Source organism: Elgaria multicarinata, chromosome 1, assembly GCF_023053635.1.
Source record: "Elgaria multicarinata webbii isolate HBS135686 ecotype San Diego chromosome 1, rElgMul1.1.pri, whole genome shotgun sequence".
Taxonomy (NCBI): domain Eukaryota; kingdom Metazoa; phylum Chordata; class Lepidosauria; order Squamata; family Anguidae; genus Elgaria; species Elgaria multicarinata.
In genome coordinates, this window is record NC_086171.1 from 203,178,470 (window position 1) to 203,322,648 (window position 144,179).

Consider the following 144,179-nt stretch of genomic DNA (forward strand, 5'->3'; position numbering starts at 1 on the left):
TTGCTGGCTTTTCTGTTTTTTTCTCCAGGTGTTCCAGATTAAATCTGAGGCTCTGCACCCCTCATTTAAAGTATGTATATCCTGCCCTCCCAAGAAATGTTTCCAGGTATTGTGATATTTGGCATTTTAAGTCCATATAATGCTAAGTCTCATGCGTGTGAAATGGTTTTGAAATGTGGTATTCTAAAATTGGATAATATCTGCAGTGGCTCTTTTGTTATCATCATCACCATTTCGGGTGACCATATGGAAAAGAGGACAGGGCTCCTGTATCTTTAACAGTTGCATAGAAAAGGGGATTTCAGCAGGTGTCGTTTGTATATATGCAGCACTTGGTGAAATTCCCTCTTCATTATAACTATTAAAGCTGCAGGAGTTCTGCCCTCTTTTGTTTCTGGTCAAGAGGGCAGGGCTTTAACTGCAGCTTTAACTGTTGTGCTGAAGAGGGAATTTCACCAGGTGCTGCATGCATACAAATGATATCTGCTGAAATTATTTTTTCTGTACAACTGTTAAAGATACAGGAGCCCTGTCTTCCTTTTCATATGGTCACCATAAGGATTTTATTTATTTTGTTCTCTGCAGACTAGGCTCTCCCATTCTGCAATGCTAAATTGTACACACACACACTTTAGTTTCCTTGTAGTAATGGCATCTTCTCACCACACCCATGAGGACGTAAGAGCAGCTCCGCTGGATCAGATCAAAAGCAGATCTAGTTCAGAATCTTTTGCCCCACCATAGCCAACCAAATGCTTCTGGGAAGAACAGAAGCAGCAGGACCTGAGAGCAACGCAGCAGCACCCACCCTCTAGAAAACCCTCCCTCGTGCGGTTCAGGAGGTGGAAAATGTAATAACCTTTAAATGCTTCCTAAAAACATGTCTTTTTAAACAAGCCTTCCCTGGACTGTAATTTATTCTGGTTTTATGTGACTTTAAAGTTTTAAACTGGATTTTATGCTTTTAGTTGTAAACTGCATAGAGAGTTTCGGCTGTTGGGCAGTTTAAATATGTAGTAATATGTAATAATAAATAAATAAATAAATAATCACTTGCATTTGGTAATTAAGGGAGGCATTCTGCTTCTTAGCATAGAGGTAGCGTACTAGCCATCCTATAAGAACTAGATTTTTGCCTTGGAGGAGCAGGGGAAAACATTAGAACATCAGAACACAAGAAGAGCCCTGCTGGATCAGACCAAGGGTGCATCTAGTCCAGCACTCTGTTCACGCAATGGCCAATTAGCTGTCGACTAGGAACGCACAAGCAGGACATGGTGCAACAGCACCCTCCTGCCCATGTTCCCCAGCAACTGCTGTATATAGGCTTAATGCTTCTGATCAGAAGACCTTCTTCAGGGCCATGGTAGACAAGATGACAAAGTAGACCACAAATCCACAAATAGATCTCCCATCTTTTTAAATTTCAGCCAACAGCCGTCGCTGGTAGAGAGCGGTGTCCAGATCAGGATTGCAACACTGGACTAACTTTCCCTCCATTGTTGCTTAGCCCATTAAGGCACCCTAAATGTGTGGATTGGGTTTTTGGAAGTGGATTCTAATTCCATTTCCATCTCCTTATTTCTGCAGCATTTTCAATTCAGTGCTCAGTTTGAACAGCAGACTTTTATCGGAAGTGGAAAAAAATACATTTTATAGATTCAGACAGTATAGAATTCACCAGCAACACTACCTGTGCTTGAGCGCCATCTACTGGGTCTTTCCCTATTCACGGAACTAAAATACTGCTGGGTTAATCAGAGAATCATAGAATAGCAGAGTTGGAAGGGGCCTACAAGGCCATCGAGTCCAACCCCCTGCTCAATGCAGGAATCCACCCTAAAGCATCCCTGACAGATGGTTGTCCAGCTGCCTCTTGAAGGCCTATAGTGTGGGAGAGCCCACAACCTCACCAGGCAACTGATTCCATTGTCGTACTGCTCTAACAATCAGGAAGTTTTTCCTGATGTCCAGCTGGAATCTGGCTTCCTTTAACTTGAGCCCGTTATTCTGTGTCCTGCACCCTGGGAGGATCGAGAAGAGATCCTGGCCCTCCTCTGTGGGACAAACTTTTAAGAGGCAACTGGACAAGCATCTGTCAGGGATGCTTTAGGGTGAATTCCTGCATTGAGCAGGGGGTTGGACTCGATAGCCTTGTAGGCCCCTTCCAACTCTGCTATTCTATGATTCTATGAAGTATTTGAACAGTGCTATCATGTCTCCCCTCAATCTTCTCTTCTCCAGGCTAAACATGCCCAGTTCTTTCAGTCTCTTTTCATAGGGCTTTGTTTCCAGACCCCTGATCATCCTGGTTGCCCTCCTCTGAACACGCTCCAGCTTGTCTGCATCCTTCTTGTATTGTGGAGCCCAGAACTGGACGCAATCCTCTAGATGAGGCCTAACCAGGGCCGAATAGAGAGGAACCAGTACCTCACGTGATTTGGAAGCTATACTTCTATTAATGCAGCCCAAAATAGCATTTGCCTTTCTTGCAGCCATATCGCACTGTTGGCGATTCAGCTTGCGATCTACAACAATTCCAAGATCCTTCTCGATTGTAGTATTGCTGAACCAAGTATCCCCCATCTTGTAACTGTGACTTTGGTTTCTATTTCCTAAATGTAGAACTTGGCATTTATCCCTATTAAATTTCATTCTGTTGTTTTCAGCCCAGCACTCATCAGGACTGTTCCTCTGGCTCTAAACCAGATAATTTCTTTCCTACCTGCCCTCTCAGTCCCTTTCCAGTCCCTGAAAATCCAGAGGCTAATGCCTTAGTTCCAGTAATGCTTAAGTAATGAGGTAGTATCACAGTGAGTTGTACGCTTGGGGTGGAAAAGAGCTTCCTCCGTGGGCTAGTGTAATACCCCTGCTGGAAGAATCCTCCTCTGAGAAGTAGCTAGAGTTCCCATAGACAGCCAACACCAAGGAACCACCGATGGACTCCCAGGGGAGATGACTATGGATCTGTCTGCACAGGAGGAGGAGAGTTCTGCCTCTAAGGCAGGCCGGTAGGGCTCCTTTAAGGAGAAGTGCTTGAATGGAAAGAAGGACTCCTCAGGAAGAAGGGACTCCTTGGAAACAAGGCCTGTATCATACTGCAGCTGAACTATGTGTGTGGCTCAAAGTGCTTTGGGAATACAAGCCTCCAGTGTCAGTCTACCGTTGCTGGAAGCAATGTCTTCTACCAGCTCCAGTGACTTGTACATCTGGCTTTTGCGCTGTGATTGGACCTTTGTGCTACTGACCTTGGACACCTGTGTGACTCTGTTTCTTAGACTGCGTATTGTAGCTGACTGTTTATCTGTGTTTTGATCTGGCTACTCTTCAGAGCTTCTCTTTGGAACTCTCCCTCTTGCCTGGTAAACTGTGCCTTTGACTACTGCCTCTTTATGGTCGCTGTTTGACTTACCCCTAAATTGTCTAAATATTGAGACCGACTCAACCATAGCAGGACAGCTAGGGGGTAGCAGGAGCTAAGGGAGGCTGTTTTGTTCATCCTGTGAGTAGATGGTATGTGTTTTGTCTTTGTGCATGCTATGAATTTTGGAGTGCAGCTGTGCCCTCATAGTTCTGATCTCTATACCTGCTAGGCAGAGATCCAAATAGCATAGAGGTAAGCCATCTGGTGCTCACCAGATGTTATGGACTACAACTTCCCAGTCCCTCACAATGGTGGCTTCGGCTTCTGGGTTTTTTAGTCCAAAACAAGGAGTCCACCCCTGAAACAGAGCTGTGATAGCCTTTCCCAATCTAGTGTTCTCCAGATGTTTTGGACTGCAACTTCCTATATTCTTCACCATTAGCCATGCTGGCTGGGGCAGATGGGAGTTGAAGTCCAAAAAATCTGGAGGATTAGTGCTGTGAGGAAGAAGAAAGGTCACCTTCTTCTTATCCAGACTTCGAACATACCTGACACAGAGTTAAATTGGTTTAGTAGCCGTTCCCTCTCCTCGGGAACTACAGTGATGTGAAACTGTTGAAATTGTCACCGAGAATTCGTAGCACTGTTAGAAAACTACAAACCCTAGGATTCTTTTGGGCAAGCCATGACAGTGGGGCTGTCTTGACGATGACACATTGGCACCGCGAACCCCCCAAACCCTGCGCTTGTGCTCCTGCGGGGTTGTCCCGATGCCAAGGAGTGAGCGTGGGGTTTACATCCATCAATCAGAGGAGGAGCCTCGTGCACCACCATTCCACCCTCCGCTGCGTGTCACCGCACAAGTGCCGCTGTGCATCCGTGCATCCCTTCTTGTTTCCCCCACCTTACCTTGTGGGGCTTTCCCGGCCAAGTGTTTCCTTCTCCCCATGCCGGAGGAAGCACGGCGATGTTCCAGCGGCCATTCGGCAGATGGCGACCAATAAGAGGTCGCCATCTGCCCGGCCACACCTCCTCTGTGACTCTGGAGCGGCGACAGACAGCAGATGCGCTGTCATTGAGCTTTATCACACCAGCGTTATACTGTGCAATCACTACGAATTGCGTGCAAAGGACTCCGAAGTTTTCCAGCTTATAATCTGCTTTTATTGTGAAACACTCTGAAGTTTTCCAGTTTATAATCTGCTTTGACTGTGAAGTACTGCCATGCATCCTGCTTTAATTGTGCGTTAAAGCCAAAAGACTTCTCCTATTTTGCTACTAGTTTTGCAGTGAATCATTTGTTGTTTTCCGAGCAGCCACTGGGGGTGCCGGAGCAGGATTTGATATGTTTTTTTTAAAATTAAACAAATGCTTACATCTGTGTAAGTTTTAAAGATAAAGACATCAAAATTGGCACAGTAATAGATATTAAGGAGAGCTTTAAGCATACCAAATTTGAATCAAATTGGGTCATCTGTTGATTTTTTATGACTTTTTACATTTCCCCCCTTAAACCCCTTTCCTGGTATGCAAAGGCTCTTAGGAGAGCTGCCGCCCGGGGTGTGATTTAGCTAACAACAACAGGGGATAATGCAAGGGAAACAGGTATGTGGGATGAAGCTAATTGCCTCACTCTAGAGAAAAGGTCCCTGACTTTTTTCTTCTGGAGCTTCGGGGAAAAGCTACAGCACAGCGCCACTTTGGAGCCACGCTGGGGCTTTCTCCATGTATAGGCATCACCAGTGATTGATATAAAACTGATAATACATTTGTTCTGTAGATACCCATATTCCCAAGACTTTGTTCAGTCCCAATACTTTACCTTTGTTCTGTCCTGCCCCTTAACAATCGCTTGAATCAGAAATATTGATCAGATAAAGCTTTTCTTGACATGTTAAATTTTCACGCGGGAAGCTGTGTTAAAAGGCAAAAAGGCAGTCAAAAATTCCTCAAAACCCCGTGGCAATCGTAAGCTCATGCTGCTTTCTTTCCTCTTCCGGTTACCAAATAACCAAAATAGGCCTCCGGCCTTCCCCTGTGTTTTCTTCTGCAGCCATCAGCAGGTCAAACCTTTCTCGCTATGGAGACAAATATTTCCATTTCCACATTGCAGCAGATGAGACGGGTGCCAAAGAGTCCAGGTGCCTGTTCAAAAATTGTGGCAACCCTATTTCCTCCTGCTGCGTAGAGTGTCGCCTTTCCCGTCTCCACTTCTTAATGAAGCTTGTGTGTGCGCACACCGTCCAAATGAGACCCCAATGATCTGCGTTTCTGAAACTCCACAAACAGAAAACAGCATGCAGAGAACGAATACGCTGTAAAAGATGCATTTGCTTGTAATTGGATACAGGAGGGCCATGACATGTTTTCTCTGCAATGCTTTGTGTCTCCATAGGAAACAAGAAATTCTGTGTGACAATTAGCTACAAAGGTTTTTGGCAAAGAAATGAAAAGCAAAGCAATATGAGTTTATTGCATAAGTGAATCGCGGGAATTGGGAGAGGGAAGTGGCCGGCTTGGCCCAAATGCAGACTCATCCATCTTTGGGTTCAAAATCTATTTGTAATAGGGGTGTGCATGGACCCCCCACTCCGCTTCACTTTCAGATCCGCCATTTTTCGGATCGGGCCGCTCCGCCCCGCCCCCACTCCGCCTATGCCCACTCCGCTCCGAGCTCCGGATCCGGATCGGAGCTCCGTTCACCCCCATAGGGGGGGGTTACCGGGCCCTGCCGCCATCGCCGCCCATGCGGCGACGGCGGCAGAGCCCGGTAAGGGGGAGGGGGGCCTTACCTGCCTCCGTCCGTGGTCTGTCGCCGTCTTCAATTGAGCCCGCGGTTCCACCAGGAAGTCTGGGCCGCAAGTGGCCCAGACTTCCTGCTGGAACCACGGGCTCAATTGAAGACGCGGACGGACGGAGGCAGGTAAGGGAGAGGAGGGGGGGTTTGCCAGGCCCTGCTGCTGTTGCCGCATGGGCGACAGCGACAGCGGCAGGGCCCGGTAAACCCCACTTACCTTTCCGGCGGAGCTCCGGATCGAGGCGAAGGATCCGCCTTCACCTCGATCCTCTTCGCCACGCTCCGCCGGCCCCCCAATCCTCTTCGCCTCCGCCTTAAGGGCAGGCGAAGCCCCCCGCTCCGCTTCTAATTCGCTGGTCCGATTAGAAGCGGAGCACATCCCTAATTTGTAAGACTAAAATATTAGAAACACTAAGCTGGTTCCTTTAAGCTCAGTGCAACTTACTTCCAGGTCAGCTTGCATCAGACAAGGCTGTAACTGTCCCAAAGAAAGATCGTCGTATGGAAACTTCTGATATGAACAGTCACAGGCTTTTGGGTAAGCGAAATTCTTATCTCCCACTGTTTTTCCCTCTTGCAAGAAACTCAAGACAGCTTATGTGGTCCTCCTCCTCTCCAGTTTATCCTCACAACAACCCTGTGAGGAAGTTACGGTGAGAGTCAGTGGCTGGCACAAGGTTACCCGGTGAGCTTCATGGCTGAGTAGGGACTAGAACCCAGATCACCTCAGTCCCAGTCCAACGTTCTAACCAGTGCACCACATTGGCCCTATTTATCTGATCGTGGGGTTGGGTAGGAATCAGAACCACAGAACGGGGAGAAGTAAGGGAACCACGCTACACATGACTGCAGAACCACCTACACAGGATAGCTTCCTTACCCATTCCCGCTCTGTGGAGGGTAAGGGGAGACATGATAAAGGTGTACAAAATCGTGCCTGGCATGGAGAATGTGGATAGGGAGACATTTTTCTCCCTCTCTCATAATACTAGAACTTGGGGTCATCCCATGAAGCTGATCGGTGATCCCAAGCTGATGATGAACTTGGGGTCATCCCATGAAGCTGATCCCATGAAGCTGATCAGGACAGATAATAGGAACTGAGAGATAATCTTCTCCCCTATTATCCTTCCCTGTTACTGAATTCATCAGAGGCCATCCTGGTGGTTCTGCATGGACTTATGGTCTGATTGGAATCTGCCCAGAGAAGAGCCTTCAGTGTGGTGGCCCCCTTTCTGTGGGATTCCCTGCCTCTGGCGGTCAAGTACGTGCCAACATTGTGCTCTTTCGGCACCTCCTGAAAACATCTTTAGCCTTCATTGTTTTTATTGGTACTCTGTTTTTTAAAATAACAATTTTTTATTTCTTTTATCATTTTATCTTTCATTGTTCACTGCTCTGGAATCCGTTTAGATGTGGAGCAGTATATAAAGGCTGTGAATAAATAAATACACATATTTAAAATAATGTCTGTTTTGCCCCTTAGGCTCACTTTAGTAGTACATAGCTGTAGGCTACTATATTGGGGAAAAGGTCTTGGTATGTGGATCTGTCTTGGGAGGTGGTGGAGAAGTGGGCAGTGCTGTTTGCAAACCCCTCTGGCTTCCATGGCTGTATACGGAGTCTGGTGAGGTTTATTTTTCCCTGCCTGACATTGGATTCATCCAGCTCCAACCAGCAGAGAAGATAAGCAAGGTGCTGAAATAGCAAATGTGGAAGGGAAATCCCCCTCATAAATACCAGCGTTGTTTTGATTTTTTCAGGAAAGGAAGGCATATAATTACAGGTTAAATGAAAACTACTGGAAAGCATATTTGTTGCTGTGGCAAGAATTTTGCAATTGACAGACCGCATTGATTGGAAACGGTGACTAATCTCCAAAATAGTCAGGAGGGAACTAATTAGCTGAAAGGAGGGGAAAAAGCAGGGGGAAATGGTTGCTTAGAATAAACCTCTAACTTTTGGTCAATTAATTGTTTGCATTACTTAAACTAGAACAACTTTCCTCACTATTCCAAATCAATGTTTCCTCTGTTGTAATAGGGAAGTGTAAATGCTGTAACAAACAAGGAGTGCTCCCATACCATCAGACCTTACACAACTGCTTGAACCATTGGGCCAACAATGTTAGTGGAGAAAAACAGCAATAACAACATTCTGCAGTTCCCACTGGGTCATGGAGTGCTTTCAGATGAGACTTTTATTCTGTAATCACCTGCCTTGTTTGTGGAATTTTATGAGGGGACCAGATATTATCTTCTACTTCTTATCCTTGTGTGTTTCCCTGTCTCTTCTTCTGTCTTTTTTCTTTCCACAAAAGAATTGTGAAGGAGAAAAAATAAATTAAATGAATCTGGAAGCACCCAATTTATTATTATTATTATTATTATTATTATTATTCTTATTCTTATTCTTATTCTTATTCTTATTCTTATTATTAATTTATATAGCACCATCAATGTACATGGTGCTGTACAGAGTAAAACAGTAAATAGCAAGACCCTGCCGCATAGGCTTACATTCTAATAAAATCATAATAAAACAATAAGGAGGGGAGAGAATGCAAACAGGCACTGGGTAGGGTAAAACTAACAGTATAAAGTCAGAACAAAATCAAGTTTTAAAAGCTTTAGGAAAAAGAAAATGTCTTTTGATTGTCCAGAAGCACCCATACGTGCCCTCCTTACCTCCTTTAAGCACACCCAATTAGCACTGCTCCATCCCATATTTGGCTGTGTTCCTTCTTTAAAGAAATGAACAATTTAATTCTAACATTATGAGGGATTCATAGGGTAGTAAGTAGTACTTCTGCGCCATTACTAAACCTCATGCTGGTACTTGGTACCTGTTTGGCCTTGTTCAGACAACACGCTAAACCATGATGGTTAAGCATCTTGAGCTAAATATTATGGCTTAGCATGTCCTGTGAATCATGACTGAGGGCATAGCTAGACCAGCTGATATCCCAGGGATCACCCCAGTGCATCCCTTGGACCGGGATATCGGCATAGCCTTTTTTCCTGCTTTTTCTGCGGTCTCGGGATGATCCCGAGACCATGGAACATGTGTGTGGGTGTCATGGGTTGTCCGGGCTCCTTGCGAGGAGCCAGGCAAGGGGCACAGAGCTCCTCAGGAGCTCTGTGCCCATCGCGGGTGGGGTGGGGTGACCGGGGAATTTTTAAAACAACAACACCACACTCACATTTTTCACTCAAGCGCTCATGAACTCCTTTTTTAAATAAAACCAAAATGGCGTGCGTGACGTCTTCTTCTTCCTTGGACGTCACACACTGCGTGTAGACAGAAGGGGAGATCTCTTGATAACCATATTGCGAGATCCTCCCTCCTCCATTGCGTTAGACCTGTCGGTCTAGCCATAGCCTTAGTGTGTTGTGTGAACCATTCCTAACCATGGTGGCTACATAACCATGGTTTAAACATGTTCACTAACCCCTTGCTGCAAAAGTGTTAGTGGACTAACCATGACTTAGCATGTTGTTTCTTGCTCCCTGCATCAACCAATGTTCAAAAGCGCATAGAATTAACACATAAATAGCCACGTGTTTTAAAATTTAAAGGAGGGAGTTCGAGATCCTTTCCCCTAAGACTGAATATCCTCACCATAAAACCATACCTCCACCGCCTTGGATTTTAGTCTTCCACCTCTGGTGCAATTGTTTCTTGTTCTGCTACTCAGATCTAACATCTGCCAACTGGACTAACAAGTACAATAGGTCGATGAAAGCCCACACAGTGATCCATGGTATAAGTCCCTAAGGCAGTCTCTGGTATTGTCTGTGAAATGTTGGAGAGTACCTTCACAGGAGGAAATATATTTCATTCATTCATTCACCTCAACTTGGCATGAAGCAAGTGATAGTTGTCATCTCATGCCAACCTTGTCATGTCCCTTGGCTTGGGGGCTCCACATTATCCCAAGGAGGACTCAGATTCAGATGGTCATGGGCTGCCCCACTTCAGGGGAAACCCCCAGCCCCCCTTCTGGGCCTGAGGCTGCAGCTGTTGTGTTGATTTCTGACAGAAAGGATGACTCCCCTGCAACCTGTCCTGTCTGTCAGCCACGCAGGAGCATGAAACTGGAGAAATAGTCACTTGTCCTTTGAGAAGTGCAGTCAGCATTCAGCAGAGTTGCTGACTGAAAGGTCAGACTCTGATGGCCTTGTTAAGGACTCAGTTGACTGCAGTCCTTTGCTGAGACAACAGCGCCTTATGGGCCTTCCTGTACAGCGCCTTCTTGTACTGTGCTGTCCAAGGTCCTGATGTGACCAAGAACAGACAGTCTTTGGTGGCAGTCTGCTTCCCCTGGGCTTTGTACCTCATCAGGGCAAACCTGATAGCTGAATGACATGTTTTGTTAAACATGTAGTTTCCTCTTACATCTCTCTCTCTCTCTCTCTCTCTCAATGGGTGGTATGTGTGTGCGTAGACCAGGTCTGTGGAAGCAGTAGAGGGAGATATAACTCTTTCGCCCTGCCCAATGAACCTCTGTAAATGACAGATAGTCCATGGGTCAACTCCTGACCTCTTTTCTCCTTGGTTTTCATCCTGGCTGTTAGTATTTCTTCTGTTGCTCTTGTATAGGAAATGTACGATGTGCCAAGCTAGTCCCAAACGTATCAAATGGCTCCTACGTGGTATTGCTTCTAGTGTTGTGAAACTTCATGATTGAACAACTTGCATAAGCTGCTGGCAACGGAAATGTTTCTGCATTGCCTGCACTAATGTGATTGCCTCCAAAATCACCAACTGAGCTTTTTGCAGGGGATATTGTGAGCAAAACTCCCGAAGCTTTTGGAAAGGGAGAAGCAGAACAGCCAGTTGTGGCATTTGTATTAATCGGCTAGCAAAACTCATGCTCAACTCTCCCTATTTACAAGGGACATGTCTCTACTTTCTCGTATGTGCTATTTGTCTTTTGTGTCTTCTCCTTTCTTGCCTTTTGGGAATGCCTTGTCAGAACATTTAGTGTGTGAGTGGCTACAGTTGCCAGTCTTCCAGGTTCAGATCTACCATGATGGTGAAAGTTCCTTTAGGAGAGCAGTGTTTGGTTTGTCCTCTAATCCACATGTTATGATGCAAGGCTAGGCTTTGCAGTTGTTTTGGCCTACCATTCCCATCATTCCTCACCATTGCCTATGCTAGCTAGGGCTGATGGGAATGGTAGGCCAAAAACATCTGCCACAACTTGCCCATCCCATGCCCTAATGTAACTAAGCCCAAGTCCATGGAAGCACGCACCCATCTAGATGTGATGTCAAATATGAGTCTTTGCATGTAATGTGCAGGTTTGAACAAATCCAAATGGCATCAGGTGGAGAATGGGCATGGATGACATGCAGGTCCATGTCCCCTTTTCGTCTTCTTCAGGTGAGGCTGTAGATGTGCTAGATTGGTGCCTGGCTGCGACAATGGATTGGATGAGGGCTAATAAATTGAAATTCCATCTAGCCATCACTGAGACACTCTTAGTGGGTGGTTCACCTGAGCGGATGGAGGGTGCTCAACCTTTTCAGAATGTGGTTACACTCCCCCTGAAAGAACAGGTTTGTCGCTGTGTGTGTGTGTGTGTCTTAGAGCCATCTTTTGACCCTTCAGTTCGTGGCCCAGCTACTATCTAGACAGGGATAACCTGGCTTCAGTTGTCTGTGCTCCGGTAACCTCCAAGTTAGATTACAGCAATGTGCACTATGTGAGGAAAAAGTGGCAGCCAGATTTATAACGAGGACCAGAAGGAATTAATGCTATTTTCAAACCCTTTCTTTTGGACTAAACCTCTTCCTGTGCATAGCTGCCCTGGCCATGATGGATACAACTGAGAGGTTTGTCCTGCTAAGTTGGAATTGGCAGGGGAAGTCTGTTGTAACAAAACTGTAACCCAGCAGGGGGGCCTTCTCTGTTAACAAGCTCTTTGGCTCAGTTGTGTGCCTTCCCAATTGTGTGCTGCTTGGGCTGAGTTAGTATGCTCCTTCCAGCCACCCTCGGAGTGCTTGTTCCAAGTTTCTGTTCTGTGCATTTGCTGAAGCAGCGTTGAAGAATGGGGGAATTTGCCCCTGGTTCTGTCTTTATAGCAGTGGGTTGCCGCTGCAATGATCCAAACCTTCTGTAGGGCAGTGACAGCTAATGTTGATGTTGCAGGCAAAGCGCGGGGTTTCCATCACCAGTCATGTGGCAGCCAATTAGGAGTCTCCATCCACCTGGCCACGCCTCCACTACCACTCAGGAGCGAGGTTTTGTGGCTGTCTTGATGTCATCTTGTGCATCCTTGCCTCGCTTTGGAGAAAAGTCGGAGTAAGTCCCCAACTCCTTCCTCCTGCTGCTGCTTTGGCAGAAAGCCCCTGAGTGGATGCATGATTGCTGCTCATATAATTCACGCCGCACCACTGCGCACCTCCCCTGGGACTTTCTGAGCATTTAGACAGCCCCCTGACACAGGATGCTTCCAGATGAATGGCTCCAAGTGCTACCAATTATAAGACACTGTGCAGCGATTCTGTCTTTTCCTCCGTAACGGATGCTTTTCTGGAAATAAAAACATCAAAACAAAAGTGATGGGGGGGAAACCTGAATGGTTACAAATGGACGATGATGATGTCTGGACTCCCTGGAAAATTTCATGAATGACGCAGGGCGATTGTGCGATAAAAGCCTCATCTAGAAGTACCCACTCTCCTATTCCAAGTGGCTCTGGCAAAGTACAGTTTTGCTGAATTATATGTCTAGGGACGTCCGAGAAATCCAGACTTCTATGAACTGAGCTGCAGGTTCCGGAACTGACCAGCATCTTCTGAGTTATGCAGATTCTGTGGATTTGTAGACAATTTGTTTACCTTCCAGAATTGTATGAAAATACGAAAGTTACTGGGAAATATACTAATACTAGCTGATATGCCCGGCATTGCTCAGGTCCGTGAATAATGTTTATAAAATGTATTTGATAAATTATAAATTTCTCTGCCACTTATTCATCTTTAGGTTGGGAGACGTGTGCAGCTCTGGCTCATTCTCACACTCTGAGGGAACCTCTTGTGACTGGGCGGGAGGGTGGCTGTTCTGCCAAAGGCATGCTGGGATATGTAGGCAAAAGCCTCAGATTTTTATTAAAACCTTTAAAATATTTTAAATCCAAAATTTCATGTTTTCAGATTTTTCTGGTACATTGTACAGCCAGACCTATCAGCGTGCCAAATTTCAAGTTTCTACCCGGAGTTGTTCGGGCTGCCTAAGATATATGTCTGTGAGGTAATCATCCTAAAGTAGCAGGCCGGTGCTTTAATTTAAACAAATTAAATTCATTTCTTTTTCCCCTCTCGTACCCTCATGACAACCCTGCAAGGTAAGCCTGTGAGGTAACTTTAAAACAAATTAAATTAGTTTCTTTTCTCTCTCCAAGTGCTCTCCCCTCAGGCCCAGGACGGCGAGCCACACCCAGATGATGGCTGCCACAGCCTAATAAATCTTCCCTCTCACCCAAGGCATGCTGGAAGTTGTAAGCATAAGCGTAGGTCCCTGAATAATGTGTTCATCTTTGAACACCGTCTGAGGTGTGGTGGAAGACAACTGGAGAGCAGGCCGTCTTAGTTGTGGCACCCTGCTCATGGATTTCTTTTTCCCAGGCAGGCTTGCCTAGTGACTTTTAAGTGCCAAGTTATTTTTTTAAAAAAATGTTTATTTTCCAAGGCCTTTTAACTTGATGAGATTTTTTTGTGCTGTGGGTTTCCACCCCCCGGTTATAACTAAGCCACAACATTCCAAGACAGATGCAAGAATTATTGAATAAAGTTTATGATTATTATGTAAAAGCCTGACTTTACTACTGAAACAGAAGAGTGAATGGAGGAATGACTGATAGCTGAGGCTAGAATGGAATGGTGGGCGGAGTTTACCCTACCCTGTGCCTGTTTGCATTCTCTTCCCCTCCTTATTGTTTTACCATGATTTAATTAGAATGAAAGCCTAAGCGGCAGGGTCTTGCTATTTACTGTTTTACTGTTTTACTCTGTATAGCACCATGTACATTGATGGTGCTATATAAATAATAATAATAATAATAATAATAGTTAGTGGTAGTTGGGGAAAGTCAGTTAGAAGGAGAACAAAGACAGCGAGAGGTCAGGAAAGTGGGGGCCGAGTTAGGACTGAGAGATAGTGATGCCAGTACTACACCTCCCAGCATGCCTTTGGCAGCCCTCAGGTGCCCATGTCCTCTAAGAGGCACTTTCCTCCTCTCGTTGCCGATGCTGCTCCTTGATAGATCGTCAAGGAGGGGAGGTAGGCGGCTGTCAGTGGATCCGCCCAGCTCTCGCCAATCCTGCTGGGACTGCCTCGGCCTGCGCGTCTCACCCACCAAGTGCTCAGGAACCTGTGCTGAAGGGCTGTGCTGGGCATTCCCCCCCTTTGTCAGGTCTGTTTCTGAGCATGCACAGAGTGCTTCCCCTTCCTTCCTCTCTCTTAAGGGTGAAGGATGCACGTGTGCTCACAGAGCTTTATCACACCAGCGTTATACTATGTAATCACTGCGAATTGCATGCAAAGGACTCAGAAGTTTTCCACCTTATAATCTGCTTTGGTTGTGAAGTACTCCCATGCATCCTGCCTTAATTGTGCTTCAAAGAGAAAAGATTCGCCATATTCAGCCCCTGCTTTTTGAGCGTATCTTCCGTGCCGCTGCTTGGATGCAAGAGCAGGATTATAAAGAAATGCTTACATCTGCGTAAGCTTTAAAGATAAAGACACCAAAATTGGCACAGTAATAGATATTAGGGAGAGCATACCAAATTTGAATTGAATTGGGTCATCCATTGATTTTCTATGATTTTTTACATTTCCCCCCTTAAACTCACTTCCTGGTATGCAAAGGATCGCTGTCGCCCGGTAGCAAAAACAACAACAACCACAAAAGCTTTTAGCGTTACAGGGATAATCCGAGGGAAGGAGGTACGTGGGATAAAGCTTTCAGTTTCTGAGAAAACAGTGATATCAGGATGGGGTGCCTTTGAGCATGTCCAGAGTTCAGCCTCTCAAAGACACACTGTTGTATCTAGTTATGATTTTAAAACCACACATGGCAGATGGGAGGAGGCACCAAATTTGGATGAAGCCCATTTATGTGGGTTGTTTCCTTTTATGTGGAATTGTGTTGACTGACTTTAGGAATCACAATGGCCGCGAAAGGCCAGTAAGTCTGGCTTCCCACCCAAGGCATGTTGGGAGTTCCGCCCAAGGCATGGTGGAAATTGTAGGTGTAACCCTAGATTTTTATTAAATTCTTTAAAAATACTTAAAAACCCCAAATTCATGTTTTTTTTTTCTGTTCCATGTACACAAAGACCTGCTTGAGTGAACAGCATTAAGGCAGTACCATATGTGGAAGTGGGTAAACATTTTGGGACATACGTGACAAACACTTAATTTCCGCTTTATAGATACAGATATATACCATTTTAAAACACACGCACACACACACACACACACACACACACACACACACACACACACACTATTTTATACATCTTTTTTGTAAACCACCCAGTGAGCTTCGGCTATGGGGCGGTATATAAATGCAATAAATATAAATAAAATCTCTGACTTCTCTTCAGCCTTTCCTGTGAAGCTCTTCTTTTGTGTGCTCTGCTAAGAAAAATACAGAAAACGTTACATCCTGGTGAAAGTTACATAGATTGCAGCGGCCTTTTTTCAAAGGAGTGGAGGGAACCCCGATTCATCAATGAGCAGATGATGGATTGAATGAAACAGTCTTCCATACAATCCGCCCCTCATGCTCAGGTCCTCTGGGAAGGGTTTACTCCAGGCAGCCACAACTAGGGTGGCAACTGTTACCCGAGGACCTTTTCTTCTGCCACCCCCAGACTGTGGAAGGGCCTGCCGAGGAGATTCGTCAGCTTAAAGCTCTCAGAGTTTAAGACAGCCATAAAGACTAGTCTCTTCCGGCAGGCTTACCCAGATGAATTTTAAACCTAAGAATTTTCACATAATCATAGAATCATAGAATAGCAGAGTTGGAAGGGGCCTACAAGGCCATCGAGTCCAACCCCCTGCTTAATGCAGGAATCCACCCTAAAGCATCCCTGACAGATGGTTGTCCAGCTGCCTCTTGAATGCCTCTAGTGTAGGAGAGCCCACAACCTCCCTAGGTAACTGATTCCATTGTCGTACTGCTCTAACAGTCAGGAAGTTTTTCCTGATGTCCAGCTGGAATCTGGCTTCCTTTAACTTGAGCCCGTTATTCCGTGTCCTGCACTCTGGGAGGATCGAGAAGAGATCCTGGCCCTCCTCTGTGTGACATATTCTAGATGAGGCCTAACCAGGGCCGAATAGAGAGGAACCAGTACCTCACGTGATTTGGAAGCTATATTTCTATTAATGCAGCCCAAAATAGCATTTGCCTTTCTTGCAGCCATATTGCACTGTTGGCTCATATTCAGCTTGTGATCTACAACAATTCCAAGATCCTTCTCGTTTGTAGTATTGCTGAGTCAAGTATCCCCTATCTTGTAACTGTGCCTTTGGTTTCTATTTCCTAAATGTAGAACTTGGCATTTATCCCTATTAAATTTTAAGATGTTGTGATTGCTATTTTAATATTGTATTGGTTTTATATGCTCTTTTAACTAATTCTATGTATTATATTGTGTTTGGTGTTGTTCCCCACCTTGAGCCAGAGAGAGAGGTGGGAAATAAATAAATTTATTATTATTATTATTATTATTATTATTATTATTATTATCTGAAAATCTGAGAAACATAGATAGAATGGATTAAACAAAAAACGAACCTTCCTCCATATGTCTGACCTTGCCAAGTATCATACTTATAAGCTCATAAAAGAACAATGTGTATCCTCTATATCAGCCTTCTCCAACTTGGTGCCCTCCAGGTGTGTTGAATGTGCACACTTTTACTGCACTCGCTCTGTCTTTCATTGTACCAACCTATCCACTTCTGTTCTCTATTTGCAATAAAGCAACAAGAAGAAATTTGGGGGTAGGTCTCAAAAAAAGAAAGAAAGAAAGCGAAAAAAGGGGATGGATCCAAATGTTCCTGCAATGCAACGTGGGTATGTAAAAATAATCTTTGATTGCAAAACCAAAAAAGGAGACCCATTTCCCTAATTTTTCCTGACTGAGAACATCAGCTATTGTGTTGAAAACAGCGAATCCTTCATGTTACTCAAGCGAAGGATACAGTTATGCTTATGAAAAGTTGCCACGGTGCAGAGCTGTGTATGCAAAAGAACAGAGGAGATTAATGAAAGCAATCTGGATATAAACAAGTCAGCTAGCATGCAGAAAATGAAAGGAAAAGAGCCACACGACTGAAAACGGATGTCCCTAACGTTTACTGGGTTGTGGCGATGATTCCATGAACTCTGTGGGTGTGCGTGTCCAGCCATTTTTTGTAATGATGACTTGTCTGCTTCTCTGCTCCTCTCCCAGGTTGAGCACGAATAGAATTCCAGAGTCGTTCCAAAGATGTAGCAGTGGCATATCTCTGAACCTGGGATAAGGTAGAGAGCCAGGGTGGTGAAGTGCTTAGAATGTTGGACTGGGAGTCGGGAGATCTGGGTTCTAGTCCCCACTTGGCCAAGAAGCTCACTGGGTGACTTTGGGCCAGTCACTGACTCTCAGCTTACCCTACCTAACAGAGTTGTTGTAAAGATCAAGTGGAGAGGAGGAGGATGTAAGCCACCTTGGGTTCCCTGTTAGAGGGGAAAAGGCAGGATATAGAGATGATGATGATTGATGATGGTGATGATAGGATTGCTCAGTCCAGGTGCGCCTTGTTGGGAGTAAGTCTCATTGAATTCAATGGCCCTTACTTCTGAGTAGATGTGCATTAGCATCATGCTCCTAATGTGCTTTCCCCAGAAATAAGCCCCACTGTTCAATTCACTCCTAAGAGAGTGTGGTGTGGGTCTGTCTAGGCCATATCCTGAAGTGTTATGACCCTTTTGGCTGCAGCATCTCCAGTGAGTTTAAGCAGCTTTGGGGGTTGTTATGCTTTTGCATGCTTTGACAGACTACTTGTATTGATTTTGGAATGATCTGCGAATGTTTCCCGGAGCAAAATTACTTAGGTTATTTACACAGTTTGATGCTGATCTACTGGATTCTCTAATGGGTTTGCCTTCTGGCTCTCATTCTGTGTTATTAAAAATATCACTCACCTCAAATAAACTGCAAGTTTGTTAGATGACTGAAGTAATAAGGCACATGCTCTGGGGACACCGGGGCAGCAACATTCTCCTCGACTTCTCTGTTTAGATTTCTGGAATGGGAATTGCTCCTTGCTAGGGCTGTTTTTGTAAGTGATGCCTTTTTGTGAATGTTGTTCATGCAACACACAATGCTGACAGGAGCCATCATTTCATCAGTGCTGTACGAGCTTCAGTTTACAGATGCAAGGGATACAAATACAGATTTTTGAGTAAGTGAGTCTCCAGACAGAGCACTCTTGGGGCAATTGCTCAGGAGGCATTGTGCACCCAGCCTATCTTCTCCTCCTTTACAGCTTTTCTGCACTAAGGAAAGAGATGGATGAAGCAGTGGGAAAACATGGGAGAGCTGTGGGTGGAAGACAACATTGTCTGGACCCCCCATAAAATGCTATGAATGAGGCAGGGTGACAGCATGATAAAATAAAGCCCCCAATCTGCTGATGCGTTGGGAAACATATATAAAAATCAAATCACTTGTAGGGTTTTCAAAGGTCAGTCCTCTACTTGAACATCTGCCAGAAGATAGTCCTCTATTTGAAAGTGTCCATCAATAGTTTGCACCAGGACATTAGACTGAGCAGGCACATAGGTTGCCTGGTTCACAGAATCATAGAATAGTAGAGTTGGAAGGGGCCTATAATGCCATTGAGTCCAACCCCCTACTCAATGCAGGAATCCACCATAAAGCATCCCCGATAGATGGCTGTCCAGCTGCCTCTTGAATGCCTCTAGTGTGGGAGACCCCATGACCTCCTTAGGGAATTGGTTCCATTGTCGTACTGCTCTAACAGACTTGACTTTTTTCCTGATGTCCAGACAGAATCTGGCTGGTTAATCTTCCTCACTATGGTAAAATAATCCGTTCACAGTCATTATCTCTAAATTTGCATTTATGGACATACTTGCACATTAGCATGTGCAAATTGTTGTCCTCGTTTGCTCTGTCTTTTGGTAAGGCCAGCCATGTCCCCCAGTTGGCTCTCACTTGCTCTCTTTGGTTCAGTCACCAAACTCCAGCGCTGCCAGAGGGAACCTTGCACAAACAGTGGACAGAGAATGCCTCCATGCAAATGTCTCCCCCGCTCTTGCTGCATGCTGAACAAAGACGAGAGCTACATCTGTAACTTCTCCAAATCTGGGCTCTTTTTTGCACTTTCTTTTTGCTCTGCTCTCACACACTGCTGGAATGCAAATCCCAACAGGTCTGAACCAAGGAAATTAGGACCTTGATGGGAAAAATGTCCCCCACCCTGTGTTACTTACTGACTGGTGCCAGCCTAATTGGCTGCAAGGACTATTTAGCAAGCTTCCCTGGGAACTTAGATAAGATGTTACACCAGACGCCTAAGCCTATCAAGTAGTGAGGGCTGCTGGGATTGCATTTCAGGCTATTTTTATTGGTTAAGCTCTCCATCCTGGTCATTTTTTTAACCCTGTTTTTCATCAGCAAAAATGTCCCATGTAGTCCTACTCCTGCATTGCCTTGGGAAGCTTCTACCCTAACTGGTAGAAAAGGGTTTCTTCTCACTGTTCAACCCATAATGCCAGCTATACCAATGTGGGAATGTTTAGCTTGGAAAGAAGGGGGCTAAGGGGAGACATGATAGAGGTGTACAAAATTATTCATGGTGTGGAGAATGGAGAAGGAGGCATTTTTCTCCCTCTCTCATAATAGTAAAACCTAGGGGGTCATCCCATGAAGCTGACTGGTGGGAGATTCAGGACAGATAAAAGGAAGGACTCCTTCACACGGTGATGGCCACCAATTTGGATGGTTTAAAAAAAGGGTTGGATAAGTTCCTGAAGAAGAGGGCTAGTAAATGGCTACTAGTCCTGATGGCTGTGTCCTGTGTACAGGATCAGAAGCAGTAAGCTTATATACACCAATTGCTGGGGAACATGGGCAGGAGGGTGCTTTTGCACACATGTCCTGCTTGTGGATTCCTGGTCGACAGCTGGTTGTCCACTGTGTGAATAGAGTGCTGGACTAGATGGACCCTTGGTCTGATCCAACACGGCTCTTCGTATGTTCTTGTGTTCTAAGCAACAACTTGATGTGGGTCAACTCCCAGGAAGATTCTTCTACCAAAACTGTAAGACTCAGATACTTCATAAGGTAAAACAGACCCAGGATTATCCCATGCAATCCATCCTCCCCAATTGGTGTTGGGCCTGAAAGACCCACGAAAAGTGTAGGTACATGGAGCGTAAGTTGTAAGCTAGCACAATTTGTGACACTACACAACATCATCACTGATCACAGGCTCCGTCAGTTGAGGTGTCAGCCTTGGGGAGCCATAAGACACCCTAAAGTCTGATCTTAAGCCAGCAGGTTTTTTTTGATCATTGAATATGAATTTGAACAAACAAGTAAATAACCAAATCTTGTTGCAAAACCTGCTGGGTTTCTGGGATTATCTCCGATTCATGGGTGGAATCCTGTCTGCATGTATCTGGCAATGGTTTCTCCTCAAAGGTATCTTTAATAATTGTACAGCAAAGGGAAATTTAGGAGGTGCAGCATTTCTCACAGCTAGAGACACTTATTTATTTATTTATTTATTACATTTATATCCTGCCTTTTTTCCTCCAAGGAACCCAAAGCGGCGTACATAATCCTCCTCCACCACTCCGTTTTATCCTCACAACAACAACCCTGTGAGGTGGGTTGGGCTGAGATTCTGTGACTGGCCCAAAGTCACCCAGTGGGTTTCCATGGCCGAGTTGGGACTAGAACCCAGATCTCCTGACTCCCAGTCCAATACTTTAGCCACCCATGATGCCCGCAGATATCCCTCTCCTACCATGCTGTGCACAGTTAAATAGAGCAGGAGCTGTGCTACTGGGGCTGGACAAAGACATAGTATCCCTTCATTCTTGCTCTCCCCCCCCCCCCCCAGCTTGTCAGCTAAATTGATAGATCTGCATACCAACAAATCAAACATTTGTTTTTTATTTGTTTGCTTTAATTTAAGAATTTCATATCCCATTCTTTGGTCCAAAGAATTAGAGAATGACTCACACAGTTTACAACAATGAATTACAACAATTAGCAATAAAGTCAAATAAAATTTATTAAAACCAGCACAACAAGGAGAAATTAGCATACAAGCTGAGTAGAAACTCAGGGGTCTAAAAGGCCCAGGCAGATAAAAATGGCTTCATTTGGGGTCAAACAGACATCAGGCTTAAGTACCAGGTGAGTCTACCTGGAGAGAGCATTCTGAAACAGAGTCCCACCATGAAGAAGGACCTATCCCCAGTCACTGCCTCCTTCCCTTTTGAGTGTGGAAAGGGGCTTCTCGGGACTGTATTAATATTTCCTATTAGGTTCATGTTGGAGCAGGCAGTCCCTGAGCCTACACCCTTAAAGGTAAGGACCAAGACTTTGAATTGTACTTGGAAATGGACTGCAATTGTGTTAAAAATCACGATATGTTCCATTTGAACTAGGGTGACCATACGAAAAGGAGGACAGGGCTCCTGTATCTTTAACAGTTCTATAAGTAAAGGAATTACAGCAGGTGTTATTTGTATGCATGCAGCACCTGGCAAAATTCCCTCTTCATCACAACAGTTAAAGCTGCAAGAGTCCTGCCTGCTTTTGTATCTGGTCTAGAGGGCAGGGCTCCTGCAGCTTTAATTGCTGTGATGGAGAGGGAATTTCACCAGGTTCTGCATGCATACAAATGACACCTGCTGAAATTCCTTTTTCTGTGCAACTGTCAAAAGATACAGAAGCCCTGTCCTCCTTTTCATATGGTCTCCCTAATTTGAACGTCCCTAGCTACTGTATTTTGAAGCAACAGAAATGTCCAATTTCCCGAGCGGCAGCCATGTTATTACTGTTGCAACAAAAACAACGACGCATGTTGTGGCACCTCAACAACTATGAACGTCCCTAGCCCAGAGAGCTTCGGCTATTGGGCGGTATAGAAATGTAATAAATTAAATAAAGAAAGAAAGAAAGAAAGAAAGAATGTATTCTGGCATAGGATGTAGTGGGCTCTGTCCACTTCAGCAGATGCATAAGTGTTAACTTCAAATTGGCAGATTTATATAAGCAAGCACACATGCTGGGGTGGGTGTGGGTGGAAAAACGTAAACAGTGTTGTCAGAGGAAACTGAAATGGAAACAAAACAAGTGCAGACAGTGATGACTACCTTAATGGCTGCCATTCACAAATAGTTGTTGGTAACACAGAGCTCTTTCCAGCAGTGAGACAATTAACATATGTAGTGTGATGAAAAACAACAGCAACATTTGTATTGGTAAATTTGTATTTTGGCATTGCTGCGGTTTTTATCTTGGTTGTGCTTTTATATTGTATTTTATATTATGGTTTTATACTGTTGTTTTATACTTGAATTGTCTTAATTTTGTGAACCACCCAGAGAGCTTCGGCTATTGGGTGGTATAGAAATGCAATAAATAAATAAATAAAATAAATAAAACATTTTGCTCTTATTTAAGCCACAGGGAATAGTGTTGGATTTCTGGATGAATTGTACTCCAGCATTTTCACGGTGATATCTGTCTTTCTAATTTCTTTTGTGTCCATTTATTCTTTTGTGTAAAGACTGGCCTGTTTGTGCTACACAGAAGTCAGCTTTGAAGGAAGCTCCATTTTTTTTTAAAGTGTTTATCTTATTTATTTATTTATTTATTATTATTATTTTTAATAAAGTTTTTATTGTGTAGTTCTGGTTACAAGGGTAAACTAATGCGTCACATATGTACATTTGGAGTCAATACAAATATATATACTTAATTACTTAATTATTCAAACCTGGATATAAAATATTTAACGTTAATTAGTTCATTTGATTTCATTTAAATTCCATTCAATACAATTCAATTTAGGGCATCCCAAGGCAGCTCCATTTATGATGGATTACAGAAATCTAAATGAGATGCTACCAGGGCATAGAAAATGTGGGCCAGGTTCTCTCTCCTAGGAGGCGGTTGCAGCTGGCAGATCACGCTTCGCGCCATGGAAGCCACACAGGCCTACAGAGATACAGCTAGATCTAAAAGCATCCTTAAGCTGCGAACTTGCTCTTTTAGGGGGCGTGCAGCTCCACCCAGAAAAGGATGAAAAACATCTCTCAAGTCAGAGGATCCATCCAACAAGAATTTCTGTCTGGTTGGGATTGCATTTCAGTAATGCTGGCTCACTTTAGGTTGCCATGAGTCCTGCTCCTCCCATTCATCCTAAGGGTGGGACATCCAGTGTTTTATTTTCAAGAGTATTGCATGAATGCTCATGAGTTTATCTATTCACTCTTCTTCTTCTTCTTCTTCTTCTTCTTCTTCTTCTTCTTCTTCTTCTTCTTCTTCTTCTTCTTCTTCTTCTTCCCCTTCCCCTTCCCCTTCCCCTTCCCCTTCCCCTCCTCCTCCTCCTCCTCCTCCTCCTCCTCCTCCTCCTCCTCCTCCTCCTCCTTATTATTATTATTATTATTATTATTATTATTATTATTATTATTATTATTATTAGGAAATGTGGAACACAAAATACAAAACCGCTCCTGGGATGAGAGGGAAAAGTTTCTTGGTGAACACAGTGGTGCTGGCCAATCAGTGCCTTCTACTGTGAACTCGCAGAGGTGCCCCCCTTCCAGTTTCACTCTGGAGAAGAAAAATGTGTTTGGACAAAATGCACCAAAGGTACCTCAAGAGCAGCTGTACTGTTCTAAAATGTTATGTCTGCCTTCAACTTTCGGTGACCCAGTTCCACACTGAGCAGGATATAACACTCTGAAAGCGGTTTGGAAACAGTATATGGAATGTGTCATGGGCCCTAACAGTTGTCAATACTAGTATAAACTGTTATAAAGTATTATTTATTTATTTATTTATTTATTGCATTTATATACCGCCCCATAGCTGAAGTTCTCTGGGCAGTTTACAAAAGTTTAAAACAGTAAACATTAAAAACAAATATACAAAGTTTAAAAACATAAAAAGCATAAAAACAACAGTATCCTTATAAAAACAGCTATTCTGGGGTCCATTAAAAACAAACAAACTCAGCATATGTAGTTAAATGCTGTTAAATGCTTGGGAGATGCCAAAAAGATAACAATGTTGGCGTCAGGCGAGCCTCGTTGGGGAGATCATTCCATAATTGGGGGGGGGGGGGCACCACTGAAAAGTAGTAGAGTAGATCCTGCCCAGATCCCAATGAAGCCTGGACTGCAGTACCTTTCGTAGTTCTGCAGAAAAGTGAAGACTGGATTGGGTTTGGGGTTACAGCTTCCTGGCAAATACAATGTATGGTTTGAATGCTAGGAAAATGCATTTTCCTTCTAACAGATGTGTAAAATGGGAGGGGGGACGACCTGTATTTCCCACAAAGGTTTCCAAAGGTGGGGTGTGTGGTGTTACACCCCACAAGTCAATTCCCAAAGGTATGTCTGCAGTTTGTAAGTCTGTGGTTTTTAGAATGTTGGCCTGAGTGGGCGGAGTTAGAATGTCTTGGGAGGGGGGAGGAGTGATATATAAGGGAAGGACTGAGGGGATTGAGAGTTCTTTTCAGGAAAGCTTTTCAGGGAGACTTGTTAGGTACTCTTAGAGTCTGTACTGCTCTCTGTATTTATGGTACTTAAGTTCTGGGAAATTTGAGAGTCAGTGTAGTGAGTGGTGTCTTTAGAGTGTGGTGTGCATGTAGTGGAAGTATATTAATCAATACTGAGAATAAAGAAAGTTCAAGAGTGATTGTGTGAGAAAAAGGAAAGCGTGAATGTGAATGAGTGACCGGATTGTATGAAAGGTTTCAAAAAGGTTTTTAAATGTTGTTATTTGAAACAAAGCTTATGAACTTTTAAAAATAAATTTTGATTGTTTTGTTTTTAAACTACCACAAAAGTCCCACGTGTCTGTTTGGCATTTATCATCTTAAGTTTACACATTTAACACCCACTCTGACAATCATTCACCTCAGCAGATATAACTCACAGCGCATTATATTATATATATTAAAATCCTTCTCCATTTTAAACCCCTTTCTCCACATAGTTTGGAGGAAGGTGGTTCTTATCCCTTGCCTCAGGCGTATCAAGCGGTGGTGCTTAGCTTGAGCAGGGAATAGCCTCGGCCGGGTCTGGTGTTCAGAGCCTGTGTTGCCCCATAATAAGTGGTGGCAGCCATGAGGTCTGGTGTTCAGAGCCTGTGTCGTGGCAGGGTGGTTTACTGAAAAACTAGTAGCCCATACAACCATTTAAGTTGCTGGCTATGGTGAAACCAATTTCCCTTTTGAGAACCGAGGAATCCTGGAAACAATCAAAATTGAAGGGAGATGTCAAGAGCCTAACCTCCTTTCTCCAGTGCAACAGATTTTTTTGGGAGAGCAAATTAATGTCTGGAATCCTGGCCATAACGCGAGTTCCACAATGACTTCCAAGAGAGCGTCCATCCCATTAACTCCCTTTGGGCCCAGATGACTGAGCTATGCTAGTTGGGTAGTGGAGTTCTGCTTGAAGACTTTTATGGACTCATGGGAAATCTCTCTATCCACATGACAAGCGCACTGGTTTTGAAACAGCATGGGGGATGTTTATTCGAGACCTCATTTGACACAGCTTATTGTTCTCGGTGGATAGGAAATCCACCCCACACCCCCGGTCTTCTGCTTTAAAAGCCCTGCCAAATGGTTGGCCGAGTGCAACATTTTTTACATTCCCTTCCCTGCTTTTCTCCTTCTGGTCTCCACATCATGAGCAGCTGGTGCTGGTGCTCCTCCTAACAGCCAAAAATCAGTGGTGCTTAAAACTCCATCTCCTTAACTGCTCACCTAAAGCCCTCCTGCCACCCATCCCCTTCAGGTCTATTAGCAGTTGCACTCTAGCACCCTGGAGAAGTTACCCTCCACTCATGGAGTGGGAAGCAGGCCCACCCGTGAGCTTCACCACCAGTCCTTCGCCTGGGAAGTCTGAAGCGGGAGGTGAGCCAGTGTGGTGTAGTGGCTAGAGTGTTGGACTGGGAGTCAGGAGATCTGGGTTCTAGTCCCCACTCAGCCTTGAAAACCCACTGGGAGACTTTGGACCAGTCTCAGGCCATAGCTAGACCTAAGGTTTATCCCTGGATCGTCCAGGGATCAAACCTGTTCACCTAGGTGACACACAGGGGATCCAGTGCTCAGGCAGGGGCAAACTCTGGATGATCCCAGGATAAACCTTAGGTCTAGCTGTGGCCACAGACTCTCAGCCCAACCTACCTCACAGGGTGGTGGTTGTGAGGATAAAATGGAGAGGAGGATTATATATGCTGCCTTGGGTTCCTTGGAGGAAAAAGGCAGGATATAAATGCAATAAATTAATAATAAATAAACGCACATAGACACTTCCATGCATTTGGGAGCCTTCACAATCAGGGTTCCTGTTGTACAGAGGAACCTGCTAATGTTCCACCCATTTTCAGCCAGTGTGGTGTATTGGTTAGAGCTTTGGATTGGGACTCATTAGATCTGGGTTCTAGTCCTACCATTTTTCCTCTTGCAAGGAACCCAAGGTCCTCTTCCTCTCCATTTTATCCTCACAGCAATCCTGTGAGGTTGGTTAGGCTGAGAGTCAATGACTGGCCCAAAGTCATCCAATGAGCTTCATGGTCAAATGGGAACTCAACCCCTGTCTCCTGAGCCCCAGTTCAACACTCTAACCACAGTGGCTCCTAAGTGTCCTGTTTTGCAGAGGACAGTCCTCTGCTTAAAGGGCTGTCCAGTTCAGGTCTGCTTTAAAAGAACCATCAGGAGGCTGAAGAGAGGACATTGAAGTTGCCCATCAACATTTAGCACCCAGACAGTAGACTGAGCTGATGCACAGAAGGCCACCTTGTTCATAGTTTTCCCACCACGGTGAGATGTATTGCATTTCTATTTAAAGTATAGTTATTATTTCTAAACTTGCATCTATTCATATAAATTTGAATATACCAATGTTATGCAGATTGCTGTCCTCTGCTTCTTTGGAGGTGATGATGTACACATCCATAGTCCCCAAGCCTTTTGCAAGCCTTAAGCAACAGATTGGGCATGATGTTATCAGAGAAGCCAGCCATTAAAATAAATATATATCAGAAAGGCTGCAGCAGCATTACGTCACAGGCAACCAGTTACTTGCTACACTGAACTGACTCCTGTGCATGTGCGTGAAGCAATTCTTAAACTGAGCTCACTATTCTGCCATGACATGAGCCCCTCTTGCTCACCGTTTTGCAGAGTTCACTTGCTGGGCATCAGTTTACAAGCAAAGAGCAAGCTATGAGTTCTACTCTAGCTCCAAAACAGGGCCAACCCTATCATTAGGCAGAAGGAGGCGTTCACCTTAGGCAGCAGATGCTGAGAGGCAGCAGGAAGGTGTTAGAGGAGAGAGGTGTGGGCTACATGGCCTGCCATGTACTCCCTACAATAGCTTGCTGCCTTCAGGTGTGGTGGAGGATGCTGTCCCATTGCCAGTGTGGAAGAAAGATTCAATTGTCAATCCTGTCAGCTTTTGTACATGGAATGGGAGGGGGTGCCATTTTGTCTGCTTCAGGCAGCGAAATGTCTTGGGCCAGCCTACCAGATGCGTATTGTTAATTTCAAGGTTACCTCAGAAGTAGAGAGGTCAGGCATTTGGCAACAATGGCACCCCAAGAGAACTCTGAGGGGGAACTCTCACACACTTATTTTTAGCTCTCTACCTAGACTCTGAGGAAAGGTCTTTCAGATTAATGGGATGCAGCTCACTATATTAGTGTTCTATTCATTTAATCATTATATTTTTTCATATGTGTCATTGAAGATGCATTTCCCCAGACATACAAATTGGGGTGCAGGATTCCTTGGTAGGGGCTTGACTCAATATGGTTAGACACAGAGGGCCTCCTCTAGGTTTTTTAATCCAAGCCATTGGGTCCAAACACAAGAATTATAAGGACAAGTATGAGAGAGAGAAAGAATTCAGAGAAAGGTTTGTATTCAGAAAGGGAGATTTGGTAAGAAATGGGTGTATTATTTTACATACACACACGCACACACAGATTTTTATTTTTATGATTAATATACTTTATTGATGTTTTAATTGGAAACATAAGAGTCACTGTTTTGTCTTAGAAGTATCCATTCAGAAATGGCAGGAGGAAAAATGTGGCAAGGACACAGAGAAAAATGAAATAAAAACTGTTTTCATGCAACGGATCCGAGGGAACAACTATAACAAGATGCTGATGTTCCAAGATTTAATGGAGAAAGAAGCACTTGGAGCTCATCTGGGTAATTTACCTGAGGACTGCAAACTACTTTTGTGCCTAGTCTGTTGAAAATATAAATTAAAGGTGATTACCAATCCACATATTTATTTAATACATTTATATCCCGCCTTTTTTCCTCCAAGGAACCCAAGGTGGTGTACAGAATCCTCCTCCTCTCCATGTTATCCTCACAACAACAACCCTGTGAGGTAGGTTGGGCTGAGAGTCTGTGACTGGCCCAAAGACACCCAGTGGGTTTCCATGGCCGAGTGGGGACTAGAACCTGGATCTCCCAACTCCCAGTCCAACACCTTAGCCACTACAGATAATAAAATAAAAAAGGAGGGGAGGAATGGCCCCGTTCCTCTCCTCCGCGGCCCCCCCGTTTCCCTTAAAAAAAAAATTTTTTTTTGTAGAGAGCAGGGAATGTTTGCACGTGTATTCCTTCTCGTGCAGGTGCTGGGAAGGAACACAAGTAAAGGGAGCCAGGTGCCTCGTGGTGCCAAAGCACCTCTGTCAAGATGGGGGCTGGCAGCAAAAGGGCTGTGTGCAACTCATAAGTAAAGCAATTTGTGAACAACTCAAAATATTAAGCAAAGAGATGCTTGTGCAGAGAAGGCTTTGTGGGACAACTCTGAGGTAGCAACTTCTGCATCTGTATTTTGAAAATGAAGATCGCCAGATGGGCCAGATGTGACAAACTACTGTTAACGGGTTCTGTGGGTGTGTAATTGCACTGCCAAGCCATTCTACGATATTCTAAATATACGATCTGGAATGTGTTGAGGTCACTTGTGTTGGGGATTCCTGCTGCAAGCACAGTTTGGGAATTCTGGTATCGCCCTCCTCAGCTGTTCCGCATTCCGAAACATCTTCTTGAGTCTTGCCCTTGTCTCTCCTTGAAATGGATATCTCTGCACTCTTCTTTTGTGTTGTTCAGTGAGTGGAAAGAGAACAGATCTAGGATCTCGAGTTGGAAAAATTCCAAGAAGTTCCCAAGAAGGTTGGCTACTCTGATATCCATCACTTCTAGAGTTTAGGAAATGGGTCTATGGTGTAAAATAATATAATATATAATATAATTAATATAATATAAATCTGTATTATTATTCTCCAAGTATTATTAGAGTTGAACTTAAGATAGAAAAGCTAAGCATATGGCAAGCGTTTGTGGCATTAGACTTTATGGCACAGTCTCCCAAGAAGTTTCCTTTTCGTCACATATCGAGGCTGTAGCTAAGTCTTGCCGTTTTTTCTTGTACAACATCACTAGAATTCGACCGTTCCTATCAGTCTCTTCCGCCAAGACCCTTGTTCATGCTTTGGTTATTTCTCACCTGGATTATTGTAATCTTTTGTTGACTGGTCTTCCTTCTTCTCATTTGTCTCTCCATTCATCATTTGATGGCTAGGATTATTTTCTTGGCTTGCTGTTTTGGTCATGTCACCCTGCTTTTAAAATCCCTTCACTGGCTTCCTATCTCTTATAGAATCCAATACAAGCTTCTTCTTCTTACTTTTAAAGCCTGTCATAATCTGGCTCTTCCCTACCCTTCGTCCCTTATTTCACTTCATCGCCCTGCTCGTGCCCTCCGCTCCAATAACACCGTGTCTCTTACCTGCCCAAGAGTTTCCACATCTCTCGCTCGTCTTCGCCCATTCTCGCTCGCTGCCCCCTATGCCTGGAATTCTCTTCCAGTGCATTTGCGGACCACGACGTCAATTTCTGTTTTTAAATCTCACTTGAAAACATTTTTCTTGAAAGCTTTTTAACCGTAGCGTGGTCATACTAGTCTATATTTAGTTTTAATGTCCCCTACCCCTATTGGTTTTCCCCCTCCCTCCCCTGTCTGTTACGGTGATTTTAGATTGTAAGCCATATGGCAGATTGTTTTGTTTTATTCTGTACAACGCCATGAAAATTGATGGCGCTTTATAAATTATTATTATTATTATTATTATTAATTATTATTATTATTTCTTCTGGGCACACTCAATTGAAATGAATGTGGGCTGTGCCAAAACACATTACTGTTGTCACAAAGAACCTCAGTGGCGGGGCCTTCTCTGTAGTGGCACCTACCCTCTGGAAAACGCTTCCTCGCGCAGTTTGGGAGGCAGAAAATGTAACATCCTTCAAATGCCTCCTGAAAATGTATCTTTTTAGGCAAGCTTTCCCTGGACTATAAATTATTCTGGTTTTATATGACATTTTTAAAGTTTTAAATCTTTACTTTTGCATATTACCGTTTTAATTGTAAACTGCCCAGAAAGCCTTGGCTGTTGGGCAGTATAAAAATGTAAAAATAAATAAATAATATTCTGGTTCTTGCATACCTCCCATTCATTTCAATGGGTCATCCATTCATTTCAATGGGTCATCCATTCATTTCAATGGGTCATGGCAGAACTTTAGGTTTGCCTTTAAAACAAACAAACCTGGGGTTGGACCCGGATTTACACTGGATCAATTGTGCTAGTGGAAGTAGGCTTCCTTGCCCCCTCCTTCCCTTGGCAGCCTCTTTAGCCCCCAGAAAATATTATACAGAGAGTCAGGAAACCCTGATGAATGGGGTGAGCTGTGGTGTGTGCGGGAGGAGGAATCCCCAAAAATTAGGTAGAGGAATATTCTCCAAGCATGTCCCTTCATCTTGAGAAAGGTCCCTTCCTCTTGCTGAAGTCCTGGATCCATCCTCATATGTTTATTCTGCAATTGCCCTGTCATACTCACAACATTTTATAGGGGATCCAGATAATGTTGTCTTCCATGTGGATCCATCCTGTGTGTATATATAACTTCTACTTGTGTAGGTCCTATGGGACTTAATTAGAATAAAATTGCAAAAATATATAACTTGAACAAAATATGTCTTTAGTAAACATCAATTTACAGAAATATGCCACAATTTGTCTTTCTATGTGCAAACAAAAAGTATGGATCTCTTGTTTGTAGACCAGTCCCACATGGTTCTATCTCCAGGTGCTGAGTATTTCAGAAGTCCCTTTTGTAGATTTTTCTTAACTTTAATTTCAAAGGGCAATCCCCAATCAATAACTCAACATTGTAGTTCAAAGTATTAACCCTGCAATAATATAATTAGGACGAATATCAAGGATGCAAAAAAAAAAAAGATTCCCCATCTCCTTGAAATTCTACTGTACGAGATTTACAGTTCAATTTACAGTTCAAGGTGATAAGAGCTCATAATTAAACAGTAATCTTCTCTAGCCCTCCCTCTGACTGAAAGTCCCGCCCTGGGACCAAACCATCTACTCCATAGGTGTTTCATATACTGTACCCACTGCTTCTTCTGACTTTGTTCTTACCACTCAAAAATCCATTAAAGAGGGAAAGATGCAATAGCTGCACAACATCTTTTCATTGGTTGTGCTAGAAGGTGTCCGTCTCAAAGCACCCTCTAACATCTAACTAAAACTGCAAACCAATGACAGCAACACCAATCTAGGATTCTGGATCTAATTTTGTCAAATCCTCTCGACTCCCTCCCCGCCCCCTGGAAGTTTGATGATTGTGAGCTAACTTTCTTTTGTGTCAGATGTTTTCAATGGTTTTAGATTTCAACCATTAGAATCAAATGCTTTCAAAGAATAATTTTAACCTCTCCAAAAAGTCAAAGACTTTAATCATATATCAAAAAGGAACCAATCTAAATGTTTAAATGGAGTAGCACTAACCTCTAATAATCACAATAGACTTGAATGTGGTAACAACCGTCCTGATTGCTAACAGGGCATTTCACCCTTGTTACAATGCATCTGAATCCAATCGTCGCACTCGCTATCTCCAGGAATTAAATCCACATGAACAGAAATACTTTCCGTTAGGCTAGTTTAAAAACAAACCCGGGAACAGAGAAAGCAAACATTTTTTGGGGAGAGGATCAGATAGAAAGTGTTTGCTTCTGTCTTGCTTTGAAACAATCCACAAGGCAGATAATTTCCAACCGCTACCTGCAAATTGCAATTACTGTCATTATTAAATTCCGTAGTGTTCTTAGGCTGAATACTAATAATATTTATTAACAGAGCTGAAATTGTTTTGATCACTAGAGGTAATTGCCCTTAGGGTGCAATCCTATGCATGTTTAGGCAGGAAAAAGTCTTACAACTCCAAGTATTCCCCAGCCAAAAATGCTGGGAATTATAGGACATTTTCTGGCTAAAAATGCACAGGATTGTACCCTAATTAGCCCTTCACTTGCTATCAGTCTGCTTTCAGGTGCAATTCAAAGTGCTGGTTGTTTCCTATCAAGTCCAATATGACTTGTGGCCAGGGTATCTGAAAAACTGCCTTCTCCCATACAAGTTTGCCTCGGTCTTAATATCTTTGGGAGAGACCCTTCTTTTGGTACCACAGCCGTCAGAAGCACATTTGACGGGGACACAAGAGAGGGCCTTTTTGGTGGTTGCTCCCAGGCTGCGGAATTCCCTGCTGAGAGAAGTGAGGTTGGCTCTCTCTCTGTGTTGACTGGTGAAATTCCCTCTTCATCACAACAGTTAAAGCTGCAGGAGCCCTGCCCTCTTGACCAGATACAAAAGAATGCAGGGCTCCTGCACCTTTTACCATTGTGATGAAGAAGGGATTTCACCAGGTGCTGCATGCATGCAAATGACACTGGCTGAAATCCCCCTTTTCTATGCCACTGTTAAAGATGCAGGAACCCTGTCCTCCTTTTCATATGGTCACCCTAACTAAATTGCTTTGTGGCAGAGCTAAACTATCACTGACATGGAAGGATGGCTGATATACATTTAGTTTCAAAAACTGACATATTTAATTTGAGCAATGCATTTGTGAAACTAATCCACACATTTGATGGACATTAATACATTTGCTGATGTTGACCCAGTTCACATGATCAAAACAAGCCATTGTGGCTTCTTTAAACACAGCTTGTTGTATCAGCCATACCCTGATGGCATGGCTTGTTTGAGGAAGAAACAACCCTCAAATAACCCGTGGCCTGTTGTTGAGTTATTTGAGGGTTCTTTCCTCCTCAAAGAAGCCGTGCTGTCCAAGTTTGGGTAACATCACAAGATGCGACCAGGCATTGTGCTCAGGAAATGTAAGCTGCTACTTCCTGATATATTCAATATTACAAGTGTGATGCAAAGATTTCTCTTCTCACTGAAACTCCATGAAAATATTATTTAAGAAATTTTTTATCCTGTTTTTGGACTCAAATGGGACTGAGAAGCAGCTTACAAAAACTAAAATTGAAACGGAGTGTATTCAGAAGCATGGGCAGGGCTGTTGTCATAACGGAAAAAGACTCAGTTCTGTTATCCTCTTCTCTGGTGCAAATAAGGAAACATTTAATCCCTGAACACATGGAGATGGGGATCACAGTTCCTAGGGGATTTAATACTGCGCCACTTCAGCAATTAGGAACAACTGTTAAGAATAAAATCAAATGAACAAATCACCTATTTGGATATAAGGATAATTCCTCCTAGTAACTGCCAAATAGAGAATCCTATGACATTCAGTTAAATTAGGAGTTAGAAATTTGGGTGATTTTACAAAATGTTTCTCCTTTGAAAACTCAAGCTGGCAAACACTTCAGCACAATTGTTTATCTTCTGATTTTCTCAGCCTTGTGCTGGGATGCAGCATCATTTATACATGCGCAGCAGTGTTTATAACACATCAGGTGAGCTGTAGCATTCATTTCTGTGAAAGGAACAGATCCATGCACACAAAGGAATGTGTATGCTAATCACCTTTTTCCATTGAAAGGAATGAACATAGTGAACAGGAGAGCAACATGCATGCATCAGAGTTGCCATGCAAAGGTATATGCTTCATCACACTACCGTTATAGCCTGTTATCATGGTGCAATCCATGCAAAGGACTCCCATGATGCCCACATTATTGTATGCTATTGTGGTGAAGGACTCGGATGATGTCGACTATGTCCTGCCCTAATTGCGGTTCTTCCTCCCTTTGTAGCGAAGTATTTTTGCCCTCATTAAGTGCGATTCTTCTTGAGCGGCCACTGGGGGCACAGAAGGATGACAAGGTGCAGAGCTGCCTGGCCGGCACCTTCGCCAGTCCCCAAACGAGCGCTGTGGAGCCCGGAGCAACCTGAGATCAAATAAAGATAAATGGTGCAAACTGACAAAACCTAGCTGCTGGTTGTGGGGGCATTGTTGTCACAGGAGACTTAGAGCAACTTTTGCTTTAGCCGGTAATGCAAGTGTTGCACGCATGTATAGCACCATTTTCAAGTTACAGGTGACCTGGCCCTGTCTTGATGTCGCTGGGTTGCTTCTGCGTTTAGGCAAACCCCACGCTTTCTCTGCTGCGGGATGGCAGTGGCTAATCCTGATGCAGAACGAGGGTGTGGGCTTTACATTTGTCTCGCCGGGCCCACCCCCTGCCATCTCCCTGGGAGGACAGCAACCAATCAGGGGTTGCCATCCACCCAGGAATGCCTCCGCCATGACACCGGAGTGAGGTTAGACAGTAGTTGCACTGTACTCACCTCACTCCAACGAAAAAGTCAGGGTAAATCTCCAACTTTTTAAAATTACAGCTTTGTGGGAAAGCCCCACAATGCCTGCAAGGTGGCTGTTGCGTCGTATAACCACTGTAGCACCACCACGCAGCACCTAGGCAGCCCCAACGCAAGCAGAAGTCAGCCTCGTTGGAAGCAGCCACAGACTTACAGAATTTAAAATGGTTTAGCGCCCAATCCTATGCATGTTTAACCTGAAAAAAATTCCTACAATTCCCAGAATTCCCCAGCAAGCCTCCTGGTGAATCATGCATAGAACTGAGTCCTTCATTTAATTACTTAGCTAAGGGTTTCTTTGGAAATGCTTCTTAATCTTTTTCTATTACATCGCAAAGGAAGTCATGGCACGAAAGCCTTAGCTTTGAATGCTCTTTTTTGAACTTTGATTGCTGTTAATGACGGAGTGCATTTTATTACGGCTTCAGGTTGACTTTGCACTTGGTGCAATGACCAAGGCGTCTTTGTCTCCTAAGCAGGTGATTAGGAAACATTGCAAGGAGGCTTGATTATTTTATTATGGATTTTAAAAATCCTGCTTCCATGCAACTCAGGGCAGCAAGGTGCAAGATTCTCCCCTCTTCATTTCAGTCGATAAGGAATAGTTGGACAGATCACCGTGCGAACGTTCAGGCAAGGTCCAGCTGTTCTGAAGCAAAGGGGAAGGGAAGACTCACAGCACAGCCAGTGTTTGATCAGCTGCTCTGCTCCGCATGCCTGGCATTTCAATTGCAAAACTAGTCTTGTCCCAAAGCCTGTCCCCGGTGCAAACTCTCTCACCACTGGACATGGGAAAGCACATGTGCTGCTGCATCATGCTCACAGTCCTTCCACCTGCCTCATTGTGCCCCCCTCTTCTCCTTCCCACTGCCATGTTGTGCCCCACCCTCTTACTGCCATGTTGTGGCCCCCTTAACCCCTACCGCTGCTGCGTCACACGGAGGAAGCGGCCAACGTGGCTCTTCAGAGAGCCAGCTGAAATGCCTGGCTCTGAGGGGCTCCTTCCTCAGAGCCAGTAATGGCTGGAGTGCCCCAGGAAATCGCTTGCACAAGCAATCTCTTGAGACACCCCTACCACAATGCCTGGCTTTGAGGAAGGACACTGATTAGGGTGACCATATGAAAAGGAGGACAGGGCTCCTGTATCTTTAACAGTTGTATTGAAAAGGAAATTTCAGCGGGTGTCATTTGTATGTATGGAGAACCTGGTGAAATTGCCTCTTCATCACAACAGTTAAAGTTGCAGGTGCCCTGCCCTCTTTTAAATCTGGTTACTCTAGTATAGTTCCTGCACCTTTAACTGTTGTGATGAAGAGGAAATTTCACCAGGTTCTCCATATATACAAACGACACCTGCTGAAATTCCCTTTTCTATGCAACTGTTAAAGATACAGCAGCCCTGTCCACCTTTTCATATGGTCACCCTAACACTGATAGAATCAGGCAATTTGGCCTGCTCTCCAGAGAGCCTGCCTTCTGACTCACACTGAGATTCTACGCAAGCGCTAGAGGGCGGGTGGCTTAGAGCAGACGCCTGTCCTATTTTCACTCTGAGGATCCCCTCGGAGCGAAACAGAGGGTGGGTGGCTGCTCTGTAAAGCCCCACTGGCATTTGCTACAGAGGGAGAGTGGGACCAGTGGGGGCCCCTGGAGCACCAAGTAGCATTGCGTGTTGGCAACTGTCCTGGAGACCCCTGCCAGCTCTGCTCTCCTGCTGTGGCAAATGGAGCACCTTCTGGTGGCAATGGTGAAATTTGTTGCTCCTCCCACTCCACCCCCCTGAGGCCAGGTAGGGCCGGTGCCAGACTATTTTGTGCCCTAGACAAGGTGAGCTACTTTCACCCCCCCCCAAAAAAAATGCCAACTTTGATTTTTAAGAACATATGTTTCCTGGAAAAAATAAGAAGCACAAAACTTGAATCTGCTAAATTTATTTTAAGGTGCAAGAAATACGTCATGCCAATTATAGCAAACAAATTGGAAAGGAATGTCTATGGGTCTAAAATGCATTATTTAATAGGAATATCACCTCCAAATCATCCCCCCCAACTCACACGTGTGTGAGCACACACACTCAGCATCACTCACTCCAAACAAACACACGCATGATCACATGCATTCACTCAAAGACCCCATGCACCCCATTCACCCATACATTCTCTCTCTCTCTCTTTCTCTCTCTTCCAGGCATGTTCCGGAAGTCCGAACGTGGAGCTGCCCCACCCCCACCCCAGCGTCCCTGGCTTCGCTTCAGCTGGGTGGGCGCAGGGCGCCATCTCGACCGCCCAGGCCCAGCTGAATCCTCGGGCAGAGCCAGCTCACAGCCAACGCACATGAGTGCTGCGCTGTGCCTGGCACCCCTCTTAGCTTGGCGCTCTAGGTGGCCGCCTGAGTGGCCTCTATGTTAGCACCAGCCCTGAGGCCAGGGCTTTACCCTGCCTCATGGGAGGTCTGGCCCTGACTGCTGCTGAAGAATTCATTGTGAGCTCTGTCTTTATAGTACGTTTGCCTTCTCCGGGCAAAACAGAATCTAGGATGGGATGACCCAGATGATGGAGCAACCTGGATTTTCAAACTGGAGGTTGCTAGAGAAGGGAACAACTTTTGCCCCTTACCTGTGCTAGGGCCAGAACTACCATTAGGCGTCATCAAGCAGCAGATTTAGGATTACCCTGAAATGGTAGCAATCCATCAGCTGTCTATTTTATTATTTTATCATTTACCCTAACCAGGGCTGCCATTTAGATTTTCAGCCTCGGGCACCAGAATATCCCAGGCTATCTCTGCTTGATGGTGTCTCTAAATCAGCCATCCTCAACTGGGTACCCTCCAGATATGTTGGACTACAACTCTCATCATCCCCAGCAAGCACATAAGAACATAAGAGCCATGCTGGATCAGACCAAGGGTCCATCTAGTCCAGCATTCTGTTCATACAGTAGCCAACCAGCAGGACACAGGTGACCAGGAAACCACAAGCACCCTCCCACCTATGTTCCCCAGCAACTGGTGCACACGGGCTTACTGCCTCTGATACTAGAGGTAACACATAGCCATCAGCACTAGTAGCCATCGATAGCCTTCTCCTCCAGGAATTTATTCAATGCCATGTTAAAGACCTCGAAATTGGTGGCCATCACTACATCTTGTGGTAGTGGATTCCGTAGTTTAACTACATGTTGAGTGAAGAAGTCCTTCCTTTTATTTGTCCTGAATCTCCCACCAATCAGCTTCATGGGATGATCCTGGGTTGTAGCACTGTGAGAGAAGGAGAAAAATGTCGCCCTATCCACATTCTCCACACCAGGCATAATTTTGTACATCTCTATCAGGTCTCCCCCACTACTGCTTTAAAGTGCTTTAAAGCACTTTAAAAATGGTATACAGAAAATGGAAGGCTGTGGTTTGTGAACAACAACAGTATAATGAGAATGATACCACTCAAACCACAAGGATATCAAAATAGCTTTCATAAATGAATATTTCAGAAATTTTTACTAATTTTTACAAATATACAAAATACAGGCACAACAACAATATTTCACAAAGCCTGTAATATCAACATACAATCTACATAGGTGAATTATTCATATGAAGCGTCTTTTTTTATATAAACAGAAGTCCGGTTACTATGCTGTTTCGAGGGTTCTTCTTCAGTATAACGCTGAAAAGTAATTCAAAAAACCTTACTCAGCATTTATAAGCAATAGCATATTATTATGGAAAGCAAACAAATGATGAGTAAGGTTTTTTAGCATATTATTATGGAAAGCAAACAAATGCTGAGTAAGGTTTTTTGAATTACTTTTCAGCGTTATACTGAAGAAGAACCCTCGAAACAGCATAGTAACCGGACTTCTGTTTATATAAAAAAAGACGCTTCATATGAATAATTCACCTATGTAGATTGTATGTTGATATTACAGGCTTTGTGAAATATTGTTGTTGTGCCTGTATTTTGTATATTTGTAAAAATTTGTAAAAATTTCTGAAATATTCATTTATGAAAGCTATTTTGATATCCTTGTGGTTTGAGTGGTATCACTCTCATTATACTGTTGTTGAAAACTGTATATGCAGTGTGTCCTGGGCCCCAACAGTTGTCAAAACTGTTATAAAGTGCTTTAAAGCAGTAGTGTAGATCCTGCCCTGGTTTCCAAGCTAAACAATCCCAGCTGTTGTAACCTTCTGTCATGGGGGAGATTTTCCTGCCCCTTGATCATTTTAGTTGCCTTTTTAGTAGCAATCATATTAGTTGCCATTTCAGTTGTCCTTTTAGTAGCATGACCATTCTAGCTGGAGGTGATGGGCCTTGAAGCCTGCATGCATCCCTTTAGTTTAGGGGTGGTCAACTTGGGGGTGTTCCTTGATCCTTTGCTATCCCTGGATTGCCAGGTGGCTGTGATGGCAAGGAGTCCCTTTGCCACCTTGCAGAGTGTCCAGAAGCTTCAATTGGTGCAAAATGCAGCAGTTAGGCTGCTAACTGGTGCACGTTGTCAGGATCATATTACGCTTGTCCTGAAAGACCTGCACTGGTTGTGAATTGCTTTCCAGGCTCAATTCACAGTCTTGGTCATAATCTTTAAAGTCCTAAATGGCTTAGGAGCTGACTATTTCAGGGATAGAACCGACCCGAGTACTAAGACCTGTAGGGAGGTCCTCTTGCAGGTACCATTACCCGCAGAAGCTGGTTTCAAAGGGCGTCCTCCTATGTTGCCCCTGAACTGTGGAATGCCCTCCTCAAAGATTACAATCGTCTCCCACTTCCTTGGCATGTAGAAAGGATGTAAAGACACATCTTTTCAATTTAGCCTTTTAAATATATTGTTTTTAATGTTTTATTGTTTTTATAGTTGCAAGGTTTTATTCTTTTAATTGTTGTACACTACTTTAATTGCTTCTTAGCAGATAAGGTAGTATATATGATGATGATGATGATGATGATGATGATGATGATGATGATGATGATAGTAACCACAACTTGCAGCCCTCCAGATGTTTTGGCCTACATCTCTATTGGCACAGGGATTTTGTGGGGCAATAAATCTCTGGTATTAGTCCCCTTTCCAGGAACTCGTCTGGTTATGCGCTACAGACAGGAAATACCCAGCATGCCATGTGGACATATCCTTACAGGACATCTTATAAAAACATATAAAGACCTGAAAATGGTATCTGGAGTATTAGAAATTTGGGTGACTGTCTTCTCGGTGGATTTGATCTGTATCTGAGAAAGTGGACTCAGCCAGGGTTCAGAAGACAGCCTTTGTGTATTATAAGAGGGTCCTGGATATGCCAGCAGACCGCCTCCTCAAGCTTTGCATGAGGGAACAAATGAAGGAGGGGGGCTGGGCTATTTCCTGCCAAGAGTTGCTAACTTCCAAAAATTTTCTACCAGATATTTTTACCGTATCAGGAGCCAAAAACAAATTGAGAGACTGCATATATGGAATAGATAACAGTCAAGATTTAAATTTAATCAAAGCTTCAAACTTTTCTCAAGGCTATTGCCGGTTTAAAACAGATTATGAAAGAGCTCAATACCCACAAACCCTGACTTTTGCTTCTTTGAGAACCTCATTTACTGAACTACGCTTCCAAACCCTGCCCACAGCATTCTTGGATGACAGATATAGACACGTTCCAAGAAACTTACAATTCTGTGTCTGCAGTATGGTAGAGGTAGAGGATATCTCACACTATATACTGTATTGTCACCTATATAAAAATCCCAGGGAGAGATTCCTGGGGCAGATTTTGGCATCCTTCCAGGGGGAAAGTTCCTATGTGAAAATGTGCAGGTTATTGTCAGATTGCAACCCTTACGTTACACACAAAACTGTTTTGCGTTCTAAAGCTGCCAAACTTATTTGTGCAATCACTCTGAATGCTATTGAGATGGACTGTGCAGGCGATTCACTAATTTGATTTCTGCTATTGCATGGTGTTATTCTGTTACTGCATGGTCTATCAAGCGTTCTATTTGTAATGGCTATTAGTCAACTACAATAAAATGAATTGACGTTGACAAAGTGGGCTCTAATTCACAAAAAATATTTTTTTTTTAAAAAAATGCCTTAATAAATCTGCTAGGTTGAGATCCAGACTTGATGTTATTAACCATTGAAACCATTGGGACATATGTTAGTCATGGCAAGTTTAATTGATTTCAGAGGATAGATACGACTTAGAGAGGATTCAACCCATTGCATTAAAAGGTGCCTCAAGATGGTTTGATATTTTTGCAACAACAGATTAGTGGGCTACTGGGCTGGAAGAAAGTCAAGACGAGCCCAGAAAGATGAAAGGGAAGAATATTCCCTTTCTCCTTCCAGGATGAACTTTTCAAAGAGCAGGAGATTTATGAAATTTGTAGAAGGGAAATGATAAAAATGAAGGGTCAAGACCCTGGTAAATGTCTCACAGGTTGCAATGATGATATAAAACAGAAAACGGTGTCTCAGTTTTCTGTTATAAATCATCATTTCAACCCGTGAGACATTTATATATTTATCTTCTATGAATACATGAAAAGGTGCTGACCATCATAAAGCCACAGTGGAATGAATCAGCACAGTGTCTAGCACGTCATGCTATAAGGCAATGCACTTTCAACTTGAGTTGGGAAAGGTTCTGAATATTTTCAGACATAAGTTGCGGCTAGAGATATGAGCATAGGCTCACTGGGGTCTTTACTCCTCTGGCAGAAAATCTACTCAGTTTAAATGACTTACTCACACACGAAGGGCTGTTGATTGCATTACGACTTGAATCCTGCTGCAATCTTTCCTGTAAATGAGCCATCCCCATGTCACAGAGAGCAATAGGTGCAGCAGGCCTTCAGCCAGAATTGTGAGTTGCAGCAGTCTGGAACTCACCTTTTCAGTTGAAACAGGTCCACTGAGGAGCTCTGGGAACACGTCGCTTTATTCATTGCTGGACATGAACTTGCATCTTGAGGTTAAATTTAAGTAGGGTGGCCATATGAAAAGGAGGACAGGGCTCCTGTATCTTTAACAGTTGTGATGAAGAGGGAATTTCAGGAGGTATCATTTGTATGCATGCAGCACCTGGAGAAATTCCCTCATCATCACAAAAGTTAAAGCTCCAGGAGCTCTGCCCTAGTGACCAGATACAAAATACAGGGCCAGGCTCCTGCAGCTTTAAGAGTTGGGATGAAAAATGAATTTCACCAGGTGGTACATGCATACAAATGACACCTCCTGAAATTCCCTTATCATCACAACTGTTAAAGATACAAGAGCCCTGTCCTCCTTTCCATATGGTCACCCTAGTTTAAGTCTCTCCTTTTCATTGGGTGGTTTTGGAGGTTCTTCATCCAGCATGGCCAAAGGCTGAGATGATAGTTGCAGACTAACAGCGGTTACTTCCGGATGAGGCTCTTACCGCAGAAAAAATGCGTTAAGAAAGACAGAATTGTTGCATGATGCCTTCTGATTGTTAGTGCAAGGAATCCTTCCCTCGCTTGGAAGCATCCAACATCTGGAGGGCCACATGTTCTCCAGCCCTGCCATAGAACATGCCCCAGAATCCTCTTCAATGTGCTGGAGTCACGTGACAGACATGCAGGGTTTCTCAGAAGAGGAACTGATATGGAAAGCATTCTCTGAAGGACAGATGGTTTGCAAGCCACTGTCCTGGGGGCTGTTTTCATGGGGTTTCCCCCCCTGTGGCTTGGCTGTGTTGTGAGGTGTCCTTGCAGCACATAATGTTGGGGCCAGTGTGCTCCCAATCAGGCACTTCCACCTAGAAAAGCCGCACTATCGGAGAGTCCTTTTACTCCATTCCCCTTAGTTAAAGCAGCTCCCAGGCGCTTGATCTGCAATGTGCCTCTGCATTAAATCCTGACTGTGACGTAGGCTAGCCTTTCCCCCATTCATGCCTTTAGTGTCCCCCTCCATGTGCTTGAACTCCGGAAGTTTGTTAGCTCGCTTCTCTAATTTGCTGTTCGCTCCGGAGCTGCATAGCTCCGGAGTTGTGAAAAGGGGACTTTGTTAATTCACTTCTCTGATACGTTGTTAGCTTTGCAGCCGCACAGCTCCAAAGATACAAACAGGGATTGTGGTTAATTTGCTTCTGTGATGTGGCATTAGCTCCAGAGCTGCAGAACTCCTGACTTGGGAGCTGCGTTAATTGTGTTCTCTGATGTAGTGTTAGGGCTGGTGCGATACTGTTGGGAGCTAACATGGTGCTCTCATGGGGAGCCATTATTGTGGGTTAGTTACTCCCCATTCCCATTTATTAAACCTGTAGTGGCAGGGGGAGCCTGGAGAGGAATGGTTAACAAGCCTCTTTCCTTGATGCCTTTGGTTCTTACACCACAGCCACCGCCCCTGGAAGTGTGTCTTTTCCAGCACCGAAAAACTAGGTTCTGGGGATGGCTGGCTTCGCCGTGTAACAATGGTGGAACACAGCTGATTTCAGCATAGTGCAGAGATTAACGACGTGTGCTTGTGAAGATGAGGCCCTGGTAAAGGGTATGCTTGGATCTGGGTTCAAGTGCTACCTAGCTGTAACCTAAGTCACCCAGGGCATTTTACTTTGTCTCAGCCACAACAGACCAATCATAGTCTTTTCTTCTGTGGTTGTTAGGAGGATGAATACAACATCTTACACAACCTTACTGTATATATCTATTATCTGTGGGGGGATCATATACCAACGATAAATAGTATGTACGGGGTGCAGCTTTCCCCAACCACGTGTTGGCCAGATGTTTTGGATTACAACTCCCATCAGTCCCAGGCAACAAAACCAATCATTGGGGATGACAGCCAATGTGGTTAGAGAGTTGGACCAGGACTCGGAAGATCTGCGTTCTAGCCCACACTCAACCATGATGCTCATTGGGTGATTTTGGGCCAGTCACTGATTCTCAGCCTATGCTACCTCTCAGGGTTGTTGTGAGGATAAAATGGAGAGGAGGACGACGACCATGTGACCCACTATGGGGTCCCTTGGAAGAGGAACGAAGGCAGGATATACGACTAAATGATGGAAATTGTAGTCTCAAGCATCTGGAGGGCACCGGGTTGGGGGAGTCTATTGGACATACTTCCATCTGGGGCGGACCTCGTGGTTTCGCCTCCCTTTGATGTAACTTGCGAGCCTACGCCAACGCTCCGTTCCTCGGTATGCAAAACCCAGGGCAGGGCAGGACCAATCACGACCCCGCCTTCTCCTCGGCGCCCCCCGCCGCTCTTCCGCCGGCTGCCGCGTTAAGAGCTGCGGACCAATGATGGGTCGCGATCCCAGCGCCGCACTCCGTCTCGGCTGCTCTTCCCGGCGTGGCGTCGGAGCAGCGCCTCTCGCTCTGCCCTTTCCCCCGGACTTACCTTGCTCCGGCGCCTGTAGCACGATGCGGGGAGCGGACAGAGGGGAGCGGTAGAGCGCGGCGGTCGGAAGCGTGTCGCGGTCGGATGGTCGCCTGGTTTTTGTTTCGAAGCCACTCCACTTTCAGATCGGATTGAGGGGAGAAAAAGGAGGAGGAGGAGGAGGAGGAGAAGGGCGAGAAGGGCCAACTATGGAGCGCGCCTGGGTTTTGCAACGCGTTCTCCTCCGGGACTAGCCCTGAACCGGGGGAAGCGAGCGGCGAGGCAAGGCGACGCGCAGACGCCGAGTCAACGCCCCGCAGCGCGCCGAGGGAAGCGGACCCCGGGGCGGCGCTCGGTGTGCCGGCGGCAGCCCGGAGTTACAATCGCCGGAGTCCCCTTCGCAGGCGGCCGAGGGCTTCGCTGGTTTTGCCTTCCCGCCAGCCGCCTCCGCCTTCTTCCTTGCCCCCCTTGTGTTTGCCTGCAAGTGGAGACGCTTGCCCTTTGGAGTTCATGGAGCTGGGATTCCTGCTACTGGTTGGACTTACCGTTCTCTCGAGTACAGGTAAAAAAGAAAGAAAGGAAGGACAGGAAAGTGGGGTGGGGAAGAAGAGACGCATTTTACTGCTTATTCCAGCGGGTCGCTTGCTCTGATCACGACCCCCCGAAACACGTTTACTCGGGAGTTAGCGCCCTTGCGTTCAAAGGACTTTGCGCCCTCCTTAAACGCGCCTAGGATTGCAGCCGCGCAGTGAAGGCTCGGACGCTTCACCGAGTCGGACGCTTCACTTGGAGTTGAACGGGACTGGTTTAAGGACATCATAACAGCCCTGCTGGATCAGACCATGGATCTGATCAGACCACGGTCCCTCTAGTCAGACCTGGATCAGACCACGGGTCCCTCTAGTCCGGCATTCTGGTGACACAAGAGCCAACCAGCTGTTGACCAGCAACCCACAAGCAGGACAAGGTCAAGAGCACCCTCCCACCCATGTTCCCCAGCAACTGGCGTGCACAGGCTTAGTGCCTCTGTTACTGGAGGTAGCACATAGCCATCAGGACTAGTAGCCATTGATAGGCTTCTCCTCCAGGAATTGATCCAACCCCCTTTTAAAGCCATCCAAATTGGTGGCCACCACTTCATCTTGTGGTAGTGGAGTCCATAGTCTGTCTATGCGCTGTGTGAAGAAGTGGCTGGTTGGCCACTGTGTGAACAGAGTGCTGGACTAGATGGAGCCTTGGTCTGATCCAGCAGGGCTCTTCTTATGTTCTTATCTGTCCTGAAGCTTCCACTAATCACTTCCATGGGATGCCCCTGTGCTCTACTATTTTGAGAGAGGGAGAAAAATGTCTCCCTATCCGTATTCTTGTTGCAGCTTGAGAATGCATACCTAGAGTACTCAATGGACTCAATGGAGATTACATCTAAGTAGACGCTTATAGGCTTCTGCTGTAAAGCAGCGGGTGGACAGAAGATAGAACAGAATCTGTCTAGGTGGTCTTACTCCCAGTTGTGTAACATTTGCAAAAAACTACCCCCCCCATCTCCAAATTAGGATGCTTGGGTGGGGACCAGGAATGGATTTTTGTGTGAAAGGACTTGTGATCGTGATCTGGTCCCGATCACACAAATTCCTGGATTGAGCATGCGCTCAGAGGTGCCCTATCCCTGAATTCTTAGCGTCTAGCCACCTTCCTGTGCCGCTGTTTTGCACCAGGCTCCTGTTGGTGAATCCCAGGGTTTGAGTCAAAAAGCAACATAGATCTCACAAGCTTTGCTGTAAGGCTCTTTCCATCTTTCGGAAATCGGTGCCTCCTAAATAACTCCCTAAATATGGAAATTCTAAACACGCTTCCGTTCCACAGCAGCAACATTGTTGTTATTATTAATGCAATATATCTTGACTTAAGCATCTAAAAAAGCAAGGTGCATTAAATAAATAAATAAAAATCTGGTCTGCAGGGCTATAACTTTTGAAATTGAACTGCTAAAGTTATCTGCTTTTTTTTAACATTTGGCAACAAAAATGACTAATATATATTTCCATGATTATGACTATTTCCAAAAATGAAATATCCAGGATTTCTGGCAGCACAAGGAGAACTGACTCCCCCCCCCCCAACACACACACACACACACACACACACACACACAAATAGAGTTCTTTCTAAGGTTTTGTACTGCTTTTGTGCATTTTGATGGAGTTGTGTGCATTCATTGCTGAACAAAAGAGAACTCATTTTCTTGTGCAGTGGTGGTGATCTGGAATATGATCTGGGAGCCTGGAATTCCCTGGTTCAAATCTAACCTCAGCCGCAAACTGTCCCCATAGCCTTAGAGATACCAAAACCAAAGTCTGTTTGACTAGATGGGAATATGGGAATATCGATTCTGGCTTACCTTACCAGGGTGTTGCGAAGGTTATCTCTATAATGATCTCTAAAAGGCAGAAAGTACCAGGACTTTTTGTAGTGTTGCACAAGAGAGGACGCTGGGCTCTGAAGGGTGCTCTACTCCAATGCTACTCCCTCGGGAACCCTGAAAGTAATGCTGTGGTTTTCTTGTGTAGACAGACAGGCTCTGATCTTCACTGAAATCCACATGCCAGAGGGATCTGGCAGGGGATACCAAAGAGCCGGGGCTCTGACTTGCATGCTATGGCATGTTGAAAGGTAGCACCTTTTTGGGGGGGCAAGATATTTTTCACTACTTAGTTCTGTTTGCTCATTTTCAAGGAATCTTTTGAGAATTGCTTTCAGGTTGAGATCTAGAAGATACACAGATTTTAGGGTTAAGTTGTGCATTTCTGGTGGCTGAGAAACAAAATGTTGAAGCCGATATTCCTCCTAATGTACAAAATTAGCCTTATGATCGATGTTATCCTTTAGAGGTACATTTGGTGGTGATGCAAAAAGGGCCTTTTTGGTGGCCGCTCCCTGGCTGTGAAATTCCCTGCTGAGGGAGGATAGCTTGGCTCCCTTTCTGCTCAGTTCAGTTCAGTTCAAGTTTATTACAGTAAATAACCAGCATATCAGAACAAATGAACAGTAAAATAGTTAAAAATGAGAGATTAAAAGTGGGACTATGCAAGCAGCAATAGAAGAAAAGAAGAGAAACCCAGCTGTAGAACTTTCATCGATGTTGATTTATCACCTCTCTATGACAAGTGATGGCTGCAGTGCAAAATCTAGTCACTTTAGCTGTGACATGAAAGTTCAGGTCCAGCAAGAGATACTCTACATAGAATTCATCTGGCCTACCTGGAATGTTTTGTATGAGCAGGGTAATAAGAGAGGATCTGAGGTCTTGATAAAAATGGTGGTAAAGTAAGATGGGGCCCATTGTCTCTACTTCTCCCATCTCACACAGGCAAAGCCGTTCACTATAAGGGATCTTTTTAAATCTACCTTGCTTTTCGAAGTTTGGGGATGGTCAAATCAACCAAATAATTAGCAGATGCGAATGGCCCTCTATTATCTCTAAAAGCAGGGTATAGAACTGCTCAGCTTAAATGATTTTGTAGTTCAATATCTTGAATTTGCTTGTAGATACCTATTTTTGCTTTGGCACATTCTAGGGTTAGGGTAGCCATCGTAGAAAAACCTAAGGTTAATAATTTAATATTTAGTAATTTTTTCCACTTTGATTGGAAGGAGTCAGTTAATGTAAGTGAAGCCAGTCTCCCACAGGCGCAAACATAATTTTTAACCAAAAAATGAAACTTTACTTAGCCATATGCGGGCCTCTACTGAAATTTGCCCTGCCTCTAGCCATAGAATTGCATGGGGCACACAGCTTGGAATACCAAATATTGCTCTCAAAAATGCAGTTTGCACAGCCTCCAATGAGACAAAGGCCACAGCTAGACCTAAGGTTTATCCTGGGATCATCCAGGGTTCACCCCTGCCTGAGCACTGGATCCCCTGTGTGTCACCTAGATGAACAGGTTTGACCCCGGACGATCCAGGGATAAACCTTAGGTCTAGCTATGGCCAAAGTTTTTATATACACATGCTTCTGAACCGTACAACTTCCGGGCTAAAACCTTGGCAACAAAAACCTGGATAGCAGAAGGGATGTGCTGCCCTCCTTTGTTGTAAAAGAAAGAGAGAGGAGTTGCCTTTACTCTCCTCTGCATGTTTGCAATAGCAGCTCTCTCTCTCTGCTGTTCTTCCACTGACAGGCAAAAGACATCTTTATCCAAGCAGGCCTTTGGCACGTAAATGGGACTGTTGGATGAGATGCAGTTTCTATTCTGATGTTGCTGCGTTTTTAATTGTGTTCTAATTTGCTTGTTTTTATTATTGTTTAATCAAGTTTTATTTGTGACTGTAAGCCTCCTTGAATGCCATGTTTCTTGGTAGAAAGGCGGTGCCGAAATCAAATAAATAAATTAATAGAAATAAATATAATCCTGACAGTTTGGGTGAAAACAGTGTTGATTTGGCATGGTAAGCTAGGGCAGTTTGTCAACACATGGGATGTTTTTCTATTATTGTTATTAATTATTATTATTAATAATAATTTCTGTACTGTCCCATAGCCGAAGCTTTCTGGCCAGTTTACATAAGATTAAAACATTTAAAACGATACACAAAATCTAAAACCATAAAACCATACCACAGACAATATACACAAGAACATATGTCTAAAATGCCATCATGTTTAATTTTACATTCCTTTTGTCTCAGCGTCCCCCATTTGCTCAATTTATGGACTCTTTGATTAAGTATTAGGTGGTTGCCGGAGTTGTTTTGAGCATGAATGCTTGTTGACGGTTGGGTGACGTTTTAATTCTCTTCTGTTAAAAAGACACTCTTGTAATGTTCTGTTAAGTCAACGTGCCGCGGATTCCGATGCAGCCCGATGCACCTTTCTCTGGACGAAGCCCCTTTCCTACAGGTGCCAAACACCAATGCAAGAACTGGGGGAAGAGAAATGCACCCTGCTGACTCAGCTTCTTTTTCTCTCTCCCTCCTGGCCTGCAGGCTTCTCGCTGCCCGTCTCTCGTCCCCTGCTGCTTCCCAGCGGCAGCAGCAACAGCAGTGGGCTGAGGTTTCCGGAGCTCCGGGAGAGAGTCAGCAAAGAAAGCGAGGAGACGGCAGGAGGGCTGCTCTCACCCAGCGGCAGCAACCTGGAGAGAGCGGCTGGCCCGGGGAAAGCACACCGCAGATCCAAGCGCTGCACTTGCTACACCTTCAAGGATAGGGAGTGTGTTTACTACTGCCACTTGGACATCATCTGGATCAACACCCCAGAGTGAGTGGGGAGGTAAAGCTGCTACCCTGGGGTGGGGGAAAGGGGGTAAGGCAATGGCCCTTCTCTTTGCAAAAGAAACAGCCGTTTATGCTGGCTTGAGTTTCAGGATCGAACTTGTGTTGCCTCGATATGGTTGGCATATGGTGGGAATAAAACCACTGATATCATTGCCCATGTTCAGAGGAAACGTCCTTCTGAATACCAGGTGCTGGAGGGCAAACATGGTTTTCAGAGTCTGCTTGTGCGCTTTCTGGAGACGTGTGGCTGGCTAAGATTTGGGCTAGAAGGACATTTGGTCTCGTTCAGCATGGCGGTTTTCTTGCACTGAGTAAGGAATTATGAATAACCGGGTAGGCATCCAGACCGTCTCCTAAAATATCCTGGACTGTCTCTTTCAAGCATGTTGAATGGGAAATGGCAGGAAATTATTATTACTGGAACATTTATGCCATGACTTGCAGTGCCAAAAATACTATCGTCAGTTGTGATCCTTACCCCAGTGTGACGAGGAGTAGTAGTAGTAGACTAGTTTAAAGGATATGTTGGAATTGTAAGGAATCTCTGCTTACAGAGTGGTGGCTTTAACCTTGTTTAGAATATTGCTGCTGCAGTGCAAACGTGCATGGTTTTCACCTGGGAGAGTTCCTGTCATTTTCTATATCTAATGATATCAATCCTTAAAATTTGCAGTTGAACTATAAATAAATTCTCTGTGTTTACGCAACACTCGGCTATCAAATGCCAAAAGAGTTGGGGCCTCTTCATACCTGATGATGGCAAATCGTGGGTTAATTAACCTACGATATGAAGCGGTGGGTTGGGTGCAGGCCATCTCCGATTTCAATTTGCAGCTTCCAATCGGCTCGATTGTAGGTTGCTCCATGGCATGCGAACCTGGACATTTTTATTTGTAAACACATTGGGTTAAACAACCCAAAGTTAATCTAAGCACAAATTGTAGGTTAATTTGGGGTTGTATAACCACAAACAACTCAAGTGTCCAGGTTCGCATGTTATGGAGCAACCTATGATTGGGCAGATCTGAAGTTTCATATTTAAATCTGAGGTGGCATGTGCCTTGCACATGCTGTGTCAAATCATAGGTTATTTAACCCATGATTAGCTACCCTTATGTGGGAAGTGGTTTTAGGCTTTGGGTTTCACTGAGTTATATCTTTTCAACAATGCAGGGGGAAATGAGAGAAATCCTGGTGGCATGAATTAACTCTGTGCCACGTTCCTATAAATTGCAGGGTTGTGGTGGTGGTGGTGAAACAGGGATGCTAAGTGCTCCACAAAAGAATGAAGCCCTGCCCACACTCCCTCATCCCGTCTTTCCAGCTGATTTTTTTCCTGGCAAAGGGTTACTCAGAGCCCTAGTTGGAGATAAGCAGATGAGACAAAGTGGATTTGGGGTGGGGTTCTGCTCCATCACCTGTTGATGCATGCTTTTAAATGGCTGCAGCCTCTGCTGTATATTAATCCAACAGCAGGCTGATTCTTATAAGCAGGTTCACTGCTATAATTTCTAGTTTTGCTTCCAATAGGTAGGTTTCAGTTTGGGGATATCCACTACAAATCTATGTGGGTTGGTGTATATATTCACCCACTCACTGTGAAATTCTATGGAGAATGCTTTCTCCCCACCCACCAACCCCCACAACTTGACCCAAATGAAAGCAATTCCTGATGCAAATTCTGATTTTCTTTTAGTACGGAAAGGTGGAGCCTGCAATAAAATGTTGCAGTGTGAGTTCTCCTGTTCACTGTCCTAGGCCGTTTCTGCACCTGCCAAATGACACACAGGGGATCCCGGTAGCAGGCAGGGACGATCCCTCCATTTCCCTGGGATAATCCTTAGGTGTAGAAAGGGCCCTAGTCAGCCAGCCATGCTTTCCTCCATGATACTCCGTTCCATTCTCTCTTCCACCCAGTTTTCCATCACTCACAGTAGTCAGTCAGAATTATGGGACCACTGAACACGCTCAGTCCTCACTGGGTTTCTCTTGGGGTCCCCTCCCCCTTTTAGGATTTTTTTTTTCCTGACTGAAGTTTTTCTGCTTTTGTACGTCTGCAAAGTTTGGGTTTCCCACAAGCCTGCTGAGACCTCCCTCTCATGCATGGATGGTTCCACTTAGCTATGCAAAGATTGGCATTTGACCCTGGATTTCAGAAATGAGGGGATGACGCAGGACAGAGCAACTTGGCTATCATTATTTGTTTATTTATTCTTTTATATCCCGCCTTTTTTCCTCCAAGGAGCTCAACGCGGCATACATAATCCTCTCCATTTTATCCTCCCAACAACAACCCGGTGAGGTGGGTTGGGCTGAGAGTGTGTGACTGGCCCAAAGTCACCCAGTGGGTTTCCATGGCCGAGTGGGGACTAGAACTCAGAATCATCCAAATCCCTGTCCAACACTTTAGCCACTACACCACACTGGCTCTCATTTAGGTCAGCAGGCTAGGATTGGGTGCTGTCCTTGTTGATTGCATGCCAACCGGCCTGATCTGTGAGAGTGAATGTCCCCACTGCAACTCTTTTAATGCACGGCTACAAATGAAGTGTGCATTTTCATCTGCACATTAGAGTACCAAACCAGGATGTGGTAGTTACCCCAGATGGATGAATCTGGAATAAGATATAGCATGGTTTTGTATGCATCCCTTGTATGTATCATTGTGTGGCTCTTCTGTAGAGTTTGTTGATGCTGAGCCTTGGAGTCTGTCTAACTGGCTTGGGTTTTGCATCTGTTTCGGCACAGCTCCAATGGCCACAAGCGAAAGAAAGACAAGATCAGATAAGTTGAACCACACCAGGGGAGCCTTCAGGCAAGGAACAGATGAGTAAACCAATCCATATGACAAACCCAAGTGAACTGAGCAAAGGCAAGCATTGGATAGTAAGGCAGAAATTGAACAGGGTCAGTAGCTAATCTGACTGGCGTGGAAATTCTCTCAAGCCACAGGTCTGCAAATGTTGGCTTGCTTACTTGGCAGCCACTACTTGTGCTCACTCTGCTTGAGCAGAAGGCCTGGGAGAGAGCCACAGTTTTCTCTTGTTTGCACTGTGGTTTGGAAAAGGTAAAAATAACAGCACGCAAGACTTCTTTGTCCATCTACACATTGAATTGCTCCCCTAAGGGAATCCCTGCATGTAGAAAGGACAGGTTGCTCGTCTGTAAGTGTGGTTCTTTGAGTGGCCATTGGCCAAGGCCATGGATTCAGATAGTTTGGCCGTTCGTTGAGCCAGTACCACTGACAGACTCCAGTCCGGGACCCGTGGGGAGACTGGTGGAACCATTTAACGAGAAGGTGTGAGAAGAGAGAGAAAACCTCGATACTGTCTTGATTATCTGATGAGTAAACTTTGAGAGAGAAAAGAGCTAAAACTCTAGTTTTCAAGCAAAAAAGAAAGTCCAATATACTTGGTAGATGACAGGATTTTGGGTCCTGTTCTGTTGGAGATAGAAATTTTAGAAAGGCCTTCCCCATGGCAGTGTATGAGGCCTGGGTGGAAGATTTGTGTGAAGCACTCATTACTTCCAGGATCTTGTTGGGGACCTGGTAAGGTTCCCAATTTTCCATGCAGTGAGACCTGGAGTCTCCAGGTCCAGCTGCCTGATCTTCCCATTGCTCTTTGTGAGCAGATCTGGGAGGTGAGGGAGATGGAGAAAAGTGTGGCTGGACAGGAGGAGAAGTGTCACATACCACGTTTACCTCAGCTACCATGGCTATCAGCTATCAAGATGCAGTGAGCCCCATCGTCATGTATCTTGTTCACCACTCGTGTGACTACATGGGAAGGGGGGGAATGTATAGGTTAGAGGGTTTCCCAAATGAAGGACTCTTCCAGAGAGTCTGGATTGTGCCCATCTCTGCCACAGAAAGATTGGTATTTTGCAGGGTGGATAAAAATAAATGATTTTTTTAAAAAAATAAATTAAAAAAATGGATTTTTTAAAATTTAAATCAGATTTTTTTTTAATAAAATGCTTTTTGAGGAAAAATCGATCTAAATATAGTTTTCTATTTAAGATACATTATAGTCCAAAGGCTATTCATCATGAAATAAGGATTCACTTTTAATTATGTAGCATGAGGCTGTATATTCATGCAATGTTTAATTTTTTTGGTAAACGAGTTCCATTAATCCACTCACAATGTCATGCTCTTCCAGAAGTTTCTGTAAGATTATTGGGCATTTTTTCTATCTAGAAGATATTATCACTGATGCTTGGTTTTACAGTTTTCAAAACTGTGAATTTGTGTCTGCAGAGATCACAATCCCATTGTTCCTTTGCAAGTCTTATGTACACAGAATCAACCCCTTACCTCTTAAGTGCTAAGTTTCAAAAAATTCAATGAATAGATTGTTGGGAGTGGAATAGATCTGCACAAGAAACTAAGATTAAAACTAATCTGAAAAGTTGTTATTCTAAAAATGAAACCTTCATCTGGTTGTAAATATTAAGATTATACCAGCAAGAATGAGTCTTTGGTAACTCTGAGTTGTGTAAATATAGTGAGGAAGAGTGCACTTCTTTTGGGGGGGGCGGGGGAGGGGGAAGTCACATGATTAAATCGAGTCTTTCTGAGTAGTGATTTAAATCGTGATTTAAATCATGATTTAAATCAAATTGTATTTAGTGCTGTAGCAAAGAGGTCCATCGTTGGGATGTTCCACATGTCAAAGAGTTCTAGTGCGACCGTCTGAGAGAGCGAGGGCTGGTTCCCAACTTGCTGAGTGGGTTGGCCAAGGGGTTGGAAGTTCCTGTGAGCTATATGGCGACAGGGGCAATGTAGTGATGCACACACAAGTCCCAGGTATTGAGGGTGAGTCGGAAAAGAGGAAGGGATCTGATCTTGTCCAGCCCTGCTTGTTTATATAGAAGACAACTGTGATATTGCCTGTTGCAATTTGGATGCTTCGGCCCTTGATGCAAGATTTGTGTGACTGCAGGGCTTTGTCAACAGCAAGAAACTCAAGTTGATTGATTTTAGGATTCCTTCCCGAAGGGACCACAGTCTTTTGGTCATGAGTGAACCATAATGGGCTCTTCTGCTGCAAAGTTCCCATAAGAATGGCTGGTAGGCTGCCATGTACACCTTATAGTTCGTCACATGGAATGGCACGTGGCTACAGTGGAATAAACTGTACGTCCCATAGAATCTAGTTCCTTTCCCTCTGAATCCACAGGGGTAGAATGAGCCTTTTGTTTCATCTTCAGTTGAGATGCTTCTATTATTATGGAGTTTGGTGTGGTGAAGAGGAAGAAGCATTCCTCTGCCTGGAACCTATATGTTTTTATTTTTCTAGATATGGGCAAGAGAGTAGAAGGTTTTGCCCAGGATTGTTTGATTACATGCGTTAATGTTGGAAGCATCAGGATAGGAACTGGTGTAGCTAAGTCTGGTTGTACTCTTTTGAAGATCAGATCTGAGACCGGGACCAAAGGGACCTTAGTATTTTGCTTTTTGGAGAATTTGTCCCATGTGTGACTTACATCATCCAATATGGAGAGGGGATTTTGAACCCCTATGGTGATGTCCAAGGAGGAGGTTGAGGCTGAGACAAATGAAGTAGAAGACGCTGTACCAAATGCTGCTACTCGCTGTGGTGGACAAAAAGGAAATGAACCTAGAATTTCCTTAGTAAAAAAAGGTAAGCTAAGTAGCCTTCATATAATAATAATAATAATAATAATAATAATAATAATAATAATAATAATAATAATATTTCTTTCCTGCCTCTTCGATTGGATCGAGGCGGGGAACAACAGCAAGAATAAAATACATAAAATACTGATTAAAAACATAGTATACACTGTTAAAAAACATCCTAAAAACATCCTAAAAGCATCCTAAAATTCCACTGGATAGGCCTGCCAGAAGAGATCAGTCTTGATAGCTTTCTTGAATCACCCTGAGACATAGGAAACTAATAGACTGCACAGAACAGTCATTCTGAACATTCTAGTGTTAAACAGAATTTTAGGCGGAAGCCCCGCCCACCTCCTCAACATGTGTCTCAGGGTGATTCTTTTTCCATGAGGGTAACTTAGCTTACCTTTTTTTACTATGAAAGTTCTAGGTGGAGGTTTGCCCTGTCACCCATCTATCCTTAAAGCAGCATAGTATTTAATCTCCAGCTTGGTCTCCAGAGGTGACCAGAATTTCCATGCAGGCGAGTTGAGGGTGCTGGTAGAGGAGGGGTGGAGATAATCAGCTGTGAATCTAGAGGTCTTGGGTTCAGATCTCACCTCTGCCCAAAACTCACTAGTTGGCCTAATACCGACTTGCCTCCGAGTTATTGAGGGATTATTAAGATAAATTAGGATAGGGCTCCTGTATCTTTAACAGTTGCATAGAAAAAGGGATTTCAGCAGGTGTCATTTGCATGCATGCAGGCCCTGATGAAATTTCCTCTTCATCACAACAATTAAAGCTGCAGGAGCCCTGCCCTCTTTTGTAGCTGGTCAAGAGGGCAGGGCTCCTGCAGCTTTAACAGTTGTGTTGAAGGAATTTCAGCAGGGGCTGCATGCATACAAATGAACCCTGCAGAAATCCCCTTTTCTATGCAACTGTTAAAGATACACGAGCCCTGCCCTGCTTTCCATAGGGTCACCCTAGACAAATGTAAGATAAAGCACTGTAGAGCTTTTAAAGTCCAATATAAATGTTTAGGATTGTTGTTGCTGTTGTTTATCATTGCAGCACTGGGGTGCAGCTGGTTGCCTGAAGGCAGTGGTTATCCATGGCATTCATCCAGGTTATAGCTAATTAAGAAGCTGCCTGAAGTCAAACAAAAGTAATAATAAAACATGCCTGTAAGTCTAGCAAACTAAATGACTCCAATCATACTTTATATATTTATCTAGTATTTATCTCAGTATTATTTATTTATTTATAATATTTTTATATTGCTTAATATACTAAAATCCCATAGCAGTTCACATTAAAAACACAATGTGCCAATGTAAAAAACCAAGAAAATTTAAATTTAAAAAAAACCCAACAAAATAACACTAAAACAAGTTAGTAAGAGGATTCTAGGCCTCAGCTAGATCTACCTGGTCTAACACAATGGAGGGGTGAGGATCTCGCAATATTTTTATCGTGAGATCTCCCCCTCTGTTTACATGTGGCGTGCGACGACCTCGGAAGAACAGGACGTTGCGGACACCATTTTTTTATTAAAGGAGAAGTGCGCACAAATATTTGTGCACAAAAGGTGAGTTTTTTAATTTTAAATTAATTTCCCTGCTCCCCCCATCCCACCCCCGATGGGCGCAGGTCCTGGCTCCTCATGAGTAACCTCGAGGAACTGTCACAAACCGCAATGCCCGCACACATGTTCCGCGATCTCGGGATCATCCCAAGACCGTGGAAAAAGTGGGCTCGAAGGGGAGGGCGAGATCCCAGGTCAAGGCAGGGATCATCCCTCCCTGCTCCTGGGATCCCCTGTGTGTCATGTGGACGCACAGGGACGATCACGGGGATCACCCCAGGATTTCACCCCGTCTAGCTATGGCCCTACACAGTTCAGGGAAAGCCTATGTGAACACATGTTTTTTCAAGAGGCGTTTAAAACAGAGACACGTGTATGATAATTGTGCACATTTGTTTTATTCACATATTATACTCTTAGATGTATACCTCAACATATTATATGTGAATTGACCAGTAAGGCCTCCTATATTATCTTAGTAATCTTTACAATAAACCCAGTGTGGTGGTGATAATAATCCTCACCTACATTACAGGAGGGGCTGCATAATGGTTTCTCTGTGGCAAACATGGACTAACGCAAATGTAACACAGAACTATGGTTTAGAGATCAAGACAAGGCCACAAAATGATGTGATCCCTCCCGCTTATCATGTATGAATTTCCACCCCACTAACTTTCTTGGTTCAGTGTTGCACGTGAGTGTTGTCAACCCTGGCTATGGATGCTCTTACACTCCAATCTAAGGCCATCAAGTCCAACTCCCTGCTCATTGTAAGAATCCACCTCAAAGCATCCCTGACAGATGGTTGTCCTGCTGCATCTTGAAGGCCTCTAGTGTGGGAGAGCCCACAACCTTCCAAGGTCATTGGTTCCATTGTCAAACTGCTCTAACAGTCACGGTGATGCTTTATCCCTCCTGCACATTTATACTTCATAACACACATAATGACATCTGTTGTGGTATTTGGAAACAAAGCCCTGTATGGAGAGACTGAAAAAACTGGGCATGTTTAGGAGAGAAGACTGAGGGGAGACATGACAGCACTCTTCAAATACTTGAAAGGTTGTCACACAGAGGAGGGCCAGGAGCTCTTCTTGATCATCTCAGAATGCAGGACACGGAATAATGGGCTCAAGTTACAGGAAGTAAGTTTCCGGCTGGACATCAGGAAAAACTTCCGGACTATTAGAGCAATATGACAATGGAACCAAGGACCTAGGGGGGTCGTGGGCTCTCCCACACTAGAGGCCTTCAAGATGCATCTGGACAGCCATCTGTAAGGTATGCTTTAGGATGGATTCCTGCATTGAGCAGGGGGTTGGACTTGATGGCTTTATAGGCCCCTTCCAATTCTACAATTAGATGATTTTGGATAACACATAATAAAAAAGAGAAAATAATGCTAGAAAAGCAGGATACAGAATGCATCATTTGCCCCACCAGTTCCCTGTGCACTTCAGTTCCTATAAAATGCTATAGTGTTGATCTAATTTTAGTCTCTGCTCTATGCCTGGCTCATTTCTACCTAGCCTGGGAGGACGGCTCCTTGACCTATACCAGCTACAAAGGCTACTTCTGGTGCCTAGAGACCATCAAGGTGGACTCTTGCTAGGAGCAACATTTAGTTTTGGATCAAATGTAATTTTGCTGCCATTTGGAGTATTTCTCTTGTTAGGCCTTAGCATGAATTATTAGTGTATTGTTTAATCTTAGTTGTATAGTTATTAATGTGGGATGTTTTGACTAGCCCATTAAAATTTGTATGACAATTTAAATTTGTCATGTCTTCTAATTTTTAGTGATCTATCTTGAAATTTTGCTATATTATTGATGTTGAAGTTTAGATAAATATAAACTTTTCTGGTGTTGTGAGCCATTTTGAGCATGCGTTACTGTGGAAAAGTGGCATACAAATAAACATAGGATGTCAATGAATGTAAGGTGGGGTCACTATAATTCCTGTCGGTCTGATGGACAATAGGAGTTGAATTTCATAATACCACGCAGTGGATGAATATAACTCAGTGAGGATTCCCACACCTTGCCATGCTTCTGCTGTTGGAAAACCTGATGTGATCAGACACTATTCTGTCATTTGAGGCCTCAGCTAGACCTACCGGGTCTGGTGTGATGGAGGGGTGAGGATCTCGCGATATTTTTATTGCGAGATCTCCCCCTCTGTTTACACGCGGTGTGCAATGACCTTGGAGGGAGAGGACATCGCACCCATTTTTTTTTTGTTAAAGAAGAGCGCATGAACAGTCATGCGCATGAGGTAGGTTCTTCAAATTTTAAATTAATTTCTCCGCTCCCGCCACCCCACCCCCGATGGGCGCAGGTCCTAGCTCCTCGTGAGGAACCTGTGATGCCCACGCACACTTTCTGTGGTCTCGGGATCAGCCTGAGACCATGGAAAAAGCGGGTTCGAAGGGGAGGGCGAGATCCCAGGGCAAGGGAGGGATCATCCCTCTTTGCTCCCGGGATCCCCTGTGCGTCATGTGGACGCACAGGGACAATCTCTGGGGTTGCCCTGAGATATCACCCCGTTTAGCTATGGCCTGAATGTGTTTAGTGCAGTGTGGGATTCAGACATGGAGATGTGATGGACATACCTCGTTCGTAACGTATGAATCAGGACTGAGCCAGTGTTTGGAGGGGCACTGACTCCAGGACTCGGTTCTGAAACCTTCCAAGTAATTGTAAAGTGTGTCTTTGAGCATATGGAAGCCTGGAAGTAAACAAGCAAGCAACTGCCTGTAGCCCACTTCTCCCCTGCGCAAGATGATGCAGCTGTGCATAGTGCGCTGCTGCAGGTGGTGAAATGGTTGGCTACGGATGGGGAGGACAACCATAGAAGCTCAGAAGCTCAGAGCTACCGCCACCACCTGTCAGTCTTAGGCAAATCCAATCCCCAATGATGGAAATCATGAGAGGCAGTGCATGACGGACAGAAAATGCCCCCCTCTCTCCCTGTGGGGAGTGTGGGGCCCTTAGATGTCTATCTAGTGGTCTGTGGCTAGTGGCACCTCTGTTCCTGGAATTCCATCCACAGTAGCCCATGCAACTATAATAGGGAGATGTTAATACTGAGCCTCTGCAGTTAATCTCACTGCAGGGGAAAAAGAATTGTGGTTTTAATTTTTGTGAACCGCCCAGGGAGCTTCGGCTATTGGGCGGTATAAAAATGTAATAAATAAATGAATAAATAAAAAATGGCATTGAGGCACATTGGAAACTTGTATTTAAAATCCAGAAGCGGGGGGAAAGTATGTAATCCAAACAACCCTCTTCCATTATATTACAGAGTTACACAGCTGAGTGCCAGGAAAGGGAATCAGTGCCAATTTTAGTGTAGACAATCTCTCTCTCTCTCTCTCTCTCTCTCTCTCTCTCTCACACACACACACACACACACACACACTTTTTTAATTAAAAACTTCACAAGACCAATCCAGATGTTATTATTGTTTAAAGTCTTGGAAGTATACTGTTTTCTGGATCTAATGTACACTCCACATGGATTTTCTCCATTGTATTTTTGTGCCAGTCTCATCTCCCACAGCACAGATATATGGTGAAATGCAGCAAGGGGAACACTTGCATAATAGTATGTGGCAGAGGTGTGAATTTTGCTTGTACTAATAAATTAAGGTTTTGGCTAAGAACGTAAGAAGTGCCATGCTGCATCAGACTGAGGGTCCCTCTGCAGGAGCCCTGTCCTCTTTTGTATCTGGTCAAGAGGGCAGCTTTAACTGTTGTGATGAAGAGGGAATTTCACCAGGTTCTCCATATATACAAATGCCACCTGCTGAAAGTCCCTTTTCTATGCAACTGTTAAAGGTACAGGAGCCCTGTCCTCCTTTTCATATGGTCACCCTAGGAAATGCACATCCTTGGATCAGGGCTAGCGAAAAGAGAAGGGCAAAGAAGTGACACACCTGCTCTTGATTAGGCTGGAACAAGAAAAAGGGAAACTGTTAATGAAGAGGAAAGATACTTGACCCAGTTTGACCAAGCGGACTGTCTTAAAGAGACTTGCCAGAAGAAACCAGGCGTGGGAAGGGAGATTTCAACATGGCCCAAGTAACTAGGACACATTCTCAGCTTCCATTCATGAATCAGAATGATGTGGAGTTCCTCACTAAGGCCATAGCTAGACAGGACTTTATCCCGGGATCAGGGAGGGATGATTCCTCACTTGACCCAGGATATAGCCCTCCCCTTTGGCCTTGGTTTTTCTGTGGTCCCGGGCTGAGCCCGAAACTGCAGAACGTGTGGCTGGTTGCCATGGGTTGACCTGGCTCCACACAATTCCTCACGAAGAGCCGGGAGCTGCGCACGGGGCGCAGAGCTCCTCAGCAGCGCTGCACCCATCGGGGGTAGGGTGAGGGTAGCGGGGAAAGTAAGTTAAATTTTAAAAAGGACTTACCTTTTGCGCACGAGTGTTCGTGCGCTGCTGGTCCTTTAAAAAAATGGCGGACGTGACGCCTCTCCTTCTGAGGTCGTCGCGCGTCACGTGTAGACAGAGGAGGGATCTCGTGTTAAACACAATGCGAGATCTTCCCTCCTCTGTTGCGGCAGAACAGGTAGATCTAGCTAAGGCCTAAAGCTGATTTTGCATCAGTTCCTGGACTCAGTGGGCCCTTGGTTTGATCCGGCAGGGCTTTTCTTACGTTCTTATGACTTAGGTTTGCTTTGAATTATACATTTTGTACGTAGGTACAGATTCCATTCCTAATGTGGGAATGGATTTCTGATATTCATTTTGAAGGGCACCTACATGTATAAATGCGGCTTTCCCCAGCAAAGCATATATCAGTTGGAGTCCGTTAGTCTGCTGGTTGACACACTTTTTTTCCTTAAAAAAAAATGATTTAGATATGTGGGTGCCTTTCATACCGCAAATGTCAAGCATGTGTTTTCTACTTGAGAAGCTATTTCTGAATAGAAAACTCATAATAAATAAACTGCCTTTAATCTTTGAACTTTGAATCCAGCTTCTTCCATTTTGTCGACTTGGCCGTTTTCATCCAGGGTAGCAACTTCGCTTGTTCCTTGAGCTGGACGGGGTTGATGCCTTCCTCAGCTCCTTCCGCTTTTGCGGGGCAAGTCATGTTCGTAGGCTGGTTTAGGGGAAGAGAAGACTCGTTCTTCACTTCCTCACCTCCTTCAACTTGCAATTTTTTTTTAAAAAAAGTGTTGCCGCTAAGAAGCTTTTAAATGGATTTTAAGGGTCTCTTCATATGAGGTGCCTTCCCATATAGCTCTTGCTTCAGTGTAAACAAAAAACAACAACTCTGGAGGCACACAACAAATGCACATGTGCATGCTTCATGCATGTGCAGTTATGGAACTCACAACTCACTTCATCACCTCTTATCATTGTATCCATAGTTGTCCTGTGCCAAAAATATTATCTATCTAGATAAGTTTTCCTGTCTGAGTCCAAAATTGATGTCTGAAATTTGGAAATAAGCCCCTCGGATTGTATGTTTTTATCAATGCAGGCATTCACATAGTTTTAAAGAATGAGTTTTAGTCCTGATCCAGTTCTTCTTGATCAGATTCCACTGATCTCAGCAGGATTATACATCTAGGAGTTTCCTCATGCCCTCAATCACAACACACAAGTGTACATGTGTAACTGGCCCGCACATGTAAGTACGTATATGATTTTGGGCCTAGGGATAAGGTTACAAGTTGCATTCTTATACCAAGGGGATATTAGCTTTTAAACCAGACCAAGGCCTCAGCTGGACAAGGGGAGGTCGGAGGGATGCGATCTCATGATTTTTTGATCGTGAGTTCGTCGCCCTGGTTCACATGCGGCGTGCGACCATCGCATGGTTTTTTTGTTAAAGGTGACAGAGCGCACAAGTGCTTGTGCGCAAATTGTAAGTATTTTTTTTTAAAAAAATACTTTCCCCCACCCCCCCCATCCCCAATGGGCACAGAGCTCCTGAGGAGCTCTGTACCCCGTGCCTGGCTCCTTGCGGTTACTCGTGAGGAGCCAGGACGAACCGCGACTCTGGGCCACACAGGATCAGCCTGAGACCACGGAAAAAGCGGGCTACAACTGTAGGGCGATATCCCGGGCCAAGGGGGGGATCATCCCACCCTGCTCCCAGGATGCCCTGTGCGTCATGTGAATGCACAGGGACGATCCCGAGGCGAACACTGGGATATCGCCCTGTCTAGTTATGGCCCAAGACTTGAATCAAAGAAGATAAGCTTTATTATGGGGGAACAGGCTATTGCTGGCTATCTATTGCTTCCAGTATCAGAGGCAGTATGCCTTTGAATTACGGTTGTCGGGAGCGCCCAGCTGGGTCCCGTAGCAAGGCAGATCCCACCCCCTGCATCTGGCCCACCCCGGACCCTTTAAGGCGCTCCTGCTGTGAGTGCAGATGCCCCCTGAGCGCTTGCAAGGCCCCAGGAAGTGCTTGGCAGCTGCCTGCTCACCCCCGAAATTGCACACTTCCTCCTTCCTGCATGAGTGGCCAATAATGGAATGGGGAGAGTGCCAGGGATTTGGCAGGTAATGTTGCAGGCCTAGACATTTTGAAGGCAAACCCAGAATTGGGGTGTCGTGGGCAACATGGGGGGCAGAACAGAGAGACGATAGAGGAAAAATTGGAACTTGAGGGCTGGGAGAGAGATCAGAGTGCAGATATTTATTGAACCCCAGAGGTGAAGGGATACAGAGAAGCGGTCTGGAATGCTGTAGGTCTGAGTTTAAGATTTGGGGGCTGAGCACCTTAAGATTTGCAATGGGGAGCTGTGAGCTAATAAAGCCTTTCCAGGTCCGTTTAACCTTTGCAAATTCGAAGGCTTTTTTGTTAGAAAGCTTGGAAGGGAAACGTGAGACTGTGGGATAGTAAAATAACAAACATGGAGGCAGGGAAAGGAAACTGGAGATAGGAGGGAAGGGCAGGCCAGGTGAAAGGCTGAGAGAAGCTTAATCAGCTCTTTCTTTCCTCCTGGAAAGAAACCTGTTTTAAAGCCTTAGTTGATTGGGGAATCTAGGGTATAATTCTGACTGCTTTAGCTAGGCAGAGCTATAGTACATGAATTCTGAAGGAATTACATTGGCTTTCTGTTTGTTTGGCTCAAATCGAGGAACCAGTGCTTAGTTTTAAAGCCCTGAATGGCTTGGGGCCCAAATACTGGAAGAAGCGTCTTCTCCAACAGCAAGCTGGTCCTGTACTGAGATCATCAAGAAGAGGTGCATTATGTCGGCCCGAAAAGGAGAAGGCCTTTTCAGAGGTGGCACCTCACTCTGGAATGCACTCCCTTGGGGCGTTTGGCAGGTTGAAACATTCCTGTTTTCCCAGGCATTCAGAATTGATTGCCTTGAACCTCTTTCTACCTGAGGGCCAAATCCCATTTCGAAGACGATCTCAGCGCTCCATTCCAGTGGTGGGTGGGGTGGAAGGCAAAATGGGTGGAGCGAAGAATACCAGTATATGGTAGCTTAAAGCTTCCCCTGCCAGTAACTAAGCCTTAGGATAGGGATTTCAACCTATTATTATTATTATTATTATTATTATTATTATTATTAAATTTGTATTAGACTACTAAATAAAAACAAACAAATATAGCAATTTAACATACCATACATAGAAAAAAAAATCAAATACATAACAGATTACTTGAATAGATAAATGTTAACATATAATACTTTATCCATAACATAATCCAACATAATCCAACAAGTGCTCCCCCTTCCCTTCGGGATCATTCCTGTTTCCAAAATCTTAACACCTCTTCTGCTGGTGGTTTTCCACTTCCCTTAGAGAACACAAATATTAGGAACTGTTTCCAAATTTCATCAAATTCGTTCGTTTTTTGCTATACCTCTTCTTACTTTAATGTTACATGTCAATTTATCATTAATAGCAATATCCCATATTTCTTTATACCATTCTTCAATACAATAATCACCTTGAATCTTCCAGTTCCTGGTTACAATTAACCTTGCTGCAGTCAGCAAATTTGTTATCAATTCCTTAATTTCTTTTTTGCACTTTAAATCTTCAAATAGTGAAAGTAAGGCTACTCTTGGTGTCTCTTCTATCTTCATTCCGAGGGATTTCAACCTTTTAGAATGGGGGGAAAGCTGCACAAAACCGGGGAAATCACCCAAAGGTTGGCGTTTGAGGGAAAGTGGGTGGAGTGAGAGGAAGGGTGTGTGGCCATCTGGGCACCTCAGTAGGCTGGATTGAGACCCTACTGGGGCTGGATTGAAACCTGGGCCTGAAGTTCTGCTCCCCTAGTATAGGAGTTCAAGATTGCAAAGGTGTCACGCATAGAAGTTAGTATCTTAAATACACATAGGAAGCTGCCTTATACTGAGTCAGACCATTGGTCCATGTAGCCCAGTATTGTCGACACTGACTGGCAGCAGCTCCTGAGGGTTTCAGGCAGGAATTATTCCAGCCCTACCTGGAGATGCTGAAGATTAAATCTAGGGCCTTCTGCATGCAAAGCAGGTGCTCTGCCAACAGAGCCAGGGCCCCTGTTAAGTGACTGTTATTGACTACTAACATGTTTACCATGGTGTGGCGCTTCATGGCTGGAGCATTTTTCTCACCAGGCTTCTGGATTGGCCAATTCAGAATCCACCTTGCTTGGGTAGCTTGATGATGATGATGATGATGATGATGATGATCATAGAATCATAGAATAGCAGAGTTGGAAGGGGCCTACAAGGCCATGGAGTCCAACGCCCTGCTCAATGCAGGAAGCCACCCTCAAGCATCCCTGACAGATAGTTGTCCAGCTGCCTCTTGAATGCCTCTAGGGTGGGAGAGCCCATGACCTCCCTAGGTCATTGTTTCCATTCTCATACTGCTCTAACACTCAGGAAGTTTTTCCTGATGTTCAGCTGGAATCTGGCTTACTGTAACTTGAGCCCGTTATTCCGTGTCCTGCACTCTGGGAGGATCGAGAAGTGATCCTGGCCCTCCTCTGTATGACAACCCTTTAAGTATTTGAAGAGTGCTATCATGTCTCCCCTCAATCTTCTCTTCTCCAGGCTAAACATGCCCAGTTCTTTCAGTCTCTCTTCATAGGGCTTTGTTTCCAGACCCCTGATATTTCTTTTTATCCCTCCTTTTGCCCAATGCTGGGCCTCAAGGTGGCATTACAAAATTTAAAACATATACATTTTGAACCTATGAAGAGAAATATACAAAAGTTAAATATATATTAAATATGTTCATTATTATTATTATTATTATTATTATTATTATTATTATATTTATTTGATTAGAATAAGTGACTCAGCAATCAGAGTGACATTTGGGGATCCCGGAGTCCCAAGCCTTTGCATATCAGCGTGGTTGGCCCTGGTGATTTAGAGCGCAACCCTTGCCTGTTTAGATGGAAACATGTCCTACATGTTGTAAAGATGGACTTTCCCCATCTAAACATGCATCGGATTGCCTCCTTAATTAGGTTAGAGTTAAGTGTGTGTAAAGTGACCGCTTACTCACTCTGGCTGATCCTAGGTTCCTTGCTTAGCCACAGCCTTCTGGGACAAAACTGAGATCTTGGGATGGGTGAGGCACACCTCGAGAATAACACTGCTCTGCTGCCCCTTAGTAAAACCGTCTTGCCAGTTCCAGTCCCTTATTTCTGACAGGTTGGCTTTCAAAGCCATCATATGGTTTTCATTTTTTACATTGGCAGGGACTGCTAATAAACTATGAAAGTGGGCTAAAGTAGAAAACACTGTTTTGAATTAGATTGCCTTTTGTGCAGTGCTGCTGCGGTGTGCATTCAGATTCAAGCAACCTGTCTCTCTGCTCTATTAGCATTCGCCACAATGTTTAACCACCTGTTGCTGTGGCTAAACACCGGAAGCCATGCAACTCTGTCCTACTTCCTTTTATTTAACACCTACCACTTCTTTAGTCATCTGTCTTGCTGGGGCAACACTGGCAGTGCTGGACCTGGGTTGGAGGCACCCCAACACAGATGCCTGCTAAAGCCTGAAGCTCACTGGGCAACCTTGGGTCAATCACTACCCTACCTTGCTGGGTTGCTGTGAGGATCAAATTGGAAAATAACCTGTATGTCACCTTGAGCTCCTTGGAGGAAAGATGTGATGCAGACATAAGTAGTGAAAGGAAAGTGGGTTCTTCTCTATCAGTCAAGCCTTTCTGTATACTGCCATCTTGCTTTGAAACAGACCCCTGGGCTATTACCTGGGCTGTGTTAAAGCTCCTGATTCCAATGTACCAGTAAGTCGTTCCCCCCACACCCCCAGATAGGGTGGACATATGGAAAGGAGGACAGGGCTCCTGTATCTTGAACTGTTGTATAGAAAAGGGAATTTCAGCAGGTGTTATTTGTATGCCTGCAGCACCTGGTGAAATCCCCTCTTCATCACAACAGTTAAAGCTGCAGGAACTATACTAGAGTGACCAGATACAAAAGAGGGCAGGGCTCTGGCAGCTTGAACTGTTGTGATGAAGAGGGAATCTCACCAGGGGCTGCATGCATACAAATGACCTTTGCTGAAATTCTCTTTTCAATACAGCTATTAAAGATACAGGAGCCCTGTCCTTTCCATATAGTCACCCTACCCCTGGAGGGCTTGCATTTGGGACAATGCAAGCCCAGAGGGAATGGATTTACCTCCTCTCTCCCAGTGCCATGGTTCTTATCCAATCCTCCACCCTTTGGCAGCATTTAAAAGAAACATAAAGAGCTGGGATAAAAATGGATCTTCAATGTCTATCTACTTTGGCCCTTAATCATCTGCATTCTAAATTCCTTAACCTCTCCTTAACTTTCGGAATTCTTGGTATGCTTTGACTGGGCAAGGTTAGTTTTTGCATATGCACATTTCAATAAAGTGAAGTTACTTGTGACCATGGATTCAGGTTTTCACCAAACACTTACTTTTCTGCACATACAGTTGGGTAGGTTCCTTTAAGCCAGGGGTGGACAACTTGTGCCCCCCCCCCAGATGTTTTGGCCTGTAACTCCCATCAGGCCTAGCCAGCATAGTCTATGATGAGGGATAATGGGAATTGTAGGCCAAAACATCTGGAGAGCAACAAGCTGCTCATCCCAGCTTTAGGGCGCAATCCTCTGCACGTTTAGATAGGGGGGGAAAACTCCTACAATTCCCAGAATCCCCCAGTCAGCATAGCTGTAGGATTCCCCCCCCCCCCGTCTAAACATGCATAAGATTTCATCCTTAAGCTCCGAAACTAGTCTTTGTAACCTCTTCTCTGACCGCAGTGCTCCCTAAAAGTGCTTGCCCACAATGCATTCAACCTGGTACGGTTGCTATTTGTATATTTATTTTATAGACAGCTTGCTCTATCTACAAAGACCTCTCAAAACGGTTAGCAACCATTTAAAAGCCAATTTAAAAATGTTTACCATGCAAAATGTCCCACAGTTAAAACATTTCAGAACAGGATATGTTTCAGTTAATTTTTTTAAAAAAGCATTCTCATGTGGTTTTATAATAGAATATATGTTTATTTTCGGGGAACTTAATTAGGCAAAATAAGGGTGGGAATGTGTTTTAGATGTGCCAATATGCAGATGTGGTGGAAGCAGTAAGCAGTGTTACTCAACAAAAAATGTTGAGCCAAAAGATGCCTCCTCAAATGCCCCACGGTCTACACCGAGAGGCAACTGACTAGCTTAATTTCATCCTACCTGTTTTTAATTACAAAGCCTCAAGGTGTGAAACATCATGAAAAACACTTTTCAAGTATATGGTATAAATGAATTCAAATAGATGCCTTCCTCATTAATTCCAGCTGCCAAATGGGTAGTTGCCAATCTACTGGAGTTGTGAGGCTCAGCACTTTCCAGAAACGGCGCAGGCCTCCTCCGCCCATTCTTTTCTCCAGCTGTAAGATAAAGAAAAAGAAGAAGACTTTTGATAGCCAGTGATTGATACCAGGAGGTTTTAATGGCCTATTCTTTTGCTTTCTGGAGTGTCTTACGTTTTTGTCTGTTAGCACAGTAGACTTGGGCCTTTGCTAGACCAGGCTATATCCTGGGCTGATGCCCGGGATCGCCCCTGTGCGTCCAGATGATCCTGGGCTCAGGATCATCAGATGATCCCGGGCTCAGGGAGGGATCAACCCTCCCTGGCCCCAGGATATAGCCTACCCCTTTGGGCCTGTATTTTCCGCAGTCTCAAGATGCACAGGGGCGATCCTGGGTATCAGCCTGGGATATAGCCTGGTCTAGCAAAGGCCCAAGTCTACTCGCGCGTAGCTGGGAGTTGCACACGGGGTGCAGGGTGGGGGGAGCGGGGAAAATGATTTAAACCCCCCCACCTTACCTGGGCACACGAGCGTTCATGCGCATCCGGCCCTTTAAGAACAAAAAAAAAATGGCGGACGCGACGGCTCTCTTCGTGAGCTCATCGCGTCTGACATATAGACTAGTGCAACAGCCCGCGATAGTTGCATCGCGGGCTCTCCCCTCCTCCGTCGTTAAGGTAGGTCTAGCAAAGGCTTTAGTACGACTACAGAGGGGTCAGGGGAAATTAGATAATTTTAATTTAATTATGGAAGGAAATGAAATGAAATTAAGGAAGAAAATCAAGAGGTCTTTTGTTGCTTCTGGAGAATTCTGGGGGAATTCTCCAGAGTGCGATTACTTGGGTTAGTACGGAGTCGAAGCCTGAGTGAACAAAAAATTAGTTTTTCATATTTCAAATTCAAAATCAAACATGAACATAAGAGCCCTGCTGGATCAGACTGAAGGTCCATCTAGTCCAGCACTCTGTTCACACAGTGGCCAGCCAGCCATTGGCCAGGGATGAACAAGCAGGACATAGTGCAACAGCACCCTCCCACCCATGTTTCCTTGGATACTGGAGGCAGCACATAACCATCAGTACCCATTGATAGCCCTCTTGTCCAGGAATTTATCCACCACCACCCTTTTAAAGCCATCCAAATTGGAGGCCATCACTACATCTTGTGGTAGTAAATTCCATAATTTAACTATGCGCTGTGGGAAGAAGTACTTCCTTTTATTTGTCCTGTATCTCTCACCAATCAGCTTCATGGGAGGATCAACACAGCTGCCTGGATTTTTGGAGTCTTCTTGGGAACTCATGATGAGTACCTGCACTTCAAAATGTACCATTACATCATTGCTGAAGTGACTGAAGCAGTCTCGGCTGTATTGGGTGACCGTATAAAAAGGAGGACAGGGCTCTTCAATCTTTAACCGTTACATAGAACAGGGAATTTCAGCAGGTGTCATTTGTATATATATGGAGAACCTGGTGAAATTCCCTCTTCATCACAACAGTTAAAGCTGCAGGAGCCCTGCCCTCTTTTGTATCTGGTCAAGATACAGCTTTAACTGTTGTGATGAAGAAGGAATTTCACCAGGTGCTGCATGCATACAAATGACACCTGCTGAAATTCCCTTTTCTTTTCAACTGTGAAAGATACAGGAGCCCTGTCCTCCTTTTCATATGGTCACCCTACGGCTGCACCACTTCTGATTGCAAGTGTGGGCTTGTCACAAAGCATGAATGTAACATGTCCTAATGACAAGAATGCACTGAATTTTATAGGAATGTTTAATTCATTGTAATGAGTCTGCAGCAACTGTAAGTGAGGAGTTAAGTAGTTAAAACGATGGGTAAAGGAGCTTGCATAGGCAGGTTGGTTCATTCTTGGAAAAAGAGAAACACTCCTTAACTCAGGAGGAGATGGACCTTCACAAGTGTGCTCCTGTATTTAGCTGAAAGTATGTCAGGGGGAAGTTGCGGACGACAGCAGAGGCAGGTGGCTCCAATGTCAGTGGGGTGGGTGAATCTGCTCAGGGGTTCAGTCTGAACCAACCAGAACTCTAAAGGAGCTATCCATGGTGTGAAGCATGTTGGAGAGCTCCTTTAGAATGCTGTGTGCTTCTGACTGAAACCTAGAGCGGATCCACTGTCCACTGTCCCACTGACATTGGAGCCACCAGCCTCCACTGTTGGAGGATCTGTCCTTGGTCTGGAACTCCTGCTTGAGTCAAGCTGCACAGATGTTTAAGATAAAGGACCTGAGCTAATGGCATGGTAAGATTTTGACATTGTTTAGCAGGGTGAACTGGAAGCCTGCCAAACATGATTACTGAAATTACACCAACCGTGCTGCTAATTGGGTGACTGTGAAGTTTTGATAATAACTGTCTTGTTGAGCAGAATGTCACTAAGAGAGGGACTTTAATTGTATTAAGACTATTCTGGCTACTATTTCTGTTACGCTTTTAATCGTTCTAATTGTCTTGTGTATGGTGCCTGCTTATTTCCTCATTGCACTGTTTTCTTATTCTCTAAGATTGTTTGAGCAAAATAAATAAATAAATAAATAAATAACATAGCGGGCAGATGAGGGTGTGTGTGCAGGGGGATCCATTCATTCTGCCAGTGGTGTCACTTCTACTGGTGGATGAGAGAGCTGGATAAACCCTAAGGGTTAGCAAGATATAGAAACTGCTTTGATTATTGCCATCTCCTGATTAAATGGATGTTTTTTTTTTAATGTAGGGCGGGGTGGTCATTTGTATTGCATTCAGGTCTTGTGATCTAAGATCATTGTTTTGTAAAGGTTTTATGAGGTCGTAAAATGCAATCCTAGCTTTGCATTAAGATTGTTTGAGAACATGGGAGTGGTATAATTTGGGGTCACCCCAGGGTATGATGAACTCCGACCTACTCTTTAGATTAGTTGGTTTTATGCTCTTAGACGTCAAGCAAACACAACAGTCAAGGGGGATGTTCTCACAGTTGTCTCTTACCGTGGCGTTTTCCATCTGTCTCGTTGAGATATAAACCCTACATTGGCTATAATGCATGTTGCGTTTTGAAAGGACCCTTTCACTTTCCCTCCCTTGTGAACAGCATACTCAGTTAATGTGTTCCAGTCTATGGGGTTATGGGAGGACATGTTGCAGTCACCTTAATGAAGCCACTGGTGAAAGGTTTACATTAGTGAATGGTTCCAGATTAGCTCATAATGCTTGCAAGTAGTTAACTTCCCATGTTACTTTTTGGCGTATTTAAAGTTACCGCAGGACAATTTCCCCATCTCTGTTTCACATTGTGAATATCTCTGTCTGACAACTGACATTTACTATGTCAATGGCAAAAACTGAAAATGAGAGTTCATGTTTGGACATTCTCCCACTATGAGGGAACATCCCAATGAAAGATTTCTTTATTTGTTAGACATATTTATGAATCGCCATCTGCAGCACATAATTTAGATAAAAACAACAAAACACAAATGCATCAAAACGATCAACTAAACAGGAGCAGAGATCTCCTTTAGGATGAAACAGAGAGCAATATTCAAAGCCATCAGACTCTTGACTGAACGATTCTGTCTTCAATGTCCATCTGGAACATGGGAAAGAGGAACCTAATCTATCCTTGTTAGGAAGGGAGTTATATAATCCGTGGAACACAAGGCCCTGTCTTGGGCTCCCACCAACCTTACCTATCTAAGTGGTCATATATATAACATGCCCCCTGATGACAATCATAATTATGGGCAGGTTCATACTGTCTTTCAGATATCCTGGCCATGTAGAGCTCTATAGGAAAGAACCAGCACCTTCAATTGAGGTTGGAAATAAGTGGAAACTGGTGAAGTTGATTCAAGACCAGTGTTATATGGTGTGCAAAACACAAAGCAGAGAGCAGACTGGATGCCGTGTTTTGCTGTAGCTGTAGTTTTTGGACTCTCCTCACTGTGGACAGTTCAGTCTTTCCCAGGCGCACCAGCTGAAGTTGATCAGGGGCACTCCTGGTTACCATCGCCTGGCCTTCCAGGATCAGAATGGGCTCTGCGAGCACCCCCAAGCAGTGGACCTGATCTTCTGAGGGAGGACTTCCCCACCCAGAACAGGTTGTGCTTCCATTCCCAGGTTGGCTTGTCTGCTGATCAACAAGATCTCTGACTTGTTCAGATTGAGTTTCAGTCTGATTGCCCACATCCAATCCCACACTGCATCTAGGCAGTGGTTCAGGACTTCCACAGCATCCTTGACATCAATTGGAAAAAAAAGAGAGAGATTTGCGTATCATTAGCATATTGATGAAACCCAAACCCAGAACTCATGTAGCTTCATGTAGATGTTCAAATACATAGGGGACAAAATAGAGCCTTAAGGAATAGAGCCCCATAGGCCAGTGACCAAGGGGCCAAGCAGTAGTCCCCCAGCAACACCACCTAGGAATGTTCAGCCAAACAGCACTGCAAAATGATGCCCCTGAGTCCCGTATCAGCCAAACACCCCAAGATACAATAGTTGAATCTGAATACTGTTCAGAGACGCACTCCCTGATGCAGCTCCCAATGTAGGTCATTCACCAGGACAACCAAAGCTGTCTTCATCCCCCAAACACGTCTGAAAACAGTTTGGAAAAGATCCATACAATCAGTCTTATCCCTCCTAAAATGCCTGCAGTTGCTATACCTGTTGACATTCCCTCTTCTACACGATGATTAGAGGTTCAGAAGTCCTGTCCTCTTTTTCATCTGGACGTCCTCAGTTGGTTTCTGAGATCCTGTCTACTGAAATCAAAACCCAGTGACTTTTGACTTTGAGTAGTAGATAGGAGAGTAACATTTTATACAGCAGTTTCTGCACAGCTGTTTCATGTTGTAGATTGCAATGACTAACTGAAATCTTCTGCCAAAGCCACAGATGCTGAAGATTCTTCCTATTACTACCAATCTGATTTCACACGGCATCACCCGTGGATTTTTTTTTGGGTATAGCTCTTGAGAAAATTATTTTTGATCCTTTACACTTGTACATTGCATTGTCATTTTTCAGCTATTGTTTTTGGAATAACAAATAGCTTGCAAAGTTATTAGTGTGCTTTTTTTCAAAAAAGGGGCTTAACGTTTGCAAACATATCCTCAATCTGTTCTTGAGCTGGGTATTGGATTGGTGTGTGACTTGCAATTGGCTGATTGATGTAAAGCTCTTTGCTAGAATGTGGAGGATTAAATATTGTCTTTTGCAATAAAATTGCTAATCTTTTAATACTGTTATACTATGCTGTTAGATCAAGAGCGCTCTTTTATGTAGCTTGCTAATTGCGGGTGAACAACAGATGTTTCCTCAATGGCCTAACAATATTAATATTTAGTTTAATATTAAACTAAAAGCTCATGGTAGAAGATACCCGAACCAGAACTGTGGCTAAAAGGAACCCTATGGGCCAACAACTGCACACCCTCCAGTTTGGTTGGGTTACAACTTCTAGAATCCCCTAGCCAGCAAGACTGCCTGGGGGATGCTGGGAGTTGTAGTCGAACACATCTGGAGGGAGCCAGATTGGCTAAGATTGCTTTGGGCATTGTTTGACTATGCAAAGCAGAAAGAACAGCATGCAGTTTTGGAGTTGGCTCTATGTTGCAGGGAGAGGTTTTCAAGAATATTTCTACTGGGGACTGATAATGTAATACTTGCACTGTCTGTCTGTGTATCTACCTGCTTCTCGTTTGCACCCTATATATATATGTCCCCTTGGTAAATATGGGCCCCATAAAAAGGTTCCACTGTGATAAGCTTCAAAGTTCTACAGTTTATCAAAATGACATGCATTGACCTAAAATTTGAAACTTCTCCTTGGTCAACAAAGCTGCCCCACATTCTCCTAGGATTGTATTGCCTTATGAAGCATCTAGCCTTACTGCTAGAAGAGGGCTCCATCTCACTGTTTAATCATGGCAGCTGTGAGTTTAAGTAACAAACTACTTCCAGGAAGATTCCTCTAGCAAAACTGTAAGGGCTCATCTACACTAAGCAGGATATTCCATTATGAAAGTGGTATATAAAAGGCAGGAGCCACACTACTGCTTTATAGTGGTACTGAAGTGCACTGACAAATGTTGGGGCCCATGACACATCTACACCAAGTAGGATATAACACTATGAAAGCGGTACAAAAGCGGTATGAAACCAGTATATGGCATGTGTCAATGGGCCCCAATAGCGTTATAAAGCAGTCGTGTGGCTCCTGCCTTTTATATACCATTTTCATACCTCTTTCATAGTGCAATATCCTGCTTGGTGTAGATGAGCCCTAAGGTTCAGATGTTTCATAAGGCAATCCTAGGTGTACCAACCTCCCCATCTGGATTTGGGCCTGAAAGACGAAGAAAAAGTGTGGGTGCGTGGAGGGTAAATGGCAAGCAAGCGTAATTTGTGACATTGGACAACATCATTACTAATCACAGGGCACGTCTGTTAAGTCATCAACTTTGTAGAGCTTGGGCAAGCCTTAAACTGGCAGGGGTTCTTTGGTCATTGAATATGGGTGTGTGTGAATACCTACAAACATATAGGAAGTCTCTAAAGGAAACTGATCTCCAAGGCAGTCCTGGAACTTTCAAATAAGCAGGGAAGTAGGGAATGGAAAACAATCTAGGAAGGTTGCATGTAATTTACGCATTGAAACAGACAAAGCCTATGCTAGGGCTTCCCCAAACTGGTGCCCTCCAGATGTTTTGCATTTCAATCTGTTAGCCCCAGCCATCATGGCCAGTGTTCAGGAATGATGGGTGCTGTAGTACAAAATATCTGGAGGGCACCAGGCTAGGGAAGGCTGGCCTATCCTTTAGGGAAATGTTTGATTTTTTTAAAGCTGTTATGTTTATATACCATGTAGAAGATCATAAAAAAAATGACGAAACCCCAAGCAAAGTTATGAACAGTTGCCCTCTGAAAGACATGTGCTTGTTTCCATTGCTGCTGGCCTTCTACTGCATTGTCAAGACACGGGTTTTTTCATCCAGCATTTGGTAGGAACCTGTAAGAGGAACTGTTCATATATACTGGCTAATGTTATCTGTCGTTTGCCAACCCTTAGGGAGCAATCCTTTGCCCTCTAGGCAGAGTCTGGGGGGAGAGGTATAGGATCTGAGGTTGGAGAAATTGCTCTAATCTCGGAGCTGGGAATCTGAGCTCCCCTTCCCCTTGCAGCTATTGTGGAGAGAACCACGCTGGCTGCCTTTCAAGGGTTGTGATCTCAGAGAAGAGGGAAAGTTGATGTGCCAGTGGGGGGGGGGGGACTGGGGAGGCCAGCTTACGACATATCCTAAGGTCTCCTTGGCTTCTTTCTCTCCCACTCCAACGTACTCCAGCTAGACAGGCAAAAAAGCCCATCTAGCCAAAATGCAGAATGGGAGAAGCGCAGAGGCAAAGAACGCCTCCATTGCTCCTCCTGGATGGCCGTAAGCCTCTGAGGCTTATGGCCAGCCTGATAGGACTGCAGCCTTAGTGTATTTTTTAGTTTTTTTTTTTTTAAATTATTAGCCATCTTGGGGGGGGGGGGGCTTTTTTTTTAAAAGGACAGAAGGATGGGATAAAAATGCTTTTATAAATATAAGAGGTCATAATTTGCTAGCCTGATATGATGATGCTTACTCGTGTTGTTCATTATGCTCCCAGCATGCTCCTTCTCCATCCACATCTGGCTTGTGCAAAGCCTTCCTTGGGGCCATTGCATGTCTCCCTCCTCCTCCTCAGGTTTGCGCAACAGTTTGGTTGGCTGCCATACCTGGGTTACACCTTAAGACTGCATGGATACAGAAGGCTCTTCCACTTGATCCTACCTACTGAAAATAATAGGATTGGACTGTAAAATCTAATTTTGGATATGAGCTTGAGCCCTTGCTAAATCACAGTGCTCTTTTGGGAGGCTTGCGTGACAGAATTCCGCAGAACCTGGGCTCTCTCTGCACATGGGCTTGTAAGTTTGCATGAGAGAGAGACGGGCAGAAGGATTACGAGTGCATAAAAAGTCTCAAGCTATTAAAAGTAAATAATGGAGAGATTACGGTCCAGACCATATGGATGGGAAAAAACTGCAGGCAAAACAGACAAAGGGTAATCCGTTTTGGAAGCTACTAGTTCCGCCTAACTCCTCCAGAGACCGTCATTATTTGTCGTTTTGCATGCGAATTTTAATGTTTGGTTCTTCTCAGACATTGATGAGAAGAATAAATAAGATGAGGCTTAAGACTGCACACTGTAATGATCAAAAGGGTAATGTTTTCCCTACCCTGTTTGAATGGGAACGTGGAGTTGGGGATAGAGCACATCGCTTGCTTTTAACTAGGCTAAAACCTCCCCAAATGAAGATGTTTTGGTTAGTCTGACTCTGTTGTTTCACCTGGTGGGCAGTTCTTATTTATTTATTATTACGTTTATGTCCTTCCATTTTTCCTCTTGCAAGGAACTCAAGGCGGCTTACATGGTCCTTCTCTCAGAGCAACCCTGTGAGGGAGGTTAAGCTGAGAGTGAGTGACTGACTGGCCCAAAGTCGTCCAGTGAGCTTCATGGCCAGGGCCGGTGCCAGACTATTTTGCACCCTAGGCAAGGCGAGCTACTTGCACCCCCCCCAAAAAAAATTGCACGGAAGTCCGAACGTGTGCACCGAGAGGAGAGCTGGGACTGGCTCACTTCGATTTGGGGCCGAGCCATCTGGAATTCACCGGGATTTACTTCCGTGCGAACGCAACCCGCTATGCAGCCTGGCGTCCCGATCCCCTCTGCACGTTTACTCGGGGGAATAAGGCTTCCGAGTAAGGAGGCATAGGCGGATTGGGCCGCACTGGTGCCTCCTGGCGCAATGCTTTCTCGGATGCAAGTCCCGTTGATCCACGCACACCAGATCGGGAAGCAGGAGAGTTTGCCTTGCGAGGAGTCCACAAGTCCCTAGCTTTCCTGGGGGAAGGGAGAGGGAGTCCTGCTTGCCTGCCTGCCTGCACATCACGGCCTGTTTGAGGAGAGAGGCAAGGTGACCCGGTGCCCTTTCCTCGGGAGTAAGGCAGAGGCTGGCTTGGGCCAGGGTCAAGCTTGCCACGTGCTTTTTCTTCTTCTGGTGGCGGCCTCCCGGCTCTGGGAGGGCGGCTTCCGGGCAGCTAGAGCAGCTCTGGGAGGGCGGCTTCTGGGCGGAAGTCCGAACGTGGAGCCGCCCCCCCCCCCAGTGTCCCTGGCTTCGCTTCAGCTGGGTGGGCGCGGGGCGCCATCTCGCCCACCCAGGCCCAGCTGAATCCTCGGGCTGAGCTGGGCTGGGCTGGCTCACAGCCAACAACGTGCATGAATGCTGCAGCACATGGTACCCCTCTTAGCTTGGCGCTCTAGGCAGCCGCCTGAGTGGCCTCTATGGTAGCACCAGCCCTGTTCATTGCCAAATGGAGTCTGGGGCCTAAATCTACACCAAGCAAGATATTGCACTATGAAAGTGGTATAGAAAAGGCAGGAGCCACACTACTGCTTTATACTGGTATTGAAGTACACTGACAACTGTTGGAGCCCATTGACACATACCAGTTACTGCTTTCATACTGTTTTCATACCGCTATATCCTGCTTGGTGTAGATTAGGCCTAGGACCCTTATCCCCTGAGTCGCAAGTCCAGTCTTACCACTATACCCCACTCGCTCAGTTTGACACATTGAGCATAAAAGGGACATCTTGCATCAGTGATGCATCAAGTGGTCTCTTTGGGTATATCCAGCATTTCCGTCTCAGCAGGCAGGTCCATCACACCATGCTTTTATTTCAAGCATTTGTGGCCTGCCTTTCTACAAAGTTCTTCAGGTGCCAGAACACGCCCTGTTTTAATGGTTTTCTGTGAAACTTGGGGCACTTCGGTGGCCTCATGCCAGCTGGGAGAGCATAAAAACAGGGTCATTGAGAGGCAACTTAGGCGTTTCCCCAGCTATACAGAACATGCTGCTTGGTTTTATTGGGAGAGTAAAGAGAGAAACCTCAGGGCCGGGTCAACCTTTTCCAGCCTGAAGGCAGGATTTCTCCTGGGGCTCCATGCCAGTGTGGTTTGGACCACAGCCCAAAGTGGAACACCCCACTGCTGAAATCTAGCCACAATGTGTTTGCCCAGCTCCCATTTATTCTTTCACACACATGGCCGTACAAACTCACTCACACATATTCTGGTGGAAGCCTGGGACTCCAATGGCAGTGGGTGGTGAATCTGCTCCGGGTTTTAGTCAGAACTCTTAACAAAACTATCCACAGTGCATTTGCACCTTGGATAGTTCTTTTACAGTTCTGATTGGTTCTGACTAAAACCCGGGGTGGATCAATGTTTACATCAGAGCCAGCAGCCTCCACTGACACATTCACTTGCACTCACACATTGCCCCTCCTACAATCAGGACTGATTGGTTGGCGGGGTGTCCCAGCATTGGGACGAGGGGGCGTTATCTCTTACCTCCCCAAGAATGTACCTCCTGCACTGCATTTAAACTTTTTGAAGGTCTCCCTTGGTACCAACAGAAGCTTTTTAAAAGCCCAGATGCAGCAGGGGAGGGGTGATTTTTTGGGAGGGGGGGTCATAGTGGTGGGGAAGGTTATATTAACCCTCATGCCCCCCATGCTATCATTTTCATCCATGGGGAGGAGAGTGGAAAGTGCTGGATGGCACCAGAGTTTCCCAATCCCTGATATAAACCGAGAAAAGGGGAAAGAGCTTAAAATTATAAACAGAGTAAAGATGTCAGCAGTTGTACCTCTAAGGAAAAAAGAAAAGGAAGAAAAATAAGGCACCGGTTGTAGAAGAAGGTAGTTAAGTTCAGAAAGCAGCAATTGTTTTCAAGTTTCATTTCATTAAATGTCTGTACCCTGATTAGACTTAAACCAGCCTTCCTCAACCTGGGGCGCTCCAGATGTGTTGGACTGCATCTCCCAGAATGCCCCAGCCAGGCTGGGGCATTCTGGGAGTTGTAGTCCAACACATCTGCAGCACCCCAGGTTGAGGAAGGCTGACTTAAACGAAGCTGAAAGCAGTTAAGAACATACATATCAAAGCAAATACAATAAAAAAGCTACAATAACCTATCAATAAACTTTCAATACCTCAAAAAAAGTAACAATGAGATGAATCAACTATATAATATCCTGTGAACAGTAAATCAATTAATATTCTACAGTAAAAGAAATTCTAGAAGTTTAAATAATCAGAAATAAAATGTATGAATATGACTGTGAAATAGAAATTCTTGGAGGGGAAAAATAGAAAATTCATAGAATAAAAAAAAACGAAGGAGAAAAAAACCATTGTATAAAAACCAGTATATGAACAGTTGCCCACTTTACTCTGCCAAGATGGCCCACCCAATGAGAGGGGGAGAAATCAGTTATAAATTGAATTAGCAGGCATATAATAACACTGAAAATAAAGATATGTGAAAGCAAAACCATGGAGAAAAAGCACACATCAGGTAGGCTAAAGAGATGTTTGTTATTACATTGTCAGATAGTGAAAAAAATCAAAACCGATGTAGAAGGGTCATACACTATAGTGAAGGAAAGCAGAAAGAAGCATTGTATAAATATACTATAAAAAAGAGGCGGAAGAAATCTTTTGGCAATCCAGCAAAGCACAAACAAAGCTGTTCTCAAAACAAAACAATAAGGCAGGAATATAGAGCCGTCTTTCTCAGCCTAAGTATTATTATTATTATTATTTAAATGTTGAGTATAATTTAATGTTAAAAAGTGGTTTAAAAATAAAACTTTTTTTATTTTGCAAGTTGTAATTTTAATTACTACTGTCGTTAAACTGATGTGCAACAGGCTGAAGACAAATGAAGTGATGCATTTTTTCAATAACTTATGGTATTAATTGCTCATGGTATTCATTAAAATATAAGGACTACTAGTATAGAAGGCTTTTAAAAATGTTTTATTTATTTATAATAAAATCCTGTGTATGTTTAGGCAGAATGCTGGGAGTCGTGAGACTTTTTTCTGTCTAAACACGCATAGGATTGCATCCTCAATTAACACCCCACCTTTTTTTTTAACAAGAAATGGCACTCAAGGCAGCTGATTTAATGCCTAGAGGCTATTAACCAAGATAGCTAAAATGGAATATTCAAGAATAAAGTACTTTTGATTATCAGATGCAAAATATGAACAAGCCCGAATGGCTGTTTCTCTCATGTCCTGTTGATGACTTTTGCAGGCTGACATCTTGCTGGCAAATATTGGAGGCAGAATGATGGACTAGCTAGACACTTGGGCCTTAGCTAGACTGGGCTTTATCCTGGGGCGATCCCCGGGATCATCCCTGTGTGTCCACATGACGCACAGGGGATCCTGGGATCAGGGAGGGATGATCCCTCCCTTGCCCCGGGATCTTGTCCTCCACTTTAGGCCTGGTTTTTCCATGGTCTTGGGCTGAGTCCCGGCTTGTCCCGGCTCCTGGCGGTTCGTCGTGAGAAGCCGGAACCTGCGCACGGGATGCAGAGCTCCTCAGGAGCTCTGCGCCCATTGGGGGTGGGTTGGGGGGAGCGGGGAGAGTAATTATTTTTTGAAAATCACTTAGCTTTTGTGCACGAGCGTGCTGTCCCTTTAACAAACAAACAAAATGGCGGGGACGACACCTCCGTCTGAGGTTGTCGCGTGACGCGTGTGAACAGAATTGTTGTTTTTAAATGGATACTGTTGTTTTTATACTGTTGTTTTTATGTTTCTGATGGTTTTTTAAATCTTGTATATTTTTTAGTGTTTACTATTTTTAACTGTTGTAAACCGCCCAGAGAGCTTCGGCTGTGGGGCGGTATATAAATGTAATAAATAAATAAATAAGCAGAGGAGGAGATCTTGCGATAAAAAAATCACGAGATCTTCACCCCTCCATCCCCCTAGGTCTAGCTAAGGCCTGGGTCTGACCTCCAAAGCTGAAGTGACATACATATATATATAAATTCGGGTTAGACAAATCAATATATCTGGTCCATGTCAGTTGTATTTTATCATAAATCCCTTCCATCCAATTTCTGCATCACTGCTCATTAAAAAAAGACGTATGACTACTGCATCTATTTTTGTGTATAACCTTTCCCTAAAATACAGTTTTGCACAAAACTTTGCCTAAAAGAGGCATGCAATCTAAGCCGAGAACTGTTTCTGCATGTATCCTTCTGAGCCGAGAACTGTACTGCAAAATTTGGAGAAGTCTCTAATCGGAAGAATAACTATGTTCTGGTCTTCATAGTTGTCCTGAGAGGAGATTGGTTCACTTTAAAATGTGGCCCAAATGAAATTCTCCCCCATCTCTGATATAATTGTGGCGCTTTATTTTCTGATGTTGCTGAACATTTTAATATAGAATAATAATAAGTGCTCTTAAGCGCAAGGTTATTTTGAAGTCAGACTCCAGAGGTTTCCACTCGTGCTTTGTTTGTTGTTGAAGCAAAAGCTCTGCATTATTTCACTTTCCCTTTCTCAATATAGATATTTAATGAACTTTCCTCCCCCCCTTCTTAGTGCTGGATTTATTTTATGAGACCCAGTGAGACAGAAATTAATTTCTCATGCCTTAATTTTGACCCAGGCATTTCAGGAGAGGAGGAGGGCAGAAAAGACCATTTGTCTGTTTCTTTGTGTGTGTTTTTGAAGGGATAGAAAGAAAACAAGAGGCTTGGGGGGAAAGCCGTTTTATGATACCTTTGAAGGTAGCAGAGCCTTGCGCTCCCCCCATTTCTGGTAGCAGCAGCGCCCAGCAGCAGCTCACACTCCCCCCATCTGCAGTGGGTTACATTTCCCCGGCAGCGATAGGCAGAAGTGGCTTGTAGTGTACCCCCTTCGGCAGTAGCGGTGCTCAACCATCACCACAGGGCTGATCACAGGCCATCTTGCCCAGAGGGGAGGGGAGATTTGGCTTTCAAAATGTCCCCCACCCCCTATAGCTCGGTGTTTTAGTATATAGTGTTTAAAATCCTCATTGCTTTAAATATTTCTGGGTCATCCAAAGTTCTCCTGAAAAGTGGTATATAAATAACTTAAATCATATAAATAGAATCATAGAATAGTAGAGTTGGAAGTGGCCTATAAGGCAATCAAGTCCAACCCCCTGCTCAGTGCAGGAATCCACCATAAAGCGTCCTTGATAGATGGCTGTCCAGCTGCCTCTTGAATGCCTCTAGTGTGGAAGAGCCCACGACCTCCCTAGGTCATTGGTTCCATTGTTGTACTGCTCTAACAGTCAGGAAGCTTTTCCTGATGTTCAGCCGGAATCTGGCTTCCTGTAACTTCAGCCCATTATAAAGCTCTGCCAAAGGAGCCCCTGCCAAAGGAAGTGGCTACCAGGAGGAGGGCCTTCTCTGTTGTGGCATCCCGGCTGTTGAATGAGCTCCCTAGAAAGGTTAGCGTGGCACCTATGTTTCACCCTTTTTGACTCCAGTGAAGACCTTTTTATTTTCTCAGTATTTTAACAGTTTATCATCTCAGTCTTTTAACTTTGCTGTTTAAAATCTATATTTTAAATCTGTATAGATCTCTGCATTGCTGCTTGGTTTTATCCTGGTTGTGCTTTTATATTGTATTTTTATATTGTGCTTTTTATATTGCGGTTTGTTGTGTACTGTGAATTGTTTTAATTTTTCTGAACTACCCAGAGAGCTTCGGCTATTGGACGGCATAGGAATGCAATAAATAAAGAATATTTTCAGACTTTACATTTTGAAGTGCACGCTAATATTGCCTTGCGCGTACACCTAAAAGCATGTAATGTGTGAAATGGCCCATAGGTGTGACTGGATTTTAAAAAGAATTACAAGTATTTGCTTATAATAAGCGACAGTTGTCTGACAGCTAAGTGTGCAGGGTAAGGCCCAGAAGTCTTGTAGTGGAGTGCGATTATATGTCAGGTTATCACTTTATTCCAACAAGCCCATTTCTAAATTGCTTTACTTTCACTTTTTACTGCCATAACTCATCCTTGGTTTCACCCACCTCTCCTCTGCCTGCCTCTCTCAATGCTTCTTTATTTGCCCCCAAATGTCCCACCCTAGAGGCATTGAAGACACAGCTGGACAGCCGTCTTTCAGGTATGCTTTAATGTGGATTCCTGCACTGAGTAGGGAGTTGGACTCAAAGGCCTTATATAGGCCCCTTCCAACTCTACTATTCTATGGCCAGATCTACACCAAGCAGGATATTGCACGATGAAAGGGGTATGAAAGCGGTATATGAAAGGCAGGAGCCACACTACTGCTTTATAGTGGAACTGAAGTACACTGACAACTGTTGGGGCCCGTTGACACATACCATATACCACTTTCATACCTCTATAACCTGCTTGGTGTGGCTCCTGCCTTTTATATACTGCTTCCATACCACTTTCGTAGTGCAATATCCTGCTTGGTGTAGATCTGGCCTCGCTCTCCTTTATTCCTCATATCAAGGCAGTAGCTAAATCTTGTCGTTTCTTCCTGTATAATATTGCCAGGATTCGACCATTTTTGTCTGTCTCTTCTGCCAAGACTCTCGTTCACGCACTGGTTATCTCTCGGTTGGACTACTGCAACCTCCTCCTCTCTGGCCTCCCCTCATCTCACATCAGTCCGCTGGTCTCTGTCCACCACTCTGCCGCTAAGATCATCTTCTTGGCTCGCCGCTCTGACCATGTCACTCCGCTTCTGAAATCTCTTCATTGGCTTCCAATTCACTTCAGAATCCAATATAAACTTCTCCTGTTGACCTTCAAAGCTTTTCACGGTCTAGCTCCTGCCTATCTCTCCTCTCTCATCTCACACTATTGCCCCGCTCGTGCTCTTCGCTCCTCTGATGCCATGCTTCTTGCCTGCCCAAGGGTCTCTACTTCCCTTGCTCGGCTTCGTCCATTTTCCTCTGCTGCCCCTCATGCCTGGAATGCTCTTCCAGAACACCTGAGAACTACCAACTCAATCACAGCTTTTAAAACACAGCTAAAAACTTTTCTTTTCCCTATAGCTTTTAAACTTTGAGTTTGTTCTGACTCTATACTGTTAGCTTCACCCTTCCCGGTGCCTGTTTACACTTCCCTGTGCCTGTTTGCATTCTCTTTCCCTTCTTATTGTTTACTACAACTTTATTAGATTGTAAGCCTATGCGGCAGGGTCTTGCTATTTACTGTGTTATCTGTACAGCACCATGTACATTGATGGTGCTATATAAATAAATAATAATAATAATAATAATGATTCTTTTAGCAGCGAGGAAACCGTGATCAGAATTGCTGGCGGTAAGGAGAGGCGTTAATCTCACCCACCCGCCCCCTGTGATCCTGGTGGAGAGATTGCTGGGAAGCAGGAGAAGTTACAGCTCTTGTCTGTTTCTGTTTGATCTGGTGCTGGATCAGGATTGTGTGTGTGTGTGTGTGTGTGTGTGTAGAGGGTTTAAAATTCAGCCCAGCAATTTGATCCCTTGGTCTCAGGAAGGGAGGGAATGTTTAGACCTCCACATCCCTGCTGGCTGAGATGTGTGCACGCGTGTGCATCTGTGTGTGCATGGCCTCCAACCCATCACCCGGCATGTTACATGGCGCTTGGGACCAAAGGGGTTGCCCATTCCTATTAGATTAGATGGACTCTTTGGTCAGTTCCAGCAGGCTAGTTTTTAATGTTCTTACCTGTGTAGGATATTCATAATGTGTAAAGCATCCACAGATGCAGTACTAGCGCGGTAGGGGTTCCCCCCTCTATGTGGCCTGGCTAGCACATGCCCTGACAGCTGGGGCATGTTGGCCACACAGAGAGTTACTAAAAATGCTCCCGCTAGCAGTCAGCCTGGAGGCCCCTTGCCAGATTCGCAGATACTATAACGCCCCGTTTTGAAAGGCTGGGAGAAAAGACAGATTGCTTTCTTCCCTCTGAGAGCATTTACTCTTTGGATTGCCTATTATAGATGCATTTGATGTCAGAACCCTGCTGGCCAAAGAGTAAAGCTAAGGGGGGGGGGCAGGTCCCCCTCTTTGGTTACATTTGTGCATAAATCTCTTTAGGAAGGTTCACGCTAAGGCTGCACTCCTATGTGCACTTACTTGGGAGTAAATCTCTGAGATTTACTGTTGGGTAAACATAATGGATCAAGCTGTAAGGGTGCTATAGTGATGGATTTCTTTATGGGCTTTAAAAAAAGTATTATGATTTATTTTATAGCTCAATTGTTGTATGTTGCTTTGAGTGCCCCCAGCCAGAGAATGCAGCTAAATAATTCTTGTAATACTAAGAGAGGAAGGGGTCTAACAACTCTTAAATTTCTTCTTCCAAACCTTTCCCGCTCACAAATGTTGTCTCTGTTCTTCCTTCCATCTCTCATAACCACTCTGAAATCATTTATAAATATTATTAGGGTGCAATCCTATGCATGTTTAGACAGGGGAAAAAAGCATGCTGGGCTTTGCAGTCCTTTTTTCTGTCTAAATATGCATAGAATTGCACCCTGAATTCGTTAATAGATCATCCACAACTTTGGCATGTGGATTCTAAATGTCTAATTTAAAACACTGCTGTGATGTCATTGCTGGAACTAGTGTGTGGACATTGCTAATTGATTAAATTACATTTTTTAATCCTGACCTTCCTCCAAGAAATTCACAGCAACCCCTAATCTTATCATCTCAATATTATATTATTCCTGTGAGCTATGTTAGGCTGAGAGAGAGAGGGAGACTCAGGTCATTCAGTGAGCATCATGGTTGAATGGGGGACTCTTGCAACTATGCAATAGTTGCCCAGTTGGGGGGGGGCATAACAATACATGATGGTGTTTATTATAGTTAATGTTACTTGCATAAGCCCTGGGCTTATGCACTCCCCCCTGCCCTCTTCCTGTGTGGTCGCGAGGAAGAGATCGGATGGGCCATGGCTAGACCTGCTGATATCCCAGGGATCGCCCTGGGATCATCCCACATGATGCACAGGGGATCCCAGGAGCAGGGACGGAGCCTTTTTTCCTGCTTTTTCTGCGCTCTTGGGATGATCCCGAAACCGTGGAAAGTGTGGGCGAGCGTCGCAGGTTGTCCCAAGCTGGGCTTGGGTCACAGAGCTCCTGAGGAGCCCATTGGGGGTGGGGTGGGGTGAGTGGGGATTTTTTTTAAAAAGCAATCAAGTGCTTGTGCACTCTGTCTCCTTTAAGGAAAAAATGGTGGGTGCAACGTCCTTTTCCTCCTAGGACGTCACATGTCGCATGTAGACAGAGGGGGGAGATCTCGCGATAACCATATCGTGAGATCCTCCCTCCTCCGTTGCGCTAGACCTGTAGGTCCAGCCATGGCCATGGTTTCACTTCCGTTTTTTATTAACCACAGTTTGATGGACCACAGTTTAGTATTATGTCCAAACAGTAAACTGTGGTTAAGCTTAACTATGTTTTGGGAAAATGTGCCAGCTTCAATCAGTGGTTTACAGTCCTATCTTGTTTACTTAAACTAGCGGTGGGCAACGTGCAGTCTCCGCTGCCCCTGCTGCCACCCCCGCCACCTCCAAAATGCTATAAATAATAACTTAAATAGCTATGTAGCCACATGGCTGATTTATTCCTCGTGATGCATTTAACTGTTAACTGATGGCACATCCTTGTGCTCAAGCACCCAGTTTGGGAATGAAATTGAGGATTCACATATTCCCATTGAGCCCAGTTATCAGATTTCTGTTGTTTCAGCATTGCTGAAGGCTAAAATTGCACTTAGCATGTTTTGGAACATTCCAGGTAAAGTAGAATTAAAAAGAAAGCATGGTGGATCTACCTTCTTGAAAGAATGCAGCTCTCTTGACCCCCGGGCACACACACTGCTACTGTGCAATTACAAGGATGTACTTTGTAATTTGAACTCTGTAAATCCTCTCATTCAGGGGCAGCATGAGTGCCAGTGGAACTGGACTATGTTAAGTTGTATCTTTTTATTGGACCAAGCAAGTGTTTAGAAGGTTCTGTGCAAGCATTCAAAACGCAGAGGTTTTTCATTATGCCGGCGAACCAATTTACCAACCACAAAACCATTTCTGGAGCCCTTCATCACCATAGCAATCATGTAAATACTATGGCAGCAGTCCAAGTTACTTTAGGGGTTTCCTTGATGTTCACTTGACATTCACATCGCATTTTGATGTTCAAGGTCCGGTGCGTACATTATCTCAGTAATCCTCACAGCGACTCTGTAAAGTAAGCCTATATTATTACTCCCATAATTCAGAAGTCAGGGCTGAATATGAGAGAGGGTTCGTGACTTACGTTAGATTAAACTAGGAACTTCTGAACTTGCACACTTAGCTGGTACAGCACACCTTATTCCTTGAAACCTTATTCCTTGAATTCATTGATTGAGGGGTGGTTGGTTTTTTTTGGTTTTTTTTTTAAATGCAAAGTTATACCCATAATACAAATTGAAAGCTAGTATAAAAGAAATGACTTGACCGAAAAGGTCCACATATCAAACTGGAAGAAAAGAAGAATGAGCGAGTGAAAGAAAAAAAAGTATGTTGCAGTTACTTTTGGAAAATGTTTGCATCGTCAAAATGAAATAGATAAAAGGGATGTGTGTGAGAGAATCAATACCTGATTTACAAGAAAAGTTACAGCCTGTAATATTTTGGTGATTCCTATTCAGAATTCCACAGACATTTACTCATGACTTGAGCCCTAGATATCTTGCTTGAATACAAAGACTCTGCGTCTGCAATCCAATTGATGCTTACATGGGAGTAGGTTCTTTTGAACTCTATTGGGTAGTCATATATTGGATTGTGCTGTTAGAGTGCAAGAATCTCAAAGGGACAACCTGATTATCTATTCCCAACCTAAAGAAACTGATTGTAACTAAGGAGGAAGTTCTTGTAGCTATTTCTGTGTTCATGTTCTTCTCTAAGCCTCACCAAACGGGTTAATTTAGCCATATCTTTTGTAAGCCGCCGTGAGAGCCTTTTTTGGCTGAATGGCGGCATAAAAATCCTTAAATAAATAAATAAATAAATATCTCTCACCCCTGACTCTTTGAATTGAGTCCCCCAATACATGAGCCTTTAATCATTTTCTATTTACTGGCAATCTCTATCGTCATAACAACAACAAAAAAGATTTAACTCTTAGAAGTAAGTCCTATTGAGTTCAACAAGGCTTACTCCTAGGTAAGTGTGTATTGGATTCCAGACAGAAAGTGCAGAGTTCAGCTTCTGGCATCTCCAGTTAAAGGAGCCTCTATGTAGCAAGAACTGCTGTGAGTTTAATGGTTTGGGGATAGATGTATCCAACTTGGCACAAGGCAACACTTGATGTACTAAGTCTTTGGAGTTAAGTAGATCATGCATCTACAGTTGAGATGCCTTTATCAAGCAATTTGGTAGGCTTTTACATGCGTGGCAATGGCGTGATTGTTGGATCTGTGCTTCATGTTTGCCTTGCACTCGCTAAACTATTATATCTGCTAAACCACAAGGCTGCAGCCAGGCAGTTTACTGTTGTACAGAAAAGGGAATTTCAGCGGTATAGCTAGAGTGACCAGATACAAACAAGGGCAGGGCTCCTGCAGCTTTAACTGTTGTGATGAAGAGGGAATTTCACCAGGTGCTGCATGCATACAAATGACACCTGCTGAAATTCCCTTTTTATTTAATTGTTGAAGATACAGGAGCCCTGTCCTCCTTCCCATATAGTCAACCTATTACAGGACCACTTGTAATCTCTACAGGACGATCTTATCTTAGATATATCTAGGTTCTGTTGCATTGTATACAGGATACTTTAGCTGTTGTTGTCGTTCATCCCGATTTACCACACATTTCCCCCCTTCCTTGTGTTCATGTGCATTGGTTTGTGCGCCAGTATCTGCCTAGCGTGTCCAGATACAAAAGAGGGCAGAGCTCCTACAGCCTTAACTGTTGTGATGAAGAGGGAATTTCACCAAGTGCTGCATGGGTGTCATCTGTTGAAATCCCCATTTCAATACAACTGTTAAAGATACAGGAGCCCTGTCCTCTTTTTCATATGGTCACCCTATTTTAATGTGAGTTGGAGAAGAATTCCCAGTTTCCTCCCACTTCCTCCACCATCCCCCTGTGCCTTCCGTTTAAGGTAACTTCCCGGGGCAATGGTGGAAGTAGCCGCAACAACACATGAGACAGGGAAGGAGAGATGTCTATGCCTTCTCCTTGTTTCTATTTGCTGCTCTGATGTGCTTCACAGCTTGTGGAGTTTGACTGTCCTGTGATTGCACAAGCAATCCCATCCCATTTGTTAGATGTGGAAATGTTGAGAGATCACAAAGTAGCAAGTAATCCCAAAGTCCCACCCAGCAGCGTCCCTTCCAACCCTTCAATATCATCATCATCGTCTTGCTGTTGTGGGCTGGGGTTAAGAGAACACGGCACATTGAAAGCCAACTCGTAAGTTTGTGGCTAATGTGAGAATTGAACTGCAGGCTTCCTGGGTCACAGCTTTCACTCTCACAACACAATCCTATAATTCTCTATTCTGATGTAAACCCCATTGAATTTCCATTGAGTTCAGTGGGGCTACTCCCAGGTAAAGGATTGCCTGGACTACTATCGATCTCTGACTTTATTTTAGTGGGCGGGGCAGAGTGAGGCTGAACCATTGTTTGGTGTTCTGTTGGTCACATTCAGTCTGGCTGGATCCAGACTGAGTCAAACCTAGGTTATCCATTGAAATAAATGGAATTTGTGTTAATTTTCATAAGTAAAATGTCCCATTGTTTTCAGTGGGTCTGCTCTTAAGTATGACTAAGTCTGGATCCAACACTGTCTTTGATAGGCGTTGAGGGGCGTGGGGTAGGGGCTAGTTGATGGAGATGCTCATATAGGAAGGTAGTCCACCATAATTTTGAAAAAAAAATGCTAAGGTGTGTTTCTATCTTTTGTTACAGGAGGACCGTTCCTTATGGGCTGGCTAATTACAGGGGAAGTTTCAGGGGCAAAAGGTCTGCTGAGCAGCATCGCAAGACTCTGCATTCATTAAAATGGCCTCCGTTGCGCTGCTCTTGCGCAGACAGATGTGACAAGCCGTGCATGCATTTTTGCACAAGGACCCAGAGTAGCCAATGGTAAGATTGTTGTTCTGTGGATATCTGTAAATGGGAATGACATTTCTGAACGGTGTGGGGAGAGTGGGCAGAAATCTTTCTTTGGCCTAATCTACACCAAGCAGGATATTGCATTATGAAAGCGGTATATAAAAGGTAGGAGCCACACCAAGCAGGTTATAGCACTATGAAAGCGGTATATAAAAGGCAGGAGCCACACCAAATAGGTTATAGCACTATGAAAGTGGTGTATGGTATGTGTCAATCGGCCCCAACAGTTGTCAGTGCACTTCAATACTGCTATAAAGCAGTAGTGTGGCTCCTGCCTTTTATATACCACTTTTATAGCGCAATATTCTGTTTGGTGTAGATTAGGCCTTCCTCTCTCATAACGTTAGGAATTTGGCAGATCCAGTGAAGCTGATTGACAGGAGGTTCATGGAAGACTTTTCACAAAGTATTAGATTAATGTATAAGAGCTCATTACTGCAAGATGCAGCAGTGGTTGCTAGCACTGTCCCCGTCCCCCCGTCCCCAATTTCATACACATCCACAGCTGGGTGAGAAATTTGATATATTTACATTTTTTATGCTGTAGTTTATCTAGTTTGTGGCCCAGAGAGCTTTAGCTATTGGGTGGCATAGAAATGGAAAATAACAACAACAAAGACAACATTGTAATGCCATGTAGCTGTTGTATTTGTGCGAATATCAGAACTGCCAGGGTGTGTGTGTTCCTGCCCAGTTGCTGACCTGCCTGGAAGGACGCCAGTCACAAGTGGAGCAGGAAAGGCCTATGTGATCAGCACAGCTTGTGTGGTTCTGATATTCACACACACACACTGCACCTGCAACTGCAAAGCACCACGGGGAAGCAGTTCCTGCGTGGCTGGATGTTTGTGAGAATGGGACCTCAGATGGCTTTTGAAAAGGTTTGATGAACCTGTGGAGGATGAGTCTGTTAATGGCTATGTAGAGGAGGGCTGAAGAACCTCAGGCCAAATCTAGCCTGCCTGGTAATCCAAATCAGCCATCTGCAGATCCCCAGGTGGCCATTTCCCCGTTAGCCTGTCCCCACCCCTTTCCCCTTGATCCCCCAAATATTTGATAGTTTCCCAGATTTTGTGAAGTCCCCCCCATTCTAACAAGTTGAAATTCCCCTCTTAAGGCTTTGTTAGTGGCTGTAAGAGCTTTATTTATTTATTTATTTATTACATTTTTATATCACCCAATAGCTGTAGCTTTAAGCTAAAAAAAGGAAAGGATCCTCTCGTGCAAGCACTGAGTCATTACTGACTCTTGGAGGGACGCCAGCTTTCGCTGACGTTTTCTTGGCAGGCCTTATAGCGGGGTGGTTTGCCGTTGCCTTCCCCGGCCGTTATTACCTTTCCCCCAGTTAGCTGGGTACTCATTTTACCGACCTCGGGAGGATGGAAGGCTGAGTCGACCCGAGCCGGCTGCCTGAGAACCAGCTTCCGCTGGGATCGAACTCAGGCCGTGGGGAGAGTTTCAGCTGCAGAAACTGCTGCTTTACCACTCTGCGCCACACGTGCTGGTATTTTGGATATTTTGGTCCTGCCCCCTTTTCCATTGGCTCCTCCCCCTTTGCCTCCACCCATCACTGGGATGGAGCCCCCTGAGAGTTTCTTCAGAATGGCTTTCGGACCTTGGACTGAAGGAGGTTCAATACCCCTGATGTAGATCTTTTGCGTTCACATTTGTAAAATCCCAGACCAACTGGAAGGACGGCCATCATTTTAACTCTTTGAATGCGTTCTTTTGAAGAACATCTGGCCAGGCAGTGTTGAAAATGGAATGCCAGAGTAGAAGACTCTTGGCAAGCTTTTGTCTTACTGGACAGATGATAGCTGATGTGGTGAAAGGTGCCTCAGATTTATATCTACTGAACCTGCCTTCGTTTTTAAAATATGGTTTTGTTTTTACATTGTTTTATGAAGTGATGGTGATACTCTTACCTGCTGTAATCTACCCTGAGCAACACTGTTGCGTTGGAAGAGCAGGATGTAAATGAAACCAAAAAGTACGATTGTACAAGTGTGGCACTTCGTCATATCATGTCTGAGGGAAGAAACATCCAAAACAATCCCTAATGTTTCTTTGTGAGGCAGCATCATAGATATAATGACAAGCATGTCACATCCACTTGTTTTGTTAAGCCAGTGGTGACCATCCTGCTGCTGTCTGCTTAATTTCATGTAGGGCCTGTTCAGACGACACTCTAAGCCATGGTTAGGACGCTAACCCTTTTGCAGCAAATGGTTAGAGACCGTGTTTAAACTATGGTTATTTAGCCACCACGGTTAGGAATTGTTCACACGACATGCCAAGCCATGGTTCACATGACACCCTAAGCCATAATGTTTGGCTCAAAATGTTTAACCACCATGGCTTAGCGTGTCATCTGAACAGGTTCATAGTGGTGAAGTTTGAAGGGCTGGTGCTCACTGTAACAGCCTCTGTAGCCACATCCCAAGGAGACTCCCAAAATCCAGGCAGCTGTGTTGAAGCCACTGCTATCTGTTTTCATCTCTACCAGGAACTCGTGGTAAAGTTGATGGGTCTTAATTGCCCAACCAAGCCACCCCCAAATACTTTGCATTACAACAGGGATGGATATATTGTTGCTGGGAAAATTCTTTCCCCCCCAGCTACTGGGAAGATTGTAGCTAAATTCAGAGGGAACAGAGAAGTCTGGTGGGAGAGGAAGATGACATCAGCGTACCTGCTAACCAAAGAGTCCTGGCACTTCCACTCTGTGAGCCCTGGCTGTGTTACGCCAATGCCCTTGGCCTGATTTCAGAAGCCCTGTGCAAAAGCTCAGCTCAGACCTCTTGTCAAGAGTGATCTGTCCCTCCCCCAGCAGCTCACAGGGAAGGGAGGAAGAGGGAGAACAGGGTGGGAGAGAGAGAGAGAAAGAGAGAGAGAAAGGGTGGTCCCATCTACTCCTGTCTGGTCTCACCTGCTTCTGACAGATTACCCTCGAAGGAAAGCAACCCTTGATCGAAAAACTGTTAACCCCACCCCTAGGTTAATCAGAATAGCTTCGTCTATTCTTTTAAGAGAAAGTGGGGGAAACCACTGACACGTTCTTTTGAAAAATGGTAATAAATAAACAAATAAATATCTTTCTCTTCCACAGCCATAATAAAGAGGAACTGAATAGCACAGCACAAACAGAGCACCATCAAGAAAAGGAGTTCATTCTCAGTCAGTAGCTCAGGAGGATTTAGCTGCTTCTAAATTAAGAGGTAAGGTCTATTTTTTAATTATGGGCATTTGGAGGATAAGTTAATGTTTTGGTTAAATGTCAAATCTATTAGTTTTCAGAAGTCAAAAAAAGAATAAAATAAAAATGCCTAGAGGCAAGGAGTAGACACATTTCGACCTGAAAGCATGCATATTTATGGCAGTTTTTAATTCCCTTTGCTCCTCTAGCCAAAGCAGAATTAGCTTGCCTCCAGGTAGGAACGTGTTATGCAAAGGAAAAGCACTAAATGTTTCTCTTGACTCAGAAAGGTGCAACCAAATCCAATCCAATCAGTTTGTATGGTGCAAACCGAAAAGCGTTAATTGGAATTAATTCCAATTAATCATAATTATTAATCATAATTAATTAATCATATCTAGTGTATGGGTGGAACCGTCCAATATTCTTCTTTGGGGAAAGGAAAGAGGACGCTGAAGGCTCAGGAAAAGGAAGTTCTGGTGCTACAGTTTTTTATATTGCTTTTTATTGTTAGCGTAGATCAAATTGTTTTTAAATAGTGTATTTTAATAGTGTGTTTTTAACCACTTTGGGTGCAATCCTATTGGGATTCGGCAGGAGCACGGAGCTGATCTTCTCCACTCCCACTGCTCCGCATTTTAGCTAGACGGGTGATTTTGCCCATCTAGCTGGGGCTCTGCAGTGGAGGAAGGAAGGACATTTAGGAGGCTGGCCTCCAAAGTCCTTTCCCCTCCCCACCCACAGAACTGCCCCTTCTCCCTCCTCTCCGAGTTCGCCTTTACAAGCTCGTAGATGTGGCTCAGAGGGGTTCTCTCCACCCCAGCTGCGAGGGGGCGGGGAGCTTGTACTCCTGGATCTGATATCAAAGCGCAAAATACCTTATCCCACCCCCACCCCTAGCTCTGTCTAGGGCCCATAGGATTGCTCTCTTAGAGGTTTTATTATATTAAACAGTATATAAGTATTATCAATCAATCACAGAAGCAGCAGCCAGAAGAATGATTTGGTAACTGTAGGATTTTTTAAAGGCCGGTTTCTTAACCTTGATATAGCGGTTCAGAGTCCTCAGAGCACTTCGCATGTAATGGCCCGTTTCTCACATAGCAGTAGTTCACGTTGGATGAACTTCTGTGTGTCTCAGCGAAGCTGCCCCATTTTGCCTCCTGTATGGCTGAGAGGTGGAGTTAGCTAGAATCAGTTTCAGTTTCTACGATTCCTGCCTTGTGGTTGCATCTGAACCAGGAATTTGTGATTTAAAACACAAATTTAAAACTCAACTGCTAAACCAACCAATCAATCAATCAATCCAAAGGCCATGACAAATACATCAAAAGAAAGCATCCGTCCATATATACAGTAATACAAATACCTTGAAAACTAGCCGGTGTTAACCATAGGTTACTTCCAACACTATAATTTGGACTGTATGGGCTGGTCTGAAAGTTATCGGTGTATAGAAGGCCTTAGAAATGAGCAGAGCGGGATGTTGAATACATCTAGTTTTGGGATCTTTCTTGGTGCCTTCCATGTTTCCTGTCCCTCCTGATTTTTATTTTGTTTTGTAAGATTTTATTTTATTTAATTTTAAAACTGGGTAGCTGGTCCAGTACCAACTTAATTTGATTGCAGAAAAAACGTTTTATATTTCAAAGCATAGCCTGCCTCTGCTTTGTACTTAGATTCTTGGACAGGTTACTTTTCTTTCAGTCTCACCAGTTTGCCTTCTGGGAAATTCGTGTTTTGTGACTAGCCATGGCACCATGGCAGCCATTTTCTGAATAGATAAGTCCCTCTGCGGCCATTTTGAGAGAGTGCCCGTAACACCCTCCCACTGACTCCCAAAAGGTTGGGGACCCCTGCTCTAGTTGCTACATGCCCAGAACTACAGTTCTACAATATATGTATACAGCTGATATTTAAGGCAATTGCTTTTGCCAGCTCAGACTCTTAGCTTATCACTGGCAGGAAAATGTCATCTGCTTTGGAAGGGTCCAGCACAGAGCTGTCGTCTTGTGAGCATCTGTAAGCTAACTTTCCTTGTGGCCTTTGCACATGGTTGTCCTCCTCCTCTACTTGGAGGGTAGCACGTGCCCTAGAGCCTGAGAGAGTGCAAGCAGGTGGACGTGTGTAGAGGCAGTGTGAAAAGGTCGGCCACCTGACGGGGAGGAGAGGTTTCCTGTTTTCTTCTCTTGTTTTATGGGCTCTTTATAACCTTATATCCTCTTGTTTTATGGACTCCTCTTGTTTTATAAGCTTGAGTAGTACCTACTAGCTCTGCAGGAATATGGATTTTATTGTAAATGTTCGGACCCCACATCTTGATCCATTGATCCTCAAGTAGGGTTGCCATATTCTGAATCCACAAAACCAGGACAATTTTTTGGGGGGAGGGACTTTTCTTTCTCCCCTCTCTCCTTTCCTCTCCTTCATCCCCTCACCCCCTCCCTCCTTCCCATTCACCCCCACAAAACTCTCTTCCCCCACAAATAACCCAGCAGCTCTGCCCGGCGCTTACTCTAAAGCTGTGTCCGCAACCAGCCAAGCTCACCTTTGCATTGCATGGGACTCAGGCAGCCTGAGGAGAGCACATGCATCTTTCCTTGCTGTTGTTCTTCTTCTATGCAGCCGCAGGTGCAGTAAGGTGAGTCGCAGTGAGTGACTCAGCTGAGCCTGTGGAGGAGCAGCAGTGCTCTGGAAAAGGCTCTGGATTGATGCGTCTCTTTCTCTGCTGCTGCCAGTCCACTGAGCAGGCTCAAGGAACCATTTTGGAGGTTGGGATTTCTCTGGCAGGCAGGACCAAGAATCTGGGATTCTTGACTGACCAGCCGGGACATTTTGGAAATGCTTGGAAACCATGACATTCCCGGTTTTCCGGGACATATGGCAACCCTATCCTCAAGGCAGTTGGCTCCGATAGAGTAAAATTAACACAACTTTCAGTTGTGGGGTGATGGAAAGAGATGCCCCATTGCTTTCTGGCACCCTTGCCATTACTGCCCCTTGCAGCAAGCCCCCCCCCAAACTAATGGATGTAACTGTCACGAGCTTCACCCATGCAAGCCATCATTCCCCACGTGCTGATGTATTTATGCTTTTTGATCTATTATACTTTTAGCCTGCCTTTTCTCCAGAGCAGTGTACGTAGTCCTCCCTTCCCCAGTTTTATCTTTACAACAACCTTGCAAGGTAGATTAGTTTGGAAGAAAGTGACTGGATCAAGGTCACCCAGTGAACTTCATGTTGAGTGGGGATACGAACTTGTTCCTTTATAGTCCTAGTCTGAACACTGCACTATACAGAGTCTCGCAGTACTTGTTTATTGTTATTATTTGTTGATATGGCCACCAATTTTGATGGCTTTGAGAGGGAGATTGGATAAATTCCTCGAGGAGAAGGCTATTAATGGCTACTAGTCCTGATGGCTATGTGCTACCTCCAGTATCAGAGTCAGTAAGTCTATGAACACTAGGTGCTGGGGAACATGAGTGGGAGGGTGCTGTTGCACCCATGTCCTGTTTGTGGTTTCCTGGTCACCCATGTCCTGCTGGACTAGATGGATCCTTGGTCTGATCCAGCATGACTCTTATGTTTTTTGGCCCTTACACTCATCATCCTTTCAGAATGCCAAAAAGCAAAAACAAAACCCTTCCAAAAATAATGTGTATCTAGATAAGGCTTTCACTATGCTTAGCTACTGATACTTAAATGTGTCTTGTTTCAAAGGTATGAAGTCAAGAAGCTACTACCTAAGATACGAAACTCACCCAAGGTGGACACATGTGCCCAGATTCATAAATGGATTATCTAGGACTAGGTGCTAACTTTTCTGAACTGATGCCATCTTGGAGGTGGAGAATTCTTATGCCTGGAGAACACTCAACTGTTCTGCAATGATCTGGCAAGACTCTTGTACATCCTACAGAACAGGACGACTTCCATCCATTTTGAACAGAAACAATTTTGCCATTTAAAGGTCTGAACAACAACCCCCACTGCACATGTTCAAGGGGTAAAACTTACTTACCTGGTCATTGCATGGGATAGGGGGAAAATACTGTTTCACCTACTTGCTTTTTACATGCATGTGAATGTCCAGTTTTCTGTAGACAATTCTCATGAGAGAAATCGGTACATAAGGAAAGTGTCTGTATTTGGTGTTGCCACTTTTATATTAAAAATAAGTAAATCCCCTTTTCCCTAATGATATTCAAACATGTTTTCATATTGTAATTTCAGTGGCATTTTTTAAAGTGACTATCTATGCAGATAAAATATGAATGGCTAATATTAATATCCTTATAAAATATAGCAAGCTAACAGTATACTGTGAGTATTTCATAGGCTATTGGATTTAGGCACCAATTATTTCTGCACTGAACTGGAATTTTAAAAGAGATCTACAGGATAGATGCGAAGAGAGACATATTGGTGAACAGAGAGCTAGTTTATCCGTCCAACTCCCCATCTCTGAAAATTCAAAATATTAAAAATATATTTGCTAAGCTAAGGCAGTTCATTTCAAAGCCATATCGTAGTCCTTACTTTGAACTGCAAGAAGGGATGGTTGGGAAGACACAAGGGTGAGGCCAATGAAATGCCATTATGAAAGCTTACTCTTGAGGAACAGGCAATGCAGCTGGATTTCGACACAGCCAAAGAAAATGACCCGGATTGGACCTTTTGAATGAATCGGGGAGATATTTGACTTGAGAAGATGTCAGAACAACATTCAAAGAGAACGAGGAAAAGCAAATTCATTATTGGTAGTCAGGAACATTTCAAAGGATACTTTGATTAAAATGGTAAGATTTTTCTATAGAAGTTTTATATTTTACACTTAAGACTGTAAACTGAACACATGAACTCTTGGGCTCACTGCAAAATAACAACAGAAACAAGACAAGCAAGCCCAAACCAGCTATATCAAATTTGCAAAGAGATAATGGACATTGTTTTAAGCAAGAAAGGAAGAGATCTTTTGTCAAAAAATATTATATATATATATATGAATATATTACCTAAATAAATTATTCTACCTATAAAAAGTAAAATATCTCTCCAGTATCACATTTATACTCGTTTTCCATTTTTCTGTCATGAATTTGTGCATTTTATAGAGATGTAAAGTATTTATTGTACTGAAAATTTATTGTCTCCTTGCTTATTGTGTGTGTGTTTCTTTTAATTAAACGAGGCAGGAAGCTCTTGTGTGAAAACTCAATGATCGGCTTAATTAGGAAAGGAATTGAGAATAAAACGGCCGATATCGTACTGCCCTTATACAAATCTATGGTGCGACCTCACTTAGAATATTGGGTACAGTTCTGGTCACTCCATCTAAAAAAAGATATTGTAGAGTTGGGAAAAAATGCAGAAAAGGGCAACAAAAATGATCGAGAGACTGTAGCAACTCCCCTATGAGGGAAGATTACAATAGTTGGGTTTATTTAACCTGCAAAAAGGTCGAATAAGGGGAGACGTGATGGAGGTGTACAAAACTATGCACGGTGTTGACAAACTATGCATGGTTTCTCCCTCTTTCATACTAGAATCCGAGGTCACTTGATGAAGCTGATCTGTGGGAGATTGAAGATGGATAAAAGGAAGAACTTCTTTGCTTTATCGCCCGTCTAGCGAAAGCGTTTTAGAGAGGGATGGAAAGAGACTGGAGAGCCTTGGGATAACCTGTATCCTGGTCTCTCCAGTCCCCTCCCTTCCTGAAATGCTCATTTCTTCATCCTCCGATGTCCTGCTCTTGACCCTGGAGAGCAGCTGACAAAGTTTTCCATGCTGGCTGTGAGGGGGAGCGGGGGTGGTGGTGGTTGGAACTCAGGTGCCTTCTAGGGGACATAGGATTGTTCCCTAAAGGATGTGATTCTGTATATGCACACCTGGCAGAATGTTCATACCTATAAGTTCTGAGTAGACCTGTACAGGATTGTCCTGTAAGTGGCTTATCTCCCTCTCTCCTTCTTAAAGTACCATGCATTAATTGTGCGTGTTTGTACTGTATGTGTGTATTCATCAGTCACACTAACAAAATGAAACATTAATTATGAACATTATTAAAACAGTCACTGCAGATGGGTGCAAAGGCAGATACTGTACGCTGCTCTGAGATCTTAATGATATAGGGCAGGATATAAATGTTTTAAATAAATAAATAATACTTTTATTTTATATATTTATATATAGTGCATTTTGGTTTTGTTCTCTATAAAACATCTGAAGTGTTGTTCATTAATTAAAACAGCCTTGTTGGCGATTTCACAGATACTAGCCAATATGCGCCGATATCACTTCAAAGTGAACTATATACTTTTCTCAGAGTTCAGCCCCAAGATAAGCGGGGACGATGACGACGACGACATTTGCTTGGAGGGCAGTCAGATGACACTTCAGGCTCTGTGGTTAGTGAATCTGCGGTTCTCTGGGTTTAGCACTAACCACAAGCCGTGCTGTTGCACACAACACTTTAAGCCATGGTTAGAGCCACTAACCCTGCTGCAGATGGTCCGACTGTGGTTAGTGAGTGAGCAGGGTTTAGCAAAATGCATCACACAAGACACCTTAAACCCTGCTGCTTAACCAAAAGTCTTGACCAGCAGGGTTTAAAGTGTCTTCTGAACAGGCCCATTGCCTGTCTCCATTAGGCTGAGTGAAACAGAAACAGAATACAATACAGAACACAGATGTATCTTAGCTTTGATCCAGCCAAATAAATGCAGGTTCATTGTCACAGGTTCCTGTTAAACGACATCAATATGAAGCTGAGTATCAGAAATGCTATGGTTTGCATTTGGAAAAAGTAATCTGCTCAGAGAAGATTGGTTATTGGGCATATTAGAAGTGTAATTCAAGAAAAGGCAGGCTGGCAAAAAATGCCAGGTAAGTAGAAGGTATGCCTTCTCTGTAAATAGAAACTCAAGTGCAGTGGTGATGGCGTGACCCAGAAATAACTTTGGAACTCGATTCTCTCTTTCGTTTCTTGGTTCATTATGTCTTTGTCTGTGTAGAATTTATCAGCCACATGTTTGAAGGATGCTATAAATTTTTGCGGCATTATAGTGCTGCACAAACTGCCAGCATTCCTTTTTTTCTTGAATGGATCATGGATGGATCACAGTCATGAATGGGAATGACTGGATCACAGTCCTCTGAAACATGTTAAAGAATAGTGATTGGTGCCTGCTTAGTTTTCCTCATCTAACTATTCATTAGATGCAGGAGAACTAAGCCAATGGTAAGTCTCCCATACGAATAACAGTTGGCATTTGATCCATGGTCAGGGCAGCTGTCAACATGCTGAAGGATGTTTTTTGAACAAGAAGTACTTACTGAGGCCACCTTAAGTGCTCAACTGCAATGTATGGCTTCAATAAGTCGGGCAAGACCTCAGGGAATGTTTGTGTTCTGTGTGGTATCGTTTGCTTTCTACCTAGATGATCTATCTAAATTGAAAAATGCCTCTCTGTATAGGAAATATGCATTTATTTGTAAGGTTTACCATATTTCTTCTATTGTAAGACGTCATCGATTGTAAGACACACACTAATTTCAGTACCACCAACAGAAAAAAAATGTAAGACACACCTGCGATTCTAAGACGCATCCCGTTTTTAGAGATGTTTATATGGGGAAAAAAAGTGTGTCTTAGAATTGAAGAAATACGGTATATACTGCTGAATATAATGGACTCTCTCAGCGGTTCACAACGTTAAAATACAATAGTAAAAACACAATATTAAAATGCAGCATTAAAACACAGCATACAAACACTTCCAGCTGCATTAATGGAGCAGTAAAACGCAGAGGCTAATTGCGCTAGTAAAGCCAAAGGACAGAAAAGCGGCATCTGACACGATCTTTGAACAGTTTCAAATGGTTAGAAGGGAATCAACTGCTTTCCATTCCAGCCCTGAAGCTTCCTTTCTAAACCATGCCATACAAGAAAAACTGTTGCAGATGCCCGGAGAATCTGCATAGTATCTTATTATTCTGACAGGCAGAAGAAATTGCCAGTAACTAAGCTTTAGGAGAAGCATTTCAACCTTTTAGAATGGAAAAATAACCATGTGAAAACCTTTATTTTATTTTTTTGAAATCTGCGAAGGAAGCTCAGAAGTGGAAGTCCAAAGTCTGAAAAATGGCTCTTTGATTCTCTTTAGGCATGGGAAAGCAGGAGATGGTTCGCCATGAAGGTGAATTGGGAGTCCTTTGAGCTGTCCAGTCAAACGTTTACTATTTTTAACTGTTGTAAACTGCCAGAGAGCGTCAGCTGTGGGGCGGTATATAAATGTAATAAATAAATAAAACAGCATCTAGGCAGCATCGGGGTGGGGGCGGGGATAGGTTTTTTTGCGATTCCTGGATCCGAGACCAGAGATAGTGCTCCGACCTTGTGCCCAGGAGTCCAAGCTCCCCTGCCCTCCCACTTCCCCTCCCAACTGGCATAGGGAGAACCATGCTGGCTGCCTCTACAAGCTTGCAAGAGGAGGCAAAGGGGGCATGCCGGTGGGCGGAAAGGGTGGGGAAGTGGGGATAGAAGCTATCCCCAGCCTCTGCCCTCCCTCCCTGTTGCCTCAGCAAAAATGCCTGCCTAGCTAAAATGCAGGGCAGGAGGCAGGTTGTATATAGGGCTGAATTGCCCCCTGATTCGGCTCAGGGCACTTCTGAACCAGGCTGACCTGCTTCGGAATTGGTTCCACAGCGAGGTTTGGAAACCCCTCCCCTCCCAGAAGACAATTGGCTATTGTAGGTTCCCAGGCTTGAGGTCAACCAGGCGTCCATTAGACTCCCCACCCCCGCTCACCCCCAGAACCCTTTATGGCTGCCATAGTTTGCGACCATAGATCTAGGAAAATTACAGAGCCTCCATCTTTGTTTAAAATGGCAGCTTTGAGGACATGGGTGGCAAGGGCAGCTGTTCCATGTTCTGGACTGAGCGGGGAAGGAGGGGGGAGAGGGAGAGGGAGGGGGCAAGCAGGGAGTCTAATGGACTCATGGCGGGCAGGGACAGTGGCTCACCGCTGTCACAAATTGGGTTCCTTGGTCTGATCTGGTACTGCTCCAGGTTCAGGCTGAAGCGGGACAAATTGGCCCACTTCAGCTCAGATTTGGGGTTTGGCCAAGGCAGTGCACAAATTTGGAGGCTTATGAGTACCCAGAGTGTATCCAATGAAATTGTGTCCTAAAATGCACAAGGAGAGCTTTTGAGTTTTGAAAGAACACTTGAAAGACTAATCCACCCTCCCCATTAGTTTACATGATTACTACCTTCAAAACTACTTCTGGTCAGCCTGGGATGGGGTGGCTGTGCAGCTCTGAAGCATTCAAAACTTGGTTCCAATTGATTATTTGGGAGAATAAAGCACAGAAAAGTCAGCACTAAACTAAAATGAGCAATGCAGTGCAAAAATGTTTCCTGACCTTCTCCCTCCACCCAAATAACCATATGTCACCCATGCAGCACTTAAATCATTTGAATCTGTTCACTGGAATCAGCTTAGGGCAACAGTCAAGCAACATTTTAAACAGACGAAATGAGATCTCTTTCTGCTGCTACACTAAAGAAGAAGAGGAGTGATATATTTCTAATCTCCAGTGTAAGGAAAGGTTTATAGCACAGCAAAATCTTTCAGGATTATGTGGTTTGCAATACATCAGGCAAACTAAACAAAGAATATTGAAATCCTCAGTTTAAGTTATCTTAGTTCATGGCTGAGCTGTATCATCATCATCATCATCATCATCATCATCATCATCATCATCACATTCTCCTATTAAAATTTCTGTTTGCAGTGTGTGTTGGGTGCAGGACAGAGGAAGGAAATGTTTGGGTTGTGTTTCGTTTCCAACACTGCTAAAATCATAGGTAAGTTGGCAACACCATGATTAAGAACATAAGAAGGATCAGACCAAGGGTCCATCTGGTCCAGCACTCTGTTCACACAGTGGCCAGCCAGCTGTTGACCAGGGACCCACAAGCAGGTCACAGGTGCAACAGCACCCTCCCGCCCATGTGCCCCAGCAACTGGTGTATATAGTCTTACTGCAGGCTCTTGAAAATTTCCTTTCAAATGTATTGCAGGGAATTAAGATTGGAGCTCTGGACTTTCCTGCATGGCCCAACGCACGTCTTTTGTTACCTTCCAGGCTCTCTGCTCCTTCTGATTTTTATTTCATTAAGATTGTTTAACATTATTTTTAAACTGAGGGGTGGGGATGGGGGTCTGGTATACTGGTATACTGCAAAATGAAGGTCTGCCCACCAACACCATCTTTATTTGAGTTCAAAACACTAGTCTTGTGTTTTGGGGCTCAAACCCGACCTCTCTACCTTGTACTTTCCCCAAAGTCTTGGGCAAATTCCTTTTCTTTTAGCCACACCCATTTGCTGTCTGGGAAATGAGTGTTTTGTGATTAGCCGTGGCAGCCACCATGGCAGCCATTTTATGGACATGCAGCCATTTCATGTAGGGTGACCATATGACCGGATTTGCCCTGGTTTTTGATGGCAAATCCGGGAGGGGGAGGGGAAATCTGGATTTTTTCCAAAGAGCAGCTCTAATGGGAATTAACAAAAATGCCTATAACTCTGTCATTTTTTAAGATAAAGACATGAAACTTGGCACAATGGTAGCTCTTAGGAAGGGCTTTAGTCATCCCAAATTTGAAACAGATCCGTTCCTCCGTTGATTTTTTAGGAATTTTTTTAAAATTGATGTTTTAAAATTATTATTTTTAAAATTGTCATTTTTAAAGATAAAGAGATGAAACTTTGCACCATGAAAGGATTTAGGTAGAGCTTTAGCCACACCAAATTTGAAACAGATCCATTCATCCATTGATTTTTTAGGAATTTTTTTAAAATTGAGGTTTTAAAATTGTTATTTTTAAAATCGTCATTTTTAAAGATAAAGAGCTGAAAGTTGGCACCATGATAGTTTTTAGGTAGAGCTTTAGCCATACGGTATATATGAAACATACCAAATTTGAAACAGATCTGGGGCCAGTAGCAAACCCTATTAACAACAACAACAGCTTGCAATGAGTGAAGATACAGTCGGAAAAGATATTTGAGGGAAGTGGAGAATGTAACACACAGAATATAGCAAAAGCTTCAAAGTACAGCAAAACCTACAAAAGTAGGAGTGAGTGAAGTTAATTTCAGATACATTGAATCTCTCACTTGTTCTTTATTTCAGTGATTTTAACGTTAAGATGTTATGTAGAACAGATTTGTCTTAAATGTGTGCTGTAAAATCAGACATGTGAACAAGGCTATGTTCAGGTGGGCACGCCCCCTTGGTCCTGGACACGCCCCCTTGGGGCGACCATGTTGTCCTCCTTTTTGGTTTCCAAAATATGGTCACCCTAATTTCATGAGGGTGCTCATGACACCCTTTCAAAATTCCAAATGTGCTCAGCGACTTCAAAAAAGTTGGGGCCCCCAGTTGTATCTAGACTCAGTCGTCTAGTGAAGCTAGGAATGCCAGAAAAAAAAAAGTTATGAGGAGTTCAGAACAAACATCAACAATGGGGTTCAAACCATCACATGCTCGCTTGAGCCTCCCCGTCATGGCTTATTCAAGCTAGCCGTGGGGGGGCGGCTGACGGGATGGATGAGGGGGGTGGTGAACGCATCATTACATGATGGGGGTGGTCCCTACTGCCTTGAAGGAGGCATGGTGCAACCCTCTCTTGATAACTATCATCCGGTCGCAAACACCCCTTCTCTGTAGGGGCACCCATCACCTGGGAAACCCTCCCTCATGTGGCTTGGGAGGCAGAAAGTGTAACATCCTTTCAATGCTCCCTGAAAATATATCTTTTCACACAGGCTCTCCTTGTGCTGTGACTTATTATTTATTTATTTATTTATTTATTTATTTATTTATTTATTACATTTATATACCGCCCCAGAGCTGAAGCTCTCTGGGCGGTTTACAACAATTAAAAATAGTAAACATTAAGAAGTATACAAAATATCCAGGGTTTTTGCAGGTTTAAAAACCCCAGAGACAATATGGGAATATCTGGGAAATTGCACCATCTCCCAGCGTCTCAGTAAAGTCAATTGAATGATGGTTTTATACAGTATTTTAAAAGTTTTAAATTTATTCAGATACTTGTATTTTATGGTTTTAATTGAGCCTCGACTATTGAACAGTATACAAATGCAATAAATACATAAAATAAATAGCATGCCCTTTTGTAGCATTAGAGTCTTGATAGCTGTCAGAAGTTTAATTATTCATTTCTTTGTTTTATACCCTGCCTTTGTACCAAGAAAATGGCATTCACTCCTGAGAGCAATCCTGCTTTTAGAAAGGCCCTGAGTCAAAGTTGTGAGGGTGCAACATGCAACGATCACCATCTGCTGAGCAGAAGATAAGTGTAATTAGTTCTGCTCACGTGGAGCCCGTCTACACTTGTCTAGATGAAATGTAACAAGTTGGCAGAGATGACGTCAGCAGTCACGTGATGCTGTTGTTGTTACGTTTCTTCTGACTTTTAAAACCATTCCACTTTCTGTTAAAATCGTTTTAAAACTAACAATGTGCCCCAACCTTTCGTTGTATTCAATGCCGTCTTTCAAAGTCATGTCTCGTGACCATGGACTTTGCTTCCTGATTAGGACAAGTGAGGGCTTTTCTAGGGGAGGGAGAGCTGGCACAACGCAACGAGGGGGAGGGGGAGGGGGAGGGAGGGCGGTGAAAGAGGGGACAGAGGCTTATTTTTTTTAAAAAAACTGCTTATCTTTCGGGGCGCACGTGGCCCCTTTAAGACGCTGCAGGGCTTCCCTCGTCCCTATGCGTCGCCCCGCCTCCCTGCCGGCTTATCCCGGCAGGTCTAGCTCAGAGTCACCGGAAGAAGGAGGTTTACTTCAGAGCTAATGAAGAACGTTCTAAAGAAGAGTGTGCCCGGGTAAAACGATAGAAGAAAAGGTATTTCGATTGACTGGGCTCAAGTTGCATTTTGTAACATAGCAAGGGAGGACGCAACAATGCACTTAAACAACGGTGTAATGAATAGTGTAGATCCTGCCCTGGTCTGGGGGTGGGGTGGCTGTGTGTCCTACTTCGTAGAGGACTGTCTGAAGGCGGTCCAATCCAAGTGCAATTTAAAGATAAAGAACCACAAGAAGGAAAGAGCCTTGAAGTTGTTGACCCTCAACACTTAGCCTCTGGATAGCAGACTGAGCAGCAGGGGAGGCCATGTGTTCATACTCTTCCCCACCATAGTGGGATGCATTGTATTTTCTATTTGAAATGATAGCAATCATTTCTAAAGGATGTGCACATCTATGTCCCTTCATCCTCTTTTTGTTTTGTTTTGCTAATGCATTTCCTTTTTAAGATTTTAAAATTTATTTAATATTGTTTTAGACTGCCTTTAAGGCCAGGGCCTTCTCAAGATAGCATACAAGACCAAAAACAGGGTGGTTTTTTTTTACGATGACAAGTAAGTGCCCACGCTAACTGGGGAGGCTGGGGTCAAGGCTAAGGGTTCAGTTCTTCAAAAATGTGTCAGCACAATGCACTACATATACGGGCAAACAGGTTAGTCCCTATGGAAATAAATAAATGCACTCAAATCGGACATCAGAAATGTCAATATTCAAAAACCAGTGGGAGAACAGTTCAGCCTCCCAGGACATTAAGTCCCTGACCTTAAAGTGCCCTTTGTGGAACAAAGACACTTTAAAAGGATGTTAGAGCAAGAGACTGCAGAGTTAGAATTTATCAGGTTTACTTCTATCACCAGAGGCTTGAATCAGGATAAAGTTTTTTTTTTAAAAAAAAAATATTATCACACTACATGTGTGAATTGGCTTACCTAGCACCAGCCTGTTTGTGTTATCAACTGCACTGCATTTCTTCTGACTTCACTGTTCTTCCCCTGCCCAATAATAATAATAATAATAATAATAATAATAATAATAATAATAATAATAATAAATTCTTACCTGCCTCTCCATCCTGATGGAGGCGGGAACAACAGTAAGTATAAAATACATAAAATATTGATTAAAAACATAGTACACATTGTTAAAACTTCCTAAAAAACATCCTAAAAGCATTCTAAAATTCCACTGGATACTGTATATAAACCTGAAACTCTCCGACCATTGCTAGATAAGGTCTTAGCTCGGTGTGAGGCCCAGTCTCCCTCCTGTGCATCCAGATGACGCACAGGGGATTCCGGGGTCAGGCCGGGCTAAGACCTCCCGGATTTGCTTATGGCCTGGCTTCTCCGCAGCCCCGGCCTAGGGCCGGGGCTGTGGAAGGTCTAGCAGGGTCTGTGGCTTTTCCTGGCTGCTCGCTTACTCGCGAGTAGCTGGGAGAAGCCACGGACTGGGCACAGCGCTCATAGGAGCACTGTGCCCATCGGGGGGGATCATGGGGGGGGAGATAGGGGCCGGGGGAAAGGCCGGACACGGCAGGAGGGGGGAAGAAGGACGGGGGACAGAGCATGGCGAACGGGGGGAGGATGGGCGAGCGAGTGGGCAGGGGGGCATCACACATCGTGTGTGGGGGGAAATCAGGGGGAGCGGGGAACCCTTAATTTTTTTAAAAAAGTACTTACCTTTCTGGTGGTGCGCTCCTGTGCACATGGCCCTTTAAGGGGGGAAACAGCGGAGCACGCGACGGTAGGGTGACCATATTTGGGAAACCAAAAAAGAGGACACCTAGTGTGTGTGTGGGGAAGCAGCTTTCTGAGTCCTGCAGAAAGTACGTTATTCCCCCGCCACCTTAAAGAACCCGATTGGAGTGGAGGAGGGGAAAGGATTTCATTCTGCACCACCACCATCCACTCCAATTGGGGCCTTTTCTATAATGTCCACGAATGACCCACTTTCCCTTTTAAGACCTCAATTGGAGCTCGGGGTGGGGGAATGACGTGCCTCAAGAAAGCATGTCATTCCCTCCTGCCATGCTAATGGCAGCCTTAAAGGGGAAGGTGTGTCATTCCAGGACATTATTGAAAATTATAGAAAATTCCCCCTGACACCATGGAAAGAACAAAAACCAGGACAAATCCGGGAAAATCCTGACAGTTGGTCACCCTACGCGACGGGGCTTTCCCTTGCCCCGTCACGTGTTGACGTGTGGAAAAGGGCGATAGCGCGCGCGCCCAATTGTAGCGCGCCGTCGCCCCGCCTCCCAGATGGATTTTCTGGTAGGTCTAGAAAGGCCCTCCATGATACTCGATGCATCTAATGCCGTAGGCTGTAGTGCACCAAACCTTATGCCACAATAAATGTGTTAGTGTTTTAAGGTGCTGAAATAAGCAGAATGTAAATTAGGATCTTTCCACTTCCATCAGAATTTTTATGCAGAGAACAAAGTTAACTTTAACATGGGATTGGTTTCATCGTTCTGCCATATTTATTCAACATTTTCTCAATTATTCACATATCTCTGCTCCTTGCCTCAGCCACACTGTTCCGCTATTTACATTGCTTCTTTTATGGCTAGACTTGCAGATGGGCATATTGTAAGAATCATTTTCGCAAACAATTTGCTAAGCAATATTAAAATTGTCCCAAGATCACACAGTGGGGCCTGAGGCACGGAAAACACAAAAGAGCAAGTGAAAAGGATTGTAAAACGGAGCATCAAAACAGGGAACTAGCAACAACTCTGATAAACATCAGCATTTTTAAACCCAGCATTTCAAACTAATCTATTAGTTCCACATGGAGAAACAAAGAACAACCGCTGTGAAGTAGCATGTATCTGTTTCTTATGAAATACATTTCAGACTTTCAGAACTCGGTTCCAATATGAAATTAATAAGTGAATGAGGTTGGGTTTAAAAGCCCATTTACCTCTGAAACATAAGAACTGTTTTGCTGGATCAGACTAGAATTCCTTTAGAATAGTGTTAGTGCTGTACCAAAATCTGTCCTCCCATTTCTCAAAAGTTTTCTGCCCCTGCGAAAGTGGCTTCTGTTTCCTGTCATAAGAACATAAGAAAAGCCCTGCTGGACAAGACCAAGGCCATAGCTAGACCTAAGGTTTATCCTGGGATCGTCCCGGGGTCATCACTGTTTATGTAAATGACACACAGGGGATCCCAGGAGGCAGGGACGACCCTGGGACGATACCAGGTGGGAATCTACACTGGTGTTATTCTAACGTTTTGAATGGGTTACTGTGACACATAGCGTCACGTGACCCTGGGTCTCCAACGTTGTAAATGAGTCGTACTTACAGGTTCTGTTTCTTAGTTCCAGCGTGGCTACAGATTCATGTGCCTCGTTCTACCGGTAATTTTCCTCTCCCTTTCTCAGAGCTGCTGGGTTTGCTCCGCCCACTTCCTGTTCTCCTTCCTTCGCCCCGTTTGCTATCTTATCTGCTACAGCAGATAAATCACACCAGCGTTATACTGTGCAATCACTGACAATTGCATGCAAAGGACTCAGAAGTTTTCCACCTTAGAATCTGCTTTGATTGTGAAGTACTCCCATGCATCCTGCCTTAAAATTTGAATCAAATTGGGTCTTCGGTTGATTTTTTATGATTTTTTTTTTAACATTTCCCCCCTCTTTGCAAAGGAGCTGAGGAATGCTCAAAGGATCGCTGTAGCTCCGTGCAGGAAAATTAACAAGGGTCCAAAGTCCAAAACTTATGACCAGCGGGGCTTAAATGGGGCTGCTGCTAAAACTTTTCAATTTGGTCTCCTATCTCAACCCTGATCAGACCCAACCCTGCTTAGCTTCAGCAAAGTGGCTGGCTCCTATGCACTCAGGCTATTCCCCAGGACCTGCATTAAGATGTTTTGGGAGGGGGTTTGTGTGTGTTTATGACTATTGCCCTGCACTCCTGGCTAGGAATGAGGCAGGCAGTGGGCAGAGCAAACCCAGCAGCTCTCAGAGAAGAGGGAGGGAGAACAACAATGTGCCCTGCGGTAACGTTACAGCTACAGAGAACCGATACAGAGAACCATGTTAGAAAGGGACACTAGCAACGGTATAACACTAGTGTAGATCCGGCCCAGGATAAACCTTAGGTCTAGCCAAGGCCCAAAAGTCCATTTAGTCCAACATTCTGTTCACACAGTGGCAGAACAGCTGTCGACCAGGGACCCACAAGCAGGACATGATGCAACCATACCCTTCTGCCCATGTTCCCCAGCAACTGGCGTATATATAGGCTTACTGCCTCTGCTACTGAAGATCGCACATAGCCATCAAGGCTAGTAGTCGATGATAGCCTTCTTCTCCTCCAACTCCCTTTTAAAGGCATCCAAATTGGTGGCCATCACTAAATCTTGCGGTAGTGAATTCCATCATTTAACTATGTGCTGTGTGAAGAAGTCTTTCCTTTAATCTGTCCTCAAACTCCCACCAATCAGCATCATGGGGTGACCCGAGGTTCGAGTATGATGAAAGAATACTAGAGAGAGTACTGCTACATGTTGAACTTGCTTTAAAATTCCTTTTGAATTTCTTTTGGTGTTGTCTTTGAGCTAATTTCATCGCTGAGAGGTGGCCAAGAGTGCTGTCCCCACCCCCTCCATGGCACTGCATCCTCCTAGCTGTCCACGCTTTCTGACTCAAAAAAGCCCCAAGGAAGAAATTACCTCATGACGTCTTCTGGACTTTAATTGTAGTGTGGGGCCATTGGAGAGAAGATTGAACAATGAAAGACGGGACAGTCGCAGACTCCACATGGCCACCACTTAGCGAAGTTTCAATTTTTAATCTGTTACTATATTTTAAATCTTTGTATTGCTGCTAAGTTTTATTTATGTTATACTTCTATGTTATACTGTGGTTTTAAACAGCTGAGGAGCCTTATGACAAAGGTGAAAGAAGAAAGTGCAAAAGCTGGGTTGCAGTTAAACCTCAAAAAAACCAAGATTATGGCAACCAGCTTGATTGATAACTGGCAAATAGAGGGAGAAAACGTGGAGGCAGTGACAGACTTTGTATTTCTGGGCGCAAAGATTACTGCAGACGCTGACTGCAGCCAGGAAATCAGAAGACGTTTACTTCTTGGGAGGAGAGCAATGACAAATCTTGATAAAATAGTTAAGAGCAGAGACACCACACTGACAACAAAGGTCTGCATAGTTAAAGCAATGGTATTCCCCATAGTAACCTATGGCTGCGAGAGCTGGACCATAAGGAAAGCTGAGCGAAGGAAGATAGATGCTTTTGAACTGTGGTGTTGGAGGAAAATTCTGAGAGTGCCGTGGACTGCAAGAAGATCAAACCAGTCCATACTCCAGGAAATAAAGCCAGACTGCTCACTTGAGGGAATGGTATTAAAGGTAAAACTGAAGTACTTTGGCCACATAATGAGAAGACAGGATACCCTGGAGAAGAGGCTGATGACAGGGAAAGTGGAAGGCAAAAGGAAGAGGGGCCGACCAAGGGCAAGATGGATGGATGATATTCTGGAGGTGACAGACTTGACCTTGGGGGAGCTAGGGGTGGTGACAGCCGACAGAAAGCTCTGGCGTGGGCTGGTCCATGAAGTCACGAAGAGTCGGAAGCGACTGAACGAATAAACAACAAAAGCGTGTCTCATGTTTTATTTCATGGTTTTAGTTTTTGTTCCAGCAGGCCGTTGGTGAATTGTCTGGACCTCTCTTTATGTGTTGGATTTTTTAAAAACATCTTATTTTTCTTTTAAATGTTTTAATATTACAGCAGGTTTAATTATATCTTTAACTTCTGTATATTTCTATTTATATGATTTAATTGTATATGTTTTAATTTTGTAAAGCTGCCTTGAGTCCCAGTATTGGGGAAAAGGTGGGATACAAATAAATATAATAATATTAATAAATAATAATAATAATAATAATAATAATAATAATAATAATAACAACAACAACAATCGCTCAGAGAGCTTTGGCTATTGGATGGTATAGACAAATAAACAAACAAACAAAAGTAAGAACAAGATCCCAGCACACCACCCACAAGAATTTCAGTGATGTTTTCTTCTCCTTTGAAAATCCTTCTGAAAGCAATCCCTCTTCTATTAAATTGAATAAGAATGGCTGAAAAAAAGAAAAGAATGCTTAAGTAATTTTCAGCAGTATTCTGCCTCTGGCAGCTGCCAGCCAGATGATCCTGGAAGCTTGTGAGTAGCTCTTTGCCACTTTCTGGATTGCTACCTCTGTTTCTTTGATGACAGCAGCATGTGATGACATTGGGAATAAGGCACAGAGATATTGCCAGGCAGAGAGAACTTTCATCTGGTGTCATCACGAACAAGTCTTTCAATGGATTTAAATTACAATCCAGTTGCTAGTTAACAACTGTTGAGTAATCATGTAAAATACATTCATGCAAAAACAAAACAACGCGTCCCCCCCCCCCCCCGCCCCAGTACGTTAATCCTCCTTAGGAAAGGGATCGAAAATAAAACTTCCAGCACCGTAATGTTATTATATACGTTTATGGTTGCCACATCTGAAAAAGGATATTGTGGAGCTGGAAAAGGTCGAGGAAAGAGCATCTGAAATGATTCTGAGGTTGGAGCACCTCCCAGACAATGAACAATAACCATGTTCAGGGCTTTTTAATTTAGAAAACAAGGCAACTGAAGAGCGACACGATGCATTCACTAAATCATGCACGTTGTGCAATGGATACGGAGAAAGTTTTCTTCCTCTGTAATAACGCTAAAACTCAGAGGCCATCCAGTGAATATCACTGGCAAGATTTTTTAACTACTACTTATAACACTCCAGGCAAGCATAAAAGGAAAAGAATTGCATAGATAGATTATTACACCATACTGCCTGAATGAATCCACCTTGGATCACAGTTTATGCCCCCTTTTTAAGAAGTTGATTTTGTTCCTGGGGGAAAAAAAAGGAATTTCTCAGCTGACTCCTCTTCAGACAATTTAACACAAATCAGCTAAAACAAATAGGCAAATGCCTCTCTTGGCTGCATTAATGAAAGCGGGTTGTGCAATGAGAGACGAGAGAGAGAGAGAGAGAGAGAGAGAGATGGATGGATCCAGAGTGGGTTTATTTAGACTTCAAACCTGCCTTTGGATAGGGATCATAGAAGAGTAGAGCTGAAAGGGGCCTATAAGGCCATCGAGTCCAACCCCCTGTGCAATGCAGGAATCCACCTCAAAGCATCCCTGACAGAATGGCTGTCCAGCTGCCTCTTGAAAACCTCTAGCGTGGGAGAGCCCACAACCTCCCTAGGTCATTGGTTCCATTGTCATACTGCTCTAACAGACAGGAAGTTTTTCCTGAAGTCCAGCTGGAATCTGGCTTCCTGTAACTTGAGGCCATTATTCCAGGTCCTGCACTCTGGAGTGATTGAGAAGAGATCCTGGCCCTCCTCTGTGTGACAACCTTTTAAGTATTTGAAAAGTGCTATCATGTCTCCCCTCAGTCTTCTCTTCTCAAGGCTAAACATGCCCAGTTCTTTCAGTCTCTCCTCATAGGGCTTTGTTTCCAGATCCCAGAACTGGACACAATACTCAAGATGAAGCCTAACCAGTGCCGAGTAGAGGGAAACCAGTACCTTGTGTGATTCAGAAGCTATACTTCTGCTAGCCCAAAATAGCATTTGCTTTTTTTGCGGCCACATCACACTATTGGCTCACATTCAGCTTGTGATTTACAACAATTTCAAGATCCTTCTCGCTTGTAGTATTCCTGAGCCAAGTATCCCCCCCCCCCATTTTGTAACTGTGCATTTGGTTTCTTTTTTCTAGGTGTAGAACGTGGCATTTATCGCTATTAAATTTCATTCTGTTGTTTTCATCCCAGTGCTCCGGCCTATCAAGATAACTTTGAATGTAATTTCTGTTTTACAGAAATAAAGACAGAAAATAGCTTGGTACAATTCTGTGGGAGTGTAGAATGCTTCAGTCCCTTTCAGCCAAAATTCTGGAGTGGGTTGTGGAAACTGGATTGAATTCAATGGGCCTCCCTTGTGCATGCCCAAAGGGTTCTGATATACAAAGCTGGCATTAGTGCCTGACATTCTTGGGCAGCTGTCATAAGCCCAGCACCATGGAAAGGGGCATTGCTGATGTGTGCCCTGGACCCCTTTAGATTGGGATCTCCAACGTGGTGGTATCTTGCATGTGCCAGGCTCTCTGCCCCTCTTGATTTTTTAAATTCTATTTCTTAAGATTTTTTAAAAAATAAAATAACCAGGAGGTTGCTAAGCTAAAATTGAAGTTGTGCCCACACCTCTGCCTTGTACTTTTCCTAAGGTCCTGGGCAAGACACTTTTCTTTTATTCTCTCTGGTCTGCCTTCTTGGCAATGAATGTTTTATTACCAGACATGCCCATAATGGTAGACATTTTATAAATGTACAAGCTGTTAGGAATATTGCAACTTCATTGGCAAGTTACTGGAAAGGGGCAATGTTGCAGTTAGTTAATTCATGGGGATTTTGACCACAGCTAGCCTTAGGATCTCTCTAGCCTACAATGTGGTTTCCTTGGACTTATTCCAGTAAGCTTATATACACCAGTTGCTGGGGGACATGGGTAGGAGGTTGCAACTGCATTGTGTCCTGCTTGTGGTTTCCTGGGTGACAGCTGGTTGGCCACTGGGTGAACAGAGTGCTGGACTGGAGGGAGCCATGCTCTGATCAAGCACGGCTCTTCTTATGTTCCTTTTGCTCCCCCCTCCCCCTCCGGATGTGTTTGCTCTCTCTCTCTCTCTTCTGCTGGTGTAATGGAACACAAAATGGACTGAACAAGCTCTTTTGAAACTATGCTGAACCTGCATTGCAAATGCAAGAAGATTTGTGAGTAAAACTGTTTTCTTTCCTTCACTGAAGAAGGGTTTAGATTCTTTTATTGTCCTAAGATAGCCTGTGTGCATGTGGGACTGGTAAACGCTCAATAGATTTTGCCTTTTTGTTTTTCTCTGCTAATTGCCTTCCTAACGGGAGCCACCATTACTAAATAATCCCATCAAAGCAGGCCTATTTTGTAGGAGCAGCCATAACATTCTCTCAAAATTTTGAATGTGCCCATTGACTCAAAAAGGTTAGTGACTCCTGCCCTTAGATTGCTTTCATGGCTAGGATCTCCAAGCAATGCCGGGCAGCTGGCTATAGCTGCCCTTTTAATTTCCCACAATGCTCCTGACATAGCATTGCTATCATGGTGCTTCTGCCATCACAGCCAGTTAAGCCCACCAGGATGGGCATCAGAGGACACTTTGCCCAGGGCGCTCTCAAACTTGAAACTGCCCCATGCGATATGGCAAGGGACAAATAAAGTCATGCAAAGGGTGTCCTAGCTTGGCCTTTGGTCTGATCCAGCATGGCTCTTCTTATGTTCTTATGTGTTGCACTTGAATATATTTGGATGGGAAATACCTCACTGGGGTGGAATTCTACACGTAAGGAAATAGTGGCAAAACTCCCACAGATTTTAATGCAGCACAATGGCAGGCCAGGACATTCATTGGCTGTGTTTAAGTTTGCTACAGACCCACATCTGGCCGATGAACTTGCGAGACCTTGTTGAAGTGGGGCCCGGGGGAGCTTTTGTGGAACACGCTCTTAGATAAAAGCTGAGCTTTGCAACAAAGTAAACAGCCCTCAGGGCTGGGGAGCCTTCAAAAGCCAGGACATGAAACATGCTCAGGGAAAATGTGTGAAGAATGTCAATGGTCAAGGTTTTAAAGACAGGGTTATGGCAATGTTGGGTTGATGGAGCTTGTTACCACAAAAGTGACAGCTGTAGCCAACATGATAAGACAGAGGAAAGTTGCAGTCCAGAAGAGGAAGGATCGGCCAGGGGAAAAAATCACAGATGTATATAAAGATCTTTGAGTAATGTGCAGACCTATGTGAGAACCAGTGGGCCTGTTCAGACAACATGCTGAGCCATGGCTAGGGCTGCTAAACCTTTTGCAGCAAGTGGTTAGTGAGCATGGCTAAACTGTGGTTATGTAGCAACTATGGTTAGGAAAAACAACGTTCATACAACACACTAAGCCATCATAGCTCAAAACTCTAAACCATCATGGCTTAGTGTGTTGTCTGAACAGGGCCAGTACTTGGACTGTGGTTTCAGGTGTCTTCTGAACAGGGCCATTTCGTCTTCCAAACCTTGTGGAAGCTGACAGGTGGGAGATTCCAGACTTATTCACGCAGTGCATAGTTAAATTATGGAATTCTCTACCATAAGACTAGTGATGGCCACCAATTTGGATGGCTTTAAAGGGGAGTTAGATACAGTCCTGGAGGAGAAGGCTATCAATGGCTACCAGTCCTGTTGGCCATATGTTATCCCCAATATCAGAGGCAGTATGTCCATGTACACCAGTTGCTGGGGAACATGGGCAGGAGGGTGCTGTTGCACTCGTGTTCTGCTTGTGAATTCTCAGTCAACAGCTGGACCTTTGGTCTGATCCACCATGGCTTTTCTTACGTTCTTATGATAATGGGTTGGATTCAGATTTACACTGGATCAACTGCATTGATGGAAGTGGACTTTCCTGCCCCCTCCTTCTCACAGCAGCTGCTCCAGCCCCGGGAATATCCTGCACAGAAAACCAGGAGCCTCTACTGATTGGGGTGAGCTGTGGTATGTGGGGAGAGAGGGGATCACTAAAACTCAAGCAGAAGAACCTTCTGGGAGTAAGGGACGGGCGGAAGAACCTTCTGGGAGTAGAACCCCAGTTATAGAAGGTCCCTTTCTCTTGTGGAAGGGAGGTCCTGGATCCAATCCAATGAGAAGTGCAGATAAGCAGGAGTAAGTTGGATGCAAATACAACTAAGTTATTTATTTATTTATTTAGAATATTTATATACCGCTCCCCATTGAAAAATTTCAGAGCGGTGTACAAGATAAAATGAAAATAAAAGCAGAATAAAACAGTTAAAACAAAATTTATAAGAAGGACCCTCAGTAGATCAAGGTTTGGAAAACAGATCTCAACAAAGAACTTTGAAGTTCTCAAAATGGGCTTTGATGTTTCTCATATTGATTTGTCGTTTACTACTATGCAAGAAAAGATCCTGTAACAGATGAATAATTAAAAAAACGCAACATGTAATTAAAGATAAAAGGATCCAATTGCATAAGGCCATATATTCCTTATCTCTTCTCCGTTTCTCTCTCTCTCTTTTTTCTGTTTGCTCCAGGCTGAAATTTCAGTATTGCCAGGCTGCGTATTTGAGTAAAGGGGAGTTCCCAGCTACTGCTACTAAAGTTGCAGGGCAGCTGTTTCAGGTATGACAAAAATGTGGCAGGCAGAATGCACAATTGGCTTGTGCTTTTATCTTGTCTAGGACTGATCTTTTATTTGTCCCCCCCACTGGGGAGATGTGCAAGATCAATTAAGAGCAAGACAGATGTGCAGGGAAGGGAAAACGTAAGTTGTCTGCCCATCCTGGCCCCTTATGTCCAAAATGTGAGTCACGTCCCTGTTGTGTTGTTCTGCAGTGGTGAGAAAACCACCCTTTTGAGTCTTCTTCCTGTAGGTCTTCTTCCTGCATGTCAACTAGGGATGTCCATCATTTCCAGATCCGGCCCCTCAGTCTCCTATGCTCCGTTCTGAAGTGTATGAAATAGAAGAGATACCTTGAATTTTGTCTAATCACCATGAGGAAGGACCCAAGGGCCTGAAACGCATCTGATTTATTTTTATCATAATAAATAACTACCTTTGTTCTACTCCTTTGCCTTTGGCTTTTTTGGCATCTCTGTTGGGGTTTCCTTTTTTTGGCTTCTGTTGTAAAGAGGACAGTCCTCCATTTTGGAGAGCTTGCAGTGGACAGTCCTCTATTTTAAGGTGTCCTCTATTGGAAGGTGTGTCCAGTCCAAGTCTGGTTTAAAGCCAAGAAACCATAAGGAGGGTGAGCAGCAGGGGCCTGGAAAACTGTTGCCCATCAACTCTTAGCACCTGGGCAGCAGGTTGAGCAGGTACGTGGGTCACCTGGCCAGGTTTCTTGTCTAGGGTGAGATGTATTATATTTCTATTTAAATTTTAGTTACTGTTTCTAGATTTGCAACTACACATGTAAATTTGCACATGTTATGAAGTTGCAAATGTTATGAAATTGGTATCCCCTTTTGTCCACTTTTTTGGACAATGTAGAAGTGGCCAACCTATCACCAATGTGTTGGAGACTCACAGTTTGATGCCCATTTGAGAAAGTAACAACAACAACAACATTGGACCGACCTACAACTTTCCGGAAGTTGTCGAGCACTTGCACAACACTGCAACAGATCAGACGCAAAAGCTCACCAATGAGATAAAAGCACCTTCATGCCTTTTTAATTTGTATTTTGTTTCACTGTGCCCATCACCCCAAGGAAATGTGCTAACTTCACTGGAATGAAGACCGAATTCAACACCTTCTGGTGTCAATTTATCAAGTCATGGGTTAGCTGTAGGTCAAGCTGGTTAGCATTTTAAAGATGAAACAATTTAGTTCATCAAACCTAGGCCTTTGTAGAAGAGAATTCTGATCGCAAATCAACAAATGGCACAGATTTTGAAACCAGAGGGGACAGATTCCCAGGGCCTAAATCTGTTCGCATATTGTGCTTTCATAAATGATGCAGGACCAGCTCCCATTCTTTTAAGACAGAAATCACAACATTACAGCTTGTCAGCCCAATGAAAACAGGAGACCCGGTTCTACATGGAAAGAGCTTCCTGTAATTTGAATCTAGATTTTTCTGAAGGTAAAACATACAACATTCCACTTTAAATGGAGTGCTTGGATTTAAGATGATGTAGTCTCCGTGGCACTGTCCTGCTATAGCATTTGGTTTTGCAAAACCAAAAATTTGGCTTTGACTTGACACCAAAGGCTAGGTTCACACAATTTCCCCTACAAGTGAGAAACTATAGCTCCTCTTTGCTTGTGTAGAGAGATGTACACAATTTTACAGGGAAATACTAATAAGAATCAAATGAATACAGACAACATCAATTTCCATGATCATGGCAACATTTCCCCCCAGCAGCCACAAACATGGGGATTGCTGTGATCCTGTTCAGATGACATGCTAAGCCATGCTGGTTAACCACAAAACGGTTAACGGAATGCATTAACCGTAATGCATTCTATTAACCATTTCGTGATTAAGCAGCATGGTTTAGTGTGTTGTCTGAACGGGGCCAATGAAGGCTTAGTGTGTTGTGTGTAAGGCATTTTCCCTAACCATGGTTGCTACATAACCATGTTGCTACATAAACCACGGATATCACAGCCTCAACATGACTGCCAGCCTCATCCAGGAAATGGCTGTCCAGGGCCATGCATCCTGCAAAGGATGCTGGGATGCAGAATGGACCAGTCAGAGGACTGCAGAGATCAGCAGAGGAGTACACGGTTAGGGTGTTTCAGCAATCTGTGCTACGGGCCATGGTTCTGCAGTCATGTGGCAGCAGCACTAGGTGCAGTTAGTGGTAACTACAGTGAGATGTGGTTAGCATAACCACGTTCCCCAAAGTATTATATGAATGGGGTCTGCAACTTTAATAACCTCACCCAAACCAAGTCACACTAAGGCATATTTGTTTAAAACATTTCTAGCCTGTGCTTTCCTGTCACTTGTGGTGCCTTGCAAAATTAGAGGAACAAAAACAATAGAACGATAGGAGCAATCAGGGTCAAAGGTGTCATAAGTGAGGTACTGGAGATCCATGTGACTGGTGTCTAGATAAGGCAGTGTGCACCTTACTTACTGTATTGTGGAACAGGCAAGGCCCTGTCATCAGGGCTTTCAGTGTCATCCTCACACGGAAGAGGCAAGGAGACGGAATTTGGCCTCGCAACATGCCTAGCCCTAGAGTGGGTGCCTGGTAATGCGTTTCATGCACAGCTCCATGAATGCATGCAAGCAAAAAGTCACAAGTGAGAAGACAAATGCAATACAAGGCATATTTTCCAAAAGAACAAAAACAAAAGCAAGATGCAATCAATTCAAAAAAATCTCAAATCTCTCTCTCTCTCTCTCTCTCTCTCTCTCCCGGTCTAGCAGGATGGAGGGGTGAAGATCCCATGTTATTTTTATTGTGCGATCTCTCCCTCTGTTCACACACAGCGCGCGATGACCTCAGAGGGAGAGGTGTCGCGCCTGCCACTTTTTTAAAGAGACAGGTGTGCACGAGCGCTCGTGTGCAAAAGGTCAGTCCTTTTTTTTTAAAAAAAAATTCCCCACTCCCCCCACCCCACCCCAATGGGCACATTGTTCCTGAGGAGCTCTGCGCCCCGTGCACAGGTCCCAGCTCCTTGCGAGGAGCCGGGACAAACTGTGATTCCCGGCCACACGTTCCACGGTCTCGGGCTCAGCCTGAGGCTGTGGAAAAACTAGGTAGGGTGACATCCTGGGGCAAGGGAGGGATCATCCCTCCCTGATCCTGGGATCCCCTGTGCATCATGTGGATGCACAGGGACAATCCCGGGATCGCCCTGGGATAAAGCCCCGTCTAGCTAAGGCCTCTCTCTCTCTCTCTCTCTCTCTCTCTCTCTCTCTCTCTCTCTCGTATCAGAGGCAGTAAGCCTATATACACCAGTTGCTGGGGAACATGGGCAGGTGAGTGCTGCTGCACTCGTTTCCTGCTTGTGAGTTCCTGGTCGATAGCTGGTTGGCCACAATGTGAACAGCGTGCTGGACTGGAGGGACCCTTGGTCTGATCCGTCATGGCTCTTCTTATGTTCTTATCTATCTATATATCATCTGCTCCTTACATCTAAGTACTTGTGAAGGATGCCATATGGCCCCCAGAAGCACTTTGTCCACAGGCAAAACGTTGGCAGCTGCTGTGTGAACTTCCCGCCTCGGATGAGTGTAGGTATTCCCCTCCCTATAGTCCATGTCGTTCTGGGATGCCACCCAGAAGACCCATAGAGGTGGAGGCTTGGTTAAGTGCACACCTCTGACACAGGTCACAACCAAGTCATTCTCAGGGCTGGATTTATGATCGAATAGCTGGTCTCATGTGATTTTGACCTGCTGTCTCAGAGGTTAACAGCCTGAGTGGCCCCAATTGTTTGCCTAGGCTGACACATCTGCTGACATAACCCGGTGTGGATAGCAACATATGCTCTGCTGCGCAGCCCCTGTTACCGGAGATGTAGCTTGCACACCGTGGGGCCATTTTTCAAAAGGACTTGTCTCCCACTTAGGCTAAAACTCTAAGCAGCTTTTTCTTTTGGATTTGCAAGGAAGGAAATCTACTGAACTCCCTTTTTGGTACACATGCATAGGATGGGGCTCAGAGGAGCAAACACCCTCCTCCCAACTCAGCAGGAGGTTCTTAAGGCATGGGTGCAATTAGGGTCCAAAGACATGGGTTGGGCATTATACATAGAATCATAGAATAGTAGAGTTGGAAGGGGCCTATAAGGCCATCGAGTGAGTCCAACCCCCCACTCAATGCAGAAATCCACCTTTAGGCATCCCTGACAGATGGTTGTCCAGCTGCCTCTTGAATGCCTCTAGGGTGGGAGAGCCCACAACCTTCCTAGGTAACTGGTTCCATTGTCGTACTGCTCTAACAGTCAGGAAGTTTTTCCTGATGTCCAGTCGGAATCTGGCTTCCTGTAACTTGAGCCCATTATTCCGTGTCCTGCACTCTGGGAGGATCGAGAAGAGATCCTGGCCCTCCTCTGTGTGACAACCTTTCAAGTATTTGAAGAGTGCTATCATGTCTCCCCTCAGTCTTCTCTTCTCCAGGCTAAACATGCCCAGTTGTTTCAGTCTATCTTCATAGGGCTTTGTTTCAAGACCCCTGATTATCCTGGTAGTTGAGACCATGGTAGCTGAGACCATGGAGCAATGTTAGAAAAAGAATAGAATTCAGTTCTTCAGTCACGTGGGAAGTTTCCTCCACACCCATTATGACCAGCCAGTATTACCTAGATTCTTTTCTAAGGACCAGTTTCATTCAGTTTCATTTACTCTGTTAAAAACAGAGTAAGCTGATGTGCTTGTTCTCTCTAGCTTGGGGGTCCCCAATCCTTTTGGGTCAGTGGGCACATTTGAAATTTTGAGAGTGTCATGGGTACTCTTATAAAATGGCTGCCATGGGGCAGCTTAGCCATTCATAAAATGGCTGCCATGGTGGGCATAGCCAGTCATAAAACTTTTATTATCCAGAAGGAAAACTAGCAAGACTTAAAGAAAAGTAACTTGCCCAAGAACTAACATACAAGGCAGAGGTGGGGCCTGAGCTTCAAAGCACAAAAACAATCTTTGAACCCAAATAAATATGGCACTGGGGGGAGTGTGGCAATTCACTTTGCAGTGTGCCGGGCTCCCAGTTAAAAACAAGTGCATTTTTTTTAAAAAAAATTAAGAAATAAAATAAAAATCAAGATGGGCAGGGAGCTTGCCGGGCACCTAAAGAAGAGGTGTTTGTGGACACTCTGGTGCCCATGGGCACCACACTGGAAAACTCAGCGCACCTGGTGAGTTCCTAATTAGTGGTGAGACATGGGAGAACCTGTCTTCCTTGACCTTCCTGGTGGTTGTGCCCAAGGATATAGAAGACAACGGGAATTGTGAGGAGTTGGGTCATCCTGTGGCACCCGCCCACACGTTCCACGGTCTCGGGCTCGAAACCACGGAAAAACTGGGGCTAAAGGGGAGGGCGAGATCTCAGGGCAAGGGAGGGATCATCCCTCCCTGATCCTGGGATCCCCTGTGCGTCATGTGGATGCACAGGGACGATCCCGGCGATCACCCGGGATTTCGCCCCGTCTAGCTATGGCCTCTGTATCAAGCTGCTTTTCAGCACTGAGAACTCTTCATGCTGCAAGAAGCAAATGCTACACATTGCCAGCCTCGATGCGTCTGTGGTGATGGTGTTCGGGGGCTCAACCTAGCCCCATTTTCTAGAGGAGTCTTCCCAACCTAGTACCCTCCAAATACGATGAACTACAACTCACATCATTCCCAGCCAACAAAACTATTGGCTATGGTGGCTGAGGAATGATAGGTACCAACATAGAGCCTGGCAAATGCAAGCATCCAACTGTGCATTGTAGCTCCCGGCTGCATGCGAATCTCTGGATTAAGACCCATGCGAATCAATGGTCACTGTCCTTCCCCATGAATTGCTTTCATGGTGGTTATGCAATGCAGTCACCATGAGTTAACTCTTCCATGGGATTTTGGGCAGAGTGAATGGTCTTGTGAATGCTCCAACCTATGCCAAGATTTGTGACCTGCTGGTTTAATCCAAGTCATCATATTTAAAACCAGAGCAGCAATGCCACATATAGCCACGATTCTGTTTTTCTTCAACAGGCCGCCATATTTTTGTCATCAACTTGCTAAACCTCTTCAGATTTCTCTATATGTGTAGCACCAGCTTAGATTTTGCATTTGGGAAGCTCTGCACATAGAAATTTTCAGCTGGAAGCTAGGAGACATCAATAATGCTGTAAATGTCAAATGTTATTTGCTCCCAAACAGAATTTGTTTCACAGCTTACGTACTGTATTTCTTTTTTTAAAAAAAGTGTCAAGATGCAGACATGCTTAGATTCTCCTTCCCAGAAGGAGAGATATCAAAGATAAGCTCTGTATTGTATGCCTCCTGCAAATTTAGCTCAACCTCACTTCTCCAGCAAATATTATCGTCCCTTCCCTGGTCACTCCACTGAATTCTTAATGACCCTATTTCTTCAGAGTTCGGACAAGTCAATTACCGAGCAAGCGGCCAACTTTTTGAACTTGGCTATTTCTATAAGCTCCACTATGACCAACTGTCTTTCTACAGTTTTAGACTGTAGCTTCCACAATGCCTCATCATTGGCCATGTTGGCTGTGTCTGATGGGAGTTGTAGTCCATGACCTCTGGCAGTGGCTCTCAGGCACGCACAGATCTTTCCTGCCTCCTGATTTTTGGGATCTGGAGATTCCAGGGGTTAGGTCTGGGATCCTTTACATGCAAAGCAGATGCTCATCTACTGAGCTATGACCCTTCCCCAAATCTCTGACTAATAAGCAGAATTATCTTAAGTGTTTGTGCCCATGCATATGCATGACAACAATGCAGTGGAGATCTGCAATTGAACCTACCAACGTAGAGTGCTCCCATTCAGTCATCTTGCCCATGCTCCTTTTTCAGGATACTCCCTTCTGGCCCCACCAGGGATTTGTCATTGCATCCCCATTGAACATGGTTTTTTTGGATGTGTGTGTGTGTGTGTGTGTGTGTGTGTGTGTATTTCTGCAAACCTTGGAGTTCCCCAAGCCTGCTGATAGCTTCCTCTCATGCGTGCATGGTTTTCAGCTACATAAAAGTAAACTTAGAGGATGTGTTTGGTTGTACACAGCAGCATTCCCTGACCAGGTGCCCACGAAACGTTTTGGACTACAACTCCCAACAGCCCCAGCCGGCATGGAAAAGGGCCGGGGGTGATGGGAGTTGCATTCCAAAACATTTGGAGGGCATCAGATTGGGAAGGCCAGTCTGTAGGATTATGCATTTTTGCCATGACTAGGAAAAAGGACACCCCCCTTGCTTTTGAACAAGTGCAAGACCAGTGAATGCATGTATGGTGGCTGGGCAACCTACTTTACAGAGGGCTGTCCTCTATCTGAAAGGCTGTCAGAGGATAGTCCTCTATTTGGGGAGCTGTCCAGACCAAGGGCCTTGCTAGACCCAGTCGAAAATCCAGGGGAGAGGAGGGCAGAACTTGCGTTATGACTAACACGAGATCTCGCCCTTATGCACATGTGAGCTGCTACGAGCTCTGGAGGAGAGCCGTCGTGGCCACCATTTTTTTAAAAAAACTGGCAGCAGCAGCACAGGAGCCAGGAAAGGTAAGTGGGTTTTTATTTTTTTTAAAAAAAATCTTCTTCCTCCCCTTGTCCCTGATCTCCTCGCCCTGGCCCCATTCTCCCCCCCCATCCACCATGTCTGATGCCCCCCTCCCCGATCGCCCGCCCGCCCGCCTGCCATGCCCACCCAATCACCTGCCCACCCTATGGCTTGCCCGCCATGTCCGATGCCCCTTTTGCCCCCCCATCCATGATCTCCCCACACTGGCTCCACTCTTCCCCCCATCTCTCCTGCCAGGTCCACTCTTCCCCCCCGGCTCCCATCTCCCCCCTGTGATCCCCCCCCCCAGCCCGATGGGCAAAGCGCTCCTATGGAGCACTGTGCCCAGTGTGTGGCTTCTCCCGGCTACTCACGAGTAAGCTGCGTAGCCAGGAAAAGCCGTGGAACCGGCTAGACCTTCCGCAGCCCTGGGCTCAGCCCGGGGCTGCGGAAATACCGGGCCACAAGTAGATCCGGTTATCCCGGGTCAAGGGAGGGTTTAGCTCGGGCTGACCCCGGGATCCCCTGTGCATCATCTGGATGCACAGGGGTGAGCCCAGATATCAGCCTGGGCTAAACCCTCACCTAGCAACGGCCCAAGTCTCTTTTAAAGAACTATCAAAAGGAAGAGCAGGGCCTTGAAATGACTCATCAACAGTTAGCCACTGGAGAGTAGATTGTCACTGGACACCTGCCAGATCTGCACCAAGCAAGATATAACACTATGAAAGCAGTTTGAAAACAGTACACGGAATGTGTTCTGGGCCCCAACAGTTGTCACTGCACTTAAATACTGTTATAAAGCAGTAGTGTAGATCCTGCCCTGGTCAGTCTTACCCCCTATGGTGAAAGATATTGCATTTCTATTTAAATTATAACAAAGACTTTTGTTTATAAATGCTCAAAAAAACAGTGTCTACAAGCATCTATAAAGAAGAAAATATTGTCGTTCTTGTAGTTAAGGAATTACAAAAGAACTAAAAACAGCTCCTGAAGAAGGAGACATCTTCTCCAAAACACATAGAGCACAATAAATTTTCTTCCTTTTTTTGAGCCCCGGAGTTTGCCTCCTCCTTCGTCATTAGTTCATGGTGCCTTTCCCTCCGCATCCGTACCTTAAAGACTAAGACATTTATTCTGGCAAATGTCCATAAAAGCTTATGCCAGAATAAACCTGCTAGTCTTGAAGGTGTCACAGGTCCCTGTGGTTTTTGCTGCAGCAGACGAACACAGCTACGTTCTGGAAAGTAATTAAATTCTAGCTATGATTTCTAAATTTGCATCTATACCTATAAATGAGCACATGCGAATGTGATGCAAATTGGCATCCTCTTTTGCTCTCTTTTCTTGGTGATGCATTTCCTCGTTTTGCCAGTGTGTACATGGCCACCCTAGATTGCAGGGGAAACATCACTGCCAGAGAAGGGCCGTCTGCAATGCTTAGAAGCTTGTGCTTGTGCAGAGAGGTCTTGGGCAGTGACCCTGTTTGGAAGAATGGAGGTGTTACAAATATGTCTTTATTTTCATCCGTGAAATGTCGGAGGGGCTGACAAATACATTTGCCGCCTGCTTGAACGGATGGAGGGGTGGGGGATGGAGGACAGGAGGAGGCAGGAGAAACTGGGTGGTTGTGGGTGGATGGGTGGGACGGAGCAAGGGAGCTCAGCATTCCTGGGACTCCTAATCCTTGAAATATAAACTGTCTACAAGACCCTTTTTCCTCTCAAACAGCTGCTTGCAGATTGCAGTCTTTGCTGACACTTGCGGGTGGGGTGCAGGGAGGAAGGCAGGGAAATGAAGGGGTTTGTTCCTGTTGTCTTGTATTTCCAATGCATGTTGGGAACTCCGGTTTGTGGCAGTTGAGGAGATGGGCAAGGAGGGGGCATGTTGCTCCCTGTCCCCCCCCTCCAGATCAGGACATTTCAGCCATCTGGTGCAAATCATTCACAAATTTGCAGTAGATGCCTTCTGTTGTGAAGTGGGCAATGCAGCGTTCCGAGTGGAAACTTGTAAATGTCAGGCATCCCATGGCCAATGACCATACTGGTGTGTGTGTGTATGTGTGTGTGTGTGTGTCTATATGCCCTATTTACCCTGTCATGGATGCACAGTGGCGCTACATTGTTCATATGACGCAACCGCCAACTCGCAGCCATGGTGGGCTTTTCCACCTGAAACTGCGCTTTTTGAAAGTTTTTTTGTAGTGCGACTTCCCGTTTGCTCCGCGGTCACCATGCTGTTTCTTCATGTATCACTGGTGGCCTCGGCTTGGGTTATGCAAGTGGGCATAACTCTAAGTGGATCGGGAAAGCGTGGGAATGTAGGGCAGGGAACAGGCTCGACAACCCAGAAAGCCACTGGTGCTGGGGTTTTTTCTAGCTGGATAGCCTGCCGTCTAACTTCATCGTTGCCGCCTCGCAGCAGCGATGCTGCAGGGTTTTGAGGTAGTCAGATATCAACGCATGTCGTATAGACACCCCCCCAACACATCTGGAGCAATGCCATCTTAACGCATGGGCACACTGGGCAGTTGCCCGGGCCCCCCACGAGCATAGGGGCCCCATGCTAATGTATGCACAGACCATAATTTAACACTAATTTTAACATTTGCAGAAATGAAACGTAATGTTTTGAGTGTATGGAAAATGACATCCTGAAGACCATTGACTTCAAGCCAATTATAAAGGAATTCTCTGCAAAGAAATTTCACAAATATTTTTTTAGTACACACACTTCTTTATTACGATCCATAGATCCATGAAAAAGAACAAAGAACAAGAATCAAACATGAACTCATACAGTTAGAGCTATTACCAATTTATGTCTAATACATAGAGAGCTCTAATCCTGGCCGCCACTGTAAGAAATTTAGCAACAGCCAAAGTTATTCTTGAGGACTTATCTTCCAACAGAAACTTAACATAATATTTGTGTTGAACACTTGATCAATAACAAATAATTCATAGTAATTTCATACTGTGCGCCTGTGCCACCTCCGTCAGTATGATTTACAAACTAAGTTCCATTTTTATGTTGAAATTTTTGTTTTTCAAGTTCAAGGCTCATGTTATATTGTCCAAACGTTTGTATTGATTAATCTTTGCTGTACAGCATGTTTTTTTTTTTAATGTCAAACCAGTGATTTTGTTGGAGGTACCATTAAATACAAGTTTATTTTATCAATAATTTACGTTTTTATTCCTGTGAGTGGTTGTGTAGGCAGGGCCCAGTGCACTGCTTTGCCCAGGGGCCTACAATGCTGTTAAGACAGCCCTGATCTGGAGGGCATCAGTTTGGGGGAAGGCCGGTCTACCGGAAGCCGCCATTCAGTTCATCTTTCTCCTAGATGCATTCATTCGTTTTGCTTCAGTTAGAACCCTCTGCCTCTGCCCCATTCAAGCTCATGGAGAGGTATTGCTCCATGAAATTGAATTGGGGCATTTAAAGAGGCTGCACCTGTGGAAACTGTTGGGGAGGGGGAATGCCCCCTGCAGAGAAGCCTTTTACCCAGCCAACCCCACTATCAGAGGCTTTCGGGGTGCATCCCTCTAAGCCAGTCAGAGAAAAACCCAATTGGGACTTGTAGAGAGGTGTGTGTGTGTGTGTGTGTGTGTGTGTGTGTGTGTGTGTGACACTTTGAGATTCAACCAGGGGCTGCTTTTGAGAATGAGAAGCAAAAACCATGCTGGCTGGGGAAGTTGGGAGTTGTAGGACTCCCCACTATCTAACCATACCTAGGGCTGTGCCCTTTATAACAAGCAACAACATGGAATGGACATCCATGGCCCTTCTCAAATAAACACTTCTTTTGTGGGCTGCTAAGTAGAATCAGTGGGAGGCCTTTGGTTACGAAGCGGGGTGGGGGGAGCGGACTTTTCTTTCTTTTTTTCTTTTTCTTAAAAAGGTTAAGTACAAAGCCTCATAAATAAGGTAATTAAGAGGAGAGTTTCATATCGCTGAATGCACTGGAACAGTTTGCGTTGATTGCAAGGTAGCAGAGGAACGGAGAAAGACATCTGGTTGCAATCTGCTAAGTCGTTCCATCGCTGCAATGTTTATGTGAACTGACTGAGCTGTTAGACGTTCCCCTCCCGTGGATCTGCCTAAAGCTGGAGTGACAGACGCTGCTTCAAGCTGAAATAGAATCTACCTGGAAATCATAGAATCATAGAATCCTAGAATAGCAGAGTTGGAAGGGGCCTACAAGGCCATCGAGTCCAACCCCCTGCTCAATGCAGGAATCCACCCTAAAGCATCCCTGACAGATGGTTGTCCAGCTGCCTCTTGATGGCCTCTAGTGTGGGAGAGCCCACAACCTCCCTAGGTGACTGGTTCCATTGTCGTACTGCTCTAACAGTCAGAATTTTTTTCTTGATGTCCAGCCAGAATTTGGCTTCCTGCAGCTTGAGCCCATTATTCCGTGTCCTGCACTCTGGGAGGATCGAGAAGAGATCCTGGCCCTCCTCTGTGTGACAACCTTTTAAGTATTTGAAGAGTGCTATCATGTCTCCCCTCAATCTTCTCTTCTCCAGGTTAAACATGCCCAGTTCTTTCAGTCTCTCTTCATAGGGCTTTGTTTCCGGACCCCTGATCATCCTGGTTGCCCTCCTCTGAACACGCTCCAGCTTGTCTGCATCCTTCTTGAATTGTGGAGCCCAGAACTGGACGCAATACTCTAGATGAGGCCTAGCATTTGCCTTTCTTGCAGCCATATCACACTGTTGGCTCATTTCAGCTTGTGATCTACAACAATTCCAAGATCCTTCTCGTTTGTAGTATTGCTGAGCCAAGTATCCCCCATCTTGTTACTGTGCATTTGGTTTCTATTTCCTAGATGTAGAACTTGGCATTTATCCCTATTAAATTTTATTCTGTTGTTTTCAGCCCAGCACTCCAGCCTATCAAGTTCACGTTGAAGTTTTTTTCTGTCTTCCAGGGTATTAGCTATCCCTCCCAATTTTGTATATAAGCAAGAACCTTTCTTCTTGACATGCTAGCTATCCATTGGCAGGGAGGAGAACCAGCTCCAGGTTTGAGACACCCCCACAAAGTGCATGCATAAGGGCCCCTTCCTACATCGGTGAGCCCCTCTCTTCACTGGAGAACACTTCTGGAGCGGCTGCCTGCCTCTGCCTACTCACAGTCAGGCATGAGGTGGGTGATGGTGGTGGCCACAGCTGCTCCAGGGAGCTGCAGCAGCTGCTTTTCTGTTGCCTGCACACCCTACGCCTCACTTTGAGAGGCATAGGGCAGTGGCTGCATAGGGGTGGCAGGTGTACGGTATTCACCACCCTTCCTGATCTGCCATCTGAGGTGGAGGGTTCACCCTGCCTCGTGGGTTCACCCTGCCATTGGGTATGCTGGTTACAATGATGGGAGTTGCAGCTCATCAATATCTGGAAGGCCACACATTCCCCACCCCCGACTTGCATGGTGTGGAGGTTTTGGTATGAGCTAGGGTGACCATATGAAAAGGCGGACAGGGCTGCTGTATCTTTAACAGTTGCATAGAAAAGGGAATTTCAGCAGGTGTCATTTGTATATATGGAGAACCTGGTGAAATTTCCTCTTCATCACAACAGTTAAAGGTGCAGGAACTATACTAAAGTAACCAGATTTAAAAGAGGGCAGGGCACCTGCAACTTTAACTGTTGTGATGAAGAGGCAATTTCACCAGGTTCTCCATACATACAAATGACACCCGCTGAAATTTCCTTTTCAATACAACTGTTAAAGATACAGGAGCCCTGTCCTCCTTTTCATATGGTCACCCTAGTATGAGCCATCACTTACAATTTCCATGATTTTTTGTTCCATTACTGAATTTATAAGAGCCTTATATCTGGTCTTAAACAAGGGAATGGACAACTTGTAGCAATCAAGATGCTTTGGCCTACAACTCCCATCAGGCCTTGCATGGAGAATGGTGACCTTCAAGTTGCCCATTCCATCTTGATGATCACTGTCAACCAGGGAGACAACTATCTATGGAAAGGATTGCTTGAGTTGTGTGTAGGGGTCTAACTCTAACCAATATGTCAGGAATACCAAAGTACAGCCTGGTGTTTTGAATGGAGCAGTAATATTACTACACTAGCCATGGTATGTTTACAGCTTATGTTATTCTCTTCACAGTGGTTCAAGGACAAACCAACCAGTTGCAAGAGTAACTGGAAAGCATCCATTAAACAAAGAAATACTTGTAAACATAGCCATTTCCCTTGTGTGGTCAGCTCTTAGCCATGAGCTGGTCACAGGAAATTGTTCCAAAACTAACCACTCCACTGCACATCAATTAGACACATGCAGACCTGTCATGCCTGTGTAAATCTTCTTTGTGACAATCAACCAGGATATCTGCTTGCATAAAAGCTTCATTTTTTGTTTGCTGACTGGGCAACAGAGCCTTGGAATGGGAGCTGGTAAGCTAACTGGTTGTCCACTGTGGCCATAGCGAGACCTAAGGTTTATCCCTGGATCGTCCAGGGGTCAAACCTGTTCATCTAGGTGACACACAGGGGATCCAGTGCTCAGGCAGGGGCGAACCCTGGATGATCCCAGGATAAACCGTAGGTCTAGCTGTGGCCTGAGTCACATGATGCCCATGGGGATCAGCTGAGCACAAAGCTAATTATATCTTCCTAACTCTTCCTATGAAGGAATGGAAAGTTGCCCTGAAATGGGAGACTGGCACCGAGACTGTTGGCTTTAGGCACATTAAGAATGGGCAGATACAAAATAGGCGAAGTAATAGCATAGATCTTGAAGACAACTGAGGTGCAAGCCTTTGCCCCCAAAGAGAAGGACCTGTACCAAAAGCATCCCTGACAGATGCCTCTGCAAACTACTTATCCCTCACACACCAAGGCCTTGGTAGGGTCTTCATTAGGTAAGTCATAGAATCATAGAATCATAGAATCATAGAATAGCAGAGTTGGAAGGGGCCTACAAGGCCATCGAGTCCAACCCCCTGCTCAATGCAGGAATCCACCCTAAAGCATCCCTGACAGATGGTTGTCCAGCTGCCTCTTGAAGGCCTCTAGTGTGGGAGAGCCCACAACCTCCCTAGGTAGCTGATTCCACTGTCGCACTGCTCTATCCAGGCGAATTGACAAGTCCATCCAGGCGAATTGACATTTCACTCAAGTTTCATCCTTTGGGTTGAAGGCCACATGAGTTGACTTTTTCAGTGGAAGTGCACTTGAGAACCTCTCAAGATGATCACACATTATATTCAAAACCAGCTTTCCCCTACCTGGGTGTCCTCCAGATGTGTTGGATTGCAACCCCCTTCATTCCCAACCAGCATGAGCATTGAGCACCATCCAGTGGATGCACTTCCTAAAGTGGGAACTATGGGTAGTATCCAACTGTACCATTCTGCTAGCAGAAATGCCATTGCGCTAGCGGAAACTAGGTTTTGGATAACGTGAAAGAAAAGAATGCAATTAAAGTTATGTTTGTGCAAGCATGGTTGTGCAACTGGCTGTACATTAGCCTTGTGCAACAGAAAGATCTGGGAGAGCTTAGGTATATTGGAGGAGTCTTACTGGGGAATGAAGCTTGACGAATTTTCATTGGATCACCCCTTTGGATTTCAGCTCATTTTTGGGACATCCGTCTGCAGCAAAAACCTCCTATGGGGTATATTAAAAAAAAAAAGGGGGGGAAGTCTCTATTGGAGTCCCATTGTTTATTGATGGTTTTAACATTCTGTCCCTCCTCCACAAACCCTGTCTTTTGAGGCAGCTTATGACAATTAAAAAACAACAACCCCGCATGAAGAACAAAGGAAGAATAAAACCAAATTAAAATGTAATGCAGTTACGAAGCAAAAACCATGACCCAGATCAAAGTCAAATGCCATCCAAAGCAAAAACCTGCCATGGGGCCTCAGTAAATAAAGCCCTTTCCACCTGGTATCGAAAAGAAAATGAAGACGCTACTAGAAGAATATGTTTGGAGAACGCATTCCACACGCTGGGCGCTACACAACAGAAAAGCAATTAAACATGTTTGCTTACCTCTCCCAAACTTGTTACCAATCTACTGTGCTGGAGCGCACACCTCTTTTAATTAATATTTCTTTTAAAGCCAGTTTATCACCCATGTCAACGGCCTTCCTTGTTACGCCATCCCGACTCTAGATTGTGGGGATAGGGAAAACACTCCGTATAGTTAGTGCTCCTACAGGGCTAGCTTCCTGCGGTTTGGCTGAGATGGGAAAAGACCTCCAGTCGTAATTTCTGGCGATTTCATCGCTGTTTTACAAGCAGCCTTGTGTTGCTGGCTCTTCCTTGCACTTCTTGTTTTGATTTGTTCTCTTCTTCCTCACCACGGCCAAAAATGCTAGAAGCCGAAAAGCAGGGTGGAGCTAAGCTTTTCTTCAAGGACAACGTAGAGGATGCATTTTCTGTTTCGCAATAAAGCCTCAAAAGAAATACTTGCTTTAGGGCGCAAGGCGATCGTTTATGCCCTCAATTCTAGGAAGCCTTTCAGAGGCTTATGAACAACCCAGTGCAGAGTGGGAGGAGCAGTGGAGGTGATTGTTGCCTCCCCATTTCTCCCATACTGCATTTTTGCTAGATGGGCTTTTTTTTTTTTGCCCGTCTAGCATCTTGTAGGGAGAGGGAAGGAGGCTGGAGAGGCCCTGGGATAGCTTTACCTTGGCCTCTCCAGACCTCTTTCCTCCTAGCCCACTGAATCCCTTCTTTCTCCCCTCTCCAGGGTTGTATTACTGGCCTTGGGAGAGGCAGTAGGCAGGTTCTTTCTACACTGCCTGTGAGGACGAAAGAAGTGGAGCACAGATGCCCTTCTCTGAGGTGAGAGCACTGTCTCAGACCTGGCAATCCAAAGTGTCCTAAAATCAGATGCTGTTTAGGGGCCATAGGATTGTTCCCCCATCCCCCACGGACAGGAGGGCATAGGCTCCAGAGTCAATCCCTGCAGTTAGGAAAGGGAGACATTTTCCCGAGGTCCAGTAAAAAGCTTCTCTTGCTATCATTCATTAAGAGGGTGCTTTTGCTGAATGCCTATACCCATGAATACAGGGCTTTTCACTTATTACATTTAATTATCACATTTCTATATTGCCTAATAGCTGAAGGTCTCAGGGCAGTTCACAACAGTTAAAATCATGAAACACAACAGCATGACAAAACACTGGATAAAACTTTTAAAAGTTTAAAGCTATAGGATAAAAGTCAAGTAAAAAAGTACATTTGGCCCTAGGGGACAAAAGAGGACAAGGCTCCTGGATTTTTAATTGTTGCATAATTAAAGGTACAAGAGCCCTGTCTTCTTTTGTCATGATAAGCTACTTCTTCTGAAATCCCCCCTTCTACACAACCATTAAAGGTACAGTAGCCCTCTGCTTTTGCACTGGTTCAACCTATTTGACATGCACAATATGACTTTATCAAATAACCTTGTAAACATGCATTTGCGAACATAGTATGGCAGACTTTGTTTAGGGGAGCGTTTCAGGTTTTACAGCATATTCTTACAAAGAAAGTCCCATTGAGTTCAATGGGGCTTACTCCCATGTAAGAGGGCATAGGATTTCAGCCTGTATGTATGTGAATAAAAATAGCAATACAGGATTAAATACGTCTACTTTAAGATTTTTTTCTTTTACATTTCTTTTACATTTCTTTTATTTATTTATTTTTATTTTATTATTGCATTTATATCCTGCCTTTTTTCCTCCAAGGAACCCAAGGCGGCGTACATAATCCTCCTCCTCCTCCTCCTCTCCATTTTCTCCTCACAACAACAACCCTGTGAGGTAGGTTGGGCTGAGAGTCTGTGACTGGCCCAAAGTCACCCAGTGGGTTTCCATGGCTGAGGGGGGGACTAGAACCTGGATCTTCTGACTCCCAGTCCAACACTTTTGCCACTACACCACGCTGGCTTTTCTTTTACCCCTTTCCTCCAAGGAGCCCAGGATGGCATACATGCTTCTACCTCCCCATCCAAACCTCATCATAACAACCCTGTCATGGTTAAGTGAAGATTTGAAGCTAGGTCTACCTGTTCCTATCTTGACCATGACCCAACACTGACTCACTAGATTGAGGCTGCAATCCTATACACACTTACCTGGGAGTAAATCTCATAGAATTCAATGGCGTTTACTTCTGAGTAGATGTGGATAGGATTGCACTCTCAATTGCAAAAAAAGGTACCATATTTTAAGATCCTTTTAAACACTTATTTCTTAGTATCTCACAGTAATCAGCAATATCCTAAGAAATAGTGAGGGGAGACTGAAAAAGGGGGGCAAATTGACCCCCCCTTCCTAAATGTCATCCATGACCATGCTATGTGCGTGGGAATCTGATCTATGGATCCAGCCCACATTATGATCTTTGCCAATCCACGTACTCTAGAAAAACAACAACATGCGGATAATTAATTTTGCTGCAGTTTTCATGAATGGTCATTCTGTGAATGCCACACAGTATGCTGGAGTCTTTCCTAAAGTTATCCAGCACAGAAAATTCTGTTTTATTTAACTTCTTTATTTATTTATGGGTTTAAATGTCACTTTTCCAAATAATTCAAAGTGGTTCACATCATAACGGATAAAATTATAATAACACAATAGAGAAAGCAGCAAATAAAACAACAACCAACTAAAACAACTAGAGAAAAGTCCCAGTTCAGCCAAAGGCCTGTTGGAAAAGCAAGATTTTGCAATTCCTCCCTAAGGGCAGAGACTGAAAATGTCGGGCTCCTAGCTGTGGCTGTCCTAAGCTGCCACAGAGACAAAACAATTAGTAGTGCCTGCTGGCTACACCTCCATGTGCAAGTGGACTCATTTGGAGTGAAGTGGTCGAAAGAATGGTTGATCCAAGTATATTTTGTTGGGGGACACCTGGCACCTTGTCTAGTACGTTGTATTGTTCTGGAAGGTTGCCTAGGGCAGCTAGAAGCAAAAAGATCCTGATAATAGAATCATAGAATAGTAGAGTTGGAAGGGGCCTATAAGACCATCAAGTCCAACCCCCTGTTCAATGCAGGAATCCACCTTAAAGCATCCCTGACAGATGGTTGCCCAGCTGCCTCTTGAAGGCCTCTAGTGTGGGAAAGCCCACAACCTCCCTAGGTAACTGGTTCCATTGTCGTACTGCTCTAACAGTCAGGAAGTTTTTCCTGATGTCCAGCCGGAATCTGGCTACCTTTAACTTGAGCCCATTATTCCGTGTCCTGCACTCTGGGATGATTGAGAGGAGATCCTGGTCCTCCTCTGTGTGACAACCTTTTAAGTATTTGAAGAGTGCTATCATGTCTCCCCTCAATCTTCTTTTCAGGCTAAACCTGCCCAGTTCTTTGTCTCTCCTCATAGGGCTTTGTTTCCAGACCCCTGATCATCCTTGTTGGCTTCCTCTGAACACGCTCCAGCTTGTCTGCATCCTTCTTGAAGTGTGGTGCCCAGAACTGGACGCAATAGTCAAGATGAGGCCTAACCAGTGCCAAATAGAGGGGAACCAGTCCATCGCGCGATTTGGAAGCTATTTTTCTATTAATGCAGCCCAAAATAGTATTTACTTTTTTTTGCAGCTACATCACACTGTTAGCTCATATTCAGCTTGTAATCTCCTTCTCGCTTGTAGTATTTCTGAGCCTAGTCTCCTGCATCTTGTAACTGTGCATTCGATTTCTATTTCCTAGATGTAGAACTTGGCATTTATCGCTATTTAATTTCATTCTGTTGTTTTCAGCCCAGCACTCCAGCCTATCAAGATCATATTGAAGTTTGTTTCTGTCTTCCAAGGTATTAGCTATCCCACCCAATTTTGTGTCATCTGCAAATTTGATGGTAATGTGCAAGCTGCTAGAACCTGATGTACATATAATTCATGACGTATGTGTCCTCTATCCTAATTGAAATAATAAGGATGCAAAGTGTGGGAACCTTGACTTTATGCAGATGCCTCCCTAATCATCAAATCACCAGCCTAATCAGGCTACCCATAAAGCCATCTAAAACCCTGCTGAGAAATATCCTCCAATACTGAAGTACCCTTACCTCTGAATAGAGTCTAATGTCAAAGCACCACCAAGTTATCCTTTGTGGCTCTTTTTGTTCTAGGTACCGTCATCTGAATTGTCTTTTTGAGTCATGGCTTTGTGATGCTTCATATTGTCAGCCAAAATTTAATCATGTGGCCAGAAACCTCTGGAAGGTTTCTATTAATGCCAGGAGTTAAGCTAGTGAATGTTTTGCTTAACCCATCCTGAGTACACCCAAAGTCATTGCCTCCTTGTTATGCTTGGCTGAACTCTTTAACTCTTGAGTCTAAGCCTTTATTTGAGATGAAATCGCAGTATTCAGCACACATAGACACTCTGTTGCATTGACCTGTGTCTGTCCTGGGATTTACCTGGTGAGCTGGCCTTTCCTTGTTATCTATGCCTAGCACCATCCTTCCAGGGGCCATGCCCATGTTTCCAGGTCCAGACTCCCTCGCTGCCTTGAATTCTCTGACAGAGCTTCATACATGGTGTACCATGTAGTGCTTAGGGAATGCCCATTCTAATGGTGTTGGTCAACCACACTGTGAGCTTTGCTACCTGCCCAGTGGTGGCTGGTGGCCACTGAGGCTGGTCAGGTGGAGGTGGGTCATCAAGGCATCACCAGAGGCAGAGCTTGCATCCGAGAGGAAATAATTCCTACACCTCAGCACTCAGATATCATGTTTCAAAGCGTGCAATCTCTGCACATGCACGATCTCGTCAATCACCGAAACTGCCCTGTAAGGTAGCTTCATAGTAGTATCTCTGCTAGTAGTATCTCTGGGGGAAGGTTGATTCCGCACATGTGTGCTGGGGGCACATGCACATTTTTTTTTTAAAAAAATCAGGCTTATATGCCCAGAATACTTGGCAGTGGCAGCCAGTGCTACCACCGAGAAAGCAAAGATGTGCTGGCAGCAGGGGTTATGGTAATTCCTTTTAAAAACACATTTCTTTCTGGGGTGGTTCAGAGGGGGGCTCACCTCCACAGATACTCAGATTAGCACCACCAAGAGATACTTGAGGAACCTCTACACTGTGCGCATAACCCCAATATTTGAGCTACGGATCTTGTCCCATTGCTTGGAGATCCAGGAGGCCCATGGCTCACAATGGGAATAGATGGCACGCCTGTTGATGGTTGTCTCTAGGCTCACTGCTTTAGCCCTCTGATGGCCAAGCTGAAAGCCAAGGGCATTTAACCGGACTTTTGCCGTATCTCCAGCCAAACATCTCCAAGACTTTGCCAGCTTCCCTCTCTTGCCTCTTCCTCTCAGTCCCCTTGCCTCTCTCCATGTTTGTAACTTTCGTCAAGATATTTACGGTCTCAAGAGAAGCCCTACTTCACAGCCCTCCAGTTTCAAGCTCTATTTCCTGCAACTGCATCCCACACCAATCACGTCTCAGGGATGCCTAAAAATGGCTGACCCGGCCATCTCAAGGGATGCAAGAAACGGCCAAGCCTGCCCTTTGTCCCCCATTGCTGCCGTTGCAGCCTTTGCCTATATAGGACAGAAATTGACTGTGGACACTGTGATGTTTGTCCTCCTACGGTGATTACCTTGTTGTTTTGCATTAATGAACAGAAGTCCGCGGAGCTGCTGTCCTCTATGAATTTCAAAGCGATTGCAGAAAACCAAGATGTGAAGCCGTCTATTTTCTGTATTGTCTGAAACAAAAGGAGAAAAGCTTTAAGTTTATTCCTCTTTCTTTCTCCTGATATCGCTCAATATCTATCGGTTCTGTGCCTGGTGTGTCCAACCCTGCATCACTGAAATGTGAGTTTTCTACACTCTGCTTAGGACTCTAAATATCTCTTAACTATTACCCTAGCACCTCCCCTCCTCCCATCTGTCAAACTATAACTCCCTGCCTCCATCTGTCCTCTCTCTATGTTGGAGGTCCAGAACTGCTTTCACTCTGGGAAATTCCATTCTACTGGTAGTATTCCAGTGGTTCGCGGGACCAACCTTTCAGAAAGGGTTAGGGGAAGGGTGTGTGGCAGTGTATAAGCTATTAATTGTGGGTTGTGCTGTGGCCTAAAGTTAAGCAGTCTACAAAAGGGACTAAACCAAAATGCAACTGGCCTACTGCAAAGTTGCAAGTTGTTTGGACTCAGAAGGAGTAATCATTGCATTTATTTGTATTGGGAAATTGTTGCATGTTTTGTATAATTTTAAATACTTCCTGAAGACATGTTTGTTCAATTATATCTTTGCAAGTTTTATTCTGATTAAGCCCCAGAGGACTCACACAAGTAGAGGTTATACCAGCAGTTTGTTCTTTAGAGTTTCATAAATGAGTCTTTGCCTTCCCTGTCTGGAGCTGCCGAGGATTGAAACTACTGGGACCTATGACCCTTCCAATTAATTGTATATATCTCCAATTAACACACACACACACACACACACACACACACACACACACACACAATAAATAAATAAATAAATAAAGGGCCTGTTCAGACAACATGCCAAGCCATGGTTCGGCTGCTAACCCAGCAAATGGTTAGTGATGTGTTTAAACTGTGGTTGTGTAGCCACCATGGTTAAGAATGGTTCATACAACATACTAAGTCATACTTCACATGACATGCTAAGCCATAATGTTTAGCTCAAAATGCTTAACCACCATGGCTTAGCGTGTTCAGAATAGGGTCATAATGTGTAAATCTGAGAATGAGAATTTAAAAGAAGATTTCCCCCTCAAGAAGGTGTGGGTCCTTTTCCTGCCATTATTCTGCAGGAATCTGTTCAAAGGAGAGTAGTCTTCTTTCAGCCTCACACATGGTACTCTGCCATCAACACGTGCTTGTTGACTTCGTAGAAGTAAAACCAGGGGTGCTGATGTGAGGAGATGGATGTACCAAGCTTAAATAGACTCACCGGCCTGAAACCTGCAGTTCTCAAATTTGTTCCACGGTTGAATTTCTTGCTGCTGCTCAGTGCAGTATTTTCCAGCAAATTAGCAGCCCTGTGAACCTCTCTGGTTAAACAACTTTGGCCTAAGTATTTTCATGGCGGTCCTGAAGTTTATTTAACTAGGATGACATATATCTGCCTGAACTCTTGCAACGTTTTCTCATCAAGCTGCTGCTATCTTTGAGTTACTTCAAAAGCTATCGAGCTGTGTAAGTACATTCCCAGGAAATCTATAGCTCTTTCCTTTGTTCCACTGCTAATAGTGAAATTTATACTGAATCAGTGCATTATTATTATTATTTTTAAAAGGAGTAAGACAAATAAATGGCGATAAAAATCACCATTTGGGATTGTGGTACATATTTGTGGTCAGGTCTTGTTCCCAATAGGAGAAGAATATTTATTTTCAGACGTCTGTTTGGGGACTATTTCCAGAGTGAGACGGACTTGAAAACAGTGGAGGTAAATAAAAAAAGCATTGAAAGAATTTAAGACTCAACCTTCTAGTTTCAGACCTGCTTTCTTTGGGGGTCTTGGTGGTTGACCTATGCCAAGAACGGGCCCGTTGGCTGCTATGGAGACATTTTCCTTTCTTTAGCCCGTGTGTGTGTGTGTGTGTGTGTGTGTGTGTGTGTAGTGGGGTTGGAAAAGACCCACATTTCAGAAAACAAGCAACGGGGCATGGGAAGAGTTTAAACTAGTGCTGTACCAAAAACTACTCCTACGAAATTTTGACTGTTCTCATTCAATTTGATAGAAAAGAAATAGTTCTTGAAAAGAAATTCAAAGGAGAAGAAATTTCAGTGAAATTCTAATGAGTTTGGTTCAGGGTTGTTGTGCTTACCTTAGTTATGAGATGGCTGAGGAGTGGGTGTGGGTGTCCTGTCTTTCTTTATACAGTCCTCTCTCTGACAGCCTGTAGCCTCCCTGGCTTCCTGAAAGACATGGCAAATTTATTCCTCCCCTAGGGCTTTTTCAGATCAGGAAGTGCAGGCAGCCTGGGAGATTGTAGAGCATTGGTGAGATGTGTAATAGAAAGGAACATACAGACAGTACCCTCAGCTACCTCACAGCGATTAGTTAAGGTCAAAAACACCACCCACCCACATTTAAAATAATTTTTAAACTGCCCAGAGAATGAGGCAGAAAAATGGAAGTACCTTTTGTGGGAAAGAAAACTTTCAGGAAATTCCTGAGATTTTCTAACCATCTAGAAATAAAAGGACATTTCCCCCAGAATTTTCTCCACATTTTCTTCACCATTACTTTTTGTGGTGGCTGCAATCCCTCCCCTCAGTGCCCTAGAGTGATGCTAGGTATATGGGGCATTGTGGAGTATGCAAAATGGGGGCCAGGCTGCCCAAACAGGTGATGCTGTTGCCACTTGCAGTGGCAGTGCAGTAAAACCAAAAACCCATAGGGAAAAAAGGAAGAATCTGTTCTACAATCCTTGCCAATGGTGTTGCCTACCTGTGAGAAATTGTTGGAGAATTTCTCCTTCCCTTGGAAAAATGTGGTGAAATTGTCCCCCAATTTCTCTACTCACACGGAGGGTGGAGAATTTTGAGAGGTCGCTTGCACACAGCTCTAGTTCATAGAATCATAGAATCATAGAATAGCAGAGCTGGAAGGGGCCTACAAGGCCATTGAGTCCAACCCCCTGCTCAATGCAGGAATCCACCCTAAAGCATCCCTGACAGATGGTTGTCCAGCTGCCTCTTGAAGGCCTCTAGTGTGGGAGAGCCCACAACCTCCCTAGGTAACTGGTTCCATTGTCGCACTGCTCTAACAGTCAGGAAGTTTTTCCTGATGTCCAGCTGGAATCTGGCTTCCTTTAACTTGAGTCCTTTAACTTGAGTTCAAACCTCCTCTACTTGATCTCAGTGGTTCCAATTTCGTGCACTTACTTGTGAGTAAAAAACAAAGAGAGGGTCTGCTGCACGTTACATGTTTAATATCTGGTGCAGTTTGGATCTAAAACCACTAAGAACCAAAGGCTAAGAAGAAAAGTCTTCACACTGTGTCAGCAGACTATCAGGGAAAGGATAATGTGGATGTCTCTGGGCAGTAAATTTCAGCATCTAGGTGTGTGAATGGAAATACACAGCAGGAATTCCTGATAGCCTTAAGGCTAGGGTGACCATATGAAAAGGAGGACAGGGCTCCTGTATCTTTAACAGTAATGTAGAAAAGGGAATTTCAGCAGGTGTCAATTGAAGAGGGTGAAATTCCCTCTTCATCACAACAGTTAAAGCTACATTAGCTATAGCAGAGTGGCTAGATACAAAAGAGGGCAGGGCTTCTGCAGCTTTAACTGTTGTGTTGAAGAAGGAATTTCACCCTCTTCAATTGACACCTGCTGAAATTCCCTTTTCTACATTACTATTAAAGATACAGGATCCCTGTCCTCCTTTTCATATGGTCACCCTACTTAAGGCAGGGGCTTTTTTGGGGAAGAGGGGCTTCAGGGAGGGGTTGGGGCCTCACTTGAGGTCCTGTGAGCCAAATTTGGCCCATGGCCTGAAGGTTCCCAATCCCTGCTTTAAAGGTAATCACTGGTATCTGACTGCAAAGATAATTCTTTATCTGGATTCTGCAAGCTTATGAACCCAGCTGTATTAGGTTGCCTTTCTCTGAAGGGATACCCAATATTGGGAATATTTACATTGCCCGATACGCCAGTAGGAGGGTTGCCCTTGGATAGGATGACCATATGAAAAGGAGGACAGGGCTCCTGTATCTTTAACAGTTGCATAGAAAAGGGGATTTCAGCAGGTGTCATTTGTCTATATGGAAAACCTGGTGAAATTCCCTCTTCATCACAACACTTAAAGCTGCAGGAGCTATAATAGAGTAACCAGATTTAAAAGAGGGCAGGGCACCTGCAGCTTTAACTGTTGTGATGAAGAGGGAATTACACCAGGTTCTCCATATATACAAATCACACCTGCTGAAATTCCTTTTTCAATGAAACTTGTTAAAGATACAGGAACCCTGTCCTCCTTTTCATATGGTCACCCTACCTTGGAGGCTGATGGCAGTGAAGCAGAGAATCCAGTGTGGTTTCAGTAAGAACCAGCCGGAACTCTAACAGAGCTATCCAGTGTCGAACCCTATCCCTCAAATAGGCTCAGCACCTCAGATAGCTCCTTTAGGCCTTAGCTAGATCTACCTGTGAATCCGGGCTAGAGGAGGGGAGATCTTGTATGCAACTATCGCGGGATCTCGCCCTCATTCACACACGAGGCGCGACGAGCTCTGGAGGAGCGCCGTTGTGCCCGCCATTTAAAAAAAAGTTTTAAAGGGCCAGCAGCACAGGAGCGCTCCAGCGATGGCAGGTAGTTTTTTTTTTTTTTTTAAAAAAAAA

At 44.4% G+C, this 144,179-nt stretch overlaps 1 protein-coding gene across 1 annotated transcript; it reads left to right on the top strand.

Annotated features, from left to right (window-relative positions):
• The first annotated feature begins 44,991 nt into the window (after positions 1-44,991).
• Positions 44,992-99,247, top strand: EDN3 (endothelin 3). Its single transcript, XM_063146793.1, has 5 exons — positions 44,992-45,082; positions 49,507-49,777; positions 90,700-90,876; positions 94,016-94,124; positions 97,826-99,247. Exons 1-4 carry the CDS (start codon positions 45,031-45,033, stop codon positions 94,089-94,091), a joined length of 576 nt encoding a protein of 191 aa, XP_063002863.1. The 5' UTR covers positions 44,992-45,030; the 3' UTR covers positions 94,092-94,124; positions 97,826-99,247.
• Positions 99,248-144,179: the final 44,932 nt, after the last annotated feature.

Bases quoted from the DNA above. Each gene is read 5' to 3' on its own strand.
- EDN3 (XM_063146793.1), top strand. From the start codon at position 45,031: ATGGAGCTGGGATTCCTGCTACTGGTTGGACTTACCGTTCTCTCGAGT. The intron at 45,083-49,506 runs GTAAAAAAGAAA...CCTGGCCTGCAG, and splicing joins TACCGTTCTCTCGAGTACAG to GCTTCTCGCTGCCCGTCTCT. The intron at 90,877-94,015 runs GTAAGATTGTTG...TCTCTTCCACAG, and splicing joins AGGACCCAGAGTAGCCAATG to CCATAATAAAGAGGAACTGA.